Here is a 142,633-nt window from a genome sequence, read left to right on the forward strand (position 1 = left end):
GTCACTTGTCCGAGGCCATGGTCCAAAATAATTTTTTTCCCAGTGCTTCTTCTCTTCTAAGGTATAATTAGTCCATTCCTATAGTTATAAAAATTTCCTATAATTTCCTATAATAATTTAATTTAATTTCCTATAATAAGCCTCCATTTTCTTCCAGTGACATATAACCGTTCAAGGATAGCAAAAATTGGTGAGCCATACCTCTTGAGGTCCCCATCCTCAATCCGTACGACCAGCACCTCTGACGGATTCGTCCGTTCGAAATTATGTCTGTCACCCAAATCATGGATTCCACTGTTCTACTATAGCGTTTTGGACATGGGAAAAAAATCTCGCCCAAAAATATCCCCCAACTTCTGCAGCAGAAGAATTACCTGTTCAACCCACCACATGAAAAATGTGCAAAAAAAGGTCAACATTGTTTATAAGATCAAATAAAGTTAATTGCAATTGTTAATGTGTTAATTACAATAGTTTGTTTAACCCTTTGACGACAGCACAGTGAGCCGAACACTTTTCATGATTTCCTACTTTTCTGATAGATTTTTTTGCTTCAATAATTCATAATAATAATAATAATAAGTTCAATAGGTTTATTAAATTTATTTATGTTATTTCCTCATTCAAATATAGCTCTTAAAAGTCGATTGGCGCAAGATATGCAAAAAAAAACCCATCGTGACGAGCTCGCCACTTAATGGGACTACTTGGTTATTTTTAGGTGCGTTATTTAGTTATTTATTTACGTGAAAGCAGCCGTAGGTGTGCCATAAATAAAAATAAATAAAACGTTGAAGAAGCAGAACTCTATTGGAAAAAATAAATAACTAAAGAATAGAATTCTGTTCCATCCCGATTTTGTGCATTTATTTTTGTTTTTGACATTTTTGACACACCTACTGGTGTCTTCAGATAAATAAATAACTAAATAACACATATACCAAAAACCATCTACCATCCAGTAATCACATTAAAGGCATCACCCCACGAATCTGGGCTGCTGCGGATTTCAGATGGAGAGTTCCTATACGGGGTCGTAGATTATGGAGAGGAGTGTGATTCCGTCCATTTCTTCCCAATTGCCGCAAAAAATGGCCCGGAAGATGCGGCACCGCACAAGGCTGGCGTGCTCCAGTTGAACTCGTCGTAGAAAATAGCGCGCCGGAACGCCTGAAGCCCTAACTTCTTGGCCGTTTTTTACGGCAGTTAGGAAGAAATGGACGTAACCCCCCCCCCCCCCTCCTTCTATAGTCTCCCATCCCGTATACGAATACTTCACCTGAAATCCGTACCATCTCAGATTCGTGGGCTGATGCCTTTAAGTATGAGCTCATCACCATGGTTTCGAAAATTCTCGAAAGTGAAAAACTTATTAAAGATGGCGCACTCACAATAAAATCACTCATGTAAATTGTTATTGAGTTTGGCTGAGTTCTAATGTGCACTATACGAAAACAATTTGGTTCGGCATAGTGAAGCGCTGGGAATACGGTTGAATTTCATCATGAAATGGTCCCATTGTGTGAGTGAACTCGTCCAATTAACTCAAAGATTATAAATTTATCCCAACAAAGATAATCATTAATGATCATCTCTTGATTCTCTTAAGACTATGAAAATAGTTTTCCTATACGTATTTGCTTATTGTACTTACCCTCTAAGGCGATCAGAATCTATGCAAATTTCAGTGGAAATTATTTATATTTATGATATTTATGCAATTATTTAATTATTTATATTTATTTGGATTTTCTCGAATGAAAAGAAAAACTAGCAAAAAAGAACGAACCCCATAATAGTTGTTGCATATCCTCAGCTTTGTTTCCGGAATTTCGCTGAGCTCAGATTCGCAGGCAAAAACAATTCATACGGTAGTTTTCACTGCTAAATTAAAGCCAGCATACCATCAATTCGACATTGTGAGAGAATCCGCGCGACGATTTCAGTGTAGATTTCAGTCAGGGTACGCGCCACCGTTGCAGTTGCACGCGCCGCGTCCGCGTGCGAACGGTCGAACATTGAAGAGGTCTCCACACCGACCTATTCAAGTAAAACCAATGAATAGATTGGCTGAGGGGACCGGGACGTGTACGTAGAAGAGTGTTCTAACGTATCTCGTTGGAAATAAAGCGGTTCTCATGCAGTTTTTCTTTACGATGATTAGGGAGGGATGAGCGGAACTACTCCGGATCCCACAATCCACAACCTCATCTCTAGCTTTTCCTGACAGATTCCTTCACCATGTCGTGGTATGCTGCCTTTGAATATCTATTTAGATGTTCTCGAACCACCTGAGACGGAATTATAAGAAAGCATGGAACAGAAATGTGGACAGCATAGACAGCAAACAAACAACAATGTAAACAAATGAGATAATTAGAAGTACACTGCCCAACATCATTTCTTCGCCAAGAATTAGCGGACTTTTTTTTGAATATTTGCGGAAATCCCTCATCATCATCATCTTTCTAAGATTCCTTACCCTCAGAAGAGTAGGATATGTTACTCAACGCAAAAAATGAATTCTAAATACCAATAAGATGCTCTACGTAGGAAAATTCGTGCAATAAATTTTGTTTTGGAAGAAAAAAACTCCAAGAGGAATTTATGCCAGTAAAAGGCACGTAGAAAGCAGCTGCTAAGTTACGCTTATATCTATAAGGCTAATATTAATAAAATAGTAATAGTGCTAGTACTAATACTAATGGTCCATTAATAAATTATTTAGAAAGTTAGGAAAGCGTAACCATTCGCTTTTATTTCACATTATTCATCCGCAGCCATTCTTTCATATTTCATTCTTATGAGTAGATAATATTTTTACACCATTTTCTAGCTACCAATTGTTTTCACCTGGAGTTTCACCAGCGTGGATTTTGTACGACTAAACTGAAATAGCAACGTGCTTTCTAAGATTTTTCTTTTATTTAATAACCGTAGCAGTAATAAGTTATAATGCTCTTGCATACAATAAAAAGATATAGTGCACTTTGTTGCTAATGAGAACAAGCAATTAAATGGAAACCTAAATTAACATGAGAGAATGCTCGGCACTTCCAAAAACCTATAATATGATTTGAAGTCTCACAATTTTAGGGGTTGTCGATCTCTTTCAGATACTTTCTTCCTTGGATAGCCCGTCTTCGCTGATCCTGCTGCTACCAGTGCATTATTTTAGGACATACCTTTCCTTTGTAGCAACGTCATCCAAGCTGTCCGTACGCTTTCTGAGTGACATCGACGAAGTTCTCGAGCAGTGCCTGACCGGACTCTTAGTTGGTCCATACGTGCTACGAACGCATTAGCTCATCTTGCTGGTAGCTCCTATCAAAGACGTTCATCACTTTGAATGAGCTACAACGATTCTTTATTCCATTCATCGTCGATTCTTCTCATAATGTGACCTGGACATCTATGCTTTGCTTTCGACACATATATGTTTGACTGGGTCGCAAAAATGGAACATTTTCCCAAAGTTAAGGATAAGGGATAAAGTCATTGAAGTATCAATCCACTTGGAACGCGCTTTACTGGAATTGGTTATCATTGAGGTTTTGAATGCGTGTCGGGATACAACCGATAATCAAGTCAGTGTTTTTATCCTCCCAAACAGGTCTGGTCCCAATTTATCGACTCCGGAGGGATGAAAGGCGTGGTTGGCAATGGGGCGGTTTCGAACCATAGGCCGTGTGGCTACGACAGCTCAAGTGAAGGGGGACCTTTCGCCAACCGTCGAAAGTGGAGGGGTCCCTTCCCCAATCGTTCAAAAGTGAAGGAAGTCTACTCCCCAACCGTTCAAAGGTGAAGGACGTCAGGGCACCGGCTCCGACTATCGCATCTATAGCTGCGAAAATCAGTTAGATGTTGTGTGTGCTTCAACTTAAACTTCAAAAGGTTCTGTGGATAGTGTGTAGCATTCCAGACATGGATGCGGCGTCTGTTCACGTCTGTGCTGCGTAACAGAGCGCTGGAAGAATTTTTGATCTAAATGGGTAGGCATAGGGCTCATGGTCTGCTTCTCACGCTGCTTTCATCTTTCCACTTAGTAGTTCTTTCGAAGTCGGCCTCCATATTAGTAGATCTGAGGAAGACGCACAATGAATGCACACTATTTGGGAACTTTCAAGCCCCTTCCTCCATCCTTGTAGCGTAAGTTCTTCACTCTGTGTGTGCTTTTTGGTCGTACGTCCTCTTATTCATCCATCCTTATATTCTCTTCACTTCTGCCTTTAATTTCTTATGCATCTTCTTTGCCTCACTAGTCCGCCTCAGATATAGAACGATATCATCTCTGAAACGAACGTTTGAGAGCAATCTTTAATCACTATGGCCATTTCTCCTCTTCAATGCGTATAGTGGAATCGTGATAGTCCATAGATCGCAACTGGCTAATGGTCTCCTACCCGACGTTTGCGAAAGCCTTTCTCATAGTCAACGAAGGTTAGGACAACGACCAGATCAACTCCCGGCATACTTCCACGATCCTCGACACTGTCTGGATGTGACCCATGCAGCTGAAACCCTGACGAAATCCTCTTCTATTATAGTTGAATCAAAACGACATGACGCACGGACAGTTGCGTAAGGGGCTAAGATTGAAGCGGCGCGGTGGAGCGTAGCTGTTAGGATTGTGTAAGAATCCTCGCTACCGCCACCATGTCTCTGCAGTTCCCCATGGTCCCACCTCGATTGCAACCGCTGTCTCCACCGTACCGCTTCGAGCGCAGGCGCTTATGCAGCTGTTCGTGCATCATCTCGTTTTGAACCGACTATATTTGCTTTGATCATTCATTTCCAGGAAGCTGTTCGAAAAGTCATGAACCTATATTTTCCATGGGTCTGTCTCTCCCTCTCTCTTCAGCGAAAGGATTTCAGATACTCGAGGATATAACTAGGACTTCCTTAGGTTTCGCATAGAGACAGCTACAGGACAAAAAGTGACCTGCCCAACCCTGAGGAGCAGGTTGATTCACGGCATAAACATGCCTTTGCTGTTGTGCCAAGACTGACTCTTTTTTCGGCATCATTATACTACAGCTGTGTTTACCCGTTCACAGATTGCATCTTACAGGTAGAGTGGGTCTAGTGCAACGGCTAGATGTTCCGCTTCCTGCACGATCGATCAGAAGTTCGAATCCGTCCTAGTGCTCACCAAGCTTTTCATCCCTCCGGGGTCGATAAATTGGTACCAGACTTGTCTGGGAGGATGAAAACACTGACTTGAAACATCGGCTAGCCACCGCGAGTCATTGTATGGGCCAGTTACGCGTTCGCAAACCTCAATCGATTCTCAATTGAAGTGAACGTGGGGGCGCATCCCAAGCGGATTCATTAACGCCAGACACTTTATCCTTTATCTTTGTCCTTATCCTACAGCTCAGTGTCAGCAAAGGCCTGTAATCAAGGAACTTGCAAATGCAAGGAAGGCAATTTGCAGCCCCCTCCAAAAAAAGAGCTCATCCCAGTCTGCCCCATCCTAGAGAAAACGGAGGATCATGTGCCTATCATGCTACCAAGGGAGTGGAACTTATCATGTTGCACATATGAATTCCTTCCGCGTAATGAGGAAGATGCTCTGGAATCTGAAAGAATGTCTAGTATAGGAGCACCACCAGGGAAGGGGTTGCAGGAGTCATTAAGCCACCGATAAGGGAAAAACTGTGACATCAATAGATTTTGACTGAAACATACCTTTGTTTTTCGAAAATAGCCCACCTGAGCGACCAGACAGAAAGAGAAAGGCTCCGAGGAAGAATTTTTTTTTTAATTCAAGGAGAAAAGCTACGAAGTTTACGAACATAAAGAAGATCCGTCACCAATTCGGAAGCTCTCGCTTCGTTAGGCGTTTGTAATGATGCCACAAAAAAAACAGTATCTATACATCCAACATACTTATATCATTCTCTGACGCTGCGATTATATTTGGTGGATTTGCAGTTTATATTCGTTGTAATTTAGCCAAAATTATGAAAAAAAAACATGGAAATCACAGAAACTTGACATTTTCTGAGCTTTAGCTTTAATTCTCAAAAAAAAGAGAAATAAAAAATAAAGAAATGAAGAAATAAGCTCAGAAAGTATACCGGAAGTACAAGAAAGCATGTAACTCGGTACATGAAATCCCACGTTCAGATTCTGATAAGGACAACTAGGAGAAAAATCAAACAAACAAAGAATTTACCAAGCAAGCTTATTCTACAGATGTTTCCGCTGGCTGTTCTTCCCTATCCTGGTCACATGAAAATTTCTGTAACAGTCGCTATGCAATCCGCTAACTGTTGCTTCCGTTTCAGCTTGTTTGGTGTTTTTTTCCTGGTTATCCACCTATTTTGTCCGTAATTCCCTATCACACCAAAAAAATCTAACACGATGTTTTCACATTTCCACACCTGAATTAAATTTCATATTGAGAACATTCATCTCTAGAAGAAAAAAAAATAGTCCCAAAAAATAAAAATACAATCGGATAATGCATGAAATGGGAAAATGACAATGATAAAACGAAAGTCAATGCGGCAGGTTCAAACTCACAAATTTTTTCTTCTTAAACAATCAATAATTACTATGTACAGCATGAGCGACTACAATTCGTACAAATTGGAAATACTCGTCTTCGGCATAACATTGAAACCATTATGTTTAGAAAGATGCATATGCTAGGAAGGATTTTACAAAATACACATGAAATCACAGCAACTCGTAGAAAATTATTAAATACGAAAAAGAAAAACTAACGTGCAAAAAAGGGAACTATACAGATATCTTCTGAATAAGTGAATCATCGACTAGCCTTAGAATTCTACAGTAAAATTGAGAATTACAGTAAACATGCAACCTACTGTAGACGAAGCCAACATCTCGTACCTAACAAAAGCCCGCTGCTATTAAAGCCTTCCTGATGATGAATGGTGTAGGAGTACAACTCCAGTGATGCTATCCTTTATCAATCAATCATTTCTAGTATCCGAACGGATTCTGTTGCTGATGATGAGGATATTGACCCATCATCTGTTGCATTTGATGCTGACGCTAAAATTAGCACTTTTATTCCTAGTAACGACATTTCAGCATGACATACTACTATGAGTAGTACTTTTATTCCGAAACTGCGCAAAAATGAGTTGTTATACGCAATCGGTGATTAAAGTACGTGATCTATGAAAATATAATAGTATTCGAACAATTGAGAAAATTTAGACAATCGACCAATATAAGAATAACTCTACGAGACCAGAAATATTAGGCTGATTTATCCTCACTACAAAATGTTGAGGAGGTAGAAAGCGAGCGAATGTCGAGCCTTGGTCGGTGCCGTGATTTTTTAACGTCTACCTTATTCAGGGAAAGAATATATCCAGGTATATTAGCGTATGTATCAATGCAAAGAAGTTGAACCTAATTCCTAGATCGATGATAGACTAGCCCTTTTTTTCGTATCCGATTTATGCTTACTACATGAATGGGTCGACGGTATGACAATCGATCTATTGAACAGATTATATCCGCTATCCCCTTGCGATGCGCCCCCACGTTCACTTCAATTCAGAAAAGTTTGAGGTTTAGGCCTAAACAGTGACTTGCGGTGGCTAGCCGGAGTGTCAAGTGTCAGTCAGTGTTTTTATCCTCTCGGACAAGTCTGGTACCAATTTATCGACTCCGGAGGGATGAAAGGCTTGGTGAGCTCTAGGGCAAATTGGAACCTCCGATCGATTGTGCAGGGAGCGGAAACTCTAACAGATACACTACATCCGCCCCCTCCGGGTCTGTTAGTTTTTGATTATTTACAATAGAGCGTCATTAAAAAAAAAATTGGAAGGTACCTATGTTGCAACTTAATAATTGATAGCCGATTATTTCTTCATCATTTAAAAATTAGAAAGGTTTAAACATTTTGGAGCTCATATTACAAAATGAGCAACACTTTGATTCCACTAATGACGTTAATATCACAGGAAGACAGGTTGTGAGGGGAAGTAAAAAATTAACTCTTAGGAGTTTGATGTTAAAATATTTCTAGACACGAACTTACCGTATTGTTTTGAAATCCTTGCTGTTGTTGATGCTGCATCAAATATGCGGAATGATTTTGTTGCTGCATCGAAAACGATTGTTGCTGCTGCATTTGTTGCTGTTGCTGCATTTGTTGCTGCTGCATTTGCTGTTGTTGTTGTTGTATTTGTTGTTGTTGCAATTGTTGTTGTTGTTGTTGTTGTTGTTGCCGTTGGGCAGCAATTTGCTGTTGCTGCTGTTGTAACAAATAGAGCTCCCGTTGCCGCTGTTGTTGGATTAACATTTGCTGTTGATCCACTGTTTGTTGGGGGCGCTGTGTCATTTGTGATTGGAATTGTCCGCCCTAAAGCAATGTTACTTACTGTATAGTCGCAGTCTAAACGACCTGGAACTTGGTGCAGTTGCGTAAGCGGCTGCGATCAAGTTGGGACCTTATTCAACGCCGCAGCCCGATTGCATCAAGCGAGGGTCCTGGCTCGATCACAACTCCCATCAGCTTAGGCAGCTGCATCAGGGTTCACGCCCGACTGTAGTAAATCTTTTTATTTAACCAACACTTACCGTATGTGGCGCTTGTTGCTGCATTTGTCGATGTTGTAGGTGTTGCTGCTGCACCTGTTGCACTTGTTGTGATTGATGTTGTGGTTGCATTTGTTGATGCATCATTGACTGTGATTGCGGCATGGTCTGTTGCATAGGTTGATTTTGTTGCATTACTTGATGCATTTGAGCTTGTTGTTGATGCTGCAACGGTCGTTGTGGTTGAATTTGTTGTTGTTGTTGTTGTTGCTGCTGCTGTTGCTGCATTCCAAAACAAAAGTTGCTCTGTGGAGGAGTAGAGTGAGATTGTGGTTGAGCAAATGGAGGCGGTGGTTGCTAGAAGAGAGAGAGAGAGATATTCGTACAACAATATACTTCACATTAATGTCTAAAACAGAAAAGGTTGTGAAAAACGACAAAATGGCTGAGGCAGAATTGTGATTGTGGAACGTTTCAGACGACATAAAAGGTTAAGGTGCTTCACATTGATCAATCCCTTTGGCATGCACCAGTGCATTTGTCTTCTTTTCAGAATCACTGAGGAATCGCGGGTGTAAGCTACACAATGATTTCTGGGCCAATCGCTTTTTTGGCGGTATGAGTATCCTCATACCACCAAAAATGGCATTAATTTATCAACGCCAGGAGAATGAAAGCCCTAGCTGGTTATCGGCTTATGGCAATGTCGAAACATTGACTGTGCAGACAAAGAGGTGATATGCAATCACGGTGCTACCACAAAAAAAAGTTCGAAATTAAATCTAAAGTGGTGAGGGTATCCATGCTTTATATTCTATATTTATTATGCTTTCCTCGCGCAGTCATGAAGGTGTTCTACGACCCCTTCATATTCCTCATCGATGTTGCCTTTTGCAGTATATTCCCAAAACCCGGCTAGTGAAACGAAGAAGACACAGTTAATGATATTTCACTCTGCGAACTTCTCGACTTTTTTCTCCTTTCCATCTAAAGAGAAAGCCCTTCCTCGAAGGAGACAGTCGTTTGACCCCCTGCATAACATTGGTATAACAGCCACATTCCTCAAGCAAACCCTCTTGCTGATGATAACGTGCTCTATGTTGTTATGGTGACCTCCATTGGGCAACTCTCACTTTCTAGCATAGAGAAGAGGGATTCTGAAATTCGTTTCCATGAATGTTTTTTGCCACCATGATAAATTCGGAAAGCTTCCTCTGCTCGTTCCACTCTAGGTCTTGGGTCCCAATCCAAAGCTCTTCAGGCGTTCTGGGCCAATTTTGTCTTTGAAATCACCAAAGGTGACCTTGTAAAAGGTATGGTCTTCTCTGTGGAACTTCTCTAGATCCATATAGAAGGTTCAGACTTCTTATTCGTAGCTTGATGAGTAAGTGGAGAAGATATTCAAAGCTGGCAATGAGCCGCATCTTCTCATCCGCAGACGTCCGACTCGAGTCGTTAAGTTGGACAAGAGAATCGATGTTGACTGTTAACTCGTGCTGACAAGGACAACTCTACTGTCCCATGTTCTTAAGAATCTGGTTTCGTGTACAGTGCTCAGCGTGTCGTCTCTCATCCGACGACGTCGCACTTAAAGGCATCACCCCACGAATCTGATGTTGTGCAGATTTCAGGTGGAGTATTCTTATAAGGGATAGTAGATTATGGAGAAGAGGGTGATTCCGTCCATTTCTTGCTAATTAGCGTAAAAACGGCCCGGAAGATGCGGCGCCGCACAAGGCTGGAGCGCTCCAGTCGAACTCCCCGTGGAAAATAGTGCGCCAGAACGCCTGAACCCGTATCTTCCGGGCCGTTTTTTACGCTAATTAGCAAGAAATGGACGGAATCACCCAATTCTCTATAATCTACTATCCCGTATACGAATACTCCACCTGAAATCCGTACCACATCAGATTCGTCGTGGGATGATGCCTTTAATTTCCTTGGCTTGCATCATCACATCCTCAATGGCCGTTTCCGATGCAAGCGTACGTCCGCCGTATGTACAGATCGTCATCCAATTATTATAGTTAGATCAAAACTACGTGAAGCTTGGTGCAGTTGTGTAAACGAAAGAGCTCAAAGCGTTAGGGTGAGCGGTCAGGATCGGAGTGGAAGCCTCAATAGCCCCACTCATCGATACAGTCCTAAAACAGGTGCCGCTTGGAGAGGGAAGGGAACACGGCACTTGGCACTTCCTGCCCTGTTTTAAATTTCTAATTTCAATTAGTTCTGCTTGCGTAACGTCATATCATGATATTATTCATCCCTAGTGGAATTTAACATCCCCACTCACCGGATCAAAACTGATTGTTTGTGGTATATGCTGGGTGGTTTGTTGTGAACAAGACATGGACTGCGGTTGTGATCTTTGAGTTACCCTGAACATTTACAAGTTCATCTTAGCACTTATGCTATTTCCGTGGTGTAGAATTTAAAAAAAAAAAATACATCTGGTGTTGATGTGGTCCGGTAGATAAAGGAGACTGAACTGGTTGATGTTGCTGGGGAGACTGAATCACCTGAAGAGCGCGCTTCTTTTTGACGTCGGAAATAGAGGAAAACAGTGGGTTTTTGGGGGATGTTGCTTAAAACTCTCTCCACATCAGAATCAGAATTCAGAATTAACTCAGAATCAATTCAGAATTAACTGTCTACAAGCGTGACAAGGATAAGGGAAAAAAAGAAGGAAGGTACAACCTTCAAAATAGTGGGTAATGCAAAACACCTCTAGGAGCAAACCCTTCAAATTTCGCATACCCTGTTCGAAAATTACGACACCTCACGCTTAATAGAAACGGACGAAAACCATTCGAACAGGTTTGGATTTAATCGACTTTAGATACAGCCGCTCGTGCGCTCATTACACGCAAACATCCCAAAGCAACTGGTTCTATCCACGAGTATGCGGATTTTCCTTTTTTGGCAGTCGCAAGGAAGCAATAGAGGGAAAGAACGATGCCTGCAAAGGGCAATGCAGCAGCAACATGATGGTTGCTGAAAACAATTATTTCGTGGCCTGGTAATCCATTAGTGCATAGATCTCGACAAAAACAGATGTTTGGGCCTCAATTCGAAAGCGCAAAACGATTGTCTGATCCAACACAAATATCGGCTTATCCATCTACAGTATTACCAAGGTTTTCGAAGTCCATCAAATGTATGTGTGCCCCTATGATAAACGGGCCTGTGAACAACAAGATATAACGATATAACGAGACACGAACAAGAATGTATGACAAAATTAAAGTGAACAATAACTCATAACAAATCGTGCTCCAACATGCAAACGACAGTAATGGCGCAGCCAACCTGTTGTTGATGGAATGCTGGGCTTCTGTGGGACGGAGGTGTCATTGGCGTTAAACACTGTGGCGACATCATTACAGCGCTGCCACTACCATGACTACTCTGTAAAACTTCATTGTTTCGGACATACATCCAATTGAGTAAGAAAAGGGGCCTTACAGGGAACCCGTAGCTGCTGGGATTTGGATACTGAGGACTGGAAGGGATCGTCGTCGTCACTGGACTCCTAATCACATTCGACTGTGGTGGCATTTGAAAACCAGTTGGTGGGGTGGCTAAAACAACGTGAAGTGAGTCTCTCTCTCTCTCTCTGGAATTCATATTTAGAATGAACATAAATGAAGAAACAACTTACGCATTGGCTTGGGAGGGGTTGCCAACGGTTTCTGCTCAGGGGGTATTGCTGTGGTCATTGGCGGTGGAGCTACTGGACTTGGTTTCTGCTGACAGCTTGGAGCTGTTTGCGTTTGTTGAACTTGTGCAGCTAAATTAGCAGCTCGCACTGCCGCTAGTTGCTCTTCTTGCTTTTTGATTCGCAGCGATTCTGCTTGTTCTTCCTCCTGTAAAATGTAGAAAGGTGGCTTCAATGTAAGGGCAAACGAGAATTTTTGTATCCGCTATACTATAAACTGACCATAAATGACAAGAAGGTAATGTTTTTCCCAGTTTAAAACAACAAATAAGAGGCTAATTAGTTTTCTTGTTTTATTGCAAACGTCGTCTATTGTCAGAACCAAAAAAAAAAACGTCAAAAATTTTCCTCTACATTTCAACTGGCGGACTACTCAGCAAAATCCGACCTCAAATTTATATCAAAGAGCAGAAACAAATCAACTTTACTTGAAATTAATGTTATCCGCGAATATAGAATTCAATTGTAAAGACGAAAAAAAAACGCTAGCAGTAAGAAGTGTGATTGTACGATCCTATCACGCGAGCAAACAAAAACGAGAGCGAGCAAACGAAAACTTTTTTAATTATCAAGGTTAAAAGTGGGTGGATTGGGCTTATCAAAAAAAGCGTCAAGTCTTCGTTATGCCGGGGCGAAGGAACGAGGTTTCTGTGAACGAATTTGTTTAGAAGTCACACAAATCTAGTTAAAACAGCAGAAACCGTGAAAACAACAGAAAAAAGAAAATTTTAAGATTTTTTTTCGAGAATATCACGTAAATCACTTCAATTGTTTGAATTTGAAACAACACAACGTCGTAGCGGACGAATTTCTGCGTTGTCTTTTCTGTGTCGTAGCGGACGAATAATATGAGTAGTTTCATGAACAGTAAGCGATTGATGCTGTCCATTAGAAACCTCAGCAAACTACAAGCCATGAGGATGAACGAGATTTCCAATTAGAAATGTCAACAAATCTCACCCGAGTTTAAGAAATTCCAACAACATCTTACTATTTCATGAGTAAGTTAGAGTGAACTCTACTTCATTTCACTTTTTAAATTAGTGAAATTTTTTCTAGTTCACCACAAAGCACTAATTCCTTAAATATAAAATCAGCTGACTTAAACGAATCTCTATTTAGAGTTGTCCGCCAGAAAATTTTCTCAAAGTGAGTCCAGCTCAGTGATTGATTTACCCCTAGGCAAAATGCTGGTAGTGTAACGCAACAGTACTACTAACGCATCGGCAAAGATCCTAGGCTCTATGTCTAAGTGATCTGGCCTACTAACTTCATACCAGTTTGCAACATTTTATATGTGTGGTGATGAAGTTTTTTAAAGCATTAAAAATTGTAACAGATTCCAAAGAAGGAGGAAAGCAGGTTTTTTTTAAGAAGCCGTACTCGTTGTCACTTTCGTTTTGAAACAGCTACGTTTATTTGTGCTTTCGAACATGCAGTTTTAACATGGATAAGGTGTAGTTCTTTGCAGAAATGACGAACGATGACTATACAAAAATAAGACATGCAATGCATTGCTAATAATCATTCATAAGGTTAAAGTCCAATTAACAACTAATAAAAAATAAATAAAGGATGGAAAATTCAAAGGTATTTACCTCAAGCTCTAGCTTCCGTTCAGGCGGAACTTCACTGGGATCATCCAGTAAAATCTCCTCCTCCAATAGCTGAGCCGCTTTTTCCTCTTCCTGGATTTGAATCACAAAAAAGCATTCGCGCTTTACAGAGACAATGCTCAGCAGTGGCATGCTAACACACGGACTACAGTTACTCAAATAACAAGTAAATTATCTATACCTCCCGGAGCTGAGCTTGACGTTGTTTCTCCAGCTCTCTGGCTTTCTCCTCCTCCTGAAAGGGTGCCAAACACATCACAGACATTCACATTAATGGCGTACTGTGTTAGTGGAGAATTACATGCTTGGACAAATGAAACGAAGGAAGGCAACATTCATCAGCGGCGCTCGAACAAGAATAGTGTGAAAGAAGTTTGTGACAATGTAAATTTATTTCACTTCAAAGTGTAAATGTAATAAATGGCTCGTATTCCACAAGTAATGGATTGCCACTGACAAATGCCGTTTCGAGTTTGAAATAACCTCTTCCCAACCACCAAAGTCAGATTAGACAACATTTCAAAAACCTACAACTTTCACACGGATTTGCTCAAGTCGTTCTCGCTCCTCTTCTTCTTTCTTTTTCCTTTCAGCTTCCTGAAATTTGAATCTCTGGAAGAACAAAACAACAAGCAACATATTTACTGTAGTAAACAAGAGATCTGAAGTTTCATAAGATAGAAAGCAACAAAGAAAACATTACGAAAGCAAAAAAAAAGCAGAATACCTCTCTTGCCTGCCGTTCTCGTTCTTCCCTCATTAACCGCTCCTTCTCCGCCTGCTCCTGCAACCGTTTTTCTCGCTCCTCCTGAACACGAAAACAATTAAGATCAAATCCACAACCGGCTGCATAAAGCTTACTTCAGCTTTTCGTGCTTTCTCTGCTAGTTTCTGTTTCTTTTCCTCTTCTAAACGTAACCGTTTCTCCTCTAAAGCTTTCTCTTTAGCACACTGAGCCAATGCCTTTTTCTGGGCTATCTTAAAAATAACAATGATTTTAATCTTCTGATTATATAAGGTAGTAAATGAACAGACAAGTTTCAACTTCTCCTCCTCTTTCGCTCTTCTCTTTGCTTCTTTCTCTTCTTCGATCTTTCTCTGGAACATGACGGCGTCAAATACAAGTAATCGGTAATACAAATGCATAAATACCAACCTTTCTTTCTTCCTCTTTCTTCTTCTCTTCTTCCTGTTTTCGCTTTGCTTCAACTTGGTTATGCGTCATTACTTGCTAAGACAAATCAAGACTAAGACAGCAACTCAACGATTATGACGAAATCACAAAAAAAAAAAGAAAATATAAACTGACCATCATTAACGTTTGTTGAAGAACTAGTAGTTTTTGAGGATCAGTCGTGAGAGTACTCAATTGTTGCATAGCTGCTGTCAACTGGAAATAATGATAACAAAATTCTTTCCAAATTAATGCTCTGGGCTGCTTTTGGTAAGTCAGTTGAAAGCATCTGTTCAAAATGTCAGCTATCTACGTTGCCAGTATTCAATTCAGCGTGTAGTAAGGTCAAGACGCGGGTGAGGTAGCGGTTGGGACCGAGGTGGGACTATCGGGAACTGCAGCGATGATTGATGTTAGCATGGGGACCTCCTCGATCCCAACCGATACGTTCCACCACGCTGCTTCGAGCGCAGCCCTTTACGCAACTCCGTGTTTCATGTCGTTTAGACCCGACTATAGTTTAGATTAGAAAAAAGTTTCTTTTGAAAAAACATTCTATTAAAGGAAATCCACAAATCTCTAGCTGCTATTCTTTAAGTTTCAAAGGAGAGAAACTCGAGACCTTCGAAATGAACTTAGATACTTCACTGCAAAAAGTTATTTGCTTCGATGGATCAATCCATGATTCCTGTTGAAGTTTCATCACTTACAGCCAAAGAGAAAGTGAAAGGGATCGAGATTTTTTAAACGTTACTATAAGAATGCTTCCAAGCTGAAAAAAATACCTCAGCAATCTGAGTAGGCGTCATTGTCAATCCCATTCCATTGAGAGCAGCCACCGCCTGACTAGAGGCTGCCAATGCTGATGTTGCTGCAGCTGAAAGCGACGGGGTAAATGATGTGGATGGAGACGAAGCTAAAATTAAAAGAAATATCAATATCAATGTTAATAAGTGAAAAGAATGCGAAGTCTAGCATCTATTTATTCGAAGTTATCTTAGTAATATATTTGAGAAAAGCTGAAGCTTTCACCGCTTCTATTGTGGGAAGAAACATGTTAATTCACATTTAGTATTGTTAATGTAACGGACAGTTGCAATTCACAGTTATAAAACTTGTTTCAGTTGAAGTCAATTTAACTTAGACAAATAAAAGCGCCTTTTCTTTTGGTTTCACCTTCTTCTCAAAAATGCACTGCACTGGAAGCTAACTAAAAGGTGCAGGAGAATCAGAAACAGAAATAATCTGTAAGTTACATGTGATCATTCCGGAAAGATAGAAAAAGAGGAAGTATGATGCATATTTATGGTTACTCAAAGAATAAAATTTCATGAAAACACGAAAATACAAAGCATCAACAACATAAATGTAAAGGATCAAAACATCGTTATTCCTGCAAATTTTCTTCCCATTCTAACAAACTCCAAAAAAAAAAAACAAAAGTTATATAATAAGCGAGTAAAAGCTACCCGTCTAAAGAAAACTGATTCCCCCACTTTTTATCCTGTCTACTATTCGAGCGAATTTCTCACACCTAAAACCTACAGAACAACCCTTTTATTCTTTTAAAAGCGATTGTTGTAGCAGAGAGTAATCCAAATTTGAAGTGCAAATTTTAAAAAAAAGTCCAACGATGAAGGAATAAGTTACCAGCAGCGATATCCCCATTAGAAGTGTTGGCGTTGGATGTGCTGGGCTCAACAGCAACCACATCAGCATCATCTTGGGACGAGCAACTCTAAAAAGAGGTGACTAATAATAGAATTAAATCACTATACATCTCTTGACTGCTTTTACAATGAGGTCTTGTGACGATTAATAAATGCAAAAAAAAAGAGGAAAGTAGCTAATACCGCTAATAACCATAAGCAAATGTTAGTTGCAAGGAAAGGGATTAAAAAGAATACTCAATCAAGGTCAGAACCAAACCCAATGTGGTGCCAGCGTTAACAACTCAGAGGTAAGAGTCTTACCTACAGCAGATAGTAAAAGCAATGGTGAACAGGTGCAGAACATGCTTTATTCACCTGGATAATCACAGTATAGTCGAATTTTTATAAAACAGTACTAATGGAAAGCTAAGCACACCATGCAACCATCACCAAACACCGAAAGTGTAAGCCGAGCAAAAGGACCTCTGAAAGGCGCCAAAAAAAAAACGCGCATTAAAGGAAAGCTTTAGAAAAATCTCTGATTTTCACTAATGACCCACGATTTTACAAACGGTAGATGAGAAATTCACAGAAAAAAAAGAATTAGAAGTGAATAACCAACAATGATTAACAATCATTTCTTCGGAAGATGTGACATGCTAAGAACACACGTAAAAGCTACCAGAACGCATAAAATGGCAACAGAATACATGTATGGCGATGTTTCGAAGAGAAGAGAATCGTTGTGAACCCTCGAAAGTACTTTTCTTTGGCAGTAACCAACATTAGGAACACAAGAAAATTAAGAGTGAGGCAATTGTGTGTAAAGCTAATCATTTGTGAGGATTCTTTTGAGCTAATGGATTCTTCGGCAGCACACACGACGGTACGGACGGCGCAGATTTGATTGCAATTACCTGTATGTCGTCAGAAGACGACCTAACAGGTAAGACCGTTGTAATTGAACGAGAAGATTTTACCTTCGAAGCAGTCTGAAAAGTTGACAGAAGAATATAAATAGCACAAAAAATCTTTCTAGAATAGTCTGAAAAGAAGTGCAGAGAAATTCTTACAGAGTCAGCGTCAGTTTTCTCCTTCTTGGTGATGACTGTGATGCTGAAATGTGTACAATTTAGAATGAATATGATAATAACGCTACTATAATCTTTGATTTTATCAAAAAAAAAAGAACCACTACAGAAAAAACCGCAGGTACATCAAAAGATGCGCTTCAGAAATGCAACGAAGAATCACTAAAAACAAAAAAAAAACCTCCAAAAATCTCATAATCATAGATACGGCATTACACACACACGTAAATATTTCAAATTCTGAGTTAGAAGTACTGGTCAAAAGCACAACATTGGATAATATTGTGCTTCGTGACTGGTAACAAAAAGTTGAAGAAAGTTGACCGTAGTGAAGTTTACCCTCAAAATAAGCAAACTCTGTAAGCAAAGGAAACTACAGTAGTGATGGGGAACCGCAAAAATACTGTTAAATATCAGTCAACGAAAGATCACTAGGAATCTCCCGAAATAAATTGTTCTTATAAAGACCAAATGTCATAGTCACAACTTTTTGCTGAACTAAACTTGCTTCTTATAAACTGACTATATTATCTAAAATCTATGAAAGCCTCATAAAGAACAAATACCGTCTAAAACTGTCATTATAGATATAAAAAAGTTTCGTTATCTCGGTATCCAGGTGGAGAATCGCAAATTGCTCCTCGCTATCTTACATGATAGCGACGCAAGCAGACACTATGGTTTTATTGCAGCAGAGAACGTTCCACAACAATAGAGACGCGTATGTAATCAAAACCAAATCAAAATCATACTTGTTTAGATCGACACCATCGTCCTTCAGCAACCTTTGAATACTCGGACTCGCTAGTAGGAACGCCTTTTCTGGGCTCCGCCTCGTGTATTCCACAATTAAGCGACTGAAGAACATTCGTTCGTTAAATCAGAATTATTAAAAAGATAGTAAACAGTAACCTTAGTTTGATCTCGCCACGGAATAGTGGATAAATTTCCTTTGCGAAGATGGTCACAATTCCCTCTGTCGCGTGGGCGAAGCTATCTGACCCCAAAATCACCGACCAGTACAGATCGAGTTGAGTTCTCAGCGCTTTCCTGAAAACCAAATTGAGTTTCTGATGGAATGTGCAACGAGATAATTGCTAGGAACTAACGCCAAGTTCTCAGTCCACAGAAATTCATATCTTGGAACAGGTTTTCCTGCAGCGCCAGCCCTGAATTGGTTACTGTGACTCATTACTTTGGATGATAAATTTTCGGCAATTGAAACTTACGCATCACATTTCTTTTTGTAAGCGGTTTTGCTGTTTTCAATGGCTATGGAGATAGCTGTAAATACATGGATTGTAAAAAAAAAAGCTCGATGTGAACGTATAAAATACAAACGAACTTTATTTCTTTGCCTCTTTCTTTGTTTTCCACAAAAAAAAAACCACAATGACAGGAATTTTTGTCGAAAACACCTAATGAGATAAAGAAAGGAAGTCGAGGCATTACCTCACAGATGACATTATCGTTATTGCAGTGTTTTACTAGCGCCTATTGTGAAGTAAAATACAATATGCTCAGTTTCACGAAAAGAATTACAAAATGTGTAGAAGGAACTAAACTGACGAAGAAACTGACTGAACTCCATACAATCAAACGCACCTCGGATGGTATCCTGTTTATCAGCTTCAAACTTTTCCGCTATTTGATTACTACTAAGTGTTAACGGCCGCACACGAGATGGCGTACTCGACGTTGCCATTGCTTGAGCGAGAGTTGTGCGTTTCACCGGAGCTGCTACTACATTTGTACTCGTCTTTGTCTGCAAAATTAGATTTCACATAAAGCATATGGATAATGTTACGGAAGAATGCAAAAGAAAAATCAACGAAAACCAACCGGTGGAACAGCTGACGACTCTTTTGTTCCACTGCTTCCGTGACCAGTCACCTTAGCAGTGTTGGAATTTGAGGAATTTGGTCTAGCCAATCCATTCACGGGATGTTTCTGCTCACCAGAACTTTTGGCAGGCACCGTCTTCATACTAAAAAAATCTATTAAAACAGAGAAATTATTGGTTATGAGGAGAGGCTAGAGACCTCAAGTCGTGCCATTTAACAAAGTCCTCATACGTGATGGTTTCGTTGGCGACTTTTCTTAAGATTTCTTGCAACTCGCCGACGCGTCCCTTGAAAGCAGCAAGACCCGCAACGTTTGTGATCATTGATTGGGCTGCCTGTAAAAAGAAAACAGTGCAAAAACTAGTCCAAACAGTTCCAGAGCAAACAAAAAAACAGTATCGCCAAACAAAATCGATAAAATTCGACGTACTAATTTCTTTTGATTCGTCCACGACGAGCTAGGCTTTGGCGGCGACGTGGATGTTGACGGCGGTTTTGAGCTTGCTGGACAAGAAGAGGACGGTGCTGCCGGAGGCGGTACAACCACGGTGGGTTTTGTCGGGGGATTCACCGAAGAAGACGGAGCAGAAGTGCTGGACGGTGTTTGTGCCTGAAAAATAGAGCAATGAGGACCTGAAACACCTCAAAATAAGATTCTGAACTAGAGCAAGAGACTCCTCTCCTGTATAAAATCTAAATAGAAGGATAGATGCTCTTGAACTAGCGTCATCTTAGACTGTAGAGAGAGTATGAGAAATTTTTTTGTCTGTTCTTACAACAAGTCAGCAGTGGACACAATTTGTCACCTGTATCCACTGCTGATATGTGCATATGTGCAAATATTAATAAAGTCCCAAGTTTATCAGTTCATTCGCTCCAAACATTCTTTTCCGGCGCAAAGATTACTGATGAAAGCTTAGTAAAAATCCCGCTTCGATAATTGATGGAATATTGGGCTATTCTCACATCAAACTGATAAATTTAAATTCTTAATTTTAAATTTTAACTTTAAATTTTAATTTAATGTAAATTTTGCATTTTTCGCTTCGAATTTCGCTGCGACTGAACAGGTGGGTTCTAAACTGGTTCAAAACCGTCCTAACTCCACCAAACTTTTTACCCTTCAGTGGTTCATTATTGTTACCAGAACTGCTAAGAGGGTAGAAAAAAACTGAACCGATACACCGGCTGACCCCCGCAAGTCAACCCCTCATAAATCTCAGACTATTCTGAATTGAAGTCGAATACGTTGCCGCTCACAAGGGGAATGATGGAAGGAATTTCTAATCTTCAGGAACTAGAACAAATATTTAAAATGCTAAGCAACATGGAAAACCCTAGAATGAGGTGCAGAAGAGTGTATTGAAACGTTGTTCTCAGGATTCGATCAAAAAAAAAAAACCAACGGAATAAGTAAAGAAGTCTATCATTATTGATCCTTGTCATCACGTGTGCAAGAAGTGAGGCTTAGTAAAAAAGAATAACAAAAGTACCCATTAGTCTAATCGTTGTAAATTGAATCTGGAAGAAACGGACGGAATCATAGCAGTGAAAAAAAGAAAATCAGAAATAAGCATCAAGGAAGTTATTGCATGATTGCTGAGAAAATCAAGAACCCCTTGCAGATGGACTGATTTTTGTCTGAGATAAGAAACCTCTAATGGTATAATCTACACATTATGAACTGTTCTTGAAGAAATTTTTAACTTCAACAGAAGATGTGAGATGAAAGTTGCAGTATTTGAGAAGTATCGATATACTCCTTTAGTACTCTTTTTCCTTTTGGCTAAGTTGGTCGTCCGAACCCTGATATGTGGATTAATTAATCAATGTCAAGCGTCCTGGATTGGGTGTACAGATGGCATAAAAACATTCCTCACTTTCCGAAGTGAGAGAACGACATATTCTGAATGTTATCCGAGTGGAAAACGTCTCCCCGGGTTCCATTGACAAGAAGTTCGGCTTCCCTTTTTAAAAATGTTCTAATTCAGACATAAAGTGTTTCTTTTTTTGCTCTTCTTTCCTGATGCGCCATTTGTGCCAGTGAATAAAACAGAATACAGTGAGTAATGAAAGCATAATCAAGGATAACAGATGAGCACTATGTGTCGGACGAGGAGGAAACTACCTGCTCAAACTTCAAATAATGAGAACGCTTACTGTTGTTGTTGTTTTAACAGGTGCAACAGAAGGAGCGGCAGGAGCAGTTGTAGTTGCAGCTTTGCTGGTTGTTGGAGTTACAGCTGTTGGAACAGTCTTCACAGTAGAAGGTGTTGCAGTAGTTGAGGTCGCACTTTTGTTGAACACCGAGGTTGTAGAGGTTCCAACTCCTCCACCAGTAGATTTTCCAAGAAATGCAAGATTCGGTGCTCCATTTTTATGTTCCTAGAACGGCACTACTTTCAAGAGATCGTTACTTTAAGAAACAGGCAAAAAAAGGCCGGGCAACACTAACGTCTCTTCGCTTGATACAACGAGCATATAACGAGTTTTTCTGGATTCCACAGTAGTCCGCCAAAGAATGCGCCACACGTGCTTTTTCATGAACCGAATAGCCATCTTTCAGACATTGCTCTTCTATCCTAAAAGAATAAGAGATATTTCAATCATATTAACGGAATGAGAATACAAGTTCGCTGAAAGGAATTCCATTTAAGAGACCGGAAACTAAGGATATCACACTAGTTTTCCAACTTACGCAATAACCATATCGACGTGAATGTTCTGAAGGCGTTTCTTCTGTCCCGGTAATGCGAGATTGTTTGTGCATCGCTTGAACTCTTCTATCATACTTGACAACGTGTCAGTCATAGGAGCCAATGGTTTCTTCTTCTAAACAGAGGAGTCGTACTAATCGGTAGCGCAGATGAAGGCTGACCAACTTACCGGAGAGGAGGGAACAATCGAAGTTGAACCATTAGTGTCGCCATTGTTCGTCGAGGTACCATTTTGTGCAGGGGTGAGAGCGGTTGAGGTTGAAGCCGAAGATGCTACATCACTAGCCAACGGTTTCTCAGGACACTGCAGAAAATGAAACAAATAATAAAAATAGAAATCGTCAAAAATATATCTATTTGAGAAATGATATGAGATCTACTTTCTGCTAGCAAATTTGTGCATGTAAATAATAATCCGAAAATTTCTAAATTCTCGCTTATAGCTTCTATTAAATAACTTTGGAGATGTTTTGGTCTCGCAACTTAGAATTCACATTCGGTGGCAAAAAAAAATATGAGGAAAGGATATAACCGCACATTTTGAATTTTCGTGAAACATGGAGCTATAACTCTGATGCCCGGATAAAATTCTGTGCTATTTCTGAGAAATTTGAGAACTACACACAGTAGGAGATTCCTGGTGCAATTAAATTCCTATTTCCAAAATTTAAATATATTTAGTGATGTTGGTAACCAGTATTATTCGAAAAATAAAGTCGGACGTAGTGCTTAAAAACGACCCCCGTTGCTTCTGAAACAAAAGACCTCAGCGCTAAACAGCAATAAATACGCAACATATGTTTGCTGTTTTGACTTGACCTCACGGTGCACGGCATACCAATACACACCTCAATTTCCTTCGAAAAGTGTTTGAAAGAGCAGTGTGCCTAGCAATTTTCTTTGATCCACCCCCATCTATTGCGCTAACTTGCATTTATGAGTTGCTTGGAAAAACTCCGACAAGCTCAGCAACGCAGCATAACATGAAGGGGCCGATCAATAATGCGTGCAAGTTGGAAAGAAAGAGGTTCTTTCAAAGCTGCAACATACGACTGAACTCTCAAAGCTGCAAAGAAAAAAGCAAAAGGACGGAAAGACCACAAAAGAGAAATTAGTACACAGAATAACGATTTTGTAGGGGAAAGAATGAAAGAATTCGAAAAGTCAATTGGATACAATTTCAACCGTTGTCACGTTAAGAAATAGCGGAAAACAGCATGAAGAAAAAAACAGTCAGTACACTTTATAACAAATAACATTCTTTTGTTATTCTATTATTTAGTGATTGATCAGTCGACTTCTGTTGACTAAGTTACCAGTAAAAATCCACCTAGCGTTAAAAGCCTGAAAATCCAAGGAAAATATCAAAATATAAACGCGGTGTTTTGGAGTAGAAATATCCCGTGTGAAGTAATAAGTTCGTAAAATTAATGCCATCTTAGAAGAACTATAAGAAAATTGAACGATTATATGCATTTTGATGTCAGTAACTTTATAATTTAACTTCTTCCAGTCATCGAACCAATCGATTGAAGGAAATCACTTCAAGAAAATTAAAAGTGATTATAACAGAACAACTGAGACTGATGTTCCCTTTACGACTGTGGCTTTAGCTAGTAGAAGATTCGAATAAGATCTCAATTTTCGTTCCCTACAAGTGGATGAAATGAAAAAAGGGAAGAGACAGTAGGAAGCGGAATTCATGAAAGAGATCTGAAACATCCGGCAGCGGATTTTGTTTTGCTGGGTGTGAAATCAATAATCTTTAGAATAGAAAGTTGAAATTCGTTCCCGAATAACAGACCTTGCTCGTTGTTGGAAGCTGAGTTGATGTTGATGCAACTACTTCGACAATGTCGTCGTCCATAGGTACGTCGCCGCCGGCCATCGAACGAAGGAAATCGGACATTTCATTCTCTTTCCGTGTTACACTTCAAATACAGTGTGACGTGAAAGCATTTTGAATCAAAAAAAAAATAAAATAAGAAAACCTACGCTGTTTGAAGGACTTTACGCTTAAGTAACGTGGGTGGCATTCCAACAAGGCGTTTCTTAATAGCGTTCGCGGCACGTTGATTAGCCGACTCTCCCAAAGCAATTCTCTGTAAAAAAAAAGAGAAACATAAAAATCAGCGCTAAAGAACAGTAAGAAGCAGATGAATATGGCACCCACTCTAACTTTCGTGGGTGGAGCACCGACCATACGCGGTTTTGGTGCGATAGGAACGGGAGCTGGAGCATCCGATGTGGTTTTCGCACCACTTGTGCTGGCCATAGCACTGGATACAACAGTTTCTTCAACAACTTCCATTTCATCATCACTCGATACCACAACCCGCTTCTGAAATAACTCAGACCATCTGATTAGTGGAGGAGCCCTTCCCAAACACTGGATGAATACCAAAAACAGTATAGTCCTATAGTTCAGTTAATGTGTCTTTTTTTTCTGCTCGAAATGCGTTCATGAACAATTCCCGATTACAGTCGTACTGTCACATCCATTCGTTGATGAGTAACAAGTTTGCAAAAAAAAGGTCATAACTGAATATGACCGTAACGGGTTCACCTTCGGTGTCTCAAGAGAGAAAAGTACCAAAGAGGTAGAAGTGGGAGTAAACAGTATGAAGTGGTAACTATGAGTTTCAGTGTGAGCATTTGAGTCACAGAAAAGAGCTGTCCCGAAGGTTAATTCTTGAACCTCAGAGCTCCAATTTTAGATCAATAAGAGCTCTGTCGAAAAGTTGGGACTGCGGTATGGAATGGAGGTGTTTCTTTGTTTACACGAACTTTTCTTACTATCCAACAGGGTGAAAATACCACTTGTCCATCGTGGTTTACCACCACTGGAACGATATTTGGTCAGATTACTGCTACGTTGCACATTCGAAAAAAGTAAACCTTAGATAAAAGTAGAACACTTACAGTTCCCTTCTTCTGCTGAGGAGCTTCTTCCACGTCTGATATATCCGAGTCGTTCACTTCTTCCTGTCTTGTTCTAAACTCTAACTTCCCTCGATTAACGTAGAAACCGCCTTGCAAGGTGTCCATTGTAGACGGAATGAGCTCATCATACTGAAAAAAACCAGGCTCAATATACCGAAAGCAAAATTAACGTGAGGAGGGACCTGCGAAAGGAAGCAGTGAGTTCCTCAACGTAGGGTTAAGATTAAAATGTGCTGGAGGTGAACAGTTTGAGTTCTAACAGAAATAACAGTTGAAGAAATGTTCACCGCTTCTGAATCGTCGATAAAGTCATCGTCCAAGTCATAGCCAGCTCTTTTATCCATATAGTCATCTTCATTTCCAAATCGAAGCTTGCGACCTTTCTTGTCCTTCTTACCGCCCTGGAATTTTCATGTTCTATACAAAGCTGCAACAACAAAAGGAAAACACAACGTATTTGCATATTATTTGTTCGCAGAAATCAATCCAATCAATATTCAAATATCAAGTCAATCAAATCAATTCAAATAATAAATCATGCTAAATTTCTCCTGTCAACAACGCTGCGCCGCCAAATGTGGGGGATCTCGTTGCTCGGAAAATTTCACTTTCACTTTCATTATTGATCGAATGAAATAAAAGCGAAACGTTCATCACATCAAAAATGTTGTATTCGATTCTTACAAAATAGATTATTAACAAAAGACCTACATATTTAGCTTCCAGTCGTTTCACTATTTCCAGAGCCTCCCGGTCATGGAATCGCTCATCGTCACCACTTGAATCATCCTCCTTCTGAAGACTTTGATAGGATCAAAACAGTGAATTAAACTAGCTAGAAAGAGTACAAACCAGCTGTTTCTTTCTAATCTCCTCATAGTCGAACTCAGAATACTTCTTCTTTCCGGGCTTGAATAACGAAAGCTCAACTATTGAATACTTGCTCTTATCATTTTGTTTCTTCTTATTCCCTCCGAGATCGAGTGCCATTCCACCGGGGTCAGCAGATCTCGTATCACAGGAGGGTGAGCACCTAAACACAGGAAGCACGTAATCCACGACACATAAATCGATAAGCACATTATCAACGACTACACGGAGGCTCTTAGAAAGGGCCACGATGTTCTCAAGTTTTCATAAGATTCTTCATGAACGAAACACATTGAGGACCGAACGACACCGTACACCCGCACGATTCGCGACAGCAACGCGAAAATGAGAATTTACTACTTTTGATACGCAGCGAAATATGCGGTCGTTGGCTGACTATCAGACGTTTGTGCACGCTGTGCGGCGGGCGCCGAGTGACGTCATCGATGGTCAGTTCAGTCCCCCCCCGCTCCCTTCGATCGCCGCCCACACGCGATCCGATCGATTCGCGATCCACGCGTAGTTCGAGCTCGGTCCGCCGTACGGGCCCACCCACGTAGGGAGGAGTGGCCGTCGTACCGTGGACCACCCGTGCCCGGTGCCTATCTTGACGACGTTATTTGCTACGTTCTCCTGAGTCACTGCACTTTTAAGTGGATTGGAGCATTCTTACCTTCTACCCGGTGGTTTACCAAACGACTGACTCATTCAACTATCCGTACTAATTTGATTGACGTTCATCATACGAACTCCCAACTCGACTTTCTTTTCAAGGAGCTCTGTCCGTAATTGCACAATTCGCATCCTGAACACTTCTCGACATTTGTTCGACAGGGCTTTTGCACAGTTGCATACGCTCTTCTTCAAAGATAAGCTAAGTTTTCCCAGGAAAAACCACTATTCGGACTTCGCCCTTGTTTTCTACCCTTCTTTTGTGCCATACTGTAAATTATCGGGAATTACTATTGCCTGGTTTCGTCCAGCTGTTACCTCCATCACTGATTATTCGTAACGTTTTCATTTTGCCTTCATTGCTATAAAATCAGGGGAAAGCGAATGGTTGAGTGAAAAAAGTACTAGGAATGTCCCAATTGCTTGATTTTAATGTTCAGCGCTAGAAACATTTTCGTTTCGAGACGAAAACTCTAATAACAAGAACAATTTGGGAGTTATATCCGTGCAATTTTGTTACATTAGAAGATAATTCACAATTCTGTGGTGCTACGAATTTTTATTGAATTCACTTTTGTCTTACAGAATTGACTAGAAGACAAAAGTACGTGTGGATGACCGATAATCATAACAAGGAGTTGAAGTAGGCATCAAGCGGGAATTTACTTTTTCTCAGCCATACAGCCTCCGGTCAAACTCGTCCGAAATTTCATTTAAACATTTCTCCTGCATATTTGCACCAAGAATGACGGATTTTATGTTTCTGTTGTTTTTATCCTTGGGGTAATATGCAGAGGATTTCGTAACATTCCATTTCCGAGCCATTCCTGCACATATATTGCGACGTCCTTCGTTTTATTATGATCTTATCCTTTCCTTGTTTTTTTTTAATTCTCTTTTTTTTTAATTTTTTAATTTTTACACGTCATTTTGCTGTCTTCTCTTTCTTTTTTATCTGTTCGTCGAAGTTTCCTTACCCTCAAAGGTTCAATCCTTGGAGAAAATATCTGCAAGATAATACAAAAATGTGTGAATATACATATATTTGAGTTATCTGAAATGTATATGCGACTAGACTTCTATTTTCAACATTACCATATCTTTCCTAGTTCTTTCCTTTCCTTGTTTACAAATTTATGACAATTCATTTATCTTGTGTTGGGAATGGGACAATGCCAGTGTTGTGTACTACCTGCATATTTGCCAGCTGGTGTTTGTCAGGCTCCATGAGCGGAAATGTACGAAAACATCAACACCATCACATATTTACACTTTTCCACTCCAGGAAACATTTCATATACAAAGGGATGTTTCGTCCTTATTATCAACTAATACCATTTTTTCTTAATAATAGGGATATCTTTTCTTATCAGGGATATCCTTACTATTTCTAATTCTTCTAGTATTTTCTAAAATGTATGTTGATCGCTTAAAGTGAAGTGTTATTAGAAGTTTTTTGTTCTAACACTACATAAGAGGGTTATATTTAGAACTTCCTTCATCCACAGAATTTTGGTTAAAGCGCTTATCTCTTCGTTATAAGTTTATTGGAAGATTTTTTGGAATAAATGAAATCCTGTGTTCCGTCAAAGATCTCTGCAGTGTTTTCTCTCTTAAATAAGGATTAAGTTTTATCCTCAGCTATTTGATTAGGAATTAACAGTGGCGAAAATGGAGGAGAAACGTATAGTTTGGAAGACATGGAGGTCAGAATTATGTTCTATTTAGTTGATTTGAAGTCTAATCTGTTTCTTGTACTTACAGTGGGGACTTTTGTTCGATATTTGTATAATATATATGTATGCTTATTCTGTGTTATTCTATATTTTGATCATAAAGCGCTTAATTTAAAAAAACATTGTTTTTCGCGGTTCTATTTTACGCTAGGTGCTCTTATGTGTTATTTTCGTTCCCGTTTCTATCATCAGTTCTTTTTTTTTTGCCTTGTAATTTAAGCTTCCGTTAGCGGATTTGCTCATTTGTGTTCTTGGCTGTGGCTTCTAACGCGAGCAAACTTGGTTTGCTCCTAGCTCAGTTACATACGTATCAAATCAATTTAACAGGATTTACAAATTTTTTACGTCGGTGAACTAAAGAATTGATCGTATAGAATGATCAGTAACAACAAATCCGACATTTTCCTATGTATTTGTACGGGAATTCAAGAACGAACCCAAGAATATGTATTTCGTTTCTTTTCACATCATAAATACAAACAGTTCAAGCGCAAACACATATGAAATACTAATCTTGACAAACAGCTTCAAATATTCCGTCCCCGATTCTAAGTCGTCTTCCACTTTGCATCCATAATTTTTTTCCCCACATTTCTATTTTTTTTCTGGTTCTCTTATTCAACTGTTCGTTTTATACAATATTTGTTTTTGTTTATTCCTTGTTGTTATCCCAGACTGGAAATTACTGTGTTTTTATGTGTTTACAAAGTATAGTCGAGTCAAAACGACCTTAAGTACGCACGGTACAGTTGCGTAAGCGGTTGTGCTCGAAGCGGCACGGTGGAGATCGAGGTGGGACCGCATCGCAAACTGCAGCAATGAAGAGTGGTAGCAGTGGTCCTCACTCGATTCTAATCGCTACGCTTTACCGCACCGCTTCGAGCGCAACCGCTTACTCAACTGCACCGTGCTTCATTCCGCTTTGACTCTACTATATATTGATATTTTGCCTCCTGCGAATGTTTGATATTGATGAATTCGAGAAGAAATGCAGGACTATTATTATATTGGCCATGTTCCTCATGTATCATATCATTAATATTTAGTGTCAAAAACTTCAGTATCGCTTGATATTCTCTTCGATTGTTAAAGCGATTGTTAAACGACTGTAAAAGTGCTCTTCCATTTTCCGCCGTTTAACACGCATACATATGAGTTTCACATGCTTTGCAACGTTCATAAAACGTTCTCATATTATCATAACACTCCTATGAAGATAGGGGACGTATCTCTTTTATTATTGCTTTTATACGCTCAGTCATGATTCATTTAGTGCTATAACCAGGAAGGACTTTTTTTTTGGTTTCAAAACACTTTTCTGTGAGATTTTTGAAGTGCTTCCCAATTCCGTGTAATTTCACCTAGGTCCAGTAATCCGTTCTAATCGATATCGTAGAGGGAAGATTTTCAAGAGGATGGCATTTTGTCACAGAAGCTTTCCTCTGTTTTTCATATCTTCATCCGTGCGATCTACTTTTGATTGAGGCAGAGTAGTTGGAAAGAGGATGTGCGTTAGGATAATCGCGCCGATTTCATGTTTCATTTATATTTCAAGCTATACCATTATGTACTGTGAATATTGTGAAGTGCGTTTACGGTTACCCGATTCGCAGAAGTAGTCCAGTTCATCGGCATGCAACCTTGGCCCTAATTGAAATTTTGCTGCTTCCCTTACTGACGACACATCAACTGAGCAAATAAACTTTGACAAATCAGTACGTATAAGCCTTATAAGTATATAAATCGATTCAAGGTCATACATAAATCAAATCAATACTATACAACGCTGAAGGGTAGAGAGCATTGAGCTCTCAAAAAGAAATCCTACATACCATTTCAGAAAGGATATGAAATGAGCGGGTATATATAATAAGTTAGTTTTATTTATTTTTACTTCACTTTTATTTAATTTTTACTCACGAAGCATTCTTCTTTTGAGTATCAAGAAAAGGCATCCAATTTCACGGAATTCAAATAGTTAAATAACAAAAAGTCCGGGTGTTTGGATTGGAAGGAGAAGATTTTCTCAATAGGTTTTCTGTTTTTTTTTTGTGTGAGGAATCGTTGCTTCTGACTTTCAGAGTAGGTCTGAAGTAAGCTTTGCTTGATTTTTTCGCATGCAATCAACTTTTTTCTTCTCGAACGAAAAAAGACAGAGGTGGAGATAGGGTAATTGTAATAATGGTCGTAGTAAAGTGTCTTTTTTTATTGTTGCTAATGTTACACTTGGTTGAGAATGAATGAAATCAATAACGGGTCTGAAATTATCCATGATGATATGGGTTTGACTTCCTTGCTTTTCACGGTTTCAGAACACGGTTTCCACGTTTACTCCGATAATTAATCGTTCCACGACCTTCATCCATGCAAAATCAGTTACTTGTCTTCAGATAATCTATCCAACAAATCTGCACACTACTCAGAAAGTTGCTGTTTTTTGGGAGAGACATCAAGTCGTTTCTCCGTTTCTGTCCAATCTCACTTTGTTGCATATTGTTCGCTTTGTTGCATATTGTTCGCGATATTTTATTGGAGAGTATGCAAAGGATCCACTACATTATTTTAGAGTATGGGTCCTTCGCCCGCTGAAGCACATGAACTGAGAGGGGAATTCCTGCAGGCAGCTGCTGATCTGCTTGAAAATGTGCTCTCAAAGCCACCCACTCCAAACACTATGGAATTATGGAAAGAGCATCAACATATCAGGAATGTACTTCAGGAAATCTCTGCCAAACAAGCGCAGCTTAGTAACACTGACTCTCGCATCTCTAGAACAAGGTAAGCATTACTAAGTAAACTTCTGTTTATATTTATGCAGTTTTATTGAAGTTTATTTTTACAGTTTTATTTCACTTTATTTGATTTATTTCGCGTTCGGGATCTACTTTTCAGAACACCCGATGATCTCATCGCTTTTCTAGCTTGGGCTGATCAAGTGGGCATCAAAAGATATGGGGTTACAGTGGCGGAATGCAAGGAAGTGGGCGGATTAGGATTGCTGGCCGAAAAGTGAGTGATCTGAGATTTTTCGTTTACTCTGATTTACTTGCTGTTTAAATGAACAGTTAGAACTCCAGCATTCTTTTCTTTAAAAAATGACTGCTATTTCAGAGCTATTTCTGAAAAGGCACGATGTGTCACTGTGCCTCGTCACGCCATGATTTCAACGGATCTTGCGAAAAAGTCTTCTATTCTGAAGTGAGTTTGAATTGAACGTTGGAGATATTTTTCAGTTTGATATCTCAGCCGTCACATATATGATCTCAAAGTATTGGTTGACAGAACCAGAACTTATATGTAAACAACCTGTGAAAATGAGATTTGAATACACAAGGACAAAGCCTCTATCCTTATTTCTAACATCACACCTGAATTGCTTTTAGGAAATTGTTCGAGCGTGATATTATCGTTCAAAATATGGCAAATGTTGGATTGGCGTTGTTTATTTGTGCACAGCGTGTTAGATCCGATTCGAAATGGACAGCTTACTTAAATGTGTTGCCCAGTTCGTACACTACACCATTGTTCTATACCGAAGAAGAGTTGAAGGCAGGTTATTTTCCGTTTTCCTCATTTTAATGTTTGCTCATGTTTAATTCCTACCTCAATATATCGTTTAAATTGGTTCATACCCGTATTTATGAGCTACATTTCCTCAGCTACTACTTCTTTTTTTAAAATACTTTTTGTAAATAGCATTACATAGCTGAGAGCTAATTAGGTCATTTGCAGTACTTAAAACCTTCGCCTGTATTCGATGAAGCTCTTCTCTTCTACCGTACGGTTGCACGGCAGTTTGCCTATTTTCTACTGATGATTGGTCGAAACGATCTGTATGATAAGGCTAGTCGTGTAAGTTTTCTACCGTTAAATTTGTAAATTTTCATATTTCATATATGGCCTGTTCACTGTTTTGTTCCTTAAATGGAATGAACTGTTTCCACCATAGTTTTGCTTCGTTTTCTACGGTATAATACTATAGTCCGCCAGTCCCAGTCCCAATAGTATACAAGCGATGATGGAGACAATAAAACCATTGAAACTGAACGTTGACCTTTTTTCAGAGAGAAAAAGCAGGCACTCAACCTCCACCTCTTTATTATTCGCCGTTTACGGTAGACAACTTCACATTTTCTTTGTATCGATGGTCTGTTGGGACGGTTACAACGAGAATTAATCTCATACCCGGTGAGATGGGTAGAGCTAAGGATGGCACTATGCAAATGGTGAGAATTATATAGTTTCCGCTCTTATATTTGCTTGTTTGCTTAAACTTGTTGCTATCTGCCTTGGGATTGTGTTGTTTCTCGAATTTTGTTCCGCTTTCTTATTTTATGGATTTCACTGTTGGATTTATCTGACTAATTGTCACTTCATCCACCAGGTCCCGGCACTTATCCCTGTGCTTGACATGGCCAACCACGAATTAATATTAGGTAGCGAAGATCTCGGTGAAGCTGTATCATATTCCACTGAGGATGATTGCGCTGAGGTTAGTACAAACGATTTTTCAGTGCAAATTTGCGTAGGTTAGATGTCAATGCTGTGTTTGGATACCTTTCACATTTCAGATATTGGCCACAAAGAACGTTGCATCTGGTGAATGGGTGAGCATGTTCTACGGTCGTCGTACGTCCGCGGAACATCTTCTACACAATGGTTTTGTACCTATTGGAGAAAATCCATTCGATTCCTACAAATTGAAAATAAGTGGGTTTTTACGCACTTTACACACACTTTAGTACACTTTGCCTCAATGTTCCTTGAAAAAATCTTTCCTGTAGTGTAGCTCCTCATAATAGGTATCTCGTCTGGCTTCGCTGCACTTTTGTTATTTCATAGAACCATTAATTTGATTATATTATACGACACTAGGGGACGTGTTTTAGCTTGAATTGAACGAGATGACGTTTCAGCATCTGTCCTGTTTTCTCATTCACTCGTTGATTAGTCGCACTATACTAAGAATGTAACAGTGACCGACGCTTCGTTCAGGTCTCGGACGATCGGACAAAAACTTCAAAGAGAAGCAGAAACTGTTTGGTGAAATGGGATTCAGCGAGAAGTCTAATGTCTACATGTATGACATTGGTTGTGGTTCAAATCCATTCCACCCATCCATGGAACATTTCGCTAGAATATACGTGTCAGATAGACCCGAGGTATGGCTGTGTGCATTTAGTATTCTCATGCGTTCTCTTCCATCTTTTTTTTGTGTTTCCGCAAACTTTCTATTTCAGGCAATATCTGAACCAGCTACCCTGGGAAAGGCTGTTAATTTTCTGAAAAATCGCTTTGCAATACTAGAAAGGTCCTATGGGACTATTCCTGAAGGAAAAACACTTAACGAGAAAAACATAGAGCGATTGAAAAGGGCTGAGGTGGCGATATTGAAAAATGCACGGTGAGATAAGTTTTCTCTCGTTTTTACTTTTTTTCCTAATTTGTTTTTTTTTTTCATCTTCAGGATCCACTGTGAAGAGTGGGAGAAGGACCTATTTGAAGTCGTGGATGAAGAAAATTAGTGAGGCTGTACATAATATTCCCTAGATTTTTGTTGATTAATTCCAATCATTGTTGATTTAGTTCAGTTAAATTTGTAGTTTATCTGAATATGCACGGAACAATTTAGGAAAATTGTATAAGATCTAGTAAGTGGTTTATCAGAAGTTATTTTACAATTCCTATGCACTTGTGCAACTACCGTCGCTTGGAATGATGATGATGATGATGTTAGAAGGACCTCGCTACTGTAGCATTTTGATATTTCCCTTTTCTCTGGGGAAAATATGCTTGTAAGTTCTCTAGTCAACTGCTGAGTTTTCTATTGCTTTACTTTTTTTCCTTTTCCTGTGCCTTTATTGATCTTTTTTCTGGTGCTTTGTCAGAAAGCAAATTTATGCCATGCAGAAGTATAATAAGAAGTTCACCAATTTATTATATATCTAGTTAAAAAAAACATACGCTTGAAATAAAAAAGTTATTCCTTCCATCAAAGAAAATGAGAGAAAATGCAAGAAAAGCTTTTATTAGTGATTTGCACCCGTATGGTTTACATGTGAATGAGATCGTAAAACGTGTAAGACAGATCGGTAATCGATTGGTCATAATGGCAATTTCTTTCCTCTTTTTTTCTCGGCGCTGAGGTAAATTAAGCAGCAGTTTGCGACAAGAACCTAATAAAGGAAGCGTACAACTAGCAGAGTATAATATTATCCACTAGGTCAAGCCACACTCTCCCTCATGCCCTCGTAGACTGTTGTCCGTTTCTTCGAACTCCATGTATTGCTCGGCCATACGGTTTCGTCCCTCCATGAGCCTAGAATTATTTGATTAAGTTCAAAAAGATACTGTAGACCAGATTTGGTGAGGTTGTTTGAATAGGGGTATTCGTGGTTATGAGGGCAGCAATGTATAATTGTCCGCAATTGCAGAAAAATTGCAATGTCTTTTACATCCGAACTTTGGATTATTTCTACATTCGGAGTTTGGACATACTATTTGAGGAGAATTATAATGCACAGCATAGATGCGATAGTCAGAGTTGTGGTGTTCCGATCCCCTTCACTTTTGGACGGTTGGCGGTGGGACCTCCTTCACTTTTGGACGGTTGGCGGAGGGACCTCTTTCACTTTTGTACGGTTATCGAAGGGACCTCCTTCACTTAAACTGCACCCTATGAGCTAGACTCCCTTCACCTGAGGAAGGTCCGTCTCCTCCCTATCACATCTATGACGCTCAGCGATTCAAAAACCTTGTTCATTGTCTCATTCGAGACTTATATGATTGACTGTGGATACGGTAGTGCTGTGTGCACACATTTCAAACTTTATTTATGTATTACTTCTCTATGTTTATCGAAAAATCTCCAACACATTGATGTTCTAGGTTTTGCGTTACAGCACAAAGCGGATGATTCGTTCTCGAAAATCATCGAATCGTAATCTCGCCGCTTATCAGGGGCCGACGGCGTCATGTATGAATTGTTTTTTGCCTTGTCCTACCTAAAGGCATGACGGTCAGCGTTAAATAGTAGCTTACCAATGATCCTGGAGCTTTTGTAGACTTTGTTTTGATTTGAGTGCAAAGTCGCTCAACAGAATGAAGGCCTGTCGCACACGTTTGATTGGTGTATGTTCGTACATTCGTAAACGATTACCGCTTCTGGCTACAACTCTCGCCAAGTTGTGATCCGATGAGGAGTCGATCAACGCGTGTCGTGCGGCTCTTGTTCGGGATTTGCCGCCGCTCGCTCGCCAACTGCCCCCACACGGAGGTTCGTAGTCCGCATGTACCTGAACCCGATCAGATCTCCGGAAAGATTGATATGATAAGGTGTGTGTGTGTTCAGCTTGCGAAGTATAAACTCACGGCCACCACAGGCGTTGGCGAAATAAATACACTGATTTCGGAACCGCGATAAGAGATGCTCGTCTGTGTGTTCTCGTCGTACGACGGTGACGACTGTTCGGCAACGTGGACGGTGGACTTCTGAGAATATCGCGAACCTGTGTGAAGTATTAGCTGTGAGGAACGTCACGACACGAACTCGACAATTGTTGAACAATATAGATAGCATCACTATTACACTTTTTTTCTCGATCGAAACCGATCCCTTTCTCAGCTACAAAAGCAACAAATAACATTTTCAAATACAGAACTGCGGCCCTAAAAGCTCAGCTACATAACAAACCTACCGATACTACTCGTGTCATTCCTTGATTTCCCCAACCATACCCATTCCTTAGAGTCTTCATCTCGGCCACCACCACTAGACGAGGAGGACAGCCGAGACAGTAGTGGTGCGACCAATTTTTCATATCTTAAAAAATTTCCTTACAAATACATAGTATCCTTATCACCTACTAGGATCCCGTATACCCTCTGAAGCTCGTAGCTCTTTTTGAGAAAAATCTCAGTATTCCTGCGAGAAGTAGCATTACAAGTACTGCTGCAAGAATAGTGTCCGTTCGCCAGATTGACGTATCATCCGATGGTGGAGTGGAGACGGTAACTAGAATATACTGGATGAATTAAGGATCCTTGCTGGTTTCATTTCTCAGCCGTCGTTCTCTTTTATTTTTCTTAAACAATTTCAATTCTCTTAGGATATTCATCCTAGTTCTAAAACCACTGTCCACCCAAATATTCCGGAAGCTAATGGTTACTGTGAGCTGATAATCATAGAAACCCAAGTACACATCAAAATGAGGAAAATACACGAAATCTTCTACAGTATTCTTCTTGGGCATTGTCAATATTCTACATTTCGGGATTCAAAGTTGTTACTGAACTAAAAAAAAGAAACTGAAACGGTGTACTATTGTATGTTTTTTCTTAGTTTGTTAGTTATTTGTTTTTCGTTTTTATTGAACATTCTAATAATAATTTAATTTTTTACTCATTATTAAATTTATTTAAATTCATTTCTAAAAAAATCCTCTTGCTCACTTTTCAGATGTCAAAAATTCTCGAATTAGCGAAATACGACTAGAATGCTCAAGCAAATTCATAAGAGTTCAGTTACTGTAGTGTTCTTCTTTCTTTTGTAGTTGCCGAAGAAGAATATAAAAAAGCAGCATTATGGGATTATATTGTACTATATTTTCAACTTGATATTATATATATATATATATAATGTCAAGTTATGTAGACATTATACTATAATATCAAATTATTGGGGTATTTTATCTGATATTAAGGGGATAAAGTTCACAAGGTAGGGGTTAGAAAAAACCTTTGGAATGTTTTTTTTCGGAAAACCCATACGTTTAGAATTAATCACTTGTCACAAATCTCAAAGAAAACATATGCGTTTATTTGTTCCTTCCTCGCCATTTACTTTTTCTCTTGTCGTTTTCTTTTTTTATCTTTTATCTTTTGCTAATTATTGAATTATTGTATTTACTTTGGACTGTTTTATTGATTTATTTCGAAGAAAACGAAAAAGGAAACGCAGAGAATAGCATATTAAAGGCATCGGCATCGCCCCACGAATCTGAGGTGGTACGGATTTCAGGTGGAGTATTCGTATACAAGTGGTACACTATGGAGAGAAGGGTGATTCCGTCCATTTCTTCCTAATTACCGTAAAAAACGGCCCGGACGACACGGATTCGGGCGTTCTGGCGCGCTATTTTTTTTACAACGATTTCAATTGGAGCGCGTCAGCCTTGTGCACGCGCCGCATCTTCCGAACCGTTTTTTACGGCAATTAGGAAGAAATGGACGGAATCAAAATCTGAAATCCGTACCACCTCAGATATTCGTTGGGTGATGCCTTTAAGTGTAATACTTACCGTTTATTGGAAACCTTGCGACTGCCAGACGGCTGGAGTCAACCCCATCAAATTGAACTCGCATCGGCACTTGAATTATTGCTAGAGGAGCAGCATCTATGTCAGTACAATGAGCAGGTGGGCGTAACTCCAACTGGATATATGGATCGGATATATCATCCAGAGCTGGAATGTTCTTTTCTATTTCACCGTTACAACAAATTTACTAACTAACTAATCAACTTTCACATTAAAAACGTAGTAAAAAAAATTACCAATTATATCCACTCCATTTTGAACTTTATGAGCTAACGCTAGAACTCGTTCGTCGGAACTTTGTGATGAGAGATTGAAATCAGTTACGGTAACATCATCCAAAAACTCCATACTGTCGTCCGAGTAGAACAATTGGTAGAAGAAGCTGCCGTGCTTAAAATGAAAATCGATAGGTATGGATAGTAACTGACCTATCACAAGTTGAAAAGACCACGCCCACCGACCAATCAGATGAGAGGAAAAGGTAACTATCAAAAAATTCTTGGAACATTTTTTTTTATTCAGTTTCATAATCTTCCAAAGTTAAGCCCAGTCTTAATAATTTTTTTAGTTGAGTCGTGGACTCTCTACCTAGAGAGAAAAAGTACTTTTTGTTCAATGTCTCTCTTTTTTTTTAAAGTTTTTTTTTTTTGTTTTCTTTAAACAGAGCGGGCTGAAACCGATATATAATGTTCTCATTAGAAATCCTTGCGGTTTCCTTCACTTTTACCCGATTAGCAACCTAGTCACGTGACATAGTCCCAGAGCAATTTAATGGTCCTGTCTTTTTTTTTTTCGTTTACTCACCTGATATCGATGCTGAAAACTTGTCTCCAAAGCTGTGACCACATCATATTGTGCTCTTTTTCCAGCACTTGGCTCAACGTTCAGAATCATTTCGATAACCGGAAGTGCTGTAAGACGATTGATTGTCACCTCTTCGGCGGTAACCATCACTGTCGTGCTACCAAAATCGATATTCGGTGCTTGAGCTTTGACGACAATTCTGGAATGTTTACGCAATATTACACCATAAATTAAACATTTCCAAACTATCCTGACACAGCAGCGCATGAATTAAATGACGGAGCAGAAGATATTGTGAAAATATTTGTACCTACCGTGTTTCACCGGGCTGAACTGCTTGCACAATCACACGATTGTTGTAATTTCGCACAGTGACTATTGCTCGATCACTGCTTACAATACTGTAAGTGAAAACATGTCAGAATTCACAAATAATAGTGATAATAAATATGAGTGAAGCATAAATAATAAACAAATGAATAAATAAAGAGAAGCTAAATATAAACAACAAATAAATAATGAGATGGAAATAATCATAATAATTCACACATGAATATTTACGAGCAATCGTTTCCGATTAAGAATGGCGTACTGAAGCAAATTTAAAGGCATCACCCCACGAATCTGAGGTGGTGCAGATTTCAGGTGGAGTATTCGTATACGGGATGGGAGACTACAGAGAGGGAGGTGATTCCGTCCACTTCTTGCTAATTGCCATAAAAAACGGCCCGGAAGGTGCGGCGCCGCACAAGACTGGCGCGCTCCAATCGAACCTCTTGTACAAAATGGTGCGCCAAAACGAATGAAGCCGGATTTTCCGGGCCGTTTTTTACGGCAATTAGGAAGAAATGGACGGAATCACCCCCCTCTCCGTAGTCTCCCATCCTGTATACGAATACTCCACCTGAAATCTGCACTACCTCAGATTCGTGGGGTGATACCTTTAACAATCCAACAAAACATCAAGATGCAGACTGTCGAGAAAGAGCTTTTTAAAGCTTCATATTCGTAGCTAGGCAAATGTACGAGCTGATTCCGAAGGTCCCATTGCGACAGTTTATGACCCAGCGTCAATTTCCGCAAAAGAATGTGATCGGGTGATGTAAATACGTACGTCTTTTGAACAGATATTAGAATTCAATTTCCAGTATTTTTTCCTGTTGTGTGGTGGTAACAATCTTACATTCGCATTTAAAGAAAAACAGAGCTTTTTTAAAGAAAAAAAAAACCAACTATGGATTTGTAAAGATAAAATTGAATGGAGATTGATTCTCCACACTTTTTTGTGTCCAGTAAAACGCTTCGTCAACTACCCTCCCTCTAATCATAGATATTTTTTTGCACTTTAAAGAAAAAATTATTTCTCAAGGGTGAGATAAATTATGTTATTTATAGAATTATACTGTAAATTAAGTTATACTACAGGAAACTATGAATTATATTGTAAAGCAGGGAGATAGTATTAGTGCAAAGAAACAGATAATTAAGATAATTGTACGCAGAGTAATTAGGCTGATCGCAGAGTTCACAACCGTGCGGGCAACCTTACAATATACTATAATATAAAATAATTTGTTGTGGATCTTTGTGTATCTGCGTACATTATAATCTATCGTAATCCTTCATACCTATCAGCGGCTAACGATGTGACATCAAACATAACGTCACGATGTCCGCTCAGATACATTCTCTCACCGGTTCGTTCATCGCTCACTTGAAAAGAGGCGAAAACTCGTAGCTGTAAATATTTATGTTTTTTTTTCCAGAATAAATGGTCACTAAGGCCAGGTTATTACCGCCTCCGAGAACCGCTTACCTCGCTCTGTTGATAGCGATTTCCACAAGCAAACTGTTTCGCTGCTCCTTTATGATATCGTTCACCTTCTAGACTTTTCCATACGGTAATAGGCCATCCCGTAATTGAATTCAGTACCGAATCGCGTAGCCAAAGCTGCAAAATGTGCTCTTAGTTTGTATTAGCGCTCAATATGTCCCGTGTGGCCTAGTGGATAGCGAGTCTGTCTACAGCGCACACGTGAACAGGTTCGAATCCTGCGCACTGCAAACATTATGGCAATGACGATTTTCCACAGACCTGTACCGAATTGGTGTGAGGATAGAAATGAAAACACTGAGCCAAATCTTTAAAAACAAGAAATTACTTCTTCTACGACAAATTTCCATTTCAGTTTATTTTTCTTTTTCTATTTTTCTATTTTCATATATTCCTCCCCGTTCGTCGATTATTTTTTATTTACAAGTACGTAATTTCATTTTTACTCATTATTTACGCCATTTATGACTACCTATGCTGAACTTTTGTTTATTTATTGTTTATACACCTGGTTACTGTTCCCGCATAACCTACTGAGAACCCGATTTGGACAACATAGGCAAAATTTTCTACAGAACTAATTATCCCATTCTATAATTTCGCAAAAGTGATGCTTACCGTAATCGGTAGCCGAGGATACCAAACTGTATATGTTATAAAAGTGGTCCACTTCTCGAAATGCACGTGAATTTTCATATTCTGCATACCACGCAGCTCAGATCCATCAACATAAACCTGTAAGAAAAAGCGACTTTCTCCGATCTTCGGCTTCCACAGATCCAGAAAGACTGACCGATGTACAGGTAGGACTTGTCTTCAATACTCTGGACTCGGCTGAGATGCAATGAGAACGTGAGGTCACATCCCGGATCACACCACCCAACGAGGCGGTGAACACACGCATCGATGTGGCACTTTGCTGCCCGGAAAGCACTCCGGTATTGATGAGATCCGTGTTCTGAAAGAAAATATTTGAACAGAGAGAATAAAGAACAAATTAATTAATTAATTAATTAATGAGTAAACAATAGTAATAGTACGTAATAATGATGTATTAGTAATGTATTAGTAATAATAATAAAGGAATAAAGTGCCTGACGCTAATCAATCCACTTGGGATGCGCCACCACGTTCACTTCAGTTGAGAACTGTTTGAGGTCTACAAACGAGGGTCTCTAGCCTCCACAATGACTTGCCGATGTATAAAGTCAGTGTTTTTATCCTCCCAGAAAGGTTTGGTACCAATTTATCGGCCCCGGAGAGATTAAAGGCTTGGTTGGCACTGGGATGGAATCGAACCTCCGATCGATCATACTGCAGCCACAGCGGAACCACTTACCGATTGCGCTACATCAGCCCAATAATAACAACAATAATAAAGAATGGATTGCTTAAATATTGATGTATTTTTTCCGCTTTTTTTTTAATCAGAAACGAATTCTATAAATGCAGAATTCGTAGCTATACCGTGGTTTACAAATCAAAAATTCAATGAAAAGCGGATCGATAAAAGAATAGCCGGGAAGTGCAGATAGTACGAGAAAACTTGAAGCCTACCTTAGCGACTGGCACAAGCGCATAGATAGAATCAGGCACAACACGGAACTTTGTGGCAACTTTATGGATGAGTTCCTAGAAGTATTAATTTTAGGATACGGCTTGGAAATAGTTTGGATAGTCCGATGATAAATTCTTTATGTATTCTTTTTTACGTGTTCCAGAAAGAACCCGGAAGAGGCATAGGAACATGGGAATGCAAAACGCAAACACAGTTTTGTCGTAGAAGAGAAAAAGGGAGAAGAATGAAAAAAAAAACTCACCTGAGTCCCATTCCCCCCGCTTCGTCGTATTTCCCAATGTAAAACGGCCTTAAAAAAAAGCAAACATACGTTTCCCAGCAGAAACAAATGTGCGTTTTTCATTGTATGAGAGAAAAAAAATTATGCCGCAAGGAAAATGTTGGCAGTAAAAGTGCACCTCATCTCCTTCCTCATTTTTCATCAACCTCTTGTTTTCCGCGATTGAACCACGCATTCGTAGCAGAAGTGCAAACACATAGCCGTCCCAGCTGAAAAAAAAAAACTTTGCAAATGACATAAAGCTGCGCACGAGAAAACGGGAAAAAAGTACGGTATTGCGGCTTTGAGGCCGAAACGATGCAAATCCATATTCTATCTACAATTTTCCAATGGTTTTTTCTGTAAGAATAAGTACAGATTTTTTGTGATAATTTTTTTTTTGCAAAATCTATCTGATTCATGGAAAAATATGGTAAAAGGGGCAGAAGATGAGCAATCCATTACGATCATCTTTCAAGATTTCGGAAGAAAATGGAGGTTGTAAAGATTTCTATAGTGTATTCTAAGTGAAGTTAAATTCTGGATTCACATATAGATCTATTTCCATCTGATAGAACTTCGTTAGGTGTGGATCAAATCTGAGTTATCATTTAAAAAAAAAACTATTAAATGCGCTAAAATTTTAAGTGCACTAATATAGACATGAAAAATATATAAAAGGTGCAAAACATGCGATGTTATAAGTTATTCCATAGACATATACATGAGAAAAAACAAAACAAATAATGGTGACAGCGAATTGGCATTGCCCATTGATCTTAGATATACTTAAAATATATTATTTAATATTTAAAATAAGCGCGCCCTACTTAAAATACATCAAATTTTAGCGTAGCACGGATAGCACCAGAAAAAAAGACATATTCTCATTCTCATGCTTATTCTCATTCTACTCTTTTCTCGATGCTAGATATTCTATTGTTTATTTGTATTCATTCCTTGCCTCTTACTCTGGACACGCCTTTGAGCTTAATAGATAAATAAATAAATATTCTCGAACATCTTATAAGAGATATGAGGAGGTATAACATGGTGGAGTTGCTCGATACCGATATCTAAATCTAAACAAAAATATCTTCACTTCCTAAAATGTCCACGAAGAAACTTTCCTCCCATTCAATTCCAATATATCGATTTAAAATTTCACCTTCTGGTATTTTCTTTCATTTTTTTTTTCAATTTTCTTCTGGTCTTTCGTTCCACAACGGGAACACTTTTGGTCTTTTTATGATCAAAAAAGAAAGGGCGGCGCGGCTCATCCGAAGTGACACGCAACTTCGAGAACAAAGTCCGAGTCTGATGAGCTTCCGTGCTCGACGATGATGAGACACACTAAATCCGAAAAGCTTGGAACTTTGAGCATTTGAAATATAAGAATTTGCATGCTCCTCTATGGACTACCTTAATTAACTGCGCCATTTAGCCTCGAATAATAACTTAATAACCTTTGATATTGAAATAAATAATAACTTTCAAAATGTAAAATAACTAAACGAACGAAAAAAAAACTCTGAAATTTTGGACATATTTGAGAATCCAGAAAAGAAGGAAAAGAACAGTACCTAGTTGCTTTGCCTTTCCTTCGGCATATAAACGACGTGTAGAAAAGCGGTCGTGCAGCGGACACAACTCGTAGCGGCCAGACGTCGCTGGCCAGCGGCGAAACGTTGAGCAGATCGAAACGAGCATCCAACCACAGTCTATAACCGTCTATAAAGTCTATGGAGAGGAAAAATCAATGAATCAATTGTTATTGAAGACAGGGTCCCATTGACAAGGAGTACACAGTGAACTTAAGAACAAATATGGCAATTTTCTCCTCCTAATCCATCCCTCTTGAAAAATTGAATAGAATTTGATAACTTTGATAACTTCACAGCTCTTAAATACCTAATTTTTCTTCCTAAATCAAGTTGGGTTTGAAAACTATATAAACCTGGGTCGGAATCTAACACGGAAATGATCCATGCATGTTGTGTTCGTTTTTGTGCTTTTCACCATTTATTTACTGCATTTCTTTTGTATTTATCCTTGCCACATCAATATTGTCGCGTAAATGAGCGTAATAAATTAACAAATAAATAAATATTTCAAAATATGGGTTCCCTGACAATTTTTGTCCCATGACGCATGTAATTTCTTTAGTTTTTCAGCGTAAGGATGAAAGAACATTCGAGTAGGAGAAAATCAGTTACTGCTCTAATCTGATAATTCCGATGGTCTGCGTCTCTCAGTATTTAGTGATCTTTCCTCTTTACATCTCTATGGATCACATAGAACTGATGCTGTCATAACCAAATAAATAAATAACCAGAAGCGTTCACCATACGATTTCACCCTGCGTCGAGATCAAAGTACTGTAAAATTTACTTTGCTTCAGCTACTAAACATAATTATTACTTAGTGTTTAACTAACTTAATTAATACTACTTAATAGCTACTTGTTACTCAATTACTTGATATACCCACTACCTTACCCCTACTTAACAGTTACTACTACTGAAATCCGTGAATGCGTAAATTACGTCCCTCTTACTACACTTTTCCAAGAATCCGCACACTTTTTTTGAGGCTGGACGAGCTATTTTCATAGTGCTAATGGAGATGGATTCATTTGTCGAAACTTATGAATAATTCCGTATCTATAAGCGTAATTCTATAATTAGAATAAGATTTTTCTCTAAGACACTCGAAGTACGGAATTCTATACGGAAGTGATGGAGTGCTCATGCTCATGCTTCGCTCCTGGGAATTTCCAAGGCTTTCAATTCAAATACCTTTTTTTCTAATGCGATTAGTGAATTTATTGAGCGTTCGGCTTTTTTTCTAGGATGTTTCTTATTGTATTCCATTTCAGTCTTTTTTTCATACATATATTATTTCATATTATTATATTTATTGTATTATTATTTTATTATATTACATTCTATTATATAATTATTTCATTTTTATATTTTACTATTTTATATTATATTATATTTGTATTTTCATATATATTTGCACCGAATATTTTCTCCCTAACAAAAATTCTCACCTTATTTCAATTTTTTCCAGTGCTGTTTCCGTAGTATTGTAAGAGAGGTGAACGAACAATGAGTTGAGCGAATTCAATGCGAAAGACAAGTTCGCCCGGGATAGTAATGAAAGATCCCTGAAAAACAGGGAAAGGAAAAGCTGGGAAAGAAATCCGAGTCCGACATTCGCATTGACATAAAACAACAAAAAGTGCAAAGAAAGAGCGAGAGGGAGCTGTTGGATTTCAGCGATAAGAACGAGCGACGAAGAAACGAGTGGAAATGTATTGTCACAGATAAAACCACGGAAAAAAATGTTTTCTAGTTTTTAAAGTGAGCATACTGTAGAAAAGAATACGGTAACATAGTGTACAATAGAAAACGTACACTTCCTCATCCTTGACAAGGGTATGGGCTTGAGCATTTTCGATAAATGGCAGAAGACTGAGCGGGGTTTGAGGCCGATCATAAAACGGCACATTGCACGTGGACGATACGGTATGTGACATGGATAAAACCTAGAAATCACTGGAATTACGATCCGATTGACGATCGTTGCCGATCGATTACTGTACGGTACTGTTACTGTATATACCTGTCTAGCAGTTGTGTTACGTCCCACAGCACCAAACCATGTGTACGGTATTTGTAGTCTTATTAGACAATTATGTTTATTCTCTTCGAATGGTGAGAGATGACATGAGGACGAAACTGAACGAAATCTCGTAATTTCAGCATAAAAATGTATTGTAGTATGAATGAATGAACGAATGAATAAATAAATATTAATATGGAGCATCTGCATTAAATACGGAACTACCGATGGGATTTTTTTTTAAATAAATTAAATGTATTTTATATGAAATGTGGAACATCTGCCGTTCATACAAACTACCGGATCTCTTTATAAATTAACATTATGTTCCACTACAATCATTTCGAAGTGGGACCCTTAGTCATCTTAGCGGTCCCGATTGGAGTTACCGTGGAGGGGAGGAGGGTCCCATCAAGAGCGCATCCGCTCACGCATATCCGCCACAGTCTAGGTCGTTTCGATTCGTTTCGACAAAAATAAAATGAGGACGAATTAAAATTTCTCTGCCATTAGCATTTATTAATTGTTAAGTTAATTAAGCGTTAATTGTTGGTTTTAATTGAGTCCCTCCCCGAAATGATGGGACGGTATGGAACATCTGCCGTACATACAAAACTATTATATACAGATTTCTTTATAAATTAAAGGTAATTCAAAATTTTTAGATAATAGCGATTGTATAGATTTTCCGAGAAGTGCGGAAGCATCAACAAAAAATCCCGTACCATCCATATTGCGGGCTCACAACAATTCGAGGACCAGTTCTCGCGGAGAATTAGTGGGGCTTAAATACTTCAAATTCAACGAGGAATTTTTTCGTAGAAAAATATCATGAAAGTGTAAGTTAATCTTGGTTAATCTGAACTAATCTCTTCTGTTCTTTTTACATTGTTACACAGGGCGAAAACTCGTCCCCACGCACGTTACATTCGGTCTGCAAAGAACTCGTCATTCAATAGGTGTAAAACATCGCACAGGTAAAGCAATGTTGTTGACTTATTAATTACAAATACCGATGAGTCACTCTGCTAAATTCATAATGATGTGGGGACCATTTCTCGCAAATGAGCATTTCCGGCTCTCTAGCCGTATTGGTACTTCTATTTGTGCTTTTTCCTTGAGTTTATTCTTTACAAGGAATTTCCAGTTACTGGCTTAAGTCGACTAGAAGTAAAAACAATAACAGTATTAGTAAATTAAGTGAATATGTGGCGAAATATTTCGGGATGAATGGCAGAAACAAAATTAAGGTTTTTTGTTGTTTTTTTTTAAACTTGGTTAGTTATCCATGTGAAAAAGACCGAGCCTTTTCTTTCGTCCGTAGAAATTAGCAAGCTTTATGGTAATTTCGGAATATTTATTCATTTCTTCCAGAAAGCAACCGCAAACCTGTATCAGCCGTCGGACTGGTAACTTGAACAGTAACGCAGGCGGATTGCTTGAGGAACGACAGCAAGGGTAAATCGGCCAATGCCAGCACATCCACATGGGGTCGATCCTGTAAACGTTCAGCGTTCCACTTCGGAATTGTGCAATGAAGCAGAATCTAATATTTCCAGGCCTAGGAGCATTTAAAAATATTTGTTACTATAATTAAAAAGTTATAATTACTACAATTTGCAATCTTCTCACTATGAGTTCTGCGTAAAAAAACAAACTTGAGAAAATAGCTATTCTGCCACTTTTATCATCTATAAAAAGATTTCTACTTCCGAATGCAAGAGATGAGCTGGAAATGAAGTCACGAGAGGAAGGGAAAAGAGGAAGAGAAAAAGCTTGTTGAAAATTCTCAACGATCCAAAGATCCAAAAAGGAAGAAAGAGTGGATGCTTCCCCCCTCCAAAAAAAATACAGTTTTTTCCCTAAAAACTTACCAATTTCACCACATCTTGTACAAGTTTCACAGTTACAGCACAATGTAGGTTTACAATCGACGGCAACAAGCGAGTGCTTTCCGCTCTACTGCCCGTAGTGACGGTAATGTGTTGATCGGTGGAATATGGGCAGTCGTCCTGAAAAGCAAAAAATCGATAAGTGATAACAGTTATAGAAAAGATAGAAAATTTCAAATAAAATGGATGAACGATAAAGCGTCTGGCGTTAATCATTCCGCTTTGGACCCGCGCCACCACGTTCACTTCAATTTGAAGGCATCACCCCACGAATCTGAGGTGGTGCAGATTTCAGGTGGAGTATTCGTATACAGGATGGGAGACTACGGAGAGAGGGGTGATTCTGTCCATTTCTTCCTAATTGCCGTAAAAAACGGCCCGGAAGATACGGCTTCATTCGTTTTGGCGCACCATTTTGTACAAGAGGTTCGATTGAAGCGCGCCAGTCTTGTGCGACGCCGCATCTTCCGGGCCGTTTTTTACGGTAATTAGCAAGAAATGGACGGAATCACCCCCCTCTCCGTAGTCTCCCATCCCGTATACGAATACTCCACCTGAAATCTGCACCACCTCAGATTCGTGGGGAGATGCCTTTAATTCAATCGTTTGAGGTTTACGAACGTGTAACTGGCCTATACAATGACTTGCGGGGCATGGCCGATGTGTCAAGTCAGTGTTTTTTTTTCCAGACAAGTCTGGTACCAATTTATCGACCCCGGAGGGATGAAAGGTTTGGTTGGCACTGGGCCGGATTCGAACCTCCGATCGATCAGCCAAAGAACCAGGTCAGTGAAACTATATGAACCAAGAAAATCAAAGAAAAAAATTGAGCTGTAAAACTCACATGAAGATACAACGTCTGATGGGTGATATTAGCGTCATTTGTGCTCGGTGAAGTGAGAAAGAAAGCGTTGTTAGGTGGATTGATGGAGTAATGGAAAGCTGAAACACCTGGATTTAATTGAAGTAGTTAAACAAATACAGAAACCGTATCCAATATAATTTTTTCATCAGGATAAACTCTCTTTTGCAAACAAATAAACTTGGATTGGACCTATAGCTGAGCTCCACTAAGAATTTCTTCACGGAAGAATGCATCACAACGGAACAAGGGAGTGCACTTGTCCAAGTATTGGATGAATTCATCCAGAAAACGGCTAGATCTAGCAACAAAGTATCATTACAACGAGTTTTTCTTTGGACCAAACAAGATTGGAGAACACGATTGGGAAGAAAAAGAAATCATTTAAAAAAAAATGTTGATTTCATCCCTACCGAATTTATCCATTCAGGACAAATTTTCTATACAGAGGTTTATACCTAGGTTTTGATCGTTATACCAATCCATCCTCTATTTCCTATCAGAGAAAGATGTGTTGAAACGGAAAATTAGATATAAATGTAATTTTAAGGGATTTTTTCCATGTCTCAGAGAAAAAAAAGTTCAGAAGTACGGAAAATCAGTTCATGTTTCATTCTTCATTTGGTATTGTCCTTTCCTCTCTCCTTTACTTCTTAGTTTATATGATGAGAGGATAAAAATGAGCTAATGACTACTTCAGTTGCTGAAGGACCGAGCAAAACTAAAGAGTGCTAGAAGCGTTCGGAACTATTTCATGGAAAATGTATAGAAACATCTAGAATTTCATTCTTGTTCGTTCTGTTTCTGTCCCAAAAAAAAAGAAAAAATTCTCGTATTTCCCCGGGGAAAAGAAAAAATTCTTCCACAATCTGCCGAGCCCTCTTATTATAATGCACACTACTGAGCGCCTGCGTGCGGAACTCAAACATCCGGTGGTGGTGGTCGAATTCTTGCTAGTGGTCTGACTCAAACGCTATTACGAGACACATTTCCTCTCTGCATATGGAGGTATTTTCCGGGTTTTACATATTAGATTACTTCTGGCATCTGCAAGGATTACGATGTTGACCACATATGACCAACCATTCGAATGGAGCAAATTATCAAGTAAATACGACTTATTACGATTATTGATTGTTTTTTTTTCAGGTTATAAGTTTTTCGGCTTCTAAAAACTTGACGTTTTCACGACGTTCGCGACGAACATCTAGAAGGAGATAGAATTTTCTGTTTTTTTTTTATTTTTGCAAATACGGAGCTGCGAGAATCCCTCTGGGATGCAAGTAATTCAGGATAAGTTATGCACTTCTGCAAAACGTTTAGACGTTTCAGAGAAGGCAAAGAACGGGGGGTGGACGCAACGATAAGGCTGAGATAGAGATCTCTAAGTTTTCAAATTCGAGTTGCTGTTTTCTGGAATAGTCCATATGAAGTTGCTTTTTTCTCATTGATGAAAAGAAAACTGGTATTTTTTTTCAGGTGTTTTATGCATACAAATGCCTTTAAACGATAAACTTTTATCCATAGAACGCTACAAATCCTTCCTTTCTACTGATGCAAAGAGCCAGCCACTCCATTGTATTCCATTTTTCATGCGTCAGTTTTTCAACAAAAAAAAATTAGCGCTTTCATCACGATTGCACTTTCTGGAGCTAATTAAATCGAAACGCTATAAATTTACTTTCAAATGGTCAGCTTACCATAAACGTGGAATGGTATTTTCATGACTTTTAAAAGGAATAAACGATAATTAAAGCAAGGAAGAATGGAAAGAAAGATGGTTGCTGTTGCTTACTAAAATGTGAAGGTCCCATTTTTCTTGTTTCCCTGCTACATCAATCATTCTGTAATTACAAAGTTTGTACGTATGCGCTTCTCATTTGCATAGAAACGATTTTTCTTGTTTCTTGGAAAATAAAAAGACAACGGATAAAGTGCTTGATGTTAATCAATCCGTTTGGGATGCGCCAACGTATCCCAAGCGTTCACTTCAATTCAAAATAGTTTCAGGCTTCGGAACTCATGTCTAGCCTAAATAATGACAATTGCGGGGGCTAGCCGATGTATCAGCTCAATGTTTTTATTCTTCCAGACAAGTCTGGTACCAATTTATCGACCCCCTGGGGGGATGAGTAGCTTTAGGGTGATTTCGAACCATCGACCGAGACCACAATAGCAGAAGAAACTCTTGCTGGGTACGCTAAACCTGCCCAATTCCGAAGTATCCTAAGAAAACAGGCTGTTTATTAACGTTTCACTTCACGGCTGTTAACTTCTTTTTAACCCAAAAAGTAAAAAAAAACTACTTTTGAGCATTTTATTAGTTTTTTTCTTACTTTACAATATTGTTCATTCATTTATCCTCAACAAACGTGTAGTAGATGTTTTCTCAAAGCAATTTATCTGAATAGATTCTTTTCTAACTCTAACACCACAACTAGTAACGAAACTTTCGGAACTCTTTGTAAATTCTCAGCTGAATTGGAGGCTTCTACCTTGATTATATTTTTTTAACAACATTTTTGTCATTTCCCAGTTACTTCGGTAGTTCGTGGGGCGCCATATTACCCCTCGTCATTTCTCAATTAGTAATGGATATATATTATCATTTTCCTTTTTTCTCCACTACAGTATAAAATTTTTGGCGTATCCAGTATTCTTGGCGAAAGTGAGTGGTCCTGAACACCCGTGATTATTTATTTTATTCCATTTATTATTTATTATTCGCGATTTTGTCAGCGATGCTCAAACTTTGGAGAGCCTCCTCTAGTTAAAATGAACTATGTTAGATGACAAAATTTTTCAAATTGCAGCGGGCGCGTCGCGGTCCCCGGAGTCAACACAAGTGCTGGTCCGATGGCGGATGATCAGTGATACGCAGCTCGTGCTGTAGTTGTTGTCCACAACTATTGCCATTCCCTAACAGATTGATATCAAGCCCACCTAAAGCACTGAGTCCCACTACCTCAACCTCCACGCACATCGAAATAAAATAAATAAAATAATAATAAAATAATAATAATAGAAATAATAAAAGAATACAATACATATATAATAACAAAATAATATATAATAATAAAAATATAAATAAAATCAATTAAAATGACTTGAAATTTTTCAAAATTGAAAAGTATCTCTTGTAGTTGGTTTAATTTAATTTGAATTCTGTTGTAATAATTGCAAATCATACAGTTAGATTTTTTAACAGATTTTTCAAAACGAAACACTGAGAATCTCCCTCGTGAAACATTTTACGGCATAGTAGGCTTGACGTTTTTATTCGCTGCATCTATTTTACGCTCATTCCGTATGAGAAATGTCCACTGAACACATTTATATATTCGAATCTGAAAAGTTCTGTGCTCTGAACAAGTAGTGCAGAACTTATTTCTTTTTTCTGTGCAGAATTTCCCAAGATTATGCGTACTTCCTTCCTGCCCAGGATTTGGACAAACGATTGTCCTTGCGCAAATGCATCGATGTTTCTTTCTTTTTTTCCGAGGCGTTGGCGTCGTCGACAAACCACGTACACACCATGCAGCGATTACTTCCTCTGTATTTGTATAGTAACCATGTGTTTCGTACACAACAACAACAAAAAAAATAGTTTGATTATGGAAAGTAGTTGTCGGCATTTTCAAATGTGAAGATGCTGGAATCGCCTAATTGAATTCGTTCACATACACACACACACACACACGCAGACCCTAGCGTGGTGCATAATCGAACGAGAGAAGAGCACGCAAACGGATATTAGCCGCTGCCTCGGCTCTGGCTCTCGCACGAAAAATCCCACAACATCCGTAGATGAATGAGGAATGGTGGTGGTGGTGCTGGTGGTTGCGCACACATGCTCGCAGCCATAGCCAGTCACAGGATTTCTCATCCGCTCATCGACTTGTGGCCCATAGCACCGAGAACCGAATAAATACGGGGTGCGAAAATCATCTCGCATTTTTAGGCACTTTGTTTCCTGGCTAAGATTCGCCGGGATCTTTCCCCTTAATAGAATCATAATTGAGGCGCATGTTTATTGGAACAATTAGGAGTAATAAGGATCGAATTATCGCCCCGAACGGGATGCGCTTGAAAAACGCGGTAGGCGTTCAAAATGTGAAACAATTTTTTTTTTATATTTTTCTACTTTTTTAATGTTCAATATTAAAAAAATCTCCCCATTGCTGTCAGTATGTTTGTTGCGGTGATCGACGGGTATCCACCTGATTGGGCGGAAAAAAGACGAGACCGTCATACTGCTCTATTCTGGACAATTATTTCCAGGATCCTGGACAAAACCCTCTAGCAAAACATTCAATTCCGAAGAGTGTTCAGGTTTTATATATGAAAAATGCAAAGAACTGGAAGAACCCGGTATATTTTTAATATTCTGCACTAGTACCTTTCGGAAGGATGCTACCTAGGTACAACAAAAAGTATTTTAGAAAAAAATTACTACTAATGCTACTACTAGACCCACGTACATTTTTGGGGTGGGGAATCTGTGTTTGAAACTTACTTTTGTCAGTGTACATTAGCATTTTTTCTTTGAAATTTTTAGTCCTACAAGGACCTGGAGTAGCATATTTTTCGGAATTTTCACTAATGGACCTTCACAAATGTTCTACATGTTCAGCGTTTATTTTTCGAAAAGACTTTTTCTGGAACGTTTTCAATCTTGATCCTAAAGTAAGTTATCAAAATGCTATTATAGAGTGAGCTCTTCAAAATGTTCTGTGACCATAAAGCCATGAAAAGTGGCTTGCCGGGGGAATATTTGAATAGTACATCAATAGCAATGTCAATATGAAAACCAGTGATGTATTCGTTGTGCATTAGAAAATTGCAGACGAATAAAAGCATATTGAATTTCATGCACCTGTACAAACACTCGAACGAAATTAGTTTTGGTATGTTTTTGTAATATGAAAAAACACAGTTGGAAAGAAAAAGTGATTCTGCTTCTGGAAATGGAGCCATACGGTATCTCTCTCAAGCGGAAGAAAATCCCGAACTCAAACCAAATATTTGTTCAACAAAGTAAATCTCCTTTTCATCTTTCTTAAAGAATTTTGTATATTTCAAATTTTCAGATTTCTATGTATTTCATTTGACATAGATTTAATTTTCAATATTATTGTATTTCTACTACATTAAGATATTTTTGCATACTATATATATATATATATATATATATATATATATATATATATATATATATATATATACTTAGATACGGATAGGTTACGTGTACACACAAAACCCTGCCCACAGGGTCCGTTACAGATGAGTCCTGGCAGGAAAATGTGTTCCTTAATCTTTTAGTTTCTTTTCATCATTGACATCAGTAGATCACAATGCCTTGCTTAGTTCTCCTCACAAACTTTAGGTTGTGACAAAAATTTGGATTCAATACACAGGAAGCATTAGCAGAAGTAACTTCCAGTCGATATGATAGCATTCAGTTGTCGTTGATTCAGGATATTTGAGAAGGATCATGTAATCTCAACCTACGAGGTTTTCTGCCGCGAGAAAAATTTAGTTTTCCGATAGAATCCATCGAACATGACATCACTCGCATGACGCTAATTAAGCAAGCTCATATAGTCATACGTGCGACTATAAAAATTGAGGGGCTCCGCTTCTTAAAACTGCGAGGAAATGAGGAGTGCTGAAAAAGATGTTTCACAATTGCTAATTTGATTTTTCCAGTTTATTCTGGCCTTCTATGATTAGTTATTTGAACACTTAGTCCCGTTATGTCTTTCTCGTTATGAAAGCTTGAAGTTGGCTGCTGTTTGTTCGATTCCATCCGTTTTCAACTGTGACGTACATATTTCCGTGGCCCAATTTCACTCACTTTTTATGTCGTCAACGATAGAAAAGAGGCGCATAGACAACGCTGACGGCGTTTTGCTCCGTAGACACATTTTTCTCACTGAATATTGGCCTCATTTTTCAAACGATGGCACCCTGTTTAGGCGGCTGCGCGTTCGAAGCTTATGGCCCGAAGCGATTTAAGCGCAACTGCCCGCTACTGCTGTAGTTCCCCCTCCATTTCAAGAAGAGGCAAACCGTAAAAAGTGAAGACGAAGAAGATGGGCATGTACGATTGAAAAACGTAAGCTCGGAAATCTCCGAGTCTTTCAATCGAGCAGTCAGTCGAGCAGCGTCAAAGTGGGCACGAAAGTAGGCAAGTGAGTGACGAGCGCGAGAAGTCTGTGGGGATAGCGAGGGGGAAAAACGCACCAATCAGATCTATTCCGACTTGATTCCGGACAAATTTAGACAAAAAAAAACTCTTGTATTCTGGCGGAAAGCAGAATTTCAGAAAACCAAACTAAACCCTCTATTTCAGCGGAAATTGATGAGGTTCTGTTTTCGACAAAGAAAGTGGAAGTCTGAATTGAATTTAGAGTGATGAGGGAAGATGTGAAATAAGCATGCAGCTATTTTTCTTCCTGCAAATGTCTTGTTTTTTCATGTTGCAAAACTGGAGTGTAAAAAGTTGTTTCTGCAACTATGGCCTAATTTCGCGCATTAATTAATGCAGAAGAACAAACGCCCAAGTTCAGGAAGATTCCCGTTTGTCTTTTGAGTGATTGCGTGCTGAGTGTCGGATAGACAAAGTCATATATCATAGAATTGACGCGTCATAAATAGGACATTTTTCATATGATTACGGTAGGCTACCGTATTACTTACCTTGATAACCCCACCACCCCATTTCAAGGTATGGTGAAAGCTTTCAAATAGATTGCGGTAGCTATAACGGCTTTAGTTCAGATGTATTAAATTATAACCATAACCTTCATACGTAATCTACGATCCAGAAAAATCCCGGTAACCGGTGGATTGAGAGGAATATTTCGATGAATTTACTACGGAAGACTTTCGTGGATACTTGATAACAACTTTTTTTTTAAGGAAGAGAAAAGATTTTTTCTCTTCCTTAAAAAAAAATTTATTAGATTTGATCTAGATTTGTAACGAAAAACCAAAGTTTATAGAGGATACCAAATATTTGATGCCACCCTATTTTCTTTGATTGAGTACATAGCTCAAAAGACCGATAAGCAACTGCTAATCCACCTAAGAGGACCAGAAAAAAAAAGAGATCCTTGTACAGACCGAAAAAATCGATAGGCACATCTTTCAAAACAAGCGTTGCAATGAAGCGTCGACCTAATTTGGCTTGATAATCCAAGCGTAAAGCCGAGGCTGAACGAGCTTTCTCTCAAAAACAACAACATAATGCGAATTTCACGACTCACATGATTGTCCTCGTAAAAATAAGCCACCACTAAAGGTAGCTGCCTAAAAAATTCACGGTCTAGTAGAGCGTGAACGAATTTGGTAGTGGTTTAAAAATAGGTAATCAGCTATTCTATTGGATATTGTTTTTGAACAACAAAAAACCGATGATTGGATAACTGAGTTCACAGAGTTCACGGTTAATACAAAGAATTAACAGCAACTAAAAGAACTAAAAGCAATTTTTTCCGAAATCATGTGGAATTATCTCTTTTTCCTCAAATTGACCGTAATTACACAACAATTCACAGTCAAATAGTGACGTCGCCTATAAATCAAGAGAGAAAAGAGATATCCGAGAAAAGAGAACTGGAACGGTTGAGGTGGCAAAGGAGTAGCGAGTTTGGCCACAGGACGTAGAGATTTCACGCAGGCATTATCAGCCCCCGAGAGGGCAAAGGATTAACTTATGGATCAACATATCTGAGATAATTTAGGTTAAACCCCATACGTGAGCAAGTAACTGCAATTTTTTTTTATTAATTTCAATTTAGTTTTCGATCCAATTCAGTTTTATAGAACATGAGCACTGAATTTACAAGCAAAAACTATGGCAATAGCACTTAAGGGTAGGACGTGGAGTGTGCAACAAAGAAGAAATGAGAATTTTCGCCACTCTTTCCCTCCTGGACATTTTCTTCTATTGTTATGTTGATTTGAAAAAATAATATGTTACACACGAGTAACCAAATTCTGGCGGTATGAACAACGTATGGAAATCTTGACTTCTCCATTTTTTCAAAGAATTAAATATGTAGCCAAAAGTCAACCACCTTCGTCGAATTGAAGGCACAACAAGAAATACGATAAAATCGCTTCGAGTTACGGTAATATGACCGTTTCTAGCTAAATATGCAATCAAAGAAAGAAAGGAGAAATCAACAAATCTTCGCCCCCCTCCTCGCAAAGAAACTGCTTTTCTCCGCAAAAGTTCCGGTGCGGGTTTTAATCTATCAGTCACCTCTGACACGACTCAAGAAAATCCTGAAGCGAAGGATCCTTAGCTTGGACTAATTGAAAGTCGTGCTTGAAGATATTTTCAATGTTGATTCCTATCCAGCAATTGATAGAGATTAAGACGTACTTCACAAGTACATATGACAGCAAAATAGCATCCTCTACGAATCAAGGAGTTATCAGTAGGGATCAGAGATACCAAAGGCATGATTACTTCCGTAGGATTGAAAACTTATCCAGAGGATTGGTAGCGAAATCAACACTTAGAACAACCCTTTTTAATCTTACAACCAAGTTCACTCAATGGGGTTTAATTTCGTGAAAGTTGAGGGTGTACAGAGTTGTATTGTTGGAGAAAATGAAGCCTCTTATCTCTGAATGTGAAGATGTTTTGCATCTTCGCTTCGCTTTTACCTACCAACTATGTACTAATTCCATTCTGCTGCAGAAGAGAACCCTATGCTAAGAAATCTCCAAATGTTGATTCTCTTCAGGTGCACTTTTGGGGCTTTTTTTACAAACTAAAGGTCAAGTAAATCACGTAAGTGATAAACAACCACAGATAGAGGTCACTGCCCCGAAAGGAAACAAGAATGGCACGCAATTCTACACGATATCTCAGATTTTTGTGATTTCTAGAACTAGACAATTTCAGTAGCCGAAATAGTTTCTTATTTATTATATTATATAATTTTATTTACTTGTTTTATTATTTACTTATTTACTATATTATTTTTATTCATCCGTAGCCTGCATTATATTATTTTTTAAAATTCATTTGCACGCTAGATTATACCATTTTTTTTAGTTCATTCGCACGCTTCAAGAAAAGCGTTCTTTGCAAAAATCGATAATTTCTTGTTATTTTTGGTTTTCCACTAAAACGGAATAGTTACTGCTTATATACTCTGCCTTGCTATGTCGTTTCTGGTTGTCCCATGGATATTTGACTTGATAACCTCATAAGAACCAAATTATGGTGCATGCTTCCTAACGTGTCCCGCTTAACCACTGCGATGCCCTCTGTGAACTGTAGCGCTTCATGATAGCGAAAGAACTCCAACAACATCACATCTGGAAGAAATCTATCGTTTCACGTCCTATGACAATGTCCGCAATAAAAACTGTGTGAGCGACGAGTTCTCCGCTGGGAACACGTCGTTGATGGTGGCGGTGGCGGCGGCACCGCCGTCGCCGCCGCCGCCACTGCACGCTTCTGCCGAGCGACGAATGGGGTAATTCGTCGCGCGGCGAATCGCGGCGCGACACGGCACGTTTGTTTGTTTCGTCGCTCTTAACAGCGCAGCCCATCCATCTTTGATTACTTCCACCAGATCCTTGGATACGACGAAGTCCGTCAGAAGGGATTATAAATAATGGCAGTCATAGAGTGGAATATGGAAGTGAACTCAGGCATTGCAACCAGGACAACTGTTGCTTGCTACACTGCTGCAGGTTTTTGCAGAACATAGGGGAAAAATTCAAAACTTATTTAAACAGGTGTTTGTTCGGAATGTTACTAATATTACAATAAAGATAAGTAGCTATTTCTGCCGAGGAAATGGATAGTTTTTTTTTTCCTTTCTCTCTCCCGCTATGTCTAAAGTATTATTGTGTAATTGCACAACTATTTGATCTATAAACACGACTGAACTGTCGGAAAAAAAAACCGGACGAAGTTATATACGTCGTTATCCAATTGTTAAATACAATTTTCTTCCTTTTAATCATACTAGAGCTAATTTTAGTAGCTGTACAATTGCATCAATTCCATTTATTATTGGATTGGAATTGTTGACATCGTCAAAAACACAATAGACGTGAATTACATTTCCACATTCCGCTAATACACACCTCAAAAACAAGTAAAGTTAACTTTTGATACATCTATTTGTAGGAAAGTGGCTAGGGGAACAAAATAATCACGAGAAATTTCACTTGTATGTTAATTGTAACAGGGAGAACTGTTACTATGTAAAAACCCAATATGTCATACATCATTCGCTTTAATTATACCCACTTAATTACCGTAACTTAATAAAATTATCGTAATTGTGTCACGAGGAAGAGCAATCATCGGGACCAGCGCGTGAGAATGTTGGTAATAATTGCTACACTCAAAGATGATCTAATTTTTGTATCGTATGTTTTTTCTAAGGAAATGTTCTCGAATGTTCTCATCACTAGTCATCTGTTCTCCAAGATAATTTGGAAAATTTCTTATTTATTTAGAAAATTTAGAAATGAAAAATTTGGTCGCAATGTCTTTCCCACTTCACTTTAAATCTCACAGTCAAAATTTTTGAAATCTCTACATTCCAAAGACTTGTAACTTCCAATTCTCACCTTCTTAACTAATTCTCGCTCAACTAAGACAACTCACGCTCCAAGCAAATCTTTTATGGGGGGGGGGGGGGGGGGGAATCCATGACAAAAAACATAGAGGCAGCATTGACCGTTATGAAACGTCGCAGAGGGACCGTAAATATCCTTTTTCAGTCCTTATTTACGTAATATCTTATTTCTCTACGCTTCAATCTGTTCGTGATGATACTGTAAATATCAGAAATAACTTACAGCTTAAAAAATAATATAGGGTTCATTGGAGACGTTATTTGACAGGAAATTTCTGCCAATTTACATCAGGATCCTACTAATCGAAGTAAAGAACAAAACAGTTGAAAAAAAAAACTCATCCTGACCAAAGAGAAAAATCCACTTGATTAAATGAAGCGTAAGCGCTATTGTATCCTATCCTGCATGTTTATTTCTACACGTTATCCGTGGTTACGGACTTTCTTCTGATATCGTAGGATACGATAACTCATTGTGACTGAAGAGAAAAATCCACTTGGTTAAATGTAGCGCATGCGTTATCGTATCCTACGATAGCAGAAAAAAGTCCGTAATCACAGATCAGACGTAGAAATAAACATACGCTCGCGGTGATGTTTATAGTTGTTTTCAATAAATTTGACCTTTCAAAATGATACGTGAATGAGCGGGGCCACTAACAAGTGCAGCACGTGGTCGGACATTTTATTACCGGTAGTTGGATTCTCACTATTTCTTCTGGTAATCACTGGTAAATTAATAGATGCAACGATCAACCTGACGTGTAAACACGTAAACAAATTGTTTGCTAATATATAGACTAGTTAAAGGCAGCATACCACGACTCCGTTCATCTCTTCCCAATCGCCGTAAAAAAAAAACGGCCGGAAGATGCAGCTTCGAGCGTTCCGGGGCGCTATTTCCTACAACGAGTTCGATTGCAGCGCGCCAGCTTTGTGCACGCACCGCATCTTCTAGGCGATTTTTTACGGCGATTAGGATGAAATGAACGGAATCATCTCTTTCTCCACAATCTACGGCCCCATATAGAAATTATCCACCTGAAATCCGTGCCACCCCTGATTCGTGGGGTGATGCCTTTAAGTAAGGCGTAAGAAAAAGCCTAGAGATCTATTTGTCTTCCAACTTATAGTGGAGAAGTTCAAATACGTTATGCAGAAGATACAGAATTACAGTATTTCTACAAAAATTCAAGAAAAAAAAAGAAAGTTGAGTAAATGTGCGAGAACTTGCACTTAATCCCACCCACGCCGACTGCGGCAAAGTCATCACACAACGAAAGAGCGGCAGTTGCACAAAATTATTCATTTAAAGTAAGAACCACCGTGTCTAATTTCATGTAATCTCTAATTCCTGACCCTGAAAAGAGTTGCACTGAGGCAATTAGCGGAACAGTCGAAGAAAACAAACGAAACATGCGTAAGCCGTTTGCACTTGGACGTAATTGCCCGGTTTTAAGCGCTCGCAGAACACATAATCGTCTAAGAATGCATCAAGGATAAGAAAAGCTGGATAAGAAAAAAGAGAAACAAATACACAATAATAGAAGAACCTAGAAAAGTCGCATTTGAAATGTTTAGTTTGGAAACTGTTCGGAAAAGTGGAGCTGCGCAAAAACAAAGCGCCACAGAACATTCTAGAACAGAGGAATTCGAAGGAAGAGTCAAAAGATCAAAGACTTGGATGCGTTCCATAACCCGAAACCATTATTTTCGAAAAATTTCTTTTTTAAATGAAATGAAGGAAACGTAAGACTAATGAAATTGTTACTGTATGGATTTCTAATCTAAGTACTGACCACGTTCTAGCACAAATATTTACTCCAGAAAATTTTCGTACCAGCTTTTCTCACATTTGACCAACACTGTAGTATTAGTAGTCGTAATTATTCCCTTCCGTGAAGAGAGGCGAAATCAGAAAAAAGCTCTTCTTCCTCAATCGTTTTCGAATAGCATCTTCTATCAGAATTCTGTTCAACACGAAAGCACCTTCCTAAGAAATGTGCAAAAAAGAAGTAGAAGGTAAAGAAGTTAAAAAAATTTCAATGTCGAGTCCTCCTAGACAAAAAAAAAAACAACGTTCGAGATGTACTCTGCAAAAGACACAGTAAAAAGGAAGGAAAAAAATCTTGCACACTGAGAAAAATCAGAGCACAAAAAGAACTCGGGCGCATCAGTTTACCTGACGAAGTAACTTTTTACACCAAAGGGTGTAATGAAATAGAAAAATGAAATGACAACACAGAATTAGAACCACAGCAACTGCTTTCAAAGCAACTGGTTTACTAAGAGACGAAAAAAAGTGTTCTGTTTTGCAGTACTTTAAGAATCGACGTTGAGAATTTTCCAGAATGTTGCTTTTACTCTTGAAAATCCTGGAAATTCTGTGTTTCTCATTTTCAAATCAAGACAAATTCGAAATATGGAATAAAGATAGCAAAGTATTTGTACTTTCGAGAAACTTCCACAAGCTTCTGCGCTTACAGATATCATTTACACAAATCAACATAAATCAACAGGCACAACATTTTCATTTGTTCTAATTCTGACTTCTTCTAAGAAAAAAGTGAACGCTACACATATGAATTCCCTACAATGACGTTTGTGGATAGCGTTCGTAAAGGAACGTTTCCATAATAAGCTGATAAACAATGATATTCGATTAATGAGTGCCTTGAACCTGTTTAAAGAAGACTGGCGTAGGAAAAGTCTACTTTTTTCCCCATATTCTGCTGCATTCTACTCCGATTTTATTCATTTCAACACAGCACACGCAAGGTAAAGATGAAAGAAGAGATTAGAATGATCAGAATTAAGATAAGGAGAGTCTTAATTAAGACGGAGTCTATGAAATCGCTGCAACAACGAAAAAAAACTAGTGAAAAATAAAAGAACAGGTAGAAAATTTAGGACTCACCGCGTGTAACACCGAACAGTACGCAAATACACAACAAACACCTGTTGACGACCATTCCGTACGTGTACGTTTATGCGTGTGCGTGTGTGTGTGCGTGTGATCAGTGAATATCAATGGTTAGCATTGTCAAATTTCGAATGATACACAAAACGAATGAATTTGCAAATATCAGCAGTCGGTGACGGGTGCGCACGCGTTTAACGGAGGGGCTACGACCGTTGATTCTGTCGGACTACGACGAGTTCGTCGTCGTTTCGCATAAGCTCATGCCAGTTATTCTGACGGCTTCGCCCCGCCTATCGATTTCGGCACGTTTTCTCTCACCCGCGGCGACCGACGTCGGCGGCGGCGGCTGCCCGAACGCAGCGCCACCCCCGCCGGCGGCGGCGGTTGATGGCTCCGTGCTCCGTGATCCACCGGGGATTCCAGAATCTTCTGGTGGTTGCTTCATTCGTAAAGGATTTTGGCGGAGATAAAAGTACTGTGCGTATCAAAATACGCGTCAAACAAAGTACATTTCCATCTATCCGGCCCGGGGCCCGTGCACTGCAGCAGTAACTCGTTCAATCATTTCCCGCCGGAGCGAGGCGAGTGCTTAGCATCGCTGCGTTTAGAGGCTCCAATTTTCTCGCCTTCACTCGAACGATTCAACTGGGACCCCTACGGACGAAAGCGAACGAATTAGCTATTGTTAGGAGCGGGGGGGGGGGGATTTTTGCAGGATATCCTCTACGTTAGTACAGTTTTAAAGGCTTAGCGGACACTCATTTAAACTACCCGGTTCCATTTTCGTTGTTGTAAATAAAAGTAAAATAACCTAAAAATAATGAATAAATAAAAATTAGATAAAAAAATAGAAGTAAAATAACCTAAAAATAATGAATAAATAAAAGTTAGATAAAGAGGTAAAGATATGAGATAGGTATAGATTATTGACCTTGTCAAATCCATAATTCATTTTTCTATTCTTTCCCAAGTAAATAAGTAAGTAAGTAGGTATTCTTTTCTAACTTTTTAACTTTAATCTTTTTAGATTTTTAACCTTGGTTGAGATTTTAAACTAGGTTTTTTTTCTATTCTAACTGGAAAATTAACTCAAGAAGTCCCATTTCATAATTATTTTCATAGATAATTAATGAAAATTTTCTTTCCAGATGACTTAGAGACCTCAGAATTAATTATGCATTAATTATGCATAGCAAACTTAAGTAGAGAATAACGCATCGAAGCTACTCGAATGCGAACGGGAATAATGCTTCATGGATTAGAATGGAGATATACCCTAAATCTATGTTGCGTTAGATCTCAGGATCCAAGAATTATTGGAACTGGATTATAAGCCTAAGGAATTAAGACTGATTATGACAGATGCAAATAAAAGCTTCATGGCCAAGATTCTGAGCTAAGGACAACACTCACTGTGATCAAAAGTTTCAGAGCGGCTTTCTTTGGTTCTGGCATTGAGTTTATCCTTAAAATATGTGTAAATCCTACTGTATTAAAGCATTGGTTGTTATTACACTATAAAATTGTGTAAGAATAACGTCATTCTCACTCTTCTCGAAAACATATGTGGATCGAGTAGTATGTAGGTCCCATCTTGATTTTTGTTTTTGTTCCTGTCGCATTTCTAGGTGTGTTCATTTAAAGGCATCACCTCACGAATCTGAAGTGGTTCGGATTTCAGGTGAAGTATAGAGCATAGTAGATTATGGAGAGAAGGATGATTCCGACCATTTCTTCGTAATTGCCATAAAAGGCGGCCTGGAAGATGCGGCGTGTGCACACAGCTGGCGCGCTCCAATCGAACTCGTTGTAGAAAGTAGCGTGCCGGACCTCTCGAAGCCGAATCTTCCTGGCAGTTTTTTTTACGGCAATGAGGAAGAAATGGACGGAATCACCTTTCTCTTCTTAGTCTACGATTCCGTATACGAATACTCCACCTGAAATCCATACCACTTCAGATTCGTGGAGTGATGCCTTTAATTTCGAGAAATATTAGCATGCAGCAGAAATTTTTCGAATTGATCCCAATATTTGCTTTTGTTCCACTCGCATTTTTAGGTGTGTTAATTTAAGGAAATATTAGCATGGAGCAGAAATTTTTCGAATTGACCACAAAAAATGAAATAGCCATAAAAAAAGGAAAAATCAGTGTCGAAACGAAATTCGACGTTTCAATTTTGGCGCGAATGGACGAGTTTACAACGTTTCCGTTCATGACGTGCACATGTTAGCACATGTTCATGCTTGTTGATCAGTTGAGTACGTGTTGTAAAGCGTTTCATTACCTTGTGCACTTGTGTGGGTCAAAGTTGCGTGGTCCCGTAGGGAAATTTCCAGAAATAGGATAAGTGGGCGGAGTTCGTCCCATTTCGGCACCATGAGTTCGGTAATTATCATTTTATCTGCATTATCGTAGTAGTAGTAGATCAAGGTTCGAGTAAATTTCGGAAAAAAACTGGATTTGATGATTATAGAGTCGGTGCTATTGGTCAAAATTGTCTTTCCATAAGGAAGTCCCGAGAAATATGGATAGGTGGGGGGAATTGATCCCATTTCAGCACTACGAGCACAGTAATTATTTCGTTATACCCATAATCCTAGTAATCCTAGTAGTAGTAGATCAAAGTTCATGTAAATTTCGAAAAAAAGTTGGATTTGATGATCATAACGTCAGGGCTATTTTGTTTATAACGTTTTTCTGAACGTTCTTCATGTGAAGTTTTTCTTTCTTAGAAGGTTATTAGCGAAAAGTTCTGCTGTGTGCAATTTCCACTGTATCAAAATTGACGATTGATGAATGTTTTATTTCTAGAAGAAATCCGTATCAGTAAAAAACTTCAGAGTATCCATATGATCCAAAAAATCGTTCAGCGATTTTGTGATCATGAATGAGTTCACCGCATTGATAATATCGAGAGGTTTTCTTGTGTGTTTCTCGAAAATATCATGAACGTTTTATAGGATACCCGGAATATTTTATAGGATATCTGGAATATTTCATAAGATATCCGGTGTCGTGAAAATTGAAAACATCAAAATTTGTCACAACAAATACAGTACGAGTAAGTTGATGTTTCTTTCACGTAATACTAATAAGAGGAATTTTTGAGAAATTGGACCTTCAAATGTCTATCTCAGTCCTTGTTCTGCCTATCCTCAGATATTTTTCCTGTAAAAGCGCAGATTCCCGCCAACTTGGAGAAAATAAGGATTTGAAAAGAAATATTAATGGTTCTTTAGACGTACTTCAACGTAATTTATGAAACATTTTGAAAATCACATCATACTTTTAATTTTTGAATTCAGTGTATAACTTTTGAAATAGTTTTGTGAAGTATTATTGCGAAATGTCAGATCTGATTTGAAATAAATGTAAACTAATTTTTCTCTTTAATAGATTTAGATGGAAAATAATTCTCACACTCTATAAAAACAACAAAACTATTAAAAAGATAATGATTGTATCGATTTATTGTTGATTTTAGTATAGTGGTCGATTTTAGATCTATATACGTATATCTACCGGAAAAGCAGATCACATAGTCTGAAAATTTCTGGATTTTTTGGAATCCTGATGGAAAAAATCAGGCTACCGCGTAGAAATCAGCGCAGATGAGTATAACTGTGCATATATTTGAAAAAAAAAACTGCTAGAAAAGTTTTAAATTAAAGCGAGATGAAATACAAAAAGTCGAAAATGAAAGCTATATGATCAATGATGTGATACGAAAATTTCCGGGATTTTTAACTGTACATCTGTAGTAATCAGTGGCTGGAAAAATCCAGTTTTAAGATGCGAAAGAGGTTTCTTTGTGTTTTGTGCTGTTTGCTAAGATTAGCTGAGTTCTTTGGGTTCTTTCCGCAAAACAAGTTGCTCCGTGTCGGTCGTTGTTGGCGCGAGCTGAAAAGTGCGCCGGGTTTTTTTTTCCATTTCGCATCCACTTATTCGTGCTCACTGCTCGAATGTTTTTTTTCCCCATACTGATATCGGATTTCAGGCGAATTTTCCACCCGAAATGTACATGAAAGCACTTACGAGAGGAGTTGGGGAACAAGGTGTTCGGAGACCAGATATTCTCATCCAGAATGTTCCTTCTTTTTGCGTTGTTCGCCTGGATATTCTCGTTTGGAATTCAGACAGAATGCTTTAGACACAGAAAACATGGGCCCTTAGAGAATAATGTTATTGATTTCAAAATCTAACTATTGTGGAAGATATGGATTAATAATTTATTTATTTATTTATTTATTGAACGATATCACAATGTTACAATGTGTCGTTGCATGCTTTGTCTCCATCTGCTCACATCAGTAGTAGCGGTTCGCATCCATGTTTCTCCAAAGTCCGATACGAACGAATCTCTCCATCTTGTTTTTGGTCGGCCAACTTGTCGTTTCCAAATCCATGGTCTCCATTCGGTAATCATCTTCGTCCATCGGTTGTCCTTTGCAGTACACATTTTTCTGGCCCATGACCACTTTCTTTCAATCGCTCTAGCCCTGATATCTGGGAGTTTTGCAGTATTTTCCAGCCACAAGTTCGTACGATGCATAAGAAGAGTTACACCGAGCATTCTTCTCATTATTTGCCGTTGAGCTATCTGTAGCGCCTTGAGATCTTTGCTTCTTGTAGCCCAAGTTTCACAGCCGTAGAGGAGACAAGGTTCCACACATTCCACACATAGCAATAATAATAATAATAATAATAATAATAATAATAATAATAATAATAATAATAATAATAATAATAATAATAATAATAATAATAATAATAATAATAATAATAATAATAACTACATATACCATAAATAGGTTAGTTATTTCGATGCAATGTTCTCATACTAATTAATTAAACTAATTATTATTACATTAAAATTACTATTAACGTTTAAATTATTAGTAAAGTAATAGAATAGGAGAAGTTTTGAAAATGATTATTAATTAAAAATAATTATTAGTATTACTTAAAAATAATTATTGATTAGCGATGTTTGTTTATGATGCTCTAGGATTCTTTGGCTGTATTACTAGTGAAGAATCCGAGAAGCACTTCCGAGTACTTACATTGTTTCGGGATTTTCTGCATTTAAAATGGATGCAAGCGGCAACTCTCCGATCCAATGGATTCCAGGAAAAAAAGAAGATATCATTAACATTTTTCCCTGGTTTTTTTCGACCATTCCCAAGAAGTTCTGCGTGTTTTCACCTGCACAGCGGCAATTATTCATGTAAATGAGTCCTTTAGCACTTGCTGCACATACCTACATGCACGCGCGGAATTCCCCCCATTATTGTCCGGGCGGAGGCGCTCGCCGCCCGTGGCACTTGTTCAATTTTTTTTGATTATTCAAAACGGAACGAAGTAATGGCATCTGTGAGCGCCATATAACATTCGTACAATTTCCAGAAACATAACAAGGTCGGTAATAGCTGGGAGGAGGAAAATTATGTACTATGTCAATGTTCCTGAAAAAAAAAACCACCACGTGCTCTGACAATTGTTCACGACAAGTGCAAGGAAATGTCGCAAAAATCGAGCTCAGTTTGATGGAAAATGACAAAAAGTCTCAAAAATAACTAGTAGTACGGTAACGGAATTCGGCTAAATAGCCGGCTTTCAGCTACTATAAATCGCAAAAGATATCCGCATAAAGTTATGGTTACTGTAAAAAAAAAATAGAGAGGAAGAACTACCTCTTTTTGGAGCGAGTGTACGAGTCCAGCCCCTCAGTAAAAGTTCAAAATATACCGGAATTTTTATGAGCACCAATTTTGCATCGCCACAATACGCGATAGATCTTAGAGAAAAAACTGGTAACAAATCAAAAAATATTTTTAAAGAACTTTAAACAAAACTTTTCTCTAGGAACGTTTTAAAACTTTTTTTAAAAATAAAATAAGAAGAACGACATTTGGTTACATTTTATACTTTGCTTTTTTTTTTGTTTTTTAACGCTGTTCCTTCAGATGATTACCAAATTAGCATTCGAGTTATTTGCATAATATTTTTCTTTCTCTCTCTCTCTCTTCAGCGCTTAGAATCGTTCTTGCAGCACGCATCGCTGAAAAACAGGAAATTGATCGTTTAATTGGAAAAAAAAAAACTAACAAAAAACATCCAAATATTCCATAGAAAATTTGTTCGTGCGATCTTTTTTAATAATAGAAGCTTTTTGTAACATATTTATAATTTCAAATTGAGAAGTTCTCAGTGATTCACGTAAGTAAAACGTCCAAATAAATCTGTTGACCGGTGGTTTTTGAGGGAGTGTTCCTTTTTCATCATTAATTTCTTTAAAAAAAGAGGCTATACTAAACTTATATTATTACTGGAGTAAATTTTAGTCTCACAAATACAAAACAAAATGGGATGGTTTGAAACACCTTTCTGGAATTAACGTGATCTTTCCGGAGAAAACAAAAAAAAAGACGATGCCGTTACGGGATGTTGGGTCCTTGTCCTCAGTTCTTCTTCATCCAGCAGAAGTAATTAATTTTTGCGCTTGAACGATTTATCCCGTATCGTATACAATACTTGAATAAGATGTCCTGGAAATACCGTCAAATTGCTGGAACATCCGTAATTTGTCTGGAAAAAACCTCTGTGGAAGAGATAGTTGGGAAGAGATTCCCGCGAAAAAAAAAATCCAACATCATCACGATCAGAATTCGGCAGCCATGAGTTTTTTTTCAGGACCTTTTCCAGAAAAATCAAACCTAGTCAAAGAAATCTGAATATGGCATATGTGGCTACAAGCATTGCGTTGACTTTTCTTCACTTCTGCGCCTTTTTTTCTCTTTTTTGTCGTTCTTTTTTATAGATTAATTTTTTTTTCACAATCTTTGGCTTTTTTACTGGTTCTAAAAGACCAAATGAATTTTTCAGAATTCGCGAGGAAGATGGGAACTTTTTTTTTGTAAAACTATAGAATTCGCTACTTCCTTTTCTTATATTTTGCGTATGTGTACGGTGAATTTAAAGAAATTGTGCTAATACGGATAAATACGAGAAATGTTTTGTATTCTGCAGTAGCACAACCGCTCTACAATAGATTTGCTGTGGAAAAAAGCCGCCGTTCTACCGCGAATCTACTTTTGATCTACCATTATGTTCTACCGAAAATCATTAGTCGATCCTTCGACGGTAGCAGTTCATCTCAGGATGTTCCCTTAAATATCCCGCGGTATCAGGCTAATACGTCATCTGCATACGTTATTACTCTCCATGAAAATTTTATCCGGGGAATTTTCCAGAAATATCAATCTTATGTGTGTGTGAGCTGATCTCCTTCTCTTCCCTGATTTTTCTTCTCTTATTTTGTAGAAATATGGAGTAGAGTAGTTTTTAATGGATCCTTCTGCCCTTTTAGTGAGTTTGATTCCAGAATTCCTACGAAAAAAAATATGAAAATTGTTTGAAAATGAAAAACAGATCCTGGATCTATAAAAGTAAGCTATGAGAAGTTAAATTAGCATCTACTGTGATTTTCAGTGAAAATGTAAATTTCCACCTGCAGGTTTCGCAGGTTTTTCCTAATTGTTATTTTTTTCAAGGATATATCGAGCTTCCTGGTTTTTGTCACGGTTTTTATCACTTCTGAGTGTCAATAACTTACAATTTCAACAATTTGGTGGTATCAATTCGTGTTTATTCTTTCGTAAGACTAATTTGTTTGCGCTTGTTTGCACCTGGTGTTCAGCTGTCATTTTTTCTTTTTTTTTTCGATAGAGTTTGCACACATTGCAATTTTCTATAAGACTAATTAATTCTGATTATATGGTGGGTCACATGTGCAGCAACTGTTGTTAGATAAAAGTAATCTGATGTCAATGTACGTATCACATGACCTAAACTCCAATCACTCAACTGAGAACCTTCTGTAAACTTCATCTTAAAAAAGAAAATAAATCGTTTGATTGATTTTTCCTTGCCAAAGCTCTAGAACTAACTTTTCTCATCGCACAATGGCAGTCATTCTATTGACACACGGCTGTCAATAGAGCGATACGGTTTGGTTGGGGGAAAGAAAATCCTGTAGAGAATTTTGCTGATATCTGTATAACGTAGTTCAGGATCAGTATGGAAGAGTATGAAGATCGCATATCATTTGTTAGTTCTTTTTTCTTATCAAAAATAATTTTTTCCTATTGCTGGCTTGAGATCAATATGTATATGGATCAATATAATAGATCTATGAGCTGGTGGTTGCTGCTCGGTTATTTATATTATTTGGTAGTTTATCTAACCAATGATTTAAGTTATTTAATTAATTAAATGAGTTTAATTAATTAAATAACGACAACAAGCATGAGGCGGATGTAGTGTAGCGGTTAGAGGTTCCGCTTCCTTCACGATCGATCGGAGGTTCGAATCCGCCCTAGTGCTCACCAAGCCTTTCATCCCTTCCGGGTCGATAAATTGGTGCCAGACTTGTCTGGGAGGATAAAAGCACTGACTTGACACATCGGCTGGCCACCGCAAGTCATTGTGGAGGCCAGTTACACGTTCGTAAACCTCAAGCGATTTTGAATTGAAGTGAACGTGGTGGCGCGGGTCCCAAGCGGATTGATACGCCACAAGCTTTATTCTTTTATCTTTTAAAACCAATGGTAGGTCAACGAAGTCCAATGAGATCCCACAAATATAAAACATTCATCCGCTTCAGATATATTGATTTCTTCTACTAGTGTTCGTGCACGTGTTATTTAATTCCATATCTTTATTTATTGTGAATTTTTGAGCCAGTGTGGAATTGGCATATTTTTTGGTATCATCTTTAAGAAGCCAATTTTTCTAGATTCTAGGATAAAGCACAAGATGCGTTTGTTTACATAGGATTACGGTATCCCGTAAGAAAAAATGTAGTTGTCAGCTCTAGAATATATTTAATGTTGTCTCAATTTTCTTGCAGGATGTGTCTTTTTCTGAAGAGGACGTTTCCAGTTTTCCCAAATCCACTTTGTCCTCCAGGGGAAAAAATTGACTTGCACTTTTGAAAAGCATTTCAACTGCATCTTAAAAAAGTCACATTTTGTGACTCCAGCCAATAGAATGTCCAGAAAGAGTACTCTGAGAGGGTTTTGACATCCGGAAAGTACACCATCTAGTGGGAATTTCTGTGTAGTGAAAACGAATAAATTAGTATTTGAAAAATTGCTCGAAGGCATTGTACACGACGTAAAAACGCGAATCCGCGTTTTTTTTGGCGAAGAATTACCGCACTTACTGTACTCACAATCTGCGCAATCAAATACTGTTGCGCGCAAATTTCTGTTGAATTCCAGGAACCCTATAAGGTAAATTTGCTATGAAATGAGCATGATATACAGTATGATAGCGTTCATATTAAGAAACTAAGAAATATCCAGCTTCTCTCGGCACACGCGTTTTAGTTCCACTGCCCGATCTTGGTTTTTCTGGAAGTTTTTTTTACTTGAAGACGAGGATACAGAATGGTGATAAATAATATGCAATTGCATAAGCGGTTGCGCTCGAAACGATGCATTGAAGCACGTAGCGGTGGGACCTTTGCTGGCACCACCCAGCGCTCCAGTTCACAATGGTCCCACCACGACCACAACCGCTACGCTTCTCCGCGTCGCTTCCGCCGCACACGCCTACGTGTACCGTCCTTCATGTCATTTTGATCCTGCTACACCTATACAACAACAGTCGCTTAGAATATTGCTCATATAATAATATTGAAACGCAAATATTTTGCAATGAAAAAGTTGAACTAAAATAAATGGCGGCATGTAGCGGAGCATTTCCACAAATACCCAGTTTTAGTTTCAAAAAGTTTCAGTAATTGATTTAGCAATTTGATTAATTGATTAAGTGATTGTTGCATCCACTGGGCCGGACTACTTAAAGACATCACCTCACGAATCTGAAGTGGTACGGTTTAGTTTCTAGGATAAACTTTTCATCCCTCAATTTGTCTTTATCTGCTGAAGTTACCCTGTCGTTAAAAAAAATCTCTATTGAGGTCTAGGAATTTCTAGAATTTTTTCACAGTTGCGTACTATTGCGCAAACCGTGGAGCCAACTTTTCTTCGATAAATTGGATAAAGAATAAAATATCTGGGGTTAGTCAATCCGCTTGGGATCCACAATGCAGATTGACTAACACATGCGCGTCTGCTTTTTCAAGGAGAAATTTGTTTCCACATTTCAAACATTTTGCTGGAGAGGGGGAATATTGGCGTTGTGCCTAATTCATTTAATTTGACTCTAGCTGTAAGTCAAAATTAAGAACAATTCGAGAAATTTCTATGGTATTTGACGTTATAGGTTGCTGAAGTAGTCAACACAACGCTGAACAGCTGTTTTTAAAGGACAAAGAATAAAGTTTCTGGCATTAATCAATCCGCTTGGGATGCGCCTCCACGTTCACTTCAATTCAGGATTACTTGAGGTTCACGGACGTGTAACTGGCCCCGTACAATGACTTGCGGGGGCTAGCCGATGTGTCAAGTGAGTGTCTTTATCCTCCAAGACACGTCTGGTACCAATTTATCGACCTCGGAAGGACGAAAGGCTTGGTGAGCACTAGGACGGACTCGAACCTCCGATCGAACGTGCAGGAAGCGGAACCTCTAACCGCTACACCACACCCTCCTCAACAGGTGTTTTTATTCGCATAAATGACGAGATGAACTCTAATTTTATGAAATTGAGCGAGAACGCTTACAAATAAGAGCCGAACACAAAACATGTAGAAATAATAAGCGAATGACTAAATACAAGGGAAAAAAAACAGGCCACGCCCAAATAATATAATAATGAACTGCTGTAACGCTGCGTACCTGTTCATTCTGACCCATATAAGCGTCCTCCGTGGGGGGAATTTGTGGACAATGAGCAAAGATACGAGATTAGAGCTACTACATTGATCTATGGAGCATTCACTTAACTCCTGGCAATACCGTTGAAATCTAAACCAATAAGATCATAACAAATCATTTTAAAAAATCGTAAATAAAATTTAAAATAAAATTCATGTAAAATATGCATAAAATTCCCACCATAATAAATTCAAAGAAGCTGAAGTCACATGAAATTTTCAAAATAACTCTTGCCTTATTTTCTGTATTGTCCTCTAGCCAACAAGTTAGAACTGGGTAGTTAATGATTTGCATTTTTTTTTATTTTCTTAGTGCAAGTCATGTCTGCCCTCCAATTACGTTGAAGAATCACTAGGGAGATTTTTTTTCGGTTTTTCATGTATGAATATTCATCAACGACTATGCAAAGGACGATTGCGTCTTTCCGTCGGCGATGACAAATGACGGACATTTTCCTTGTACTAATAAAAAGGGGAAAAACGTACAAGAGAAACGAATAATTCACTTTTTAAACAATAACAGTTAAAGAGAAAATAGAAGAAAATTACAGAGGTTTTTTTTGATATTTAGAAAGCATTCTGAGGAGTTTATGGTGGTTATTAGAGTAGATATAACGTAAAAAAAGTTTATTGAAATAACTAGTAAATCTTATAGAAAAATAAACGATTACTGTTCTCACTTATGTGCTCGTACTTCAATTTCATTTTTTCATCTCCTTCTACCTTCTTTGCTCATCGTTTTCTTACTACCTTTTTCAGAATATTATTATTTATTTATTTAATATTTTTTTAGAATAAAACTATTTATTTCGTATTATGTTCCTAGTTTCATTATTTTTTCATTTATTATCCTTATTTCTGTATGTTATTCTAGTTCATATTTTATCAATCCTTTCAAAATTTTCTCCATCTTCTTCTTTTGACCATTGCTGCCAGGATCTGAATTCTCAGATTGTTCGAGCCGCTTTGTCTCGAGTGAGCATACATTTTATGTGTCTGACGGGAACTGGGATAGAGGTAGGCGACGATAGATTCTTGTGCGCTGAGGGATGTATTGGAACATCACATTTCCAAAAAAGAACCGGAAAGAAAACCTCAGTTATTTTCATGCAGCTTAAGAACTATTTTAAGTTTAAGAATCGATAAGAAGAACAAAACGTTTTGTTCATTGAGAATTTGTCATGTGTCTCCTTATCTTTTTCTTATTTATCTCCCTTTTTTTTACTTCAGTCATTTTCTTTTTTCCCATCAGCTTCCACCATCTCCGTTTGCGTCATAGTCTTTCCATCGCTCAAAGAAAATCAAAGAATCCGGGCGAAAGCGATGTTAACGTATTGGAAAAATGAAGAAGTTCACTTTAAGAAAAGTTTTAAGCGCGATTGCAAATATGTACCAGAAAATTCGTGTGATGTGATTTTATTCCATCGTTAAGTGAAATTTGTGATTTTACCCGGAAATTTTTGCAACTGATATATTGTTCTTTTAATAGAACTTCTAAACATTGCTCCTCAGGATTGAAACTTTTACGCCATTTTTTTTTTTGCGGAATATACATTGGTCCTTTATTTCTGTAATATACATTAGTCCTTTATTTCTGTAGGATTAGAAGTGACAATTGGAATATTTTTTTTTGAAAAAGTTGATCTTCAATATAAAAGAATGTATGCGGAGCATTTTCTTTAACTAATTTTCTTTAAAACCGAAACTATTAATGAAATAATTTATTGCTAGCAAAAAGGGGCTTTTCGTATCTACACGTATCTGTAGTGAAACGTGTACGTTGACGCTAGAATCCTATTATATGACACGATTGGAGTTGGATTGAGATTGCTGGTGAGAATGTAATTCAACAAATCGTTGCAGCATATCCTGAAAGGAAATTCCTTTAGAATTAACAATGAGTACAAGATAAAGTAGAATCCCGAAGAAAGTCCCGTGTTCCCCGCTTTGCGTTCCCCGGTCCTGTGTCTCTATTAGACGAGTCGACAGTAAATAAACGAGCGATAGAGCGCTCCGGCTAGTGCGGTCTCCTGATTCAAAATTCACTAGTTTATACAGGTAAGACCTGTTTTCAATCTTGTTTAATCATGCAAAAACGTGTCTGATGAAAGAAAATTGACTGCTGCCAAGAAAAAACACGTTTAGAAATTGGTTAACATGTACTGTATGTGGTCGTTCACGCCATATTGCACCAAAAACCAAAATTTCCTTAAAGCAGCAGATTTCATGTTTAGTTTATATGAATTTTATTTTCTATGACCTTATTGGTTTAGATTTCATCAGTATTGTTAGGATTTAGCTACCGTACTTATGTGGACTTAAAGAACCGCGACGCGAATCGGATTTGCGATCTTAATGCGTAGCGGTCAGTCCCAGTAACTGAGTGCAAATAAGTATTTCCCTGTCTTACCTAGCATTTGTAATCCTCTTATCGGCTTTGATTTTTGGTTCAATCGAGTTAAGTCGGCAACCAACTTGACATTTTGGATCTTTTATATATGTGACCCGAACTTGTACCTTTTTTCCTGCGGGTGCCTGCAAATAATCATATTTTAATAAAGTAAATAAGGTGAGCAACTGCACTAAACTCGTAAAAATCGACCGTACTGTAACTTCTTACACTTATCCAATGATTACAGAGTAAATACTGGTCCCGAGCTGTAGTCACTGAGGCGTTCCCGAACGTAAACTGTTGCACTTTCCAGAGAGCAGTCGCATTAAGCGTTGCACCACAACCAGACGGCTATAAATATACTGTCCTTTGGTTGTGAGAAATTATGCATGAAAAAGCATTAAAACCCGAAAAATTAATGTTTATATCAGGTTTTGCGCGATTCCCTATTTAAAAAATAATGTAAAGTAATATCACTGGCATACCAATCCACTTGGGATGCGCCAACGCGTTTCACTGTAATTCGTAATCGATGAGGTTCTGGAAGTTCTTTTCGTGTTGGCCTATACAGTGACTTGCGGGAGCCAGCCGATCACCAAGTTAGTGTTTTTATCCTACGAGACAAGTCTGGTACCAATTCATCGACCTCAGAGGGATGAATGGCTTAGTTTGCACCAGAGCGGTTTCGAACCATCGACCGTGTGGCGACAACGGACCTCTAACCGGCTGCGCCACACCCGCCCCAACTGCTTATTATTGAACACTTATTACTGAATATACTTTATCTCGAATTACATATTACTGTTATTGTCACTTATTACTCACTATTACTTATTATTTATAACTTATCACTTACTACGTTACTTACTGCTTCTTTAAATGGTTATTTTGCGCTCATTAGCAGTCTGTCGCTGTGTCTACCAGAAAAAAAATCGGAAACTCCAATCAATGATCGCTAGAACTGGGAAAAATTGAAAAATTGAAAAAAAGTTCTATGTGTTGTCAACGAGTGTAAACTTCTAAAATCTTAACTACTCCAATCAGTGAACTTTTTTTTAATTTGTTTTTTATTATATTATATTATGCTTTTTACTTTCAACTATTTTTTCATAACCTAAATTTTTCCTTTGCAGCTAAAATCTCTTCCGCAGCTCTTTCTACAGCACTGAAAATTTCACGAGAAACAGCGAATATTACTATGTACTGCGCGAAAGAACACTTGTTCATTAAAGAATTTTCTTTTCAAAATTCAAAATCTCAAAATTTTTTATGCATCCTTGAGCGGGTTTGCCACAGCCGGTAAGAGGTCCCCCGCTATGTCTGGACGATCGACGGTGATCTTGATCGATGGTTCGAAGCCACCGTAAAGCCAACTAGGCCTTTCTTCCCTGCGGGATCGATAAATTTGTACTGGATTTGTCTGAGAGGATAAAAAAAAATACTGGCTTGATACGTGGGCTAGCCGCGCGCAAGTCATCCCTGTACAAGATAGTTCTACGCGTTCGTAAACCTCAAACGATCCTGAACGTTGACGAGAACGCGATGGTGAATCCCAAGCGGATTGATCACCGCCAGATGTTTGATCCTTCATCGTTTTTTTTTGTGCATTCTCCAGAAAGATCTTCTGTGAACTCTGGAAAAATAGCTCACCCTCTGCTTGCAGAGATTTCCAGCGTATCCGGATGGGCAGTTACAAACGCCACAATTTGTTGGATTTGGCTCTCCTCCATTAGTGCACGCAGCGGGTGCAACTTTACATTGATCTGTAACAGTTATTCCGTCAGTAATTAATATTGGATGTAAAAAATAAATTTAAAAAACAAAAAAAATAGTAGTAAAAAGTAATACATGTTTAGTTTCTGTGAAAAAAAATAACACAAATACATCTCACCAATGCATTTGTAATGATCATTGATTGTTTTGATATCGTAGAAAGAGATCACTCGTGTGCCGAGAGTGCGCAAAAAACGTCCTTCAAGAGGAATCATCGAGTTAGCGCCAGCAGTAGCAAATCTGAAAATTTGTTTGTTTCTCATCGAAATATTAGTGAATGAGATTTGCTGAAGTGTGACAGAGGAAGTGACAAAAGAGAAAGACTTTTTTTAAAATTGATTTCTTTCATTTCTTCCTAATTGCCGTAAAAAACGGCCCAGAAGATACGCCCTCAAGCGTTTTGGCACGCTATTTTCTACAATGAGTTCGATTGGAGCGAATCTTCCGGGCCGGTTTTACGGCAGTTAGGAGAAAAATAGACGGAATCATCCTCCTCTCCCTAATCTACGACCCCGTAGAGGAACTCTCCATCTGAAATCTGTACCAGCCCCAGATTCGTGGGGTGATGCCTTTAACCCTACTATACGTTAACACCATCGTTCAAATAGCCCCTATACTTAAACTAAAAAAAGTTAGATCAGAATATACTCACGTATTCGACCCGTAATGCATATCACTTCCATACTCGTACGGCGTATAGTTTATGACTTGATCGGAGGGTACTTTTACAAAGTTCCCATGCATGTCTTCCTGTAAACAAACCCTTCAAGATTGTCAACATTAACATTATATTATCGGAGACATGAGTAATCAAGGTCCCTCAATTTCACAGTAGCAGTAGCATAGTATAAAATAGTGTGCACAATTTAGCAACAATAGTCTGTTAAAAGGCATCACATCGCGAAATTGGCGTCGTATAGAAACCCTGGGGAAAACGTGGAGTTTTGATTGTAGATCACGGAAACGAGCTCAAATTCTCCTAATCACCCGCTGAAAAAAGACAGCGTGGGAAACGGTGTTTGCTCCTACAAGGTACGTGAGAACGCCCCATACTTGTGCACGTGCAGCGTCCACGAGCGCGCCGTCAAAGATCGCTGAGGTCTGCCTACCTACATTCATTCGTTCGAGTGAAATCAACGAATATGCTGCTAAGGGGATCGAATAGTGTACAAGGGGACACCTTTTAATGTACCTGGCAAGAGGAAATCCGTTTTTATGTTTTTTTGAAAAAAGCGATTAAGAATAATTGAGTATCTCCATGCCTATACTCGTATTTCTCAAACCTTCTATTTTCCCATAGGATTAACAATTATAGTTGGATCAAAACGACATGAAGCACGGTGCAGTTGCGTAAGCGGCTAGGCTCGAAGCGGCGCGGTGGAGCGTAGCGGTTGGGAGGTCGTGTAGGGGTCCTCGTTATCGGCACCCATCTCTGAATATCGTCATGGGCCCACCTCGACCCCAACCGCTACGCTCCACCGCACCGCTTCGAGCCTAGCCGCTGAAAGACAGCATACCACGAGTCTGGGGTGGTACAGATTTCAGGTGGAGTATCCGTATACGGGGTCGTAGATTATGGAGACCGGGATGGTTCCGTCCATTTCTTTCTAATTGCCGTAAAAAACGGCCCGGAAGATGCGGCGCGTGTACAAGGCTGGCGCGCTCCAATAGAACTCGTTGTGGAAAATAGCGCGTCGGGACGCTCGAAGGCGTATCTTCCGGGCCGTTTTTTTTTTACGGAAATTAGGAAGAAATGAACGGAACCAGGCACCTTTCCATAATCTACAACCAAGTATGGGCATAATCCAGCTGAAACCCGCACCACCCCAGATTCGTGGGATGATGCCTTTAAGGAACTGTCCATGCTTCATCGTTTCTACCCGACCATATGTCAGTCTTTTGCTACGCTGACTTTAAGAAGCCTGAAATTAAGTACATAAGAAGGCTGCAAGTTCTGCATTATCTGACAAAACTGGAGCCTCTTCATATCACTGAAAAACACCCGTTTACCTCTGCTTCAGATCAGTAAGAGGTTGAGACATACAACTATTTCTCGATTCATGAATAAGTCCACACTTCGGGGGAAAAAAAAACTCCCTTACCGGTACATTTGTCAAATTAACAGTTATGTAACTGTCACGATCATCACGCATTTGCATATGCCATACTCCTAAGGAGTGAATGAATTCGTGTCCGGTGAGACCTATCTGTAAATAAAAGCCATAATCTTTGTTTTCTACAGGGTTTTTCTTTCCTAACACCTACCTCACCACACCAATTCGCCAATGATAAATCTTGGACTCCGCCCACCATACCAACACTTGAATAACATCCGGATCCATTAAATACGCGAATTCGATTCACTGCGGTCTCACTTTGAACGAATTTAATACATGTGCGAGATTGTAGGAAATTTAATGACAATTTAGTGATATAACGACGTCGTTCATCTGAAATTAATCACGTACACAGTTTAATGACGTCCTACTGATAAGAATTTTTCATTGCATAAAACAATGAAAACATCTCCAAGCGCTCCTCAGTTTTTTTTGAGTAATAAAAGAAAATTGTCAGTATATTTCTATTGAACAAAGCTGATGTAATTTTTTTGAACATAAAAAAGTACGGTGTAACTTTTTTGAATGTAATCTTGGTCTCTTTTTTGATCTCCCCCTTAGTAAAATGCATGTAGATTATTTCAAATAAAAAATTGAAATTTGAAGAATAGGACGAAAATATCATCTTAATGCAGAAGTTAAGGGCAGTATACCAGGAATCTGGGGTGGTACGGATTTAACGTGGAGTATCCGTATACGGAGTCGTCGATTACGGAGACCGCGGTGGTTCCGCTCATCTCTCCCGGAATCACTGCAAGAAGCCGGCCCCTGAATGCTGTTTTGTACGATGCCTTCTGTTGCAGCGCGCCACCCTTGCACGCTTGGCGTCCCTTACCGCCTATCGGGGCAGTACGAATTGATTTTCGACGAATGGCAGGGCGGAGGCGGTGCAAGAGGTGGAGCACTGCAATAGATGGCGTCATACAAAACCGCATTCTGGAGGCGGCTGTTTACAGTGATGAAGGAAGAGATGAGCGGAACCACCCCCGTCTCCATAATCAACGACTCCGTATACGGATACTCCACCTAAAATCCGCACCACCCCAGATTCGTGGTATGCTGCCTCTAACATTGAACATATGAGGCTGAGAGAAGAATTAGGCAATATATCCAGTATAATGTAACTATCAATGGTTCCTTTTATTCCTTTTATAGTAGGGTCAAAACGACATGAAGCAGGTACGCAATTGCGGCCTGTCTCGAGGCGCTAAGCGTGGAGCGTAGCGGCCAGGATCGTTGTGAAACCGTTGCTGGGACCACCCATCGCTGCACTTTCCGACAGTCCCACCTCGAATCCAACTGCTGCCTCCACTGTGCTGTTTCGAGCTCGTACGCAAATGCACCTCAGCTACACTCGTGATTCATGTCGTGTTGACCCGACTGTGGTACCGAATGAAGAAATCCAGAACAATCTCAAGTTTTTCAAATATTTTCCTCATTAAGAGAGCTGTAATTTACAGTTGATAACGAATGCTTTCAACAAAGTGACGGCTATGACTCATCAGTGGGGCGGAGCAAAAGAGACGTGTGTCAAGCAGAGAAAGAGTGCGTTGCGGCGAACGTGTCGCGCTCGCACGGATGAACATATTTGATGCGGACTATGTGCACCGTGAAAAGGTAACATTTCCCTTGAAAATCTAAATTTCATACCTAAAGCAGGATCGAAGTAGTAGTAGACGGTATTATCGGGCCATAGAGTAGCATATTTCGCCACTTGACGTTTCGTACGTGTGTTTGTATTTGTTGAGATACTTTTTTCAAGCAAATCCAATTGTTCCCTGCAGAGTAGATTTTGTTGGTTAGTTAATTTTTCAACACCAAGCAAATGACTATCCAGAAACTCTGCGACTCACTCGGATAAATTAATGTCCGCTTCAAAAAGGTATTCAGCAGCACCTCCTTTCACGTTAATCTCTTCTATCCCGGACTCACTATTTAGTTCTGAAGCTGCTTCAGAAGAATTCTAAATGACTCTTTTTGGACAATAATAAAATGTTTTCCCTTAAAAGAATAAGAAAAAGGTATTTCTAGATATAGACGAAAAATATGCGGTGTACAACTAATGAATGCTAATTACCTTTGCTCCGGATGAAGCGACTGCTTTTTTTCTGTTACCGAAGTACAATGCGGAAAGATTTTGTAGTCTAGCTTTCCGCTGCTCGAGAGTCTTGCCACGAAGACCCTGAAAAGAACTTTATTCCATTTTATTCAATTTTATTCCACTTTTTAATTGCAGTTTCTTTACCGAATCCGCTCAACCAAAATGATGCGACTCGTCAATGGTGAAGGAAGAGAGGCTACTTCCACTGACCACAGATCATAGGCCCAGTTTCACAGCCTTACGATACTCCCTGGAGCTCGAAGCTCGAGCTTTCTCGTACCGTAGACTCGCCGCGACAGCTCCATTGAGTATGTCCCGAAGTCTTGTGCGGTTGCGTACGCGATCACGTATCAGCGGCGCGGCAGAGCCAACGGTTGCGATCGATCCGCCTACGCAACTGCACCAGACTTTAAGTCGTTGTTACTATACTAATACTTCTTTTTACTATACCATTGCTGTAGAACTACCATCGCATAATATATCTCCCTTAAAACTGTCGAATCTTAGCGCTCGTTTTCCTTCTGAGACTAATCCATTTAGGATAACGTGAGAAAAATTCCAAACTCTATATCGCTTACCTTTTCTAAGGACTTCTTCGTTTCCGTCGACAACGAAACAGCGCTACAAGCCAGAAGAGCGAGAAGAAGGAAAACCAAGCAAAGTTTGAGACACATCAAATCTACAAAATATCGGTGTTGATTAGATTTGTCGTAATAGTTCCATGGACATCTTTTACATCTGCTTGTGTCATCTATGGTATCTCCAGACAATCCATTTCATTTTCTTATTCATTCAATTCATTTGAATAAAAAGAACTGATTTATATTGATTTCGATCAATAACGAAAGTTTTAATCATTCAAGAATCAGAGTTACAAATTTCGAGTCTGTTTATGCAACAGTCTCTTGTTATAGTCGGGGTCAAGATGACATGAAGCTCGGTGCAATTGCGTAAGGGGGCGCGTTCGAATCGAATCGGGATGGAGCCAGCGGTTCGGATCCGGGTAGAACCACCGGCAGGTGCATCCGTGAGCAGAACTCTCATTTTTCCCCTCGATCCTAGCCGCCACGCTCCATCGCACCGCTTCGTGAGCAGTCGCTTACGCAATCACACCGAGTTTAAGGTCATTTTGACCTTTATCTATTTGAAAAAAAAACCTCTGCAGACCGAAAATATTGCGGCTCTAACCAATACTGTTTTTTTTTCTTAATATTGGTTTTTTTAAAGAGAATAACGCTGATCATCTCAGAGACGAAACCTTCAAAAACGGGATTGGGCTCTTGTGATGTTTCAGGTATCTCTCGCGCAGAAATGTGATCTATTCAAATTGAATTTTCCTTATTACTATATCACTATTACCATTTCTCACTCTCACTATTATTAAGAATGAAATTTTTCTTCTATATTAGTTACTATATCACTATTACTTTTTTTCTTACTCTATGTTTACTTCTTGAGACATTAATGAGTAAAAATTCATTGTGATGATTCTATAGACTAAACAGAAAAGAAAATGAAAATGAAGAGGAATTGTGTGGAAACCTAAGGAAAAGTGATGATCAGTGAACGAAAAAAACCTACTCAACTATTAAACTACGCACGAGATGTGCACTTATATAAGCAAACACCTCATTAAAATAATACGAGCGTATGTACTCGGTGAACCCTCGAAAATCCCCTCAAAGCGTATTACAATTTCAATGGCGAGAGGTCATCTCGTGCGTGTGTGAAGTGTTAAAAACCAAAAAATCAAAATGTTTGAATAAGCAGCCATACCAAAAAAAGATCCAATGTGAGTGATAAGATTTGTTTCGAGAGAATAAATTATCAGAAGAGAATTCCACCACAGAGACATCCTATGGGATTTTTCCCCAACATTAAACAGGTATCAACAGGGAAAATGAGGTAGGTTTGAAATGATTTTTCTTAAACATCTGATCTGATCATAGCTATGCTTTTATCAAGTTTATTCATAAGAACACCCAGAGAATTGTCAGAAAAGTTAGAACAATGGAATTTCAAAGGTTTTTTTAGGGCATCAACCCACGAATCTGAGGTGGTACGGACTTCAGGTGGAGTACTCGTATACGGGATAGTAGATTATGGAGAGAAGGGTGATTCCGTCGATTTCTTCCTAATTACCGTAAAAAACGACCTGGAAGATGCGGCGTGTGCACACGACTGGCGCGATCCAATCGAACTCTTTGTAGAAAATAGCGCGCCGCATCTTCCGGACCGTTTTTTTACGGCGATTAGGAAGAAATAGCCGGAATCACCCCGTCTCCATAATCTACGATCCCGTATACGAATACTCCACGTGAAATCCGTACCACCTCAGATTCGTGGGGTGATGCCTTTAAATGCCTTGCTTTTCTCATGATCATTGTTCAGACGCAGTTTTCCTCACAGACGGATGGAATTTTTGCGTGATAAATGTTATGAATTATAACCGTAGAATAATTTTACAAAAAATTAAAAATTGCAAATCTGAAATGAGAAGTTGACGTAATGCAAAGAGGATAAAGCCCTAGGTAGTATATTAAATCTCTTTATTATATTATAAATTATTGTTATTGATTAATTGGTAAGAGGTGCGCTGTTGCCGCCCGGTCGATGGTTCAAAACCGAACTGGTGCCAACCAAGTCCTTCATCCTTCCATGTTCGATAAATTGGTACCAGACTTGTATGGGAGGATGAAAACACTGACTTGATCATCGGCTGGACCCCGCAAGCCATTGTTTGGGCCAGCATGCGTTCCAAGAATCTCAACGATAGCGAATTTCAGTAAAACACTCCTACATACTTGGCTCATCCCAAGTGGATTAATACGTTAGGGACTCTTTTATTATTGATTATTGATTGACTTTAATTTATCATTACTATTATCTTCCCATTATATTCGAAATAACTTTATGAATACAAGTTTCAGTTTTCCTTCACTCCAAATGTAGATCAATGGTGATTATTGTTAACTCTGAATAATTCCCGTGCAGTCAACACAAACAACTACAATAAGCAAGGTCAGCATGTTTGATTTGTAGTGCAATATCGCGTCAACGGATTACGTACAAAGCGCTACGATTTTCAACCGCTCAAAAGTGGTTAGCACTTTGTCATAGCGACGTAGATAGTGGCTTCCAAACCAAAGGAGCAAGGTAAAATAGGGTCCTGCCGCGTAGACGTCTACTGTAGATCGGCCGAGGTAGGCTCGCAGTTACTTGCGAGCGGTTGGAAACCAGACCGATTCGTACGTCGATCACTTACGCGATATCGCAGCATAAATAAAAACTTGCTGAACGGATCAACTTTCTATGGGAACTGCGATAAAGATGTACTGTACGATGACACTGTGTGATGAATTGTAGATTTGGACTGTATTGTATGAAGCTTGCTGTGGATCTCTTAGACAGACAACCTCACAATGAATCGATGAGATCACGAAAAACAGTCGTTAGCCACTACTGGGTTTTCTGAGCATCATCGCGTCTGCTCCACTACTTTAAAGGCATCACCCTACGAATCTGAGGTGGTACGGATTTCAGGTGGAGTATTATATATACGGGATCGTAGATTGTGGAGACGGGGTAATTCCGGCTATTTCTTCCTAGTTGCCGTAAAACAGGGTCTGGAAGATATGGCTTCGAGCGTCCCGTCGCGCTATTTTCTAAAACGAGTTCGATTGGAGCGCGCCAGCCCTGTGCACGCGCCGCATCTTCCGGGCCGTTTTTTTACGGCAGTCAGGAAGAAATGGACGAAATCACCCACCTTTCCATAATCTACGATCCCGTATACGAATACTCCACCTGAAATCCGCACCGCCTCAGATTCGTGAGTTGATGCCTTTAATCCTAGAGCCAGGATGATCTTCTTCATACCTCATGCGAATCCCAGAAGCTTCTTTCAGTTCCTTCGACTGTCTCTATTTCTCTTTTTTTGTTATCCAGTTACTGTATTGCTCATTGTTGTTTTTACTATATTTTCCAGCACTTTTGGGCAATCATTGTTCTTTTTACCTCTTTTCTTTCTGTACTAATTTTCTGGATCTAATTGAGCCTAATAAAAAATTATTCCTGATTTTGGTCCAACAAGAAACCTTTTATTTTCTTATGAATAAATTTTATTAAAATAGACTGTATTTCTTCATTTAAATTCACATTCACACGGAAAATTACATCGATATAATATAATATAAGATAATATAATATAATAAGGATTATGCCTCAATTATGGAAACCAATACTGAGTTCGGATCGAGATACAGCGAAAATTAAATTATGCGAACAAATAGTTCAACCCAGAAGAACAAGCACGAATCCATCGCGAATCTAAAAATGCAGAACAAACAACAATATCTTAACGGCTTACTATCGAGATCCACAAAACATAAATTTCTGGAACGTTTTTTGAAAGGAGCGCTTTTTAGTCGGCGGCGGACATGGAAGAACCACCGATGAAGAGTCATGATAAAAAGCGGAAGATTTCCTGGATAGACCAATCTCTAAGCAATTATGGTCTTGCGTAGAATTTTTAATCGCAGAATTCAAAGTGCCGTAGCGACGAGATGTTCTACAGCATTCGGGGATCAGTTTTCGCAACGAATCAAGCGGTTTTCGTTTTCTTGTTCGTGGACGTACGGGTACGGGCAGCGAAGTGAGTGAGACGCCATCCTGTAAACAATTATCAGAAAAAATAAATAATTGTAGCAATGATTTCTATTTTATGGGAAGTGTCACGTGTAATTTCTTTTTTGTAATTAGAGTCCTAGCCAAACATTTTGAAATTCACTCAAAAAATAAGCGTGACGTAAAAATTCTCTCCCACTAATTCTGTGGAACAAACATAAGCAATGATTCAGCGCTTCAGCGATAGCGGTGATAAGGGGTTGTGGGGGCGTCACTGGTCATGTGAAGTCTGGAACATTTATGATTTTCGGCACTGCAGTTTTGATTAGAATTCCGAAATGCAGAGTTGAAGGATGCTCCAGGAAACTTCTGAAAGTAGTTTCAGGCATTCAAGTATTTTTACAGCTCATAAAAGGGCCATCATGGAAGAAAACGTTATTGGCAAATCTACAATTTATATTTTGAAAAATTGCAAAAAGCAGAAATTATTCCTAAAAAAATTATAGCGCTAAAAGCTTATGAAAACTTCTTTGGACTGTAACTGTAACCGTACAGCTTTTACAAATTAATAGGAGCAGGTTCTTCTGATGGATAAGAGATTTGAACCGGCTCAACGTAGATATTAGACAAGAGGGGATAATTTGAATCAGCTTACTGTAGACTACTGTAGATATTAGACGAGAGGAAATATAGTCTGGGTCAAGTGTGTTCAACCGAGAGAGCGCGACGCGTCCGCCGAAATTCAGCTTCCGCTCGTCCTGCTCTGCTCGTTCTCTGTTCGTTGAAAATCTTCGGCGGCGTTTATATTTTCTTTAAAATAAAAAGAAATATTTAGCAAAGTTTTGGGTGAAGGTCAATTTAGTGGGGTTGGGCTCAGTAGTCTAGTACAACCATGACAATTATTTTAATTTAAAATGTTCACTTCCGATTTGGATCTATTTTTAAAGTTTTTTTTTGAAATTGAAGTCTTTAGGAGATTCACTTTGCAAATCATACATGAAGTAGAAGAATCAGATTGTGTTTCTATTCTTATCCCATTCAAACGTTTCACTCCAGCCCCATTTTATAAACTCGTATTAAACTTTTTTCTCAACGTATTTGATTATGTAAATCAAACGTAAATAATACTTTAAATTAGCAATCGGGACGAGCCAGGACGATTTGCTGTTGAATGCAAAACAGCTCGAAAGCAAATTTCTAAATTTCTTTAAGGGATTTTCCAAGATTTTTCTACTTTCGCGGTACGATAGTTCCCTCTCCTATGAGACTTTAATGTTTCTTGAGCAATTTTCCTCAAAAGACGAGAGGAAATATAGTAAATATAGGAAATTCATGGTTAGAGAAGTACTTTTTGAATAATAAACTAATAAAATGTTATCCACAAAAAACCTCAAATCTTACCGAGTCATCAAGCTCCCTTAGTTCTTGAATGTCAACAAATCCAACTGAATTCGCATCAAAATCACTATGTGGCACGTTACGGGCGCACGGAAATAAGTGATACTCATCGATACACTTTGTTGCTACCTGGAATTTTTGTAGAAATAAATGTAGGTTAATCTGAAAATTCCCAATGAAGAGAATTTTTCACTGGTTCAGATATTGTCACTGACTTGGCAAATTAAATACAATATTCCAATTCGTGGTGATGCATATTACCAAAAATATAATATAGTTAAAATATCAATGATATGATATACATTTACAGTAGTAGCAGCAGTACAACTACAACAAGATATGTTCTTTATTAATAGTTTAGTATATCAATACTGTTGATTGTAAAATCAGTACCATATCGGTTTTTTCTAATGAAATTAACTCTTCCCTTTTCCTAATTTTATCCAAATACTCTCACAAGTGGTGGTCCGCTAACATCACGATTTCGTGGCTATCAAGGTGAGCGCTAGCTTGCTTTTCTGACGTTGCTTTTAAATAATCTGTTTGCTAAATCATATCTTGTGGGATGACGAGGCGTTTGAGAGAGTAGATTACACGTGTCTTTGATTTTTCCAGGCTCTGAAGAAGGCGACGACGCCGAAACGTTAGCCAGAATAAAGATCAATAACAATCTTTTTTGTTCAGCTTAAGAAAGTAGTACACAATCAAACTCTACGATGCCAAGATTCAAAGAAGGTCGAACTTGGAACTTATCCAAATACCACTTTTCCTGGGAACAAGTATAGGGATAATCCGAAATTAAGTCTAGAAGGAGATGAAATAGGTTTTTCTGAAATTCCGGTGACTTTATCTAGTGCTTAGTAGGACGTAGACTGTCACGTTCCCGGGTTCTAGTCTCGTAAATCCAGTTCCGAAGGGTCATTGATGTGTGGATTCCGAGAGGGTCCCTGACTCTGGAGTCCTAACACCCCAGGGTAGCGATGTATGCGGAGTTTGAAGTGTATTCGCACTAGGTTATGGTAGCTACTAGGCGTGCGTATGGCATTGATGGTTCACGCTTTACCTCCCAGAGACAATCAGGCCACCGCCATGCTTTCTTGTGTTTAACCTTTACTCTGGCCCCGTGTCGGTTCGTACACTAGGCTCTGGGACTTGCTCGACGTCGCTGGCCACCACCCAGCAGGCGCTCGAGATCGGGCTCCTCGGGCCCCTCCATAATACAACATATATTACCTATAGATATGGATTGGTTGGCAACTCTCTTCGCTCCTATGTACTCGACCGCATACAGTACACCCTGAGTTATTACTCAGTCTTCATCCGACTCTACACATATATAGATACTACGATAGAAAAGGCGTCAGGACCAAACCAACCTTTCACTACGGGCCAAGCTCGCGGCAGCTCCTCTTGTTCTTACTCTGGCTGACGGTACTGCTCGAGAGTTGCACTTTTTGTTCATTTGGTTTATTTCCGATCTGCTTCCCCGTTCCGCTCGCTGACCCAATAACGGGTCCAATGAATGACGAAACGCGAAACTGCGGCTTTTAAAGAGGTGAAAGTGCGCGCAATGTAGGAGCAGTGAAGGACCTGGTCATGTCCGCGTACGCGTCCTTTAGATGTAGTGGTAAAAGAATCGCGTGGAATCCGCGACATAGACATAGAAGTTAAGCATAGCAAAAACAGCTAACATAAAAATGATTATTCCACAAAATAGAGGTTTTTTTTATGGTTATCAACGGATTACTATAGGCAATAAAGGATAAAGGCAAAATTTCTGGCGTCAATCAATCCGCTTGGGATGAGTTACGACGTTCACTTCAATTCAGAATCGTTTGAGGTTTGCGAACGTTTAACTGGCCCATACAATGACTTGCGGTGGCTAGCCGATGTGTCAAGTCAGTGTTTTTATCCTGGTAGCAATTTATCGACCCCAGAGAGATGAAAGGCTTGATGAGCAGTAGGGCGGCTTCGAACATCCGATCGATCGTGCAGGAAGCGAAACCTCTAACCGCTACACTACACCCGCCCACTGTAGGCAATACTTTATTAAATGAATCTATGGATTATTATTTAGGTCTGGAACGAGAGGAAAAAGTATCCAGAACCCACAGAGGAGATCTCTTCAATCTATGAGCAGCAACAATATTGGAGCGTTGTTGTCACAATGTCAATTTGAAATGACAGTTCTTGCATGACTTTTATCTCGAATTTTCTGCGTCCTACAGTGGCAAATGGATAGTTTTTGTGATCGTTCTAGAAGTTCACAAATGCATTTACAACAAAGAACAATCATTCGGTGACCTCAGGGCTTGAATGAAAAGATAAAGGATTGCGATATCGCTTATTTTCCTTATGAATCGAAACAAATAATAGTTTGAGGCTCAGGGTGACCATAGGACAAATCTATACCTGTTGATGAGAAGAAGCTCTCGATGATGAAGGTTCGAAATGACACTGAGATGTGCTTGTGGTGCAGTAGAGCCGTGGCGGAAGCGGAGGTGGAACATCCCTACAATAGAGGTCGTCGTCAGCTACTAGCGAATACACATGTTTCAGAGGAATGAGCAAAAAAAAACAAATTTGAAAAAACTCACAAAAGCGGCTGATTTCGAACACCAACAGCGTCGAATCCGGTCATAGCGGATAGTGATGACTGCATTTGAAACGGATGAAATCAACGGATGGGAAGTGTCGGAGATGACGTGGAAATTGAAATGGGAAGCGAGATAGTTCAGGAGACGTGGAGGTCACCAGACGAGTGATCTGCAATGATAGTGTGACTCGGCGTGAGCACAACCGGAAACGCCTATCAGTATCTCGTTATCAACGAGCAGCAGCAGAGAGGAGGCCACGACCAGAGCGCTTCTCACTGCTTTTCATTGGGGCCGCGAGTGGGCCGACGCATGCATCCCGTCGCCTCGCCATCAGTTTTCAACCCCGAACGGTTCCTTCGAAGCGAGACGTCACGTGCGTATGTATGTATGGATAGTAAAGAAATTTAAGGCTTAAAACCTCGTGATTTGATAACATGAGGAAAGAATCGTATGATAACACGACATGCTGCTGTGGAATTTAGAAATTTTATAACTAACATGCGGTTGAGTCTATAAACTGGGGAAAATAGAGTAAATATATAAAAATAAAAAGTCTATAAAGGTAAACGATATAGAATAAAGGATAAAGTCACTGGCGTATCAATCCACTTGGGATGTGCCAACGCGTTTTACTGGAATTCGTTTATCGTTGAACTTTTGGAACAATTCAGTGTTTTTATCCTCCCAGGCAAGTCTGGTACCAATTTATCGACCCCGGAGGGATGAAAGGCTTGGTTTGCACTAGGGCGCTTTCGAACGAATCGACCGTGTGACTACAGCGGACCTCTAACCAACTGCGCCACACTCGCCCACATTTATATAATATATAAATATAAAGTCTATAAATATTGACAGGAAAGGACTATAGTCTTTCCTAAAATAACTCGATACGATATAAAGTAGTATACAGTATAAATTAAGCAATGTATAGAGACATACATTAATCAATATGCAATTATTGGAGAACGATTGAAGATTTCTACAGCGACCAGGGAAGAAAGTTAGAATTTAGAGTTTCTCAAAAATATTTATTCTTCAATATTATTTGTGTTTATTACTAATTATTTATTATATTCATATTATTTTGGATATTATTTGACGAAGCAATAGTCCACGGCAGTACTAAGAAAGTCTGAAGAGTCTAAAGAACAATCCACAAATAAAATCACTTGTATACAACTTTTTGCAAACAACAACCATTGTTTATCGCATGTTTATATTTGCACTGTAATCAATAACTGTCTATGAAAACATTATGCTACGAACAGGTCAAATAAATGGAAATGAAATATAATTCAAAATCTTCTGATGTTTTTCAACTTTTTTTTCGAGCGATTCAAAGCATTCAAACCTAATCGTTCATTCATGTTCTTATTTATGCTTAAGTATCTTTTATTTTATTTAATACATTTTTATTGTTTATTAATACTCATAGTAATATACATATACGCATTTGAGTATCTTTACACTACAATTAATTTTTTATTTCCATTTATTTGACCTACTCATAGCATTATGTTCCATGTACAACTATTGATGATTGGAATACAAATATAAACATAGGATAAACAACGAGTTGTTATTTGCAAAAACTCGTATTCGTGTGATTTTATTTGTGGATCTTTCTCTTTGAACTCTGCAGACCTTTTGGGTCTGAAGAGTTCAAAGAGAAAGAAAGAGAAGGTGCCTTGGGCGGATACTTTAATTTAATTGCATGTAAGAATCAAAAACGTAATCATTTAGTCCTTTTTTTCCTTCCTCTCCTATCTAAATCCCCTACTTTGCACTTTAAAGAAGAGAAAATTGAGGAAATTACTCCTCTTAATTAACCCCTAATTTATTAAATATTAGCTGAGCTGATTTATGAATTCCAAAGAATGAAAAGGAGAAGAAATAAAACCATTCATCTTATCCGAGGACATAAAAGAATCGAAGAACAATCAGCGTATTTTGATTACTTCAAAGATATTTTAAACAATTATTTCCTGGATGTGTAATAGCTTGGTTTTGTAGTCCTTTGAAGTGCACCGGAAATGAAGTGATTATCTGAACTCTAAAACTGAGGGCGGCTACTTCTTTGATCGATTTGTCATTAAAATCATGCAAAACAATGCAGCTGACGTCGCAAAAAATGCTTCGAAAATGCTTGCGGAACGAAACTACATACGATTCGAACAGATAAGACCGACAAACATCTCGAAACAACGAGAGAACCTCACAAAAACTAAAACAATGAAAGAAATCTGTTTGAGAAATGATCAACAGCCAACACGGATGAGAATCATCCAGCACACGGATGACACAGCCACGAACATCTGGTATCCTGATGTGGTGGCTGGTTGCTTGTGCGCGCGTTAAGAAATGCTTTTTGTAGTGTTTTATCTGGACTGATTCGTCAGAAACGTCAGGACACGATCGGCTAATGGATTGCAATTTGAGGAAAAAAAAAGAATACGAAAGGAGCACGACCGTAATGAAAACATGATCATGAGTCCTGCTGTTTGAATGCAGCGTTCTAATGGACACCACGAAACAGGATTTTCATGGATTTAACACAAAATATCATAAAGTTTTCAATAATTTGTTATTAAAATATCGTAAAAATTTCCAGGAGTATCTGATCGAGCACATAGATAGTGGTGAAGATCCAGTTGACAAGTATAAGAGGATTACGTTCAGTCTTTCCCCGCTTTCCCTTTCCTCCAAGATATCTATAAACTCAAAAAAAGATTATCTACCCAACGATGCATCTTATTACGCGGACAAGTAAGAAGTCTTCTAACATCCGCATTCCAAGCAATATTTCTGAAGTAATCACTCCGCTCGAACAATCGCGGACGCATTGCAGATCGCCTACGTTCTATCACCCGTAATAACTTGTATCGTAGCGGGAAAAAATACATATGGAGCTGCTATGGAAATATTTTTCTGATTCCGTGAAGGTGAAAGGAGTTGGAGGTTATCCATTCGTAAACTGTAGCCTTATCACTGTTTATTCGTACAGCGATGCCAACATCGACATCCATGTACTATGCTGTACATCCGAGTACTCTCAAAAATAAAAAAAAAACAGGAAATAGAAGGAATACCGTGAAAACAAGATCTACTCAACGCTCATTTTTTTTCACCTATAAGGCAAATAAAGTAAAGTAAATAAATATTAGCACACGAATGGGTGTGCATGAAGATTATAGCAGATTTAATTAGTGCACCGAGAGAGGAGAACGTAAAGCCAGCGGAGAACTGGATAAGCGACACTCGTCTACCGTAACTCATGTTCTTCTTCTGCTTGATACACACACATCTTCTCGCCCCTTTAACCTGCTCCAACCGAAAGCGCATCGCACTCAAATATTCGGCCCAGACTGTATTTGCATTTGAAAACTGGAAAATGTGTAAAATAGTTGACCACGTAAATGTCCTCCAATAATTAGCCAACTTAAAAGCAGCAGAATGTCGGGATCTCTCCAGGAAACAATAGGGTTAGAGGTGTGGATCACGAGTATGAGCGCCGTCAGCTGCGTGCTAACGCTCAAATCCAGTTAGTCATCCTACAATCAAAGTCTGAAATAATGGATGAAAATACAGCCTTTTGGGCGAATTTTCCTACGATGCACCTGAGAACGTGTCACGTGTTCGAGTTTAGGCATTTGCGCCGTGTCTGCGTGCAAACGAACAATTCGAGGCTGCGTACTCTTTTTTCTGCCGGTCACTAGCAGGTGCGGCGCGTATGCCTGCGCTCGCATACGCGCCATGTTGATAGATGCCTCGTAGGAAAAATTGATCGCTAAGGTCTTAACCGTAGCGTATTTCCGAACAATTGGAGGGAATACTGAGTGTGATCACCTCTACATTTGGGATCTATACCCACTATCCTGATTATCTTTTCGTGAAGAGAAAATCGTCCCAAAATGTCATGGTATGCAACATTTGAAGGAACCGTTGGGGCGAATTCTACAGAGAACCATTAGGTTGATTAACGAATTTCCCGTCACCACTTTATTCTAAATAAATATAAAAGAAATAAATCTAATATTGCGCCATTTTTATCTCCAACTAAGTTGGACGAAGAAAATCGTTCCTTTTATTTTGTCAATGATATTCCAATTCCAATGTCAATGATACATACATAAAAACCAATCGAATAATCACAAATGACATCATCTAAAGATTAGTAGAAGTGCAATAGCTGCATGTGTAGTTCCGTGCTCCTCCGGGAGAATGAGAATGATTCATTTGTCCTCTTCCAGATCTCGCGTAGCTGATCAAACAAACCTAAATTAGTACAACTAAAACAGCAACGCTATGACGAGAAAATCTGCAAAAATGATTATTTTCATTACGGTTCTCTGCAACAGTAAGAGGAGAATGTTAACGTTATGATAACAAAAACAGAAACATTCCAAGAAATTTCTTCCTTCATAGAAAACATATCCCAGAAAAAAAACTACATCTTATTATAAAAAAAATTACATACAAAAGATTTACATTACAAAAATTACAAAAATTATCTTTAATTAGAACAAAATGGAAAAAATGGTAACGTAGCGTGTCGGATGGTCTGCTCTCGCATGATGGTCCTCAGATATGGCGCAGTTGGTAAGAGGTTCGGCAGTGACTGCACGATTGATTCGATGGTTCAATGTCGCCCTAGGGAAAAAAACAAAACCCTATGCACTTTTAAATTCTAAGCTGTTGTAAAGAAAATCGGGAAAAAATGACATAAAAATTAATAAATGCTATTCAGGATCTCCAGAACAGCAAAAGGAGTTCTTAAAAGCCCATGAGGAGAGTAGCTACCAAGATTGCTTGCAGATTATTGTGATCGCATAATTCTTTATTATTTTTATCCGTTGTATTGGTTTCCTTTCGATTCGAAAATTCGATTTAAACAAATAAATAAAATATTTAGTAACAAAAAACAAAATTTTCACATATAGATAGAAACAACAGAATGAAAGAAACAAAGAAAATACAAAAAGAAAGAAATATAGAGGCAGTATCTATGTATTCTCTTTTTCACAATAATTTGCTTACACTTGAAATCTGATATGATACATACATATATGTCATAATAAACAACACTGTGTTTTGTGATAGTGTGCCTGCGAGGTTTTTAGATGGAACTCTTTATTTGCCTGACGTTTCGGCTTTTTTGCCGTCTTCAGAGGCCTAAACAGAAGATGACTCGGGCAATGCTACGTTTACCCCGTCAAGTGGCACACTACCCTGCGTCAGTGTTTCGATAATCGTTTAGGGTAGTGAAAACAGAAATCCATCTACATTGAAAATAGTCTTACCTTTTGCTCCACCGGATGTGGCGCGGCTGGGAGCACGCACTTGTCACTCAGTGTACCAGCGAATGAGCATTACTGCGTGTAGATCACCAGCGACGATATAGATGATTTGATCTACACACAGAATATCAGGCGGTTATAGGTCACAGAGCTGTACAAGTGGCAAGAACTCATTTGTTGTAGACAAGCATTCATTCCTATTATTCATTAAAGGGTTTCTTTTAAGAATCCAAAGCGCCTCCATTGCTCCAGTCATCCTCTATTTAGGGCTCTGAAGACGGCGAAAAAGCCGAAACGTCAGGCAAATAAAGGTTTCATCTAAAAACCTCGCAGGCACACTATCACAAAACATAAACAGAACATGCCGAGGTTTCAAGACAGAAGAACATTCGAACTACTACGTGAACAACACTGTATTTTCCGCTTTGACAATGGCAGTGACAATGACAATGACAATGACAATTAACATCCAAAACAAGCGCCGAAAAAGCTGTTCATTAACGTTTATTTAGTAAGGATAATTAAATATTAATGTTTTCTCGAGTGAACTGTTATGACACAAAGTCCTAGAGACAAATAGAACGATGAAAAAGGACGAGCCGAATATAAGGGAGTAGACAATCACGGAAAAGTGCCTCAGTTCTGGATAATCTCGTGGAAATCTGCTCCTAAATTCTTCAATTTCCTCTAACTTTAAATCTCCCGGGTCTTTTTCTTCCCGAAAAAAAAACCACTTGTAGCAGAGTTACTAGACTGTTATGACAGTATCTAAACAGTTATCTACAGTTATAATTGTCAGCTATCTAAACACGAGTATTTTTTTAATGATTATTAAATTCGTTTACAGTAAGAATGCGGATATTTTTTCTGTGCTTATTGTTGGTGGTCGGTGTCGATGGCGGGATTTTCAAGGATCTGATCGATAAAATAAAGGGTAGCATTAAGACAAAGCTTCAGAAGGTTTGGTTACACAAAAACATAGTTTTACTAATTTTTTTCCTGCGATTTCCACACTTTATTCCTAGGATCTAAATGTGACATTAAATCTGTACAAGAAACTCAAAGAGTATGGGTCTAAAGTGAAAAATATGCTAAAATTAACGCCGAAGATGCTGAAATCTCTTAAAGAAAAATTAAAGGTAAGCCCCCAAAAGAATTTCATTGAAATTTCTTTCATAAAATTTGTTAAAGACTTATAGACAAGTTAGACTAAAGATTTACTAAAAAAAAAAGGCATGTTTTCGCTCCGAAAATTTTCCAGAAGGTTCGATTGATCGTCAGGGATAAAATCGCCGGAGATGATGGTTCGATCGATGAAATTAACGAGAAAAGCGGCATTGGAGAGTATCTATATCAAGGAGATATGATTCTCTCCGAGTATGCACATAAAGAAATTTTTTTTACAAATTTTTCAAACGATACTTTTTAAATAATTTTTTAGGAAACAAGCCGAAGAAATTCTAGAGAATATTGAGGAGGAAACGAGTGGTGGAGCCCGTAATCGAACAAAGCGTCAAGCGTTCAAGGATTCTTCGTATCTTCGAAAATTGTGGTCTCAAGGAGTACCGTATTTTTTTGATTACGAAACAAGTGAGTACAGAACACGTGTACATCATGTGTCGATATCAAATAAATGAATAAACTAAATAAATAAAAAAAAATAGATCAAATGAATAAACATTAGATAAATTAATATAATATGATGATAAACAAAACACAATATATAATTATGAATGTAATATATAAGATTAATATTAAATTATAAGTGTTATTGATATTTATTGTTATTCTAAATTAATATAGTATTGATTAATGATAAATAAAACACAATGTATAACGGTAAATGTAATAGATAAAATTAATTACTTAATTGAATAAATTAGTTAAATATTATGTAAATAATTATGATAATGTATTCATTAGTATTTTATGATGTAAATAAATATGGTAATGTATCAATTAATATTTTTACAGGTAGCAGATTGCAGACGGTTTTCGTTAAAGCAACAAAAATATGGGAAGATAACACCTGCATCAATTTCTACCGTAGCGATCGCGGTAAGAAATTTTGATCAATCGATCGCAATTTGATTCCGCTTAGCACCAAGTTGAAGAAAGCGCTCCTATATTTGAAGAAGAAAATATCAAAACGTCTAAAAATTCTCGTCCCCGGCATCTTTACAGCAAACGATCGGCTTCGTGTGGTCGCTGAGGATGGATGTTGGTCGTACGTTGGTAAGAACGGCGGTGAACAATCACTTTCGCTTGGCAGAGGATGCGAACATGTCGGGGTTGCTGTGCATGAGCTTGGACATGCGCTTGGATTCTTCCATACGATGTCCAGATACGATCGTGATGCATATATCACGGTTATTGAAAGAAATATCAAGGTAAGCTCTAAGTTAAATATTTAAATTTTAATTTTTTTCCTCTACTTTACTTCTTACTCTTCTTCCTTTCACTAGTTTTTACTATATTTTTTTAAGGAAACAAAATGAAGAGAAGGAAAAAATTTTTCAGAGCGGATGGCGTGATCAATTTACTAAGGAATCACCACAAACAAACTATAACTACGGGTTCGGATACGATTATGGAAGCGTTATGCATTACGGTTCACATTCGTGAGTTGAAGATTTTCCTTAGAAGGCGGCATACCACTAAATTAACGCTGTTGGTTGCTCCCCACGAAAAAAGTATCATTGGAACAGTGGATTACGAGTATCAACGTGTTCACGTTCGATTTCTTCAATTTTTGTTGAAAATAGCATTCCCGTGCGAAAATTCCTACGACGCACCTCATAACGCCACTCTTGCACACGTGGCGCTCTCCTTAGCAGCCTATCCATTGGTTTTACTTGATTGGACCGCCCGAGAAATCTTATTGATTACCGTCTGCTCGCTGGCTTACGCGTAGCGCGCACAGGGGTGATGCGTTGTAAGATGCCTCGTAGGAAAATTTGTGCAGCAAGGAAGTTTCTCACGTCATTCTTTAGGTTAATCAGAAGGAATTGAGCGTGAACACTCCCAAGCTCGGAATGTCTACCCTTAACTTTATTTTTTCCTCGATCCCAACATTGTCAATTTTGTGACACGCTCCCTTATACGTAGTCGTACTGATAGAATAAGATTTTCTATCAGTCATAGCCATTATCATTTTCTATAAGTCATTATCATTATCAGTTGTACTGATAGAATAAGAAGCTAGTAGACGATCAGTGCTAAAAATAAAATAAAAATTGAGACTAAATAATAAAAAACTAATATTAATAAAAATAAAAAATAGTAAAGTAATAAAAAAAAATGTGGATAACTTCTGTTATATGCGTAACATAGGTTATTTACAGTGCAGCTATGAGTAGAAATCTGATAACGATGATGCCGAACGATAAAAATTATCTGGAAACGCTGGGCTCCCATATTTTATCCTTCATCGACATATTTATGATGAACGAGCATTATGGATGCAGAAGTGAGCTGGATCTCTTTTAATTCAAGCACTTTCACGTATTTTAATGACGCTATAACTTCCTAACATTAAATTTTAGAAAAGTGTAGACCCGAATTCTCTGCTAAATGTAAAAATGGTGGTTTTCCACATCCACGTAATTGTTCTCGTTGTATTTGTCCAAGCGGTTACGGGGGAGCACTTTGTAATGAACGGGTAAGCAAAGAGTTGTGAATTTATTGGAACACTTTTACCCATTTTTTTCCCCAAAATTTCAACCAATTTTAGCCGCATGGTTGTGGTGCAGAACTACAAGCGGCGTCGAACTGGCAGAAATTACAAGATACTCTCGGTTTTGGAAGAGAGATCAGAGAAGATTTCAAATTTTGCAACTATTGGATTAAGGTGACTATTCTTGGCACAAGGTCACGAATCCAGATAAACTAGTCGTTCACAGCTTTTTTTAGTCTCCGAATCATTCACAAATTGAGGTGAAAATTGTGAATCCACCTAAAGGAGTGGCTGTGGATGGTTGTTATTTAGCCGGTGTAGAAATAAAAACAAATCGAGATCAAACACATACTGGCTATAGGTAGGTAGAATTAGTGGTTAACGGTAGTATACCATAAAATTGACGATCATCCCAGAAAACGATAGGATTCGCAGTGTAGATTATGTGAACGAGCATTATCGCTCTCTGATCCCCACAATTTTCCTGAAAAACGGCGTGAGAAACAACCTTTCTGTACGAATTTCCCTACAAAGTGCCTTGTAACGAGCCACCGCTATACACGCGCCGCGTACCGCAAGCAAGTGGACAAAACTCAATAAGATCTCCTCAGCGGTCTATTCAACTAAAACCAATCTATATGCTGCTGAAGAAAGCAGTGCTTGTACAAAAGTGGCGGTGTAAGGTGCCTCGTAGGGAAAAACGGTCACCGAGGACGTTTCCCACGCCGTTTTTCGGAAGATTAGCTATGGTATGCTGCCTTTAAATTCTGTTGATTAACTTCACTCGACAGTGTTTAGATTCTGTGCAAAGGAGGATGCTGGGCTTACTCTCACATCACATTCCGATCTTGTTCCTGTAGTGACATACAATAGAATCGCTACAACAACAGTAGAACTGGAGTACCGGATTGGTGAGTGTCACATACTGTAGCGGGTTACGGTATATAGCAATCAACCGTGTGGATGAGCTGTGTTAATTAAGCCGTATTTCCAGCTAATAAGCTTAATCCAACCCAAAACCACAGGACAACTGGTCGGCCTGGAATAAATCCGCGCAGCAACTGTGTAGATAATAATATATGGTGAGCGGATCAGTTTAGTATATTCATATTAAAAAAAAAATTACTGTACATTTATTGATGACTTTTTCAGGTGCCCATTTTATGCCGCCAACGGATTCTGTAGAACAAGTTTTTACTCTGTTGAGTATAAGAAGAGAACATGTCAAAAATCCTGCAACCTTTGTTGGTTCACTAAATAACTTCTGATAAGGATGCATAAAGATTTCTGGACGCTCATCGTCTCCAGTTCAGCTGACACTACAGTTCTTTAGTAAAACTCAGCTTTCGAAAATTCCTCTTCACCAAAAGAAAAATGTTGTACCGAAAAAAAAAATAACGATAACGAAAATAATGACAAATGTGCACGGTATTGATCGATCCCTTAGGGGTTGCGCCCACGCGTTCAACTTCAACTTAGAATTCGTTCGAATACATCCTCACATTTGTCTCATTTCTCGTATTGAAGTTAAACTTTAGCTTGTAAAGTTGCGAATAATCCACTAGGAATTCATTTTTTTTTTCTCGTAGAATCACATTCCTTCAGAAGGGTAAAAGTTCGACTCTGCTTGAATCTTGGCATAGCGACTGCAAGTATTCGATTGACAATGTCAAGCGTTAGCCAAGTCCGTTAACAGTCTTTTTAACGGCAAACGTTTCGGCACTGTCGCCTTCGCCAGAGCCTGGAAAGTCAAAACATTTGCAGCATATCCTCTCAAATGACTCATCTAGAACAAGTCATGTCAAAAATTCTAACTGTTCTGAGTCAGTCAGCAAATATTCTGACTTTTCAGGCTCTGACGAAGGCGACAACGCCGAAACGTTAGCCGTAATAAAGACTTTTTACCTATTTTGACTGTTGCTTGACATTGTCAATCGAATAAAGGCATTCCTTTCATTTGTTTCTTAACCAAATTATCCAGCATTACAAGTGCTGAAAAAAAGTACTTCCAGTTCTAACATTCAAGAGGTGGTGTCGGGAACATTCTAGAAAAACTACCTGCTAAGCTAGGCCATTCCTGTCTTCGTTGCTAAGGCAACTAGAAAGCGTAGAACACTCCCGTCGTTGCTATGTTGACATGATGGACGTTCCCAACGTCTATACAGCAACTAGGAACAACATTAGTGACGACTCTTCGCAAGATGAACGCAGTCAAATTTATGGACTAGAAGAAGATCAGGTATGAGAGTTTCTTTTTCTTCTTCTTCATAATGAAAATAGTAAGCGTTATTGGTTATTAACACTTATTAGCTAAACCAGTCTGAATGTCCGGCTAAAGCCGGACTTCAGACTTTCGGTGGTTTTAGCTTCACTCCCTTTCACTGATCAATGAAAGTTAATAGTAGTGGTGATTTCTGTAAAATTAGATTTGTGTTTTTTTTAACAACGCTTTCCTTCTCTTCTTTATATTATAAATTAAGGCGAAAGATTACGGACTTTTCCTTCTAAACACGTCAATTCTACATTTGGAGAATATTCGACCATCAGCTGCAAACACTCTTTCGATGCCAGAATAATATAGATACAATTTGAAAGCATTACTCGAAGTATGGGTATTCCTCTTGATTTCCCCCAATAGTTATCACAGAATGATGTTTTAACATTAAATGACGTGAAAGACATCATTCTAGTAATAATGATAACGTTCCACGTCAGACCACATAAACATCTTGCTACTATTTAAGCACCCGTTTGCATGCGTGTTTCAACTTTCTGAGAACGACGTGCTACAAACTTGAGGCGAACAAAGAAGGAAATGAACACACGGAGGAGTCATATACGGTGTAAAGCAAAGCGCCCGTGGCCACGGCTTTGAAACGGCTGCAACCATCTATCTTTTGCGTCATGCACACGAAGTTATTGCGCAACATTTCGACGCCGGTGGACCTGTCGCACCTCCTTCCATAGGTGTCTGGCGCCGGTGGACCCGTCGCACCCCCTTCCATAGGTGTCTGGCGCCGGTGGACCCGTCGCACCCCCTTCTATAGGTATTTGGCGCCGGTGGACCCGTCGCACCCCCTTCTATAGGTGTCTGGCGCCGGTGGACCCGTCGCACCCCCTTCCATAGGTGTCTGGCGCCGGTGGACCCGTCGCACCCCCTTCTATAGGTACTTGGCGCCGGTGGACCCGTCGCACCCCCTTCTATAGGTGTCTGGCGCCGGTGGACCCGTCGCACCCCCTTCTATAGGTGTCTGGCGCCGGAGGACCCGTCGCACCCCCTTCTATAGGTGTCTGGCGCCGGTGGACCCGTCGCACCCCCTTCTATAGGTATTTGGCGCCGGTGGACCCGTCGCACCCCCTTCTATAGGTGTCTGGCGCCGGTGGACCCGTCGCACCCCCTTCTATAGGTACTTGGCGCCGGTGGACCCGTCGCACCCCCTTCTATAGGTGTCTGGCGCCGGTGGACCCGTCGCACCCCCTTCTATAGGTGTCTGGCGCCGGAGGACCCGTCGCACCCCCTTCTATAGGTGTCTGGCGCCGGTGGACCCGTCGCACCCCCTTCTATAGGTATTTGGCGCCGGTGGACCCGTCGCACCCCCTTCTATAGGTGTCTGGCGCCGGTGGACCCGTCGCACCCCCTTCTATAGGTACTTGGCGCCGGTGGACCCGTCGCACCCCCTTCCATAGCTGTCTGGCGCCGGTGGACCCGTCGCACCCCCTTCTATAGGTGTCTGGCGCCGGTGGACCCGTCGCACCCCCTTCTATAGGTGTCTGGCGTCGGTGGACCCGTCGCACCCCCTTCCATAGGTGTCTGGCGCCGGTGGACCCGTCGCACCCCCTTCCATAGGTGTCTGGCGCCGGTGGACCCGTCGCACCCCCTTCAATAGGTGTCTGGCGCCGGTGGACCCGTCGCACCCCCTTCCATAGGTGTCTGGCGCCGGTGGACCCGTCGCACCCCCTTCCATAGGTGTCTGGCGCCGGTGGACCCGTCGCACCCCCTTCCATAGGTGTCTGGCGCCGGTGGACCCGTCGCACCCCCTTCTATAGGTATTTGGCGCCGGTGGACCCGTCGCACCCCCTTCTATAGGTGTCTGGCGCCGGTGGACCCGTCGCACCCCCTTCTATAGGTACTTGGCGCCGGTGGACCCGTCGCACCCCCTTCCATAGCTGTCTGGCGCCGGTGGACCCGTCGCACCCCCTTCTATAGGTGTCTGGCGCCGGTGGACCCGTCGCACCCCCTTCCATAGCTGTCTGGCGCCGGTGGACCCGTCGCACCCCCTTCAATAGGTGTCTGGCGCCGGTGGACCCGTCGCACCCCCTTCTATAGGTATTTGGCGCCGGTGGACCCGTCGCACCCCCTTCTATAGGTACTTGGCGCCGGTGGACCCGTCGCACCCCCTTCTATAGGTGTCTGGCGTCGGTGGACCCGTCGCACCCCCTTCCATAGGTGTCTGGCGCCGGTGGACCCGTCGCACCCCCTTCCATAGGTGTCTGGCGCCGGTGGACCCGTCGCACCCCCTTCAATAGGTGTCTGGCGCCGGTGGACCCGTCGCACCCCCTTCCATAGGTGTCTGGCGCCGGTGGACCCGTCGCACCCCCTTCCATAGGTGTCTGGCGCCGGTGGACCCGTCGCACCCCCTTCCATAGGTGTCTGGCGCCGGTGGACCCGTCGCACCCCCTTCTATAGGTATTTGGCGCCGGTGGACCCGTCGCACCCCCTTCTATAGGTGTCTGGCGCCGGTGGACCCGTCGCACCCCCTTCTATAGGTGTCTGGCGCCGGTGGACCCGTCGCACCCCCTTCCATAGGTGTCTGGCGCCGGTGGACCCGTCGCACCCCTCATTTTGAATTTCGTGACTGACACACACACACACACACACACACACACACACACACACACACACACACACACACACACACACACACACACACACACACACACACACACACACACACACACACACACACACACACACACACACACACACACACACACACACACACACACACACACACACACACACACACACACACACACACACACACACACACACACACACACACACACACACACACACACACACACACACACACACACACACACACACACACACACACACACACACACAGACACACGTGACAGAATAAGCCCGTTATTATATAGTAGATATTTCCACCGCATTCACACTGAACAATGAATTATGCATACAGTAGCGGCCAAAAATCTATTGATAAACGGTTTTTAGAGGTTTTCTCTTCTGAAAATCACTGAATCGTCCCCAAAATTGAAGGAAAATAGGATTACTTGGCTTCCTTAGTGATAGTATTATTTGATTATTTTTTATTATTTCAATATTATTATTTTAAGAATTGAAATGTTCTTCTTCTCACATTTTTAATTTTTCGTTTATCCAGTGTATTTTTTGTGTTTTCCTGGAAGATTTCCTTATTTTACTTACTACAACATTCGGACCACGGCAAATGCCAGATGAAACTCGAAAATCCATTCTGCGAAACGAATCGATCAAGGAATGAAACGAGTCGAATTAGCGAAACTGCTTAACGTCTCCATAGCGACTATCTTCGCTTTTCTGAAGAAAGAATCAGCATATGGAGTAATTGGAGCAACGCAAAATCCAGAACAAAGCCGAATGACTACTGCACGAGTTACAGTAGTTCCGGTGCAGGTTTGAGGATGATTCAGTGGTTTTCCAAAGAGAAAACCCTTAAAAAGCTATTTGTCAATTGATTTTTGGCCTACTGTATGCATTGTTTTCCTTCCAAGGGAACAAAAAGGCTACGTATCGAAGAATAACAATGTTTGTAGTTTACAGTGGCGTGATTGACAGTTCGGATGGTGATGGGATCACCGTGAACTGCAGCGATGAGTGAAGTGAGCAAAGCTCCCTCTAGGTTCTAACAGCTCTTCATTTAATGTCATAAACACCTTATTTTTATTTCTCACCATAATATTTTGGCATACTGTGAACAAAAGTTTTTACTTATATTTCAAAATCTACGACTTTCCAGGAGAAGGTTAGAGTATATTCCATCTTTTCTACAAATTTGCATTGAATCCTGGATTATTGAATGAAAAGATGAAGTGTATAGTATTAGTGGATCCGCATGGGATGCGTGTACGTGAGTGATCGACTTCAGTTCACAATCGTTTGAGGTTTACGAACGCCTATAGTCCGAGTAACTTTGCTAAAAGTCAACTAAAGTTTTTCTTCAATTAAGTTTTTCTTTCTGCTACTTTTTTCTTTTTATTCTATTCTAACAACGTTTATACGATATATATGAAATTGATATCGTTGAAGTGTTACTTAGTGCAAAGCAAATGGTACATAATCCAAATCCAACGTCATTATTGGAGTACCTTCTAATCCGTTCTTTTCCTAATCCTAAAAAATTTAGAAGGATTATTTTCACCATATTTTCGTTTATATGAAGAAATATTTGATCTTTTTCTTTGACTTATTATAATTAGATTCTTACTACAGTTACTTACTATTACTTAATTACTACTATTACTTAATTACTACTATTACCTTAAATTACTACTACCTATTAATTAAAAATACCATTATTATCAAAATTTCTCCTTTTTCGAATTAATATCGTTCAAATGATGTTTCAGGGAATTCGCCATAACGAAGAAGTTGTCGTTTCTCCTTACTCTGAATCTGACGACGGACTTACTGTGGATCCGCACAACGAGACAAGGAATGGAAAGTCTACGACTATGTTGAACGCAGAACGCCCAACCAGTACGTCGCTCTGCAAAACTCTCAAGTAGAATGTTTTTTTCTTCTTGTAAACATTTGCATATTTCCCTCGCTAATTTTATAATTAATTATCAATTATATTTCTTTTCAATTTATAGGTGTACGCTCTGTTCGATTTTCCGAAAAACAAGCAAATAATCGTCAAACCGGCCCTGCTGAAAATCAGGTTCGATTAGAAATCAAATTATTTTTACATCTTTTCAAGAAGAGAAATTTTGGGAGTTTTCCAGAGTGCGGATCCTTCAAACGGGGCATCGAGTGAATACGAAGAAGCATTAAGTATGTATCAATGAGGAATAAAATTACTTTGACACCTCAGAACATTTTATCCGGAAGTATAAGTGATGTATTTTAGATCTGCCAGCAAGTATTGCGTATCCGCCGTCCTCACCTCCTGCGTACCAAAGTCCCCCGACAATGCCGAAGTCAGAGGAGCATAAACGTACGTTCGCTTAGCTTTAAGCGTCCAGATCCCCGTATCCTTAGATCAAGAAGATAAAATCGTCAATTTTGTTCCGCTGCAAACCTTTCTCATTTGTGACTGTACAACTTTTTGGATTGGTGCCTTTGGATTCGTCCAGCTAAATTCACGTTGCGTTCGGAAATCGACTCTAAAACGCATCAGAAAGTCACCAGACCTGGAGACCTCCATAAGTGAGCAGTAGAAAAACAGTGTTCCGAACTATGATTTCTGAGCAAGAACACTTCTAAAAATTCAAAATAAAATAAATGAAAAATCTTAGAGAAAATCTGGGATGAAAATAGAAATAAAATAGAAATCTTATAATTGGTGCTCATGTGATTCCTAATAAATGAGTCCATTATCCGCTAGGGAAGAAGATCTCTATACCATAATTTTCCGAGTTTTTCCTTTAATACCCTGGTGCTTTTTGAAACTTCAAGTTTCCAACCTCCGTCCTAGATTTAGTAATTGTTGCATTCGCCAGGCCGAACTACTTAAAGGCATCACCCCATGAAATCTGAAGTGGTACGGATTTCAGGTGGAGTATTCGTATACGGGGTCGTGGATTATGAAGAGAAGGGTGATTCCATTTTTTTTCCTAATTGCCGTGAAAAACGGTCCGGACTATACAGCTTCGAGCGATCCGGCGCGCTATTTTCTACAACGAGTTCGATTGGAGCGCGCCGCATCTTCCGGGCCGTTTTTTTACGGCAATTAGGAAGAAATAGACGAAATCACCCCCCCCCCCCCTTCTCCATACCTACTATCCCGTATAAAAATACTCCACATGAAATCCGTACCACCTCAGATTCGTGGAGTGATGCCTTTAACCTTCCAACCGACAATTCTAAACCTACAGACAAAAACTTTACAACAGTCTCATGTGGTTTAGAACTAAAAGAATGAGTCTTAAAATACAATTTACTATTACTGATTGTTGATTGTCAGCAAAATGCAAAAACGCTTCATTTCTTTACTTATTTATTTGTATATTTACTTGATTTTTTTTTTAAATTTATATGCGCCAATTGTGCACCAGTGCTTATGCTTGATTGTTCAGCCAGCTCTTCCGGTCGAAGTACATTAAACGACCTGATCATGTCCAAAGTCACGCTACCATTCCAACAAATGATGAAACGTTCTGGCCGACCTGAGGAGGACAGCGATAGTGATAGCCACGGTAAGATTTGGACTCCAGAATGAAATCCAAGTGAGCATGTCACGCCATAGTCGAAGTGATGAGAAGGAGAAAGCGGAATCGTACTCTTAAATCGCGCTTCAAAGTCAACATATCACGAAATTGACGATGTTGCGATCTTTGCACGAAAGATAAAGTTAAGCCAAGTTACATTACGAGTATGGACGCAATTACGCTGAATTTCACCTAATCGCCTTGAAAAATGGCGTGGGAGATGGCCTTCGAGTTCGATATTTTCTACGAAGCACATTATGACGCGCCTTTATATGCGCTAAGTATACGAGTGAGCGGACAAAAGTCAGTGAGGTTTCTTCAACAGCTCTCTCTCGAAGGAAAACGAATGATTAGGCTGCTAAGGGGACCGGCGCGTTATGAAGTGTCTCGTAGGAAAATTCGAACTCGAAGGTGGCTTCCCACGCCGTTTTTCAGGACGATTGGGGAGATTGGATGTATCCACGTTCATATTCAATCAATTAGCACCCCTAACCTCTCAAAGCAAAACGAACTACTAGGCTGCTGGCGATACCGGCGCGTCATAAAGTGTCTCGTTAAAAAATTTGAACTCGAAGGTAGTTTCCCACACCTAACCATATTATTTCGTGGAGAGATACCAATATCGTCAATTTTGTGGTGTGTTGCTTTTAACGGATAACTATGTTTTTTTTTCATCCAAAGGTTCTTTATTCCTGCGACTTAATCTTATGTAATTGAAGTGTTTGCAATTCCAGAATATTCCGATTCCGAACATAATGCAGCACATGACTTTAGTCAAGAAGAGGAGCAACTTTTTGCCTTCGTCGACGCTTATCAACCGGAAGAGATTCGTCCACGACCTTTGCTAAGGCTGTTTCTCATGGACTACATGCCAGCCATTGGTGATATTGACGCGATGATAAAAATTCCCCGACCAGACGAGGTTCATCATTGAACTTTGCAGAAAATTCACATCCTCTCAGGATTTGATCCACATTGCGACTTATAGGTTGAGGATAACATCGGTTTCACACAACTGGACGAACCAGCAATTCAACAAAGTGATCCGACAATTTTAAAAATGCAACTGCTTCGTGCAAACAAAGATGTGAGTCTGCCTGTTTGTGATTTTTTTTTTCAACTTGTTTTGAAAATCTTACTATTTCTAGGTAGCCGCTCATAGTGATACTCCTGTGAAACGCCTAGAACGAGCGGATAAATCCACTCACGAAATTGATAAATGGATAGCTAACATAAAGGTTTGCATAGGTAAAGTGATTTCCTAACGAAAATACCTGATTTTTTTGAACGACGTTAGGAGTTGCACCGATCGAGGCCGCCTCAAACCGTACTTTTTCGACATCCAATGCCAGATATTGAGACTCTCATGCAAGAATTTGATCCAGCTTTCGAGAAAGCTATTGAAGGAAAGCAGGTTTGGTTTTTAATGCTCTATGAATCTCTATAAGCCCATTTAGTTCTGTATTTATTCATAAAGGGAGTAGAAACGCGAGAGTATGGGGGCATATGACAGGGATTCCACCCGAAAGTAGCGATTATGAAGATTTTTGTTCAAAAAATGTTCAAAGTCAAAATTGTAGTCGTCAAATTATTTTTTCGGAAACGGAATCGTCACGATTTTCCCTTTACAATTTAGAAGTCTATTATTTTCAAATAAAGCAAATTAAAGCATGAAATCAACAATATGATTGTAATTATTGTAAATAACAACAAGTCATTTATGTGGCAAAGCCCCAATACTATTGCTCTAAAAGGAGCTAGGCTGAGTATCACAAAAATGAGACAGATCACCTCTGAAATGATCATGGCTTTCGAGTTTTTTTTTTCGTAAACAGATTAAAAAAAAGGTGATGAATCGATGAAATCATTGTTTTCGTGTTTCCTTTCCCAGCATTTTAACAGCTCATATTCTAGCTTGGACCCAAGTGCTAATAAACTTTCTATGAAACCCGAATGTAGGTTATTTGCAAATCAAATACTCAAAATATGCTTCATTCGAACAAATAAGGCAATCCTCTGGATTGAATGAAGGGAGTGAATAACGTTTTCTACCACGACAGCAGTTATTCAAAAAAAATACTACCTTTATGAAATATTTAAATGATGTTATGTCCTTAATTGAGAAGAGAACCTTCCAAAAGTTAGCCTCCTCTCGTTTTCTTGATGGGATTCGCTCATTTATGAGGAAGTTCAAGATGTTTTTCAGCAATTAAATCCAATTCTAACCGAATTTCAAATGTATTTCCAACATAACTTTCTTTCATTTAGCTACCAACTGCGGATTTGGATGTTGATCTGGAGGAATACGCGGATATTTGCTTGAATCTTCTCGACATACCTGTCTACAATGGACGAATTCAATCTCTTCACTGTTTATTCTCATTATATCAAGAGTTTAAAAACTCACAACATTTCAAAAATCTTGCTCAGAATGCGGCTGAACACCGAGAAACGACTATCGATCGTATGGAATTGTGATCGTTCAGCTGAGCAGAAAACGAAGGATTGCATAGGTGAGGAGGAGAATCCTTCCGATCCTACACAGCTTTCGAGCGTCAATTACAAAAGAATGACTTTATTATTATAATGGATCACACAAAATGCTTTGGGTATTTCTTATAAATACAACATAAAGCATAAATCATTCTTTAAGTTTTATTTGAGACAATAACAACAATGTTCTATATTTTATGAGTGAAGCGATCAGTTGTACCCTATCTCCACTGTTAGTTGTTATCCTTCAGCTGCGCTGAACCGTTTAGTAACAATCTAATGGTAATTGTAACCTACTTTGTGTAGCATACTTCAATCACTCAACAAACTAATGGTAGACAGTATAAAATATGTTACATTTGTGATGATCTAGCACGTCGATAATAAATCTAATCTGTCGGTAGTTTCACATTTCACAATTCGAGCTCCCCACACAGCAAATTTTGCAAGAAAGTGGGTTGTCATAAGTGAAATAAAAATTTCTGACCCTGCTAGAACACAAATCAAGGGGCTGGAAAAAATTAAAGGCACGATAAGCTCATTCAGTCCGACAATTCACGTGCTAAAAGTTCTAGTTCAGGAAACTGGGCAGTGGTAGGACTTGAATTAACTCGTCATATTTTGACAATCGCTGAATTCCTGTTCCTCACAGAATGAACTCTACTCAACACTAATTGGCACCTATTTCAATAATGGCATAGGTTGTGGTGTATGGAACTACTGGACTGAACAAAGTAGCTGGCAAAGTATTAGAAGAATGGCAATCTATCGCTGTTGTTCCAGAAAGATTTTTTACACCGAGACCGGGAGAGGATGAGGAGGAAAGAAACAGGAGAAAAGAGAAAAAGGGAAAATACATTCTCTCTCCTTTTTTATAAAACAAGCTGAGGAAGTGAACCAGTGTCCTTTTACAAAGTGATTAGTAATTTTCTCTCAAATATTTTCTGACAGATCACAACGTAAAACAAAATCGAGTTTCCTGAGGTCGAAGTCCTGCTGGCAGAGTGCTTTCGAGTCGCTAATTATAATAAGAAATTTCAATATCCCATTTTTATAAATTTTCCTGGACGAGAAATGTAATCATGAAGCAAGCGACCCCAAAACAGCCTGGAAACATTTGGTTCAGGAAACAGTTCATTCAGGAACACTCAATAGACAGAAACGAACTTCGTAGCGGCTGTAGTACATGCCTACAATTGACTTCCTACTCTATCCAAGCATTATCGTCGAGCAGATTTCGGTTAGTGGATTAGTCCAGCGAAACCTTTGGCTTCTCATTGCACTCACTGGTTCTACCCCGTGGTCCCAGTAAGTCTTTTTGAGAATTCAGCATAATAATAATAAACTGGTAAAATATAAAAACATAAACAAACTACGAGCACAACACATACATAACACCGAAGCATGCATAGGCTTACAAAATCTGCACCTTCTCCCAAAGCGCAGGCGTTGATCTGCTTTCAACCATGTTATCGGAGTGCCCTGTTCTAAAGGAGAGTCTTGTTGCTTAAAAGAGTTTACTATTTCTGTCAGTACATATTTCGTTCAGATCAATCGGCGTAGTTGTGAGACTTTCTCGAGCAGTTGAATCGGCTACAAACCGTAGAACGTTCAAGTCCTTACACGCAGAAACCGAAAACATAGTCTGTTCAAAGTGGGAAACCACTGTGTTGGTACTAGTTGTAGCGAGGAAGGGGACATTACCTGTCCTTCATCGTGCGCAATAATAGCGCCAGCGACTGTCTTGTAGGCACCAATGGCTGCCTGGCTAGCAGCACTTTGATGTTCCTGACCACCAGGGCGATATGTAGCTTCGCGTTGCTCCATCGAGAGGTTAATATCACGATCATGAATAACTGTATTGCATTGTTGGATCATCGGCTTCATTTCGCCCTGGTTAGGACACGCAAATGCAGCAGCTGCATAAACTCGCTCCAAAATGGCGACGGCTGTCATTCCTCGCGCAAAGGTGTCGAATATCCTCATCTTCGAGGTGTGTCGAGACAAGGTAAACACTGAGCAAGGACAAAGAAAAAGGAAGAAGACCAAGAAGGAAGCATGCTCAACTCTGCGCAGAGCAAAATTAAAAAATAATTCAAAGATATTCAACAAAATTAAAAACAGTCCAAAGCAACAAATATCTCTTCTAAAATACAAACCTCGCATACATTCCAAAAATCTAGCATGAGGAAAACGACTCATTATATTGCGTCCGTGACTAGACATTAAGATTGGGCTGTACCGGCCAACCCCTTAGCTTGCACATGACCCCAGGACATGTCCTAGCACGCATCCATTTTCACAACAAAAACTAGCTGAAACACTGGATCCAGACCACCGTTCTATGCACAATCCACACACTCTGTACTTTCTTCGGTGCATCTCAGCACTTCTCTTCTCAATAAAACGGATCAAGAAGTTTAACTGAACTACTACCTCTGGGCTCCTTTACTCAACCACAACATCAATACTTCACCGGAACTACATTCAATATCTCAACAACTACTGCAAAACCTCGGAACGGAACCTCGGCTCAGTCTCTAATTTCTTGCTCCAGGATCTTGAGTTTTTTTTACCCTGTATTTTTACTTATACTCCTAATCGCTCCAAACAAATGTTAGAAATATCAGATCTAAATGCTCCTCTTGTGGAAGTGTACGTCCCGTAGTTTTAACTATCTTAATCGCTTTCTACAGCACTAAGCCGTTACATTATTTGTTTTTATCCCCAGTTCTCTAAAACTCGTATGCCTACTCTTACGATATATAACTTGTTATACATTTTAAATCATAGGCTTAAGTTTATATGTTAGTATCCGCCGCATATACATGAAAAAATAAATTATCTGCTCTTATTCTTGCCTCTACAAAACTTATATGCTTAACACCACAGGATATATAGCTTGTTACATGTTCTCTAACTGTAATCCCAAGTTTGTATGTTAGTATAGACAATATATGCGCGAAAATAAATAGTATAACATTTAAGTTGTTCTCAGATAACAGTTTACTAATTGCTACCTCTTTCTTCTTTTCTAATTTCTTCATAGTTTAGTATTTTCTCCTGTGGACTTGATCGCAAAAGGCTGGCCAATTCAATTACGGTGTCTGCATTATCTCTCCGCACTTGAGCAATGCGAGAGCAATAAAATGAATTACAGATGTATTACATTCGGCTAATCTCTCCGCGCCAACCTTTCATACAAACAACAAACAAAATAGATTGGAATGGCGATTGGGGTTGAGCTTTTTATGTTGGGCATAAACAGGCCTTCCCTTTCAGTTCATTACGTAGCAGTCTGAGATTGGAGAACCACCAGAAGACAGCAGCCTTAATGATGTTTCGAAGCACCATATCTTATTGGGCACTTCCACACTGTCATTGTAGTTGGTCATCCAAAGCTCACGAAACGGGAGTGATACGTGTTGTTTGCGGCCTCTCCAAGGTGATTTGTTCTCATTTCGCGTGGCCCAGCACACGTAGTCTTTCAGCTTCTTGCTCAACATGACAAATCAAAATCAAAATTAAAACCAGAGTATGGCCTCCTCGTTCATTATTGTCCAGTACCTGACGCGACTGAATTTCAAGTCCTCGGATAGGACAGCTATAATTCGCCATGCTGCGTGCAGATCATTGCTTAGCCCTTCCGAATCTTGCGTGCACGTGCCCAGGGCCCCATCCCTCTGCCCGATTCCCACTCTAGGGGCCTCGGGGCTGCCCCCTGATCCCACTCCCCAACCCATTTCCTAGTGGTTAAAATGTGGTGCGAGTGGTTACGTACAAGTGGTTTATCCTAATAACGACACTACACGGCAATGCATAAATACACTACATTAACGGCGGAAGATTATAGGGGTCTGATTATAGGGCTCAGTGGTTGTGGTCCTCGGCGATAGATGGATAGTGGCTGCGGTTCGGGCACAGCCAGCCAGGGTAGATGGTGTAATGCGGGCATGCGGTTATGGTGCGGCAACCGATAGAAAAGAGCACGAACACGAGCACGGAATTACGATACCACAAGAAAGATGAAAAAGGAACTGGAACCTCGAGTGCTCGGAGCCAGCCCTTATATGCAGCGGCGGCGTGGGAGCGTTACCGTAATAGATTGCCACTGGCAATGTTTCCCGCGCGCCGCGTGAGAAAGGGTGTAGACTGGCTGGGAAAGTCGTCCTGGGCACGTAAATGGTACGCGCATTGGGAATGGGCAAAAACTTGAAGAGATGTTGGATGGGTGAATGCACGACGTTGCTCTGAGCAGTAAACACTGTTGGACTGTGTATATACTGTCCAACGTCTTTATCGGTTGTTGGCACAATGTTGCTCTCCCAATCCGATTGTGTTCGAGTAGTTTTTGCTCACCAGATGCGCCAGCTGAGCGAGTGCGCAACTCTCATTGATTTCCTGTTATTCGAATGCTCTTTGTCTGAGCATTCCCACCGAGAGTGAATAGATCTTGCTTTGATTTTTTATTTTTATGATCTATGGTCACGTCTGTGGCAATTGTCCTCCACACAGTATCCTATGGAAAGCGTAGCTGGACTTCGGTTATGTGCGCTCCAGGAGAATATGAATAACCCTTCTCAAGAGCTTCCAGCCTAAAAAGTAAATGGTTCAGTAGAGCAGCTATACCGTTTCTGTCGAGATCGTCTAGAGTTAATCGCAGATCGGCTGGGGATGACTTTTTAATGCCCATGTTCGACTGTCTTTGAATCTCGGCATGTTGAAACGTAGTTTTAACTGATTTCCTTGAGCTGTAGCCAAGACTGGTATCGATCTTTATTAAATAGCGGCTAACGTTTCGGCGATATCGCCTTCGTCAGAGCCTGGAAAACTCAAAGCCATTAGTGACCTATCCCCTCAAGCGCCTCATCATCCTACAGAAAGCACCCAAACGGTAAGCAAACTCAAACAGCAACACATAGGCTAGTACTTACCTCATTAGCTAGACTTGTTAACTCAGCAGACCACCACGTACCACAACTACGAGTCACAAGGGTTTTTATATAGGGACCTCACGGCCCGCCCCGTAGATCAAAACCCGCACAAGTCTTGATACGGGGATAACTCGTTTGTGATCGCAATGCACTCATCCTTCTTGTTCATTTTTGGACTTTTGGCGGTTATCCAAAAGGCCTCTAGCATTCTGCGTGCTGTGATTTCGGACTCGTAGGATAATATACGAACTTCTACCTCTACTTCGGAGTTTGGATGACATATTCTACGGTGTGCTCCAAGTGGGGTGAAGGTTTTTGATTTTGCGAGTCCATCTAGATGCTCCTTGACCCTAATACACAATGGACGTCCCGTTTCCCCTATATAATCGTCACCGCACAACCTGCACGTGATACGATACACCACTCCCGATATCATGCAATCACCCTCTCTGCCATACGGACAAACCACGCAGCTGGGAGTTGTGCAGAGTCGATCATACACACGGTTACGTACTAGCTTCCCCTTGAGGTTTGCTGGAGGTATTTCCACAACCCTCACGTCATTCCTTAGACCCGCTTTTCGTAGACAGCCCCGTACTGCTCTGCTCATATCATCAGATATATAAGGTAAACAGAAAGAGATCTTCTCTGGGCCATCCACTACGTTGGGTCTTCGAGAGGGATACCGTGCTTGTCGGGTAGCACCATCTCCAGCTGGGTATCCATTGGACATTGCTACTTTATGGGCCACATTTATAGACCATGCTTTTTCCTGGCTACTCGATGAGACTCTTGCCGCCGTTCTGTACATGTTACCTATAACAGATTTTTTCATTTTGCTGGGATGCGCTGAAAGATAGTGGATTAAGATGTTTTTACTACTGGGTTTCCGGTACCACTTAGTCTTACATATCCCATTCCACAAGTAAATGTGCACATTCAGGAAAGCCAACCAGTTGTCTATCGGTCTCTCCCTTGTGAACTTAATGTGCGGACACTGCTGATTAAGAAGATTGAAGCACGCGTTTAGTTCTGCTTGGGTTGAGCAGACGACGCAGCAATCATCTATGTAACGATAATACAGCAGTGGTTTGCGGTCTATTATAGGCTTTTCGATCTTGGCTATGAAAACAATGGCGAGAGTGGGTGCCAGCCTTTGTCCCATAGCTAGGCCTCTAGGTTGTCGGTAGTACTGTCCCGACCATCGGAAAATAGAGCAATTCAGGCATTCGTTTATCAATGTCATGATCTGCCTGATACTGAATCCATACATGTTTAAAGAAGCCTGGCGCTGCGTGAGCAGTTCGTGAACAGCCTGCATCGCTACATCGTTTGAAACGTTCGTATAGAGTGACGTAACGTCAAAGGTCTCTACTACACATTCACGCTCAAATGAGGTACTGCGGAGATGTTTTAGGAAGTTGCTAGAACTGCTGAGGTGGGCAGGGACATATCTGAGCAGCTGATTTAGGATTATGTTGAGCAGCCAGGAAATTCTATCCGTGGGGCCCCCGATACCACTAATGATAGGCCTCACTTTAAAGTCACGTGGATCGTTCGAAGTGAGGCCATTTTCAGAGAGCTTGTGAGTTTTGATTAGCATGTATAGGACTGGACATGCGGGTAAGTCGTTCTTGAGACGCGTAATAAAGTTTTTTGGGAGCCCTGCTGTTCCAGCCGTTTCTACCCAAACCCTGTTTAGGCGGCGATATTGCTTTCTAAACTCATTGGCGGAGGATGGGACATATAGACTGTCATCCTCAAGATGTTGTCTCGTTATCGCCTTGTCTAGTTCACGTGATAGAACAACAAATTCGCCTCCCTTATCACTAACGGAAACCTTGATCTCTCCAGCTGTAATAAGATTACGAATCTCACGTAGGCCTCGACATTGCGCCACAGTGAGATTGAAATTTACGTGTTTTCTCGAGAAACGCTCCAAAACGGAATACACCGATGTTGCGAACACTCGAAACTTGTTGTCTACCGTGGGGTTGGGTTCAAGTATTAAAGACTTTTTAATGCTTTCCACCACAGAGTATTTAGTGGGTGCTAGCGACTTAGGGTCTTTAATACCCTAGCAAGAGCAATGAAGGTGAGTAAATGGGCAAAGCGTTATGTGCCGCATTCCTGAGCGATGCAAGTGAGCTCTACCAAGAACAGTCATAACAGTTAAGAGTGTCTCCTACCACGCCCTTTTACTATCATCGAGTTCGATGATAGCATCATCGTTAAGATGATAAGGGCTTGCTTGGTGAAGTTCGGTTCCGTACATGATGACAGGGAGTTAGCCGTCCCCTGTGAGCTACCCGCTGGTGGTTCCGAAGTCTGGTGGTCTTGCGCTAATAGCTCTTCAAATTCTTAAAAAAAAAACTGGACGATTTCAGTGGTAGCACCGGGAATTCTTCTCTTTCATCAGTCATGGCGCTTGCACAACCTTATTTAAGTTGTCGAAAAAGCCGGAATATCGAGACACGGTATCACTCCCTCTATAGCACACACGCATTCACTGGAATCCCGAATAGCTCGTATGTGGGATGGTGAGATTCTTGGGACCTTTGCCCGAATCGTTCCAATGAGTAAATATGTGGTTCAATGAATGTTTATTGCCACAAGTATACGACCACTCGTGAGCAATGAAGGCGAAGTATTGTGAAGCACCCCAAGCAACAGTTAGCTTAAAGCGTGTCACGCCCATAAAGTACTTGAGTTGCAGTGAGGTCACGATAAGTGACTATCATCGCTTGTTGATAGCTCGTGTTTATGTGGAGGAGCTTGCGGCGTCTGTTCTTGACCGTTCAGCAGCTGGCTGGAGCTTTCCTGTAAAACTACATAAAAGTATATATTTTTAATAGTAATGTGATAAGCAATAAACATTCGACCATCAACACGCACGTGATAATCAGAATGAAGTGGGAAAAGGTAGTTAAGGAGGGCAGAATTGGAATAAAACAATGGATCGTTACGTCTATACCGATATACTTATTATCATTCTTTTCAGTAGAAAGGGAAAATTGATCTTAAACAATGTTAGGTATATAAAATATGAATGATACGCAAACAAAAAAATTAAGTATACAAAGCAGAAGGATACTACTAGTGGCTCTCACGCAAGTAACTGAACTCAACATAGCAAAGTAACGGCGCATATTCCAGGGACATAAGGCGTACATAGATGGTGGGAAAGATAAGGAAGCTACCGCGAATTCCTCCAAGAACGCCTTTGAGACATCAGGTATCCAGTGGACATGCTTGAGGAGAGATCAACATAGCTCGACATGGCAATTCTCCATCGTTCATTCGTTGACATACAGACGGACAAACATCCTAGATGCTTTTTTGACCATAGTGAACTACACAGTTATAAGTGAGAAGGAAATATGAAAAGAAAGAACACATAATGAGAAATATCGAGATTACCAATCTTGGTTCTCGCTTCAATTTGAAAATCGATAAGTTGCAATCTCTATGGCAAGATTCAAAGAAGGTCGAACTTTCGCGCTATTGAGATCATTAGATCAAATATGTCAAGCATGTGAATAAATACGTAAATAAATAGAGCATGCGAGTAGTAATTCGTAATTGTAATCGAGCTTGAGATATAGTTTTGTAAATGGAGATTGAATTAGTATAAATTTGTAGGAAATTTCCTTCCGCGTCCTTCTACACTATCCGTTTTCTGTCAAATCTTCTCGTAACAAAGTTATGGACTCTGAAACGGCAACATTCGACTCTTCATGTCGAAATTTTGACTCCAAGCTCTTGGCGGAAATGAAAAACTTACTAAATCATTATGTTTCAATCATTATTAGTTATTAAATCTACCATACGTTATTTAGTCAATAGTTGTACTAGTCTCAAACACCCTTCACCATTTAATGATTTTTCTTCTGAACGAAAATATTCGACGATTATTTCAGTGTATTTATGCATGCGTCGTAAAACGCGCTCTAACTGCACATCCTCGCTCCGTTCATAGAGGGTTCCTTCGGAACACTGCTTCTTGAGTTATCGAGTATTACTGGATTTTCGGTCATCACAGCAGATGTTAGTAAGGTTTTCCTTCTATGCACTTCACAATGACATAGCTGAGTCCGTTCTTCTCTTTTTATCTTCCATTTGTCAGTTGGGGTGGATACCTTGTTTTTTATTATTATTGTTATTTATTTCTTACTAGATTTATTTCATATCTTTATTCTTATTTGTTTCTTCCTTGTTCTTGTTTATTTCGTATTTGTTTCTGTACTTTCCAATATCCTCGTATCTCTACATTTTTCCGGGTAAAAAGTAGTTTGGGAGGCACTCACTGGCGCCCTTATTTCTGGAAGAATATCAGTCGGGTCCTGAGACCTAAGCATTACTCTTAGAGCATCTATGACTTGTAAACTTAAGCTATAAAGAGGTATAAAGAAGTAGGAAAGAGCGTCCAAAAATAAGGGCGCCACTGAGTGCCCCAACCCAGCTACATTTTCTCTCTTTTTTGCTTCTCGCCTGCTCGTGGTGATCGTTGGAAGCGTAGCTCAGTTGAGAGGGGTCCTATACAAGACAGAAAGGGCTCCGAATAATAAAAAAAATCATGCCAGGGCCAGTAATGCAATAACTTCTGGATACTTTTCGATTCAGTTCTTCATTGTAACACAGAAAACAAGCACTTTCGAGCTATCATTTCAACATTTTCAATTTTAAATGGTTCTCTGTATTTGAGAAACCGAAGCCTGTAGATGTAGGCCGAATTTCATCACTTTAGATACTATTAACAAGAAGAACATCGAACGTTATGGCGGTCTTCGGTATTATAACTTTTTTTTTGAGGAACTAACTACTAAGTCACTCCGGAATAATTTCCATAAAAGTACACGTTAATTTTTGATTTCTGCAACATTTTGAGTTTAATTTTGTGTCTGTAATTGAGAAAGAAGTGCTCAACAGTTCGATCACCATATTCTACAGATTTCATCATTCTGCTGTTCTGATTTCAATTTTTCTTCCAGACCATGGAACCTCAAATTTATATTCTTCCTTTTTTTTCCGCACAATTACTATTTTTGATGGTTTAAACAGCTATAGATGTTTTGTTCCTTTCCAGCCGTATGAGGTTACAGCGATCACTATTACTGTTGTTGAGAAGAAATCATTCGTACATTACTACCCCAATTTTCTATGCAAATGCAGGTGAGGTTTTTTTTGAAAAGGCTGTGATGTTTCTTTTCTTTTTTGGTTTACTGACAGTTCGACATTCACAATTTTTAAGCTCCTCATCTTGGTCATCTCTATACGGTAGTGCTTGCTGATGCTACTCATCGATGGCAAAAGCTGAGAGAACCTGGCAACATCCACGTCTTCTCCACCGGTACGGATGAACACGGCATTAAGGTTTCAGATCCTTGCATGGAGTTTTGATTACAACCACAATCTAGGCAGCACTTTAGATATTCCGTGCCGCAGAAAAAGCTCAGAAGGATCCGCTGAAATTTTGCGACGAAACATCGAGGAAGTTTCGTGACCTCTTCCAAGAGTTTGGAATCGTTAACACTGAGTTTATTCGAACCACAGAAGATCGTCATAAACGATGTGTAGAGCACGTGTGGGTGAGAAAACTACTAAATTATATTGTGGTATCAAATAAGTTGTTGTTTTTGTAAACAGTTGCTTTATTTTGTTCTTTACAGAAACGACTTAGCGACAGCGGATACATATACAAAGACATTTATGCTGGTTGGTATAGCATAGTGGATGAATGCTTCTTTGCGGACGCCGACGTTGAAGATTCACCTTCAGGAAAGGTACCTGATTTTCGTAAATTACAATTTGATGATGAGACAGGTCCCAAAGGGAAAAATGTAATTTGGGGAGGACTCAGTGGCGCCCTTATTTGTGGACGCTCTGTCCCACTTTTTCTCCTAGTAACTTTAGCTTACATGTCACAGATCCTCTGAGACCAATGCATAGGTCTTAGAGTCCCGACTAATTTAGTTATTTACTTCCAGAAATAACGGCGCCACTGAATGCTCGCCCCCTCCCTTCCAAACTACAGTTTACCCGATCCATGGTTGAATAATTGCCTTAGTAACATCGGGCGAACTCCTCCTTTACCATATAATTCTGGAGGGATGTTATTGTGTTTCTTTACTTATGAATATATATTTAGATTTATTCTTGTACTGTTATAGTCCATAGTATATTCCATGTGTTTTCACCACGTTTCCATTTATTAGGTTGTGAAGGGGACTCAGAACGCTGTCGAATGGGTCGAGGAGCAAAACTACATGTTTCGGTTATCGGCCTTCAGAGATAAAGTGAAACAATGGCTCTTAACTACAGGTATTTCATTTATCTTCGTGAAATCTTTTATCGTTAACATTAAGTCACATCTTTCGTACACGGCTCTACAGACCAGTCCTGCAGAAATTTTATTTCCCTGGTTTTTATTCATTTATTCCCTATCTCCATCTCTCCTCGAAGGTAGCCTTAAAGATCAAAATTATCAATGTCTTTGTGATGTGTTAGGTGAATAGGGTTTCGAATCGGCCTTTTTCTGAACAATTCTACGTAGATAGGTACTTGTTTTAGCTTATTTCACCATTATCGGAGCTGTTCTATAAGAGGATCAAACAGCTATACTACCGGCTTTTTACTACTAGAAATCATATTTAAAGTTTGTAGTTTGTGTGTTTTGTTGTTTTGTTTTGTGTTACGAGTGATCGTTTTCTACCGACGTTTTTCGAAGATATTGAACAACACCGTACACTTGATATTTTATCAGTGACCGTTTTCATCGATAGTTCTCCTCTCAAGGACATCTTTTAATTCCATGATTTCATTTCATTCAATTTTCAATGTTTATTAACTTATCAGTTATAGAGTTACATCATTGTCAGGCAACTACTAAGATTATAAAAAGGTCAAACTTGGCATTTCACATAAAGCGTTTTCAGATGTAATTCGCCCCAAACATTATCTTCAATTTATTCTACAAGATCTTGAATGGGATGGTGACCTGTCCATTTCCCGAAGTCGCGCACGACTACCATGGGGTATAGTAGTTCCTGATGACGACACGCAAACCGTAGGTCCTACACCTTTTAAACATTTTTCCACCTCAAGGATATTTTTGAATTTTTGTTATAGGTCTATGTATGGCTTGACGCCCTCGTGAACTATCTTTCCGTTATTGGGTATCTTAAAACGATGGATGTTTGGCCTCCTACCTGCCAAATTCTTGGAAAGGACATAATGAAGTTGGTGGTTTTCTTCCTCTTTTTTCTATATCTCTTGCATTGTGGTTTTGACCTTCATCTTTCGCTACTTTGCGCACGTTTATTTCCTACAGATCATCGGAGGTCACAGATCTACATTGAAAGTGAGTTTTTCTGCTTCAATACGCTGGCAACCAACTTTTTTTCACATCCTATGCGGATCTTCATTTGTCTTAAAATTCCCACAAAGTTTTTTTTTTCTTTAAATTTTCCGTTTTATATTGTATGAGTTAGCTGATACGTATAAGACATAGGAAGACATAGGCGGCGAAATGTTGAGCCATTCAAAAGTTGTGATGTTGTTGGCCTAGCAAATACATTTCGTTTAGATTTCACGCTTTTTACTGGCCAGCGTTTCTGATGGCCATTGAACTACCACTACCTAAGAAGCTTTTTGTTCATGGTCATTGGCTCGTTGATAATGCCAAGGTATACGGTTCTTCCCTCCCTTTGAATTTATGTTCCAAGCGAAAGGTGCTTTCATAGATGTCAAAAAGTGTCGGCAACGTCATTGATCCGCTTGTTGCAATGAAATCATACACGACGGAAGGCTTGCGGTATTTCTTACTGAAACAAGGATTGCCACATGGAGATTCTAGTTTGTGATTATTATCTTAGCGTCGTTCTTGTAACATTATTGTGATCCTTTCTAGATTTTTCACGGGAAAAGGCTATCAACGTCATTAACAGCGACTTGGTCAACAATATAGGAAATCTTCTGAGCAGAGCAACTGTGAAGAAGCTCAATCCAACCCAGAAATACCACGATTTTGTTCCAAATGTTTTGAATGGAGATCTTGCAGACATGGCAGGCTCCCTTTTGAAAGAGTTGACTGAAATTCGAGGTTAGTTATTCGTTATGGTTTTTTTCTTGTAATTATTGATTATTGTTTTATAATTCTTTCACACCAATTGAAAGGAACCCTAACCGTCCTTCTTAGGGAGAACGATGCAGCTATATGATGACATGTTGTTTTACAAGGCAGTTGAAGGAATTATTGCAGTTGTGAAGTCTGGAAATGGTTTCTTTCAATTTGCTCAGCCGTGGAAGTTGGAATCGGGAGAAAAGGTGTGTTTATAATTCATGTGATACAGTCTTCTTTGAGTTCTAGTTAGTAGTTACATTCGTACGCCCTGCGAAAGATTCACCTTTTTTTAAGGCTATTAGCTGAGATTGGCATCGAATTGGAAACAGTAATATTATTGCGGGAATATTCGGATTTTCTCAACAAATCCAACCAATCGACAACCCTTAAGTTTGTTATAATAGGGACCCGCTGAAATTACTAATTTTTAATCCCACGGAATATCCTCCACTAAATATTAAATCAATGAAAGTTCAGTTGAAAATTGACTCTGTAAGCTTCCGAGTTCATAGTAGAACATGATCGGCTTTGTTTTTCATTTCCTACTCGAAAACGGACTGTTTGCCGTCAATATGTTAGTGCATTCATTTACACTTAATTGGTAACATGTTTATTGCCACTGAAGAGTAGATACCCTTTGCGACATATAACATTAGAGTTGCGCTGCGTTCGTATCCCATCTGTTGAATCGTTGACTTTCTGAAATTTCGTTGGTCTTAATCCTTTTTTATGTCTTCCAGCAGAGTTCTCAGCTGTTATGGCGGGACATTCTTGCAGCTGTATGCATTGGTGACTATTGGTCGCAATTTTCGGCGGAGGATCCTCCTGTGGATGGTCATCAAGCATAGATGCGGTAGTTGGAGCCGGTGCTCCGACTTCTCCCTTAATTTTTGGACGATTGGCGTAAGGTCCCCCTTCGCTTTTGGCGAAGGGATTCTCATCACTTGACTTGGCCTCACCCATGAGCTAGACCCCCTTACCTGAGGAAGCTCGTCGATATCGCACCAATTCATAGAGCCACCATTGCGGCTTAGAACATTGTTGAAGGGCAAACAATACTTCCATATATGAAGCCCTACTATTGGAAACTCATATTCCATAAAAGATTTGTACTTTCACAAGACTTTGACCTGTGGCATGGCAGCTTTCATCAATACTTCAACGAATGATAAAGATTGGAATTTGTCATTGCTTAGGTATTTCTGTTAGTTTAGCAGTCTGTTGGCTGTCCTTTCCGTGCTGCGCATAAAAAAAATGGACTTTCATGGCGAGATTTTGCGTCTAACGTTGTTTTTTCCCAGGTTACAATGTTTCTAGAAAATATCATAGCATCAGTTGCAGAGTTTAGGTTTTTAACTCTTTAAGGGTTTTGAATTTCCACTTTCAGCTCGATTCCGTATTGGGCTTAGCCTATGAGACTCTACGGATGACATCTATTCTACTACAGCCAGTTATTCCATCACTAGCTAGCAATATATTGACAAGGTAAGACTAGTTTTTTTTTTTTCAGTGTTGATGCAAACCTTAGCAAATTCATTAATTTGACCTTTTCTTTAAGACTGGGTGTTCCGCCAGAAGAAAGACAAGTTGAGCAAGCGGAGTTCCATCCAACAAGCGGTGGGCGTCATTTTGGTCCTGATCTTGGACCGCTCCTTCCTAGGATTACTGATAAATCTTAGAATACTAGACATAGATTCAGTTTTCTCTTTTATTTTAATTGCTTTTTGTTCCTAACGAGTTTAAAGTACAGATCATATTGACTTAGTTTCTGCTATTGTTTTTAACTAACGGGTACATTCAGCTAACGTATTGGTAGCATTCTTGTTCATTTTTTAGATTTGCTTGGTTTTTTTTATTACATAATCTACCATCAAATTTACGGAGTTTGGGAAATATCAATGCTTTATTTAAACATTAATGTCTCCTTCCATTTAAGCATAGGAATGGGATGATGTGTATCATTCTGGTTGCCTTGTGCGTCTAACTTTCAACAAGTCTACTAGTTACAGCTAAATTTTCTGTTTTCTGCTACAAAAAAAAGCTTTTCTTGTTTCTCCATGGCAATATTACTAGAAGTTCCAGCAGATAAGTTGAAAGGCACTGCTCTTGTTTCTCATTCAGTTAGTTATGATAGTTAATTCGAGTATTTTTCGAGTTTATTGTAGCTTTTTTATGTTCTGATCAGATTGGACCTGTTTTGTTCTGGAAAGCGCAAGATGTCGTTAGGTAGTTTATTTAGTATTTCCTATTGCTTTGATGGTGTGAAGTCTTGGTACCTTTTTGTTTGATCTATATTGTTACGTTTCTAAAGTTTTCATTGTTGTTTTTGTTTTCGCTGTACAATTCTAATATAGAGGTCATGTACAGTTTTTTTTTTTTGCTTACCAGCTAATAAAATTTTATGCCGTACTTGATTTATTCATATGAAAGGTACCTTTTACAAGAAGCTGAGCTTCATTGTCGAACTCTATGTGGAATAGTGGGTGTGGTGTAGAGTAGTGTAGTTCGAGCAGTTCCTGGAAGTGAACTGTCGCAGAGATAAGTTCCGATAAGGCATGGTTTAGTAGCTACATAAAGTTTGGTCGTATCTGTTCCCGTCACATGGTCTTTTTTTTTCTGGATAAGCGCAAAATTTTTTGCTTAACATTTACGAATAACCTGGAGGGAAACTGTATTTTTATTTATTTATTTAATTTTATTTTTATTTTTCTAACGATCAGAAGGGGGATTCTATAAATGTCTAGTTTCGTGCAGGTCAATCATTTGGTTTGGTGCAACTAGTTCAAAGGATGGAAATGGAGAGTTAGAAAATTTCAGAAGGTTGAGAAATTTTTCAGAGTTTTCTTTTCGAGGTATGCGGATACAAGTAAAAGATATTTTTTTCCGAGCAAACGTTACTTTCCTGACTATGACAATTTTTTCTAACCAAACATCACTTTTACTTGTAATGATGCCGTGGATGCTTCCCGGATTCCCTTTCTTGTTCTTATTCTAGAATTCCTCCGAATGATCCCTTTCTATGCTTTTTCATTTTCATCTTCGTTTTTAAACCGAACTATGCTCCTTTTCTTGCTGTCCCCTTTTGGATGCTTCATCCTTAGCATCATCGCGATAAATCAGGAAAAAAAAAACAATCAGCTAAGACATTTTATAAGTTCCTAAGACTAAGAGAAATACAATTTCTTGTATTTTTCTTAGTCTGAGGGACTTATAAAATGTCACTTTTCATAGATCTGACACGATGGTAATGAACCAGCGAGGTAAAGAGCTTGACTCACTCATGTCCTCCCCAACTGTGCACAATATCCAACGTTTTGTGCTTATTTTTAAAAGATTCGCTCGGATTTCAATAAAAATCCTTAGTGAAGTGAATACATGATGGTGTTTTGCAAAAACTTTGTTAATGTCTTTCGAATCAGATCGTCAGAGTTCTTTCTATCATCGTGCTCTTTTCTTGTTTTTTTTTCGTAGTTTCTTATTTTAAAAAAGGTGCAGTATTTAAAGTTAATCGACGAAGGCGGTAAAAGAAATTGTTTCAGGATGGAGAAGCTGGTTTTGCTGTTGGCGTTGAGTGCCACCGCGCTAGCATGTGATATAACATGGCCGAATGGAACGGATACCACTTTCCATTGGTTTCAATGTAATTCTGGCCCGGTTATGTTCTACAATGCTACACCGTTCGATCAGACAGGTACAATTCGAAAAATATCATTTCTAAAATCATGATTTATATTGTTGTCAAAAGTAACATAGTGACAGTTAATTCTCTCTGAGCTGAATGTCAGCGATCACACTCGACCCCAGTTTTCTTCAACCGGGAGACCGCAACGCGTCTGCTGCAACGCACACACTGGTTAGGCGCACGCGCGTTCGCTATCCCCACCATCCAACTCCGTATAGTGACCACTCTGATGCTGTCGTGATCGTGATCAAGATCGTGAGCAATTCTGGTTTTTATGAAGGGCAGAATTTCCGGCTGTAACAAGGAGGCAAAAGCATGCATTTGAAACGTCTACTGCTACTTTGTTGAAGCAGTTTACATCACATTTTTGTGATTTCCATCAATTTGAGACAAAGACATAAATACAGTATCTCTGTAGTAGTAGGAAAAATGGTAAAAGTCACAAATTCCAATACATGTTAAAGAATTATGACGGCTTATCGATCGGTAAGATAAAATGCTGGCGGAGAAGAGAACACTTGAAAATTTTGATTTTAAACAGTTTTTTTTTTGTGCGAAATCTGAGAAAATTGGCGGGAATCATTTTCACTGCTATGAATATTGATCTGAATCAATAAGACCAGATTATGATCTTCATTAAAAACGCGGAATAACACAGGGGTGTAGCGTAGATCGCTCTTCATGTAATTTTCTGGACTTCACTAATTGATAAGAGTGGTTTTTAAAAGCGTCTTTGAAGTCATCCGAGATCCGCGTAGGGCCTATCTGTTACACCTACGCGACCCCACAATATCAGCACAAGCTAATCCTTTCGTGGTAGGATTCGAAAATTTCGATGAAAAGAAACTGCTCCCTTTTGATATGAAACACGATATGAATAGAATAATCTTTCCAAAGATCGGCCATTTACAAAAAAAAAATCCGAAAGCAAGATATATTAAATAACTGCTGCTTAAAGACATTATATTAAAAGTTAACAAGAATTGATGAAAACAATATTTTTTCTATGTGTTTTACAGGATACCTGTGATTGTGATTAAACTCTTGTTTCACGCTAAGATCATCTAATTATAACTGAATAGAGATGAATGAAGGAGGAGATTTATTTGAATGAAGATGAAGAGATGAATGAAGATGAAGATGAAGATGAAGATGATGAAGAGATAGATGAAGAACGAGCTTTAATTTCAAAATTCGATCTTAAAAAAGTGAAAAAAGCGAAATATAATATCTGACGAAAATCCACAATTTTTTTTTAGGAAAAAATTACGAGTACCCGATCCATCTTGGTGCACCAATCATGGTAAAATGTGACGTGCTGAATCCAACTCATGTCTATTCATCGCCACACCTTAGACTCACCGTCAACATTTGGTCATGGGGTACATCGCTAGGCGGTTGTGCTTGGAGTGCAGTGCCTACATTCGGGTTACTGTAAGTTTTCATGCTCAACATTGTCATTCTAACTATATATTTATTTACTAACCATATATTTTATTTTTTTTATTTACATATACTAATTTTTTTTTTAGATTTAGTCTTAATCACACATATTTCAGGAGTAATCAGGATGCTTGTGCTCATGGTGTTCCGTGCCCGGTTAAGACCGGTCGTCAAGAGTTGGACGTGATCGTGGATTTCACCCAGTACCAACAGATTATTGATCTGTTGAAAGACGATGCACCGTATCAATTGGAGTATGCGATGCATGACAAGACCAGCGGCGATAATATATGTCTAATGGCACAAGCTCGTGCAAGAATACATTGATCATGAGCACAAGGACTAAATACGTAGAACATTTTTTCCTAACTGAACAATATTTTGTACATTAAATAAAATCATAAAGATTTGCAAGTCTAAAATCCTGAAAACAACGGAGAAATAATGACAACAATATCCTCGACTAATTTCGTTTTTGATAGACGTTCACATTTTTTCGAACACATCTGAAATCCAAAAATTCTTCCATTCGGCCACAGAGAGTAAACTTTTTAAAGAAAATTTAACTTAATTTACTATCTATTTACTATTTCTAACTTAAAATTGAATTAAGGAAGAAATCATGATAAAACCTCATCGTCTCAAGAAAAAATCATAATAAAACCTCATCGTCTCCTTCATCCCCGGCAATTTCTGTGCGTTTTAAGTAAACAACTCATATTTTCTGGCAGAACAGTCCGCTTCTTATCAACCGATAACGGTGAAACGTTTAATGGACTCGAAGTATGCTTGGAATACCTGTCCCTATTCGCTACAGATTAATGTGAACAAGGTTACTGTAATACCCTATTATACCATAATGTTCCCTGATCTGAGACCCCTGCAACCTCTCCCATAACCAATATGGATTACTCCAATGATCTAAATATCCTATAAGATTGATTGTTAATGATGAATAGGCCATCTGTCAAAGGTCAACGCACTTCTGTTTAGATCTATGTGCCTTTCTCTCCTCAAGAATGTGTTTGTCATTGTTATCACATAAATTCCCCTGATAAATTGAAGCACAAAGATTTCCAGGCGTTCATGGAAATTTTCTCGATCGTTATCCACCCGTTAGGGGCAACTGTAGAAGGAGTGTAGCCGGCCTATTTTTCGATTTTTGCTAACAATTTCATGCTATCAGCTACGTACAAGTATTAAATATAATACATAGTGTTTAGCATCCATTTTTTTTCAAAGGTAGATTAAACATTTTAAAAAAAAACTTTGAGATTGGATAAAACTGAAACTCAACTTCAAGTATTGAGAAAGCTCTTCATTAGTTTATGCCCTTTAAATTAGCTTATTGATGTAAAATAAAAGTGTCTCATATCAAAATGCACTTGATTTATCAGCTTCGATGGATTCAATGAAGAAACGATAAGAATTCTTAAAGAAAACACTATAAAAAGGGAAGCACAGTTCAATATTCTCTTCAATGCAGGCCATTTTTCTCCTTTCTTAATAGAATTTTTATCCTTTCCGGATCATTCGCATTAGAATTTAGTGAAAAGTAAGCCGTTCATGCACTAAGGGGTGCGTAATCAACTACTACTGTATCCTATAACTGTTACAATGTCCTCAAGTTTTTCTTTAATGTTTTTTTTAAAGATGAGGTGTTCTCCAAATGCTTTTTTTTAGAGAGGTGTAATTCAAAATTGGATTTTTTTTAGTATGGTATACAGTGTTTTCGTATTACTGGCAATAGTTGGGACAGTAACTTCGTCATGTCAAACATGGCCAAATGGAACGGACACGAAATTCCATTGGTGGCAATGTAGCAGTGGCCCAGTGAAGTACTACAGTGCGGAGCCTTACGACGAAACAGGTGAATTTAAAAAAAAGTAGAAGCAAAAACAAATTAAAGCTTACGTTCATCGCTATCCTAGCAACACAGGATCAAAATCTTAGATCGTTTCTTACTGGATAGCAAATCCACTAAAATGAAGATGAATCCGTCCATTTGAAGCGTATTTAAATTTAAAAAAAAAGATTGCAAACAATCTCAGCAGAATCACTGCGAAATAATCGGAATGTTTGATTTTCGATGAATCTAGGCATAATAAGAGGTTGTATTAATTTGGGATGTTTTTTTATGAACTGTACACGAGGTTGTTCATACCTTCATCAAAGCCTGAAGAAGGTGCAAACAACCTCGTGTACAGTTCACCAAAAAAAAACAATACAGTCTCAGCAAAAGCAGAAAAATAAGGGAAAGAGAGGCGAACGAGTACGGTCGAATGAAATTAAGCAGGACGCTGAAATACAAATCGACATAGTTAGGTATAGATATAGATAAAGTTTAAAAAATCTTCTGGAAATATAAACTATGGATCGGTTACATAAAACAAGAAAGAGAAGTTCCCTGCACGTTAAAGTTACTGTTGCCATTAAATCATTAAAAACAAAATTGAACACATAAACTCTTTTTTCTTAGACAAAACCTTCCTCACGATAGTATAGGGCTGCAACTGTTATTAGAAAAAAATTAGATTAATAGTGAAGTAAAAACTTCCAAATTTTATTATTCTTGAACTATTCATATAAAATCTGGAAAGAATTAGAAGTAAAACTTCAAAAATAATTCTCACAAATTGTTTGATTGAAAAAATTTCGAAAATGTCGAAAGTATGAGTGGTTTACAATCACAATTATTTACCAGGCACCAAGATGGTATATCCAATTCACCTTAGCGCACCAGCAGTGATACGATGCGATATGGAAAATCCAAAGAACGTCTACACGTCACCTTCTCTCAGACTAAAAATCAAACTCTGGTTGTGGGGAACTCCATTGGGAGGATGCGAATGGTTTCCAGTACCTACTCTTGGATTACTGTTAGTCCCCTTTTCTAAATTGTATGTCCTCGTCAAAGAGAAATCTACCTTTCTATGCTTCAGAAATAATTTGGATGCATGTCAACACGGTATCAAATGCCCCATTCCGATAGGACGACAGAAAATGGATGTTGTGGTAGACTTCACCAAATTTAGCGCTATAGTACATCTACTGAAGGATGATAAACCGTACCAATTACAGTATGAATTGCACGATGAGTCGAGCGGCGATACATCGTGCATTGTAGCTCAAGCTAGGGCAAGAACAGTTTAATTCTTAGGTTCATCGGTTCATTCTGTACTGTAATAAATTCAAATTATAATACTTCACACCTAGATGCGATGGTTTTTTGTTCTTCAGAAAAGCACCATGAATAAAATTGAAAACATTGGAGTATGCCATTGTTTTACTGACCATTGGATGTGAAAAACAAACAAAAAAAAAACTGCTACGATTTCCCAAGTGATCCGTAATTATGTACTGTACAGACATATAAATGTATGACGTTCGCGACTGCGTCGAAAAAAAGACTTCATAAACAACAGGAACAACTAACATTCAGCTTTAAAAGAAAATGTTAGAAAGACGACAACAGCAACAACGGAATTAGCAAACCTCGTACCATTCAAATAAGAAGACTGCTAGAAAGCAAAGAAACCAATGATATGTTTCCCAACTTCAGGAAGACTTCATCTTCGCCACTTCAACTTCGAAACAAGTTCAAAATCAAAAATGATTACCGGATGCCACCGCACATTATACAGGTGTACAATAAAAAATAAACTAACACTAAACATCTCACTAATCTCATAGAATTACCAGTAAATAAACAGTAATTGAAAAAAAATTTGTAGTAAGGATCTAGATACCTAGTCTAAAACAAGTGCAATTACTCACTACCATATTATAAATGTTGTAAGAAAAGCATCAATCCGAGGTAACCGTGTCCTCTCAAGGAAAAAAATTTTGATAGCAGGTCGAATTCAATGGGATAGAAGGGTGATATAAGCGCACATCTGGCTTAGCTGACGATTCCGCTTTAAAAGACAAGACAAGTAGAGTGCATAGTAGACTATAGTGCCAAATTTGCAAAACCGAATGAATCTGCAGGAAGCTGCCAAACGTATATGTTCGAATCTACGAAATTTTAAAGCCATCCAGGCATCTAAACAGCTATCGCAGCAAACTTTCTCCAACCGGACTAACGCGGGGCGTCTGCATTGAAGAAATGCACTTGTATTCACTATTTCTGATAGATCTGCAGTAAATGGCGCACGTATCTCCTCACCAGGCTCCTCGAGGGACCAATGCCCTCATCCGCCGAGGACGAGGGCCGTCAAGGCGGTTTAAAGCGATCAACGTTGATAGTATATATAATATAAAGATGGTGCAAACGAGAAAAAAGCTTGCAATTCACACCCAAAAGTCTAAAGTAACTCAGGACGAGCTTTTCCTTCAGGAAAAACATTACAACCCACGGTAACTTCAGACTATAGGCTGCCAATCATGAACGTTTCGGAATGATTTCACAAAATTACACACCTTAGATTCGACCAACTATTCATTTGTCGAACCAAAATGAAATTGAAACAGAGTTTGTGAGCGATGTGACTAAGTGCCACCATCCTTTCGGAATGAACAAAACATCTCCGTCTTCAACAACTCCATCCCAACACTTTGCATTGGCAAATTCTGGATACTTCTCCAGATCAGGATTGAGCACATCAACCTGTAGAATATGAATGCTTGAGATACATTAAAGATCTTCAAAAAAGGTCTTCACAAAAAAATGAAGAAATAAATGAGCAAACATACCTGACTTGTATTTGTAATAATACCATCCCTGAACGCATAGACTTTATCGGATTCTGACGAAGAAACCATTCGGAAAAACTTTCGCCCGGTTATCTAGAAATTTAGTCATGGACCTTAAAGGAAAGTGAACATACTGTTGAAAAAATCGAACTAGAACTAGGTGCAGAATAGAACAACCTACTTGGCAGAAAAGATTCTCACGTGGATCTGTATGCAGAGGTGAGACGGTGCCTCCGGGTCCTATCCAGCAGTTTTTATCGACATCCTCGAACTGGAAACAAAGAACTCCTTAGCACGGTTCTCATCAACACATTTCAGCGTAGCAGCAGAAGACTTACTTCGCAATGGTCACAGTAAAGTGGAAGAGAGAAGTCATCACAAAGCTGAGGTACTTGATTGAATAGACGATGTTGAGCAAGATAGAGAGGGCCTTTCTAGACAAAAAAAAATGTATTTATTTTCGTATTTACAATAGCCGATTTATGTATTTACAATAGCCGAAAACTAATAACAAGTAAGTTGTAGCAAGTTGCATACTTACTTCATCTAGCGGAAGCGTGCAGGTATGGAAGAATTCAGAACCGGTCATTAACTTTTGAGCCCAATCCGCATCAGTATATTTGGACCCCTGTTCCACAGGAACCACACGATGGCTCAGAATTCGATGCAAATATTCGAAGCTGAAAGTATAAGTTGCAAAAACACTAATGGAGATATAGTAGGATGAAAATGACATGAAGCATGGTGCAGTTTTGTAAGCGGTTGCTCTCACAGCGGTGCGATAGAGCGCAACGGTGAGGATCGCGCAAGGACTCTTGCTAGCACCACTCATTGCCGCATTTCGAGATGGTATCACATCGATTCCAATCGTCATCTCCACTGCGCCGCGCCGAGCGCATCCGCTTACGCAATTGTCCCCTGCTTCATGTCACCATAAGAGCCCTTGTAGTTAGAGCAAAACCTTTAAATCTTCTCATTTTCAAATAAAGTAGTCGAAACCTCCAGTTCTTGACTGCAGGCCAATCACTATTGAGTCCTTTTACTATAACAGGTTCCGAGCGAGCAAGGTATTGATCGACGAATTCCCATTTTGATAAATCAGTGCATACAGGTATTTGAACAGAATTCGGCAGTCTTTTAGGGACAGAAAGCGATATCTAAAAATAACAGTCAAACGCATCATAGCAAATAAAATGTGCGTTTTATAAAACGGTACAGAAGGAAAGTGAACGAGATTTAACCTTATTTTCTTCTATCGGAGTAGGTGGCGGTAGAGAGTGATCACAGAACTGTGCGTAGCGTTGGAGAAGTTGATCTGGGATACCGTTTCCCATGAGCAGACCAAGATCAACGGCAGCAATAGCATGCTAAAAAAATCTATTTAGGATTTAATTTTTAATTTAGGAACAACAACAAATTATTGAGGAATAAGAACATTCAACACAGGAACTGAAACTCGTACCAATTGTGTATTTTATTCAAAAATAAACCGGATTAGTTAGATTTCACGTATACGTGAACATTTAACAGTAAAGAATGTGTTGAATAAATAATGAGCACTACCAACTAAGTCGAAAAAGTGAATAAAGCATTATCTAACCAAATATTGGCCAGCACACGCGAGACGGACAGCTTTTACCAAAGAAACGGCAGCATATAACCTCCTCCAACATTCATCCACTTCAGAGAAATGTCCTGAAGTGTTTGGATCTTAGCCCACTGTTTTCTATCCTACTATTTAACGTTAACTTACCGGTGTTAAGGCGTTCCCAAGCGTGATCCAAGAGCAGAGATTCCTCCTTTATAACCGTTTTTGATTGCTCCACAGAAACATCGATAACCTCTTGAACGTGTTGCACGTGCGAAGCAACGCGCACAAAGGTTTCAACTATGGAATTCCCGAGTTTATACACATCCAGCAAGTGATGTAGAACAACAAGGGGTACAAATTTGAAGGCCTATAAGTGGGAAACGATAGAAATGACAAAAAAAAACTCTTACATAGGGGTGAAGTATAGTTTGGGGGGCCGTTCAAACGCGATCTTATTTCTGGAACTGAATAAATAAGTTAAACGGGGACTAAAACATTAGTCTTAGAGGATCTATGACATGCATGCTAAAACTACTAAGAAAAAAAAAAAGAAAATAGAGCTTCCAGAAATAAAAGAGCTGTGGAGTGCATTCCCCTTAACCCCTACTGAACAGTAACCCAGTGGAATCACGAAAAAGTAGAAGTTACCAGAATCTTCTCCAGAAGGTTAATCGTATCGTGGATGAATTTGTCATCGTTGGTACAGCAATACACGAGAAGTCTTAAATTTTGACATATATCTCAGCTAAAATGTATTAAGAGGAGTGTTCTCACTCTTTAATTTGAGAATAATGTGGAGGAAATAGAAGACGAGTGGTGAATGAGCCCGGATGATCCACCTTCAAGAACCTGAAACCTGAGGAAGAAGGTAATATCGATATTTTTACAGTGAAAAAAAGAGCTGCTCTTCACCCTATCCGTTCGTATTCGTCGATGTCTTTTCGTTCGACCTCAGTAATGAATAAAAGCTGAGGATACTCATCACGTGCCCATTTAACAGCCTTTTTAACGAGAAGCTTTAGAACTATCGCATCATTTTTCCCCTAAATGCAACGGTTGAGATGAGATTAGCTAATAGAAAGGGAAGAAAATCAGATTGACTTACATTTCCCCGTAAGAATGGTTTGAGCGTCACAAATGAAGTCCCAATCCTTGCGATGCAAACTCCAAGTATCGCACCTATAAAATTAAGGATTTGTTCACAACAACTCCTCTTCATTATTCCACCCAGGTAAAAAAAAAACTGGTTTTGTGACCTGATTTGTCTGTTGCTGCAAATGTCGCATCTGTTTCATTTTGTAACGATGTTCCCTTAATGAAAAAAATTACAATCATTAGGGAAAAAAGCAGGCTTCAAGCCACAAGTGCGCTAACAAGATGGGATACTTAAAAGATATCCATCAAAGGACTTGGAAAGAAACCCTGAAACCTCAATAAACATCGAAACGATAATAACCTCATTGATGAAAGCAGCAACAGCGTCTTCCTGTTCGGACCCGAGTTCCACTCTCGTAACAGATATCGAATTACGGCTAGTGAACATTTTCCACAGGAATACTCACATTTTAGCACGCGAAGGAGTCGAATTATGAAATGATTCCGGCAAAAAAGGCACTTGAGATAATGTGCTCCAATCGAGACGAGAGGTTTATTTGGAGCATCTTATTTCGCCACTGTTTTTCAGACTGATCTGGAGACAATACTTTCCACAGGGATCTGCCTGAGGCTGAATTTGTTTTGTTCTGCGGAATTTCTTGAAGTAGGAATAAGGGGAGGGGGTTAACGCTGTTTCAAGAAGGTTTTGCTGCAACTCACATGGTCGATGGTTCGAAGTCGCCTTTATGAAACCAAGCCTTTCATCTCTTCAGGGTCGACAAAGTGGAACCAGACTTGTCTAAGAGGATAAGAGCGGTGGCGTGGTATACAAGGTTACCCCCGCAAGTCAGTGTATAGGCCCTCAGGCGCTTGCAATAGCTTTAGACGGTTCTTAATCGAAGCCGAACGTGTTCATACATCTCAAAAGCGCTGACCAACACCAGCCACTTTACCAGTCGATTTACGTCTGTCTGACTTACGGTAGGGTCAAAACGACATGACACACGTACGCAATTGTGTACGCGGGTTTTCTCAAGGCGGTGCGGTGGACTGCAGTGATTAGGAGCGTGGTGAAACCCTCGCTGGCACCACGCATCGCTGCAGTTTGCGACGGTCCCAATTCGGTCCCAACTGCTGCCTCCACCGCGCCTCTTCGAGAGCGTACACAAATGCACCGCAACTACACTCGTGATTCATGTCGTTTTGACCGGACTATATACCTGGAGGTCCAAAATTCTGTCGTTTGCATCAGCAGGATCTAAATTTCGACGCGTAAGAATGTGGCCGCGATGGTGGCTGCATGATATAAACGGGTTAAAACAATATGAATCCCGGTGCAATTGGGCGCACACGAAACGGTGCGGTAGAGCGCAGCGGTTAGGATCGTGACGGGACCCCTGCCAACACCAGTCATCGTTGCAGTTCGCGGTCGTTCGATGTCGATCTCAACCGCTACCTTCGCCGCGCCGCGTCGAGCGCAGCCGCGTACGCAATTGCACCGTGCTTCATGTCGTTCTGAGCCGGCTATACCTCGCTGTACTTAGAAACATCATATGTCCACTCTAAAAATAGCAGCGATGACAAGTGGAACAATATATTTGTATATGAATGGAAAGTAATTGTCGAGCGTACGGTATCATTGCACCGTGGGACGAGCATAGCGCTCATCCGACCATGAATGTCTATTCCCGTATCATCCTGTATCATGTTGTTTCCTGCTTTTTCGTGGTCCAACCCAACTCTGTTATGGTAACATCCGGTCTTATTATTAAAGTGTTACAGATGATACCTGTGCGACCAAACTTAGTCAGATCAAAACGATCTAGTGCTCGGTACAGTGGCGTAAGCGGCTGCGGTCGAAACATTGCGCGAGAGCTAGCGGTTATGCCCTGTGGTGGGACCCTCGGTAGCTCAAGTCATCTTTGCAGCCCGAGCGAAGCTAGCATGGTCCGACCTCAATCGGATTCTTCACCGCTTCGAGCGCTCTCGCAACTGCCCGAGGCTTCACTTCGGTTTGACCCGACTATAGCTCGACTATGCGTGGCGGTCGTTCGCCAACATTCGGTGTCTGTAAATTAGTCATTAAATTAATTGGAAAAATTAGTAAATTTAATGACTTATGCAGAGTCATTAAATTATAAAATTCGCCATAGTTCCTCTAGAGTGGAAGCATGTCCTTCTCAGTTATTTCTAGAAAAATTATTAAGGATATAAGGATATCAGTATAAGACATCTAATCAATCTCAACAATTTTAACCGCAATACCCAGACGATATAGAGATAAGCTCTGGATCCACCAGACCTATACATTTTTGTAGTCCGGTTTTAGTTAGAAAAAAAAAAAACGTTTGAAGAGGTACAGAGTGTGTCTACTCTTAGGAGAATTTTAAAATTCCTAAAACCTAGAGATTTTTTATGTTTTTTGACCGTCCATCGACCAAAAATTAAGGAAAGACCGTGTGGAACTCAGATAAGAGAGGAATTGATAAAGCGGCGTGCATAATTATTTTCTATGCTACGTAGTAGATAAGTGAAAGAGATAAAAGAACGATCTTTCATCTAAGGACACCGCCCTAGGTCATTTCTCGTTTAGAATTCATTTATCGAATCCTTTTTCTTTCCTGTCCTATTTTAACATTTTTGAAAAATGCCTTAGGGAAACGTCGACAAACTTAAACTTGGGCTTCACTTAAAATTTGTAAAGAAGCAGGTCCGCCGATGATCTCACGAGTTTCAATGAATAGTTTAATGACTCAGATTTTTTCCTAAAGCATACTTAGAGGTGTCATTAGGTGCCTCGTAGAAAAAGGGAACTTTAGACGCTGTTTTTCTTTTCTTCGAAATGGTTAGAGAGAATTGAGTGTGGTTACACTCATACTCGTAATCTACACCTTTAACACTATATTTTTCTGGAAAGATCCAACATCATTAAAGGCATCATCCCACGAATCTGAGGTGGTACAGATTTCAGGTGAAGTATTCGTATACGGGATGGGAGACTATGGAGAGGGGGGGTGATTCCGTCCATTTCTTCCTAATTGCGTAAGAAACGGCCTGGAAGATACGGCTTCAGGCGTTTTGGCGCACTATTTTCTACAGGGAGTTCGACTGGAGCGCGCCAGCCTTGTGCGGCGCCGTATCTTCTGGACCGTTTTTTACGGCGATTAGGAAGAAATGGACGGAATCATCCTCCTCTCCGTAGTCTCCCATCCCGTATACGAATACTTCACCTGAAATCCGTACCACCTCAGATTCGTAGGGTGATGCCTTTAATTTCGTAGCAGGCTGCCTTTAAGAAGGTCTCATGAACCATCGAACTAGTCATGCTGTGATCACTTTGCTGCGTTTTGAAAATTATAGGACGATAAGTTTAAATAATACGGTACATTATTATTACGGTATTTGTTCAGAAATGAAGCAACGCGTTCTTTGTATATAATTTCACTACTTTTAGCATAGTGAACCATTTACTTCGCCTTCGCATTTTTTTTCTAATATTTATATTCCATAGATTTGTCTTTCTAGTCCTTCTGACACGCAATATTATTTAAATTCAGCCTGTTGTAATCCTTAAATCTTGACAATATTTCTTTAACTTAAGACGCGGTGCGTAAATGCTTGCGCCCGCGTTAACAACACGTTGTTAGGTGCCTCGTCGGAAAATTCGGTCGAGAGAGCCTATTCTCATGCCATTTTTCACGGAAACTAAAAGGATTTGCGCTTGATCGCGCCTGTACTCGTCACCTACACGCATAACTCTATACGTTTCCGTGAAGAGATCCCAATATCGTCAATTTCGTGATATGCTGAGTTTAATTTCTGATAAATTCCCACGATTCATTTCGATAACTCCATATAAATTCTGTTTTTTTTTCAGGATGCAAACATTACTCGTAGTTGTATTTTTTATGGCTTCTCCTTCTCTGGCTTGCAACATTCAATGGCCGAATAACACAGATGTAAATTTCGTGTGGTGGCAATGCGACAATGGACCCGTTAAGCTCTACAACGCAACTCCGTCGGATGTCAACGGTAAAACATACAGTTCGAATGTCTTCAGTATGAAGCGGCTACTCATCAGAAATAAGTGATGAATGCATTAAGGAAACTACGAGTATCCCATTCATCTCGGAAAGCCATTGGTGGTGACAATGGATCTGCTGAATCCAACCAACGTCTACACGGATCCCAATCTTATCGCCAACGTCAATCTTTGGTCGTGGGGAACGTCGTTAGGAGGATGTTCGTGGTCGGCGATTCCGACATTGGGCCTTCTGTAAGTCTCACTTGCTGTAAGAGAGATAACGTTAAAGGCATCACCCCACGAATCTGAGGTGGTACGGATTTCAGGTGGAGTATTCGTATACGGGATAGCAGATTATGGAGAGGAAGTGATTCCGTCCATTTGTTCCTATTTGCCGTAAAAAACGGCAGTCCGGAAGATGCGGCGCGTGCACAACGCTGGCGCGCTCCAATCGAACTCGTTGTAGAAAGTAGCGTGCCGGATCGCTCGATACCGTATCGTCCGGGCCGTTCTTTACAGCAGTTAGGAAGAAATGGACGGAATCACCCTCCTCACCGTAATTTATTATAATACCCCGTATACGAATACTCCACCGGAAATCCGTACCACTCCAGATTCATGGGGTGATGCTTTTAAGACGAGAAAATTCTCAAAAATCCTCTCCTTTTCCTTTCCTTTTATTGTAATGTGAAAAATCTGCGGATTCTCCGAATTGAAAACCTCGGAATATCTGTTCGAAAGGCTTCCTTACTACTTCTATCACGGTCGTATATCGAAAAACTCAGAAAAAACAAATTTCTGGAATTTTGCTCAGACTTGAGGGTCGACTTTGTGATGAAATATTAGTTCCATCCTACTATTTCTTGGCGCCATTCTCAAAAGCCATTCTCTCATACCATGAAATTGGCGAAATTGGGATCTATCTATTAAGAAAAGAGGACTAGGGGCGTACATTGCGAACATGGATCTTCCAAATTATTATTTTTTCCTACGAGGCACCTTATAGCGCGACAGCCCCGCTGGTTCCTTCAACAGCCTATTCGTTCGTTTCGAATAGGCCACTGAAGGAACTTCACTGATTTTTGTCCCCTCGCTCGCATAGGTGTCATATGTACGCGGTGCGTTATGAGGTGTCTCGTGGTAGATTTTGAACACACTGGTCTTATATCACGGCGCTTTTTTCCGAGCGATTAGTGGGAATTGAGCGACGTCCAGCTCATACTCGTAATCCACACATATAAACCTATCCTTTCGTGGATAGATCCCAACATCGTCAATTTCGTGGTGTGCTGCCTTTGCGCGCTGACACAAACCGGACCCGCTGAGGTTATTTCTTTTCTCATATTTGATATTGATGACACCGAAGTAGACGATATTTTTGTTAGTTTTTAGGTGTACGTGAGAAGACATCTAAAAAATAATTTTTATCATGGATTTTTTTCCAAGGTGGGGCAACTGGTCTAAATAAGTAGAGAAATACCGAAAAAAAAAGAATATGAGTTTCAAAAAAAAAAATGAATTGTTATTTGAAACATTCTTTGCGGATTCACTGAAGACGTTATTATTTTTATATTTCTATATTTATTTATATTTTATATTTTATATTCCATATTTTATTTTATCATAATTAATTTTTTTTAGATTTTCTTCTTTTAAAATTTCAACTAACATTTTTTGTGCTGTGAATTGCTTCATCATCACACTGAATTCGTTCAGAAAAAACCTCAACGCATGCGAGAATGGTATTCCGTGCCCTGTGAAAACTGGACGACAATTTCTCGCCGCAACAATCGACTTCACTAAATTTCAATCGATTATCGACATGCTGAAGGATAATGCGCCCTATCAGTTGCAGCTAACCCTACACGACAAAAAATCTGGCGACAACATGTGTTTAATGTTTCAAGCGAGGGCGTATATTCATTGATGTTCAGGATATTTTTGAAAAAATGTACACTGTTTTTTTTTCTTGGACAAATCCAATTATTCTTCTCATATGCAAACTGTAGTGTGTTTCCAGTAATAAAATACAATAAAAAAATACAGTTTTTTCCCTAAAAACTTACCAATTTCACCACATCTTGGTGAAAGTTTCACAGTTACAGCACAATGTAGGTTTACAATCGACGGCAACAAGCGAGTGGTTTCCGCTCTACTGCCCGTAGTGACGGTAATGTGTTGATCGGTGGAATATGGGCAGTCGTCCTGAAAAGCAAAAAATCGATAAATGATAACAGTTATAGAAAAGATAGAAAATTTCAAATAAAATGAATGAACGATGAAGCGTCTGGCGTTAATCATTCCGCTTGGGACCCGCGCCACCACGTCCACTTCACTTCAGAATCGTTTGAGGTTTACGAACGTGTAACTGGCCTATACAATGACTCGCGGTGGCGCGCCGATATGTCAGGTCAGTGTTTATCCTCCCAGACGAGTTTGGTGCCAATTTATCGGCCCCAGAGGGATGAAAGGCTTGGTGAGCACTGGGGCGGATTCGAACCTCCGATCGATCGAGCTGGAAGCAGGACATCTAACCGCTACATTACACCCGTCCTCTGTAAGTTAATAGAGAAGATCAATGCCAATCTTGGCTACAGTTCAAGCAAATTAATCAAAGCTTCAAAACGAAAGACTATTTTGAAGAAAGATTATGTTATTTATGCCAACATTTTTTAGCACAACTTCACAAAAAGTTATTGGCTACTGTCTATCTCTTTTGAAAATCCAGCATCTATGTAGTACTCTAAATGCGCTTCACGAAGTTTCTTACCCTTCGGACGGTGCCAGAACGCTTTTTTTCCTTTTTTTTGGATTTTTTGCCCTCGGTGAGGAGCATTCATATTATAAGCACCTTTAGATTATGGAGATAAGTATTATATACTGCAAGGGAATTAGTTCTATCTTGAACATATTTCGATTCCTTTGAAAAATTGATTTACGATAAATATATTTAGAAATATCGATTGTATAGCACCGATTACTTTGAACACTAGAAATGGCTCGCATT

At 39.3% G+C, this 142,633-nt stretch overlaps 14 protein-coding genes across 29 annotated transcripts in view; 5 read left to right on the plus strand and 9 right to left on the minus strand.

Moving 5' to 3' along the window:
- Positions 1–6,957: 6,957 nt before the first annotated feature.
- RB195_008867 (uncharacterized protein) lies at positions 6,958–26,862 on the minus strand (the record flags this gene model as incomplete). 5 transcript variants are annotated; one of them, XM_064195580.1, is made up of 40 exons in its annotated part: positions 6,958–7,029; positions 8,030–8,353; positions 8,572–8,886; positions 10,823–10,907; positions 10,978–11,048; positions 11,839–11,937; positions 11,995–12,110; positions 12,191–12,395; positions 13,846–13,935; positions 14,045–14,098; positions 14,395–14,460; positions 14,591–14,671; positions 14,725–14,841; positions 14,899–14,961; positions 15,020–15,094; positions 15,173–15,253; positions 15,823–15,914; positions 16,688–16,775; positions 17,670–17,681; positions 17,763–17,805; positions 18,533–18,637; positions 18,693–18,830; positions 18,890–18,949; positions 19,010–19,064; positions 19,386–19,545; positions 19,623–19,767; positions 19,823–19,959; positions 20,055–20,234; positions 21,785–22,009; positions 22,080–22,206; positions 22,323–22,456; positions 22,511–22,645; positions 24,146–24,272; positions 24,337–24,443; positions 24,515–24,682; positions 25,264–25,413; positions 25,572–25,685; positions 25,996–26,079; positions 26,137–26,317; positions 26,828–26,862. In XM_064195580.1, the coding sequence occupies 40 exons, from the start codon at positions 26,860–26,862 to the stop codon at positions 6,958–6,960; spliced, it is 4,716 nt and encodes a 1,571-aa protein (XP_064046723.1). The 5 variants fall into 5 exon arrangements, with proteins under 5 accessions (XP_064046723.1, XP_064046726.1, XP_064046727.1 ...); XM_064195581.1 differs by having other exon boundaries at positions 15,823–15,953; XM_064195579.1 differs by lacking the exon at positions 26,828–26,862 and adding an exon at positions 26,380–26,447 and having other exon boundaries at positions 15,823–15,953.
- A 4,269-nt stretch (positions 26,863–31,131) lies between these two features.
- On the plus strand, positions 31,132–34,087 carry RB195_008868 (uncharacterized protein; the record flags this gene model as incomplete). The annotated part of the gene is made up of 11 exons (XM_064195583.1): positions 31,132–31,340; positions 31,455–31,571; positions 31,674–31,760; positions 31,946–32,111; positions 32,295–32,414; positions 32,627–32,788; positions 32,947–33,054; positions 33,134–33,272; positions 33,558–33,724; positions 33,803–33,966; positions 34,030–34,087. The coding sequence occupies 11 exons, from the start codon at positions 31,132–31,134 to the stop codon at positions 34,085–34,087; spliced, it is 1,497 nt and encodes a 498-aa protein (XP_064046728.1).
- A 694-nt stretch (positions 34,088–34,781) lies between these two features.
- RB195_008869 (uncharacterized protein) lies at positions 34,782–62,333 on the minus strand (the record flags this gene model as incomplete). Of its 2 annotated transcripts, none has more annotated exons than XM_064195584.1 (24): positions 34,782–34,881; positions 35,604–35,857; positions 35,934–36,070; positions 36,260–36,384; positions 36,444–36,576; positions 37,862–38,026; positions 38,116–38,269; positions 38,684–38,882; positions 38,998–39,084; positions 40,312–40,421; positions 40,500–40,634; positions 41,136–41,252; positions 41,311–41,475; positions 42,075–42,149; positions 42,338–42,385; positions 42,495–42,585; positions 43,939–44,076; positions 45,411–45,527; positions 45,778–45,908; positions 45,986–46,101; positions 47,375–47,483; positions 47,860–47,997; positions 48,722–48,819; positions 62,279–62,333. In XM_064195584.1, the coding sequence occupies 24 exons, from the start codon at positions 62,331–62,333 to the stop codon at positions 34,782–34,784; spliced, it is 2,997 nt and encodes a 998-aa protein (XP_064046729.1). The 2 variants fall into 2 exon arrangements, with proteins under 2 accessions (XP_064046729.1, XP_064046730.1); XM_064195585.1 differs by having other exon boundaries at positions 34,787–34,881; positions 35,722–35,857.
- A 177-nt stretch (positions 62,334–62,510) lies between these two features.
- RB195_008870 (uncharacterized protein) lies at positions 62,511–62,729 on the minus strand (the record flags this gene model as incomplete). Its single annotated transcript, XM_064195586.1, has 1 exon — positions 62,511–62,729. The coding sequence occupies one exon, from the start codon at positions 62,727–62,729 to the stop codon at positions 62,511–62,513; it is 219 nt and encodes a 72-aa protein (XP_064046731.1).
- Positions 62,730–66,543: 3,814 nt separating this feature from the next.
- Positions 66,544–90,197, minus strand: RB195_008871 (uncharacterized protein; the record flags this gene model as incomplete). 4 transcript variants are annotated; one of them, XM_064195590.1, is made up of 17 exons in its annotated part: positions 66,544–67,077; positions 74,940–75,000; positions 75,542–75,666; positions 75,752–75,874; positions 77,174–77,286; positions 77,415–77,536; positions 77,949–78,046; positions 79,399–79,503; positions 79,562–79,746; positions 81,064–81,191; positions 81,267–81,376; positions 81,491–81,595; positions 82,093–82,193; positions 86,008–86,182; positions 87,539–87,664; positions 89,948–90,047; positions 90,133–90,197. In XM_064195590.1, 17 exons carry the CDS (start codon positions 90,195–90,197, stop codon positions 66,544–66,546), a joined length of 2,376 nt encoding a protein of 791 aa, XP_064046732.1. The 4 variants fall into 4 exon arrangements, with proteins under 4 accessions (XP_064046732.1, XP_064046733.1, XP_064046734.1 ...); XM_064195588.1 differs by lacking the exons at positions 66,544–67,077; positions 86,008–86,182; positions 87,539–87,664; positions 89,948–90,047; positions 90,133–90,197 and having other exon boundaries at positions 74,883–75,000; positions 82,093–82,188; XM_064195589.1 differs by lacking the exons at positions 66,544–67,077; positions 74,940–75,000; positions 75,542–75,666; ... (8 more) ...; positions 81,491–81,595; positions 82,093–82,193 and having other exon boundaries at positions 85,880–86,182.
- A 6,084-nt stretch (positions 90,198–96,281) lies between these two features.
- On the plus strand, positions 96,282–110,025 carry RB195_008872 (uncharacterized protein; the record flags this gene model as incomplete). 2 transcript variants are annotated; one of them, XM_064195591.1, is made up of 24 exons in its annotated part: positions 96,282–96,389; positions 96,455–96,568; positions 96,691–96,806; positions 96,871–97,019; positions 97,404–97,487; positions 97,614–97,819; positions 97,950–98,050; positions 98,774–98,898; positions 98,975–99,090; positions 99,163–99,279; positions 99,342–99,466; positions 99,904–100,016; positions 100,100–100,187; positions 101,200–101,344; positions 105,745–105,874; positions 105,991–106,058; positions 106,123–106,171; positions 106,248–106,334; positions 107,416–107,535; positions 108,282–108,469; positions 108,536–108,634; positions 108,696–108,785; positions 108,845–108,961; positions 109,816–110,025. In XM_064195591.1, 24 exons carry the CDS (start codon positions 96,282–96,284, stop codon positions 110,023–110,025), a joined length of 2,865 nt encoding a protein of 954 aa, XP_064046736.1. The 2 variants fall into 2 exon arrangements, with proteins under 2 accessions (XP_064046736.1, XP_064046737.1); XM_064195592.1 differs by lacking the exons at positions 97,404–97,487; positions 98,774–98,898 and having other exon boundaries at positions 98,985–99,090.
- Positions 110,026–111,651: 1,626 nt separating this feature from the next.
- On the minus strand, positions 111,652–112,026 carry RB195_008873 (uncharacterized protein; the record flags this gene model as incomplete). 2 transcript variants are annotated; one of them, XM_064195593.1, is made up of 1 exon in its annotated part: positions 111,652–112,026. In XM_064195593.1, the coding sequence occupies one exon, from the start codon at positions 112,024–112,026 to the stop codon at positions 111,652–111,654; it is 375 nt and encodes a 124-aa protein (XP_064046738.1). The 2 variants fall into 2 exon arrangements, with proteins under 2 accessions (XP_064046738.1, XP_064046739.1); XM_064195594.1 differs by having other exon boundaries at positions 111,652–111,996.
- Positions 112,027–114,559: 2,533 nt separating this feature from the next.
- RB195_008874 (uncharacterized protein) lies at positions 114,560–117,480 on the minus strand (the record flags this gene model as incomplete). Its single annotated transcript, XM_064195595.1, has 3 exons — positions 114,560–114,791; positions 115,079–117,051; positions 117,412–117,480. The coding sequence occupies 3 exons, from the start codon at positions 117,478–117,480 to the stop codon at positions 114,560–114,562; spliced, it is 2,274 nt and encodes a 757-aa protein (XP_064046740.1).
- On the minus strand, positions 115,072–117,249 carry RB195_008875 (uncharacterized protein; the record flags this gene model as incomplete). The annotated part of the gene is made up of 2 exons (XM_064195596.1): positions 115,072–117,041; positions 117,177–117,249. 2 exons carry the CDS (start codon positions 117,247–117,249, stop codon positions 115,072–115,074), a joined length of 2,043 nt encoding a protein of 680 aa, XP_064046741.1.
- Positions 117,481–118,149: 669 nt separating the features above from the next.
- On the plus strand, positions 118,150–124,775 carry RB195_008876 (uncharacterized protein; the record flags this gene model as incomplete). 2 transcript variants are annotated; one of them, XM_064195598.1, is made up of 15 exons in its annotated part: positions 118,150–118,209; positions 118,954–119,021; positions 120,061–120,146; positions 120,226–120,347; positions 120,404–120,562; positions 120,644–120,757; positions 121,190–121,295; positions 121,910–122,040; positions 122,103–122,212; positions 122,560–122,659; positions 122,717–122,828; positions 122,884–123,075; positions 123,172–123,299; positions 124,484–124,581; positions 124,655–124,775. In XM_064195598.1, 15 exons carry the CDS (start codon positions 118,150–118,152, stop codon positions 124,773–124,775), a joined length of 1,707 nt encoding a protein of 568 aa, XP_064046742.1. The 2 variants fall into 2 exon arrangements, with proteins under 2 accessions (XP_064046742.1, XP_064046743.1); XM_064195597.1 differs by lacking the exons at positions 118,150–118,209; positions 118,954–119,021 and having other exon boundaries at positions 120,065–120,146.
- Positions 124,776–126,636: 1,861 nt separating this feature from the next.
- RB195_008877 (uncharacterized protein) lies at positions 126,637–131,374 on the plus strand (the record flags this gene model as incomplete). 3 transcript variants are annotated; one of them, XM_064195601.1, is made up of 6 exons in its annotated part: positions 126,637–126,787; positions 128,038–128,212; positions 128,338–128,475; positions 129,937–130,091; positions 130,926–131,100; positions 131,164–131,374. In XM_064195601.1, 6 exons carry the CDS (start codon positions 126,637–126,639, stop codon positions 131,372–131,374), a joined length of 1,005 nt encoding a protein of 334 aa, XP_064046744.1. The 3 variants fall into 3 exon arrangements, with proteins under 3 accessions (XP_064046744.1, XP_064046745.1, XP_064046746.1); XM_064195599.1 differs by lacking the exons at positions 129,937–130,091; positions 130,926–131,100; positions 131,164–131,374 and having other exon boundaries at positions 128,338–128,548; XM_064195600.1 differs by lacking the exons at positions 126,637–126,787; positions 128,038–128,212; positions 128,338–128,475 and having other exon boundaries at positions 129,938–130,091.
- A 748-nt stretch (positions 131,375–132,122) lies between these two features.
- On the minus strand, positions 132,123–136,050 carry RB195_008878 (uncharacterized protein; the record flags this gene model as incomplete). 2 transcript variants are annotated; one of them, XM_064195603.1, is made up of 17 exons in its annotated part: positions 132,123–132,138; positions 132,644–132,727; positions 132,778–132,830; positions 132,917–133,009; positions 133,098–133,187; positions 133,255–133,350; positions 133,458–133,596; positions 133,916–134,073; positions 134,158–134,283; positions 134,517–134,611; positions 134,670–134,874; positions 135,156–135,228; positions 135,282–135,356; positions 135,420–135,550; positions 135,613–135,686; positions 135,764–135,818; positions 135,964–136,050. In XM_064195603.1, 17 exons carry the CDS (start codon positions 136,048–136,050, stop codon positions 132,123–132,125), a joined length of 1,650 nt encoding a protein of 549 aa, XP_064046747.1. The 2 variants fall into 2 exon arrangements, with proteins under 2 accessions (XP_064046747.1, XP_064046748.1); XM_064195602.1 differs by lacking the exon at positions 132,123–132,138 and having other exon boundaries at positions 132,663–132,830.
- Positions 136,051–139,480: 3,430 nt separating this feature from the next.
- RB195_008879 (uncharacterized protein) lies at positions 139,481–141,553 on the plus strand (the record flags this gene model as incomplete). Of its 2 annotated transcripts, XM_064195604.1 has the most annotated exons (3): positions 139,481–139,634; positions 139,707–139,878; positions 141,343–141,553. In XM_064195604.1, the coding sequence occupies 3 exons, from the start codon at positions 139,481–139,483 to the stop codon at positions 141,551–141,553; spliced, it is 537 nt and encodes a 178-aa protein (XP_064046749.1). The 2 variants fall into 2 exon arrangements, with proteins under 2 accessions (XP_064046749.1, XP_064046750.1); XM_064195605.1 differs by lacking the exon at positions 141,343–141,553 and having other exon boundaries at positions 139,707–139,882.
- Positions 141,554–141,618: 65 nt separating this feature from the next.
- Positions 141,619–142,633, minus strand: part of RB195_008880 (uncharacterized protein) — a gene marked incomplete at both ends in the record, with an annotated part of 4,066 nt that continues 3,051 nt past the window's right edge. The window contains 2 exons of the mRNA XM_064195606.1: positions 141,619–141,629; positions 141,693–141,831. Of these exons, the coding sequence (XP_064046751.1) occupies positions 141,619–141,629; positions 141,693–141,831 (150 nt within the window). The remainder of the gene's footprint in view (positions 141,630–141,692; positions 141,832–142,633) is intronic.

The sequence above is a fragment of the Necator americanus genome, chromosome III (assembly GCF_031761385.1).
Source record: "Necator americanus strain Aroian chromosome III, whole genome shotgun sequence".
Taxonomy (NCBI): Eukaryota; Metazoa; Nematoda; class Chromadorea; order Rhabditida; family Ancylostomatidae; genus Necator; species Necator americanus.